Source organism: Pan paniscus, chromosome 10 (assembly GCF_029289425.2).
Source record: "Pan paniscus chromosome 10, NHGRI_mPanPan1-v2.0_pri, whole genome shotgun sequence".
NCBI lineage: Eukaryota > Metazoa > Chordata > Mammalia > Primates > Hominidae > Pan > Pan paniscus.
This window is the reverse complement of record NC_073259.2, coordinates 84,024,081-84,151,027: the sequence shown is the minus strand read 5'-3', so window position 1 is coordinate 84,151,027 and position 126,947 is coordinate 84,024,081. Positions and strand designations below refer to the sequence as shown.

The 126,947-nt window shown below is 40.1% G+C and overlaps 2 protein-coding genes and 1 pseudogene across 10 annotated transcripts; 2 read left to right on the top strand and 1 right to left on the bottom strand.

The window, feature by feature from the left end:
• Nucleotides 1-45,142: 45,142 nt before the first annotated feature.
• Nucleotides 45,143-83,651, top strand: NAP1L1 (nucleosome assembly protein 1 like 1). 9 transcript variants are annotated; one of them, XM_034936252.3, is made up of 17 exons: nt 45,149-45,333; nt 55,671-55,707; nt 60,913-60,998; nt 62,424-62,526; nt 69,575-69,716; nt 69,976-70,056; nt 72,070-72,102; nt 73,680-73,808; nt 74,754-74,825; nt 75,934-76,073; nt 76,483-76,628; nt 76,723-76,742; nt 79,154-79,276; nt 80,022-80,051; nt 80,557-80,607; nt 81,343-81,386; nt 82,093-83,651. In XM_034936252.3, the coding sequence occupies exons 2-16, from the start codon at nt 55,691-55,693 to the stop codon at nt 81,376-81,378; spliced, it is 1,209 nt and encodes a 402-aa protein (XP_034792143.1). In that variant the 5' UTR covers nt 45,149-45,333; nt 55,671-55,690; the 3' UTR covers nt 81,379-81,386; nt 82,093-83,651. The 9 variants fall into 9 exon arrangements, with proteins under 9 accessions (XP_034792147.1, XP_034792144.1, XP_034792143.1 ...); XM_034936251.3 differs by having other exon boundaries at nt 45,150-45,333; nt 81,343-81,414; XM_055095921.2 differs by lacking the exon at nt 45,149-45,333 and adding an exon at nt 46,042-46,063 and having other exon boundaries at nt 81,343-81,414.
• On the bottom strand, nt 70,095-72,308 carry LOC134728448 (density-regulated protein-like; annotated as a pseudogene).
• Nucleotides 83,652-86,068: 2,417 nt separating the features above from the next.
• Nucleotides 86,069-101,288, top strand: PHLDA1 (pleckstrin homology like domain family A member 1). The gene is made up of 2 exons (XM_055095923.2): nt 86,069-99,298; nt 99,717-101,288. The coding sequence occupies exon 1, from the start codon at nt 98,073-98,075 to the stop codon at nt 99,270-99,272; it is 1,200 nt and encodes a 399-aa protein (XP_054951898.1). The 5' UTR covers nt 86,069-98,072; the 3' UTR covers nt 99,273-99,298; nt 99,717-101,288.
• Nucleotides 101,289-126,947: the final 25,659 nt, after the last annotated feature.

Genomic DNA, 126,947 nt, shown 5'->3' with positions numbered 1-126,947 from the left:
TCTCTACTAAAAATACAAAAATTAGCTGGGTATTGTGGCAGGCGCCTGTAGTCCCAGCTACTTGGGAGGCTGAAGCAGGAGAATCACTTGAATCTGGGAGGCAGAGGTTGCAGTGAGCCGAGATCGTGCCACTGCACTCCAGCCTGGGTGACAGAGCGAGACTCCCACTCAAAAATAAACAAACAAACAAACAACAATGACACAAAAAACAAGTAATGACTTCACATCATGTTCCAGGGCTTGTAGACCGCTCACACTTTCACTGACATCTGCATAGTCATTGCAACACCAACCAATCTGGAAAGGCAGAATCAATCACAAGCATCTAAAATGCATTTCTCAACATGAGAAGAAACAATAATATGAAAGATATCCAATGAAACTTTCCCATGTTTCAAAGAAAACAATGAACATTGCTAGTTTTTTTAAATTGAAAACTATTTTTGATGGCTATTATTAAAAAGTCAAAAAATAACAGATGTTGACAAGGTTACAGAGAGAAAAGAGAATGCTTATACACTGCTGGTAAGAATGTAAATTAGTTCAGCCACTGTGGAAAGCAGTCTGGAGATTTCTCAAAGAACTTAAAAGAGAACTACTGTTCAACCCAGCAATTCCACTGCTGGGTATATAGCCAAAGGAATATAAATCGTTCTACCATAAAGACACATGCACGTGTATGTTCATTGCAACACTATTCACGATAGCACAGACATGAAGTCAACCTAGATGCTCATCAGTGGTGGACTGGATAAAGAAAATGTGGTATACATATATGACATGGAATATTACACAGCTGTAAAAAATGAGCTCATGATCTTTGCAGAAACATAGATGGAGCTGGAGGCCATTATCTTAAGTGATTTAAAGCAGGAACAGAAAACCAAATACCACATGTTCTCATATCATAACTGGGAGTTAAACATTGAATCCACATGGACACAAAGAATGGAACGATAGACACTGGGGCCTGTTTGAGGGTGGAGGGTGACAAGAAGATGAGGATTAAAAAACTACCTATTGGGTATTATTTGGGTGACAAAATCATCTGTATATCAAACTCCTGCAACACACAATTTACCCATTTAACAAACCTGCACATGTACCCCTTGAACCTAAAAGTTGGAAAGAAAAAGTGTTTAAAAATAAAAATTAAACTATTCTTGGAAACAGCTGGCAATCTACCTTCATGACCCAAATTTGCTGTATTATAAAAATTTAAACCAGCCACAGAAATTAACATGAATCAGACAAAGCAAAAAAGGAATCAGGTTAGACTTTCTGTAGGTGAGAATTTGACTAAAAAAGAAGAATATCAAGTTTTGAATTATTTTTAATTTCAGCCTGCTACTATCGTATAAGTGCCTTCCTTAACTTTTTAATCTCTAGGGCAAGCATATTTTCAATGATGGTTTTTTAAAAATTGCCTTATTTATGACTTAATGAAATTATATATACATTAAATTAAAAAATAAATTTAATAAATTTATTTTTTGTAGAGATGGGGTCTTGCTATGTTGCCCAAGCTGGTCTTGAACTCCTGGGCTCAAGCAGTCCTCCTGCTTCAGCCTCCCAAAGCACTAGGATTACAGACATGAGCCACTGCACCCAGCCTCAAAAACTTAACTTTTAATTTCAGAACACTGACCCCATTTCTCTTGAGTCTGTGTTTTCCAGATGGCAATTACCAACTTTTAGCTTAAATAAACTCTTTTAAACTAAATTTTAATGCTTTGAATTATTTCAGGTTGACACATGGAACCAAATAAAGTTGGTTCACAAATATAATTGCATCACATTCTACTTGAAAACCTTCCAGGAAAGTCTTTGGTGATCTGGTCTCAGCCCATCCTCTATTTTCACTCCCAATAACTCTCCTTTGTAAATCTTATTCAGCCTCTTTTATGCCAACATAAGATGTTCGGTCATGTGTCCACTGGTTTTTCTTTTGCCCTAAATCCTTTTCTCTATCTCAAAATGATAAGCTATTTCTCATCCTTCAAGATCTAGCTCAAATCTTAATATCTATAAGAAGTCGTCTTGGCCGGGCACGGTGGCTCACACCTGTAATCCCAGCACTTTGGGAGGCCGAGGTGGGCAGATCACCTGAGGTCAGGAGTTTGAGAGCAGCCTGACCAACATGGTGAAACACTGTCTCTACTAAAAATACAAAAATTAGCTGGGTATGGTGGCAAGTGCCTGTAATCTCAGCTATTCGGGAGGCTGAGGCAGGAGAATTGCTTGAACCCGGGAGGCGGAGGTTGCGGTGAGCCAAGATCACGCCATTGCACTCCAACCTGGGCAACAAGAATAAAACTACATCTCAAAGAAAAAAAAAAAAAGTCTTCTTGACCCCTAGTTGATCAGCTTCTATCTTTTTCCTTCCATAGTACGGTATTTAACTATATGTGTCTCCCTAGACTGAGACTTTCCCAGCGGACTGTGAAAGCAATGGCATTATCATATTCACCTTCTTGAAAACAATGTCAGTGTCTTATTCATCTTTATATTCTCATCTCTATTACTATTCCCTCATACTACTGCCCACCAAAATGTCTGGCATAATACATCTTTAATGGATGAGTGAATGCTAAGCAATATGATCCTTGGTTGCTCCAAAGTGCAATCTAAAAAAAGGACATTAGTCTAAAGGCAAGAAACAAACCTGTACAATTTAAACAAAAAACTACATATAATATATGCAATTTAAAGCAAAAATTGTATTCAGAAAATAAAAATTAGAATCTAAAGTTACAATTCCAATGTAAATCATTGGAAATTTGCATAGAAGACAGTGCTGAAAGTGGATAGGTCATCCAAATCTTCTTTCCATTATATGCTGATTCTTTGAAGACAGTAAACTGTTTTGGTCACATAGCTCACTTTGACATCCATTACTGCTTTGTTTCACCGATAGTTTTCCTATGTATTTGAGTTGTTTCAATGGTCTATTTTTTGTGTGTGATTTATAGTCACAATACTTTGTTTAAACAAACACAACAAAACAAAAACATTCATCCCAACATTGATAAAAAATTACATTTTTTTCCCTTTGACATGGGGTCTCACTATGTTGCCCAGGCTGGAGTACAGTGGCTATACACAGGCACAATCATAGTGCACTTATGCCTTGAATTCCTGGGCTCAAGTCATCTTCCTACCGCAGCCTTCTGGAGAGCTGGGACTACAGGCACACCGCCACTGCACCTAGCACAAATTACAATTTTTAAAGGTGGTCGGGTGCGGTGGTTCATGCTTGTAATCTTAACACTTTGGGAGGCCAAGGCGGGTGGATCACCTGAGGTCAGGAGTTCAAGACCAGCCTGGCCAACATGGTGAAACCTCGTCTCTACTGAAAATACAAAAATTAGCCAGGCATGTAAACCCAGCTACTTGGGAGGCTGAGGCAGGAGAAGCACTTGAGCCCGGGAGATGAAGGTTGCAGTGAGCTGAGATTGCACCACTGCACTCTAGCCTGGGTGACAGAGCAAGACTCTGTCTCAAATAAATAAATAAACAAACAAATAAATAAATAAAGCAGGTAGGTAGACATGAGAAAGGGCAGAAACTGAAGAGTAGAGGTAAGAAGATGGTTTGGGAATACCAGGTTTAGATATATATTACCTGTGTGACCTGTAAATACTGAACCCTCTCTAAACCTCAATATGTAAAATGAGAATATCAGAATCTGTAATCATTATAGCCAGCATCAAATGAGATACACATGTAAATTTGTAGCTTCCCTGATCCAGAGTAAGCTTTTTGTTTTCTTATTAATTCTCAGTTAAAAGAATCATTACATTGTATTTTTAAAAATAGAGATATAGTTCGTAAGTGTAATGCATTTGAAAAACAGTTAAAAATCATGGCCTCAAATGGTGACTCACACCTGTAATCCCAGTACTTTGGGAGGTCAAGGCAGGAGGATCACTTGAGGCCAAGAGTTCAAGACCAACATGGGCAACATAACAAGACCCCCCTTCTCTCCCCCACAAAAAAAAAAAAAAAAAAAGGGGGGGCCAGGCACAGTGGCTCTCACCTGTAATCCTAGCACCTAGCACTTTGGGAGGTCAAGGCAGGTGGATCACTCGAGGTCAGGAGTTTGAAACCAGTCTGGCCAACATGGTGAAACCCCATCTCTACTAAAAATACAAAATATTAGCTGGGCGTGGTGGCAGGTGCCTGTAATCCCAGCTACTCAGGAGGCTGAGGCAAGAGAATCGCTTGAACCCTGGAGGTGGAGGTTGCAGTGAGCTGAGATTGCCATTGTACTCCAGCCTGGGTGACAGAGCAAGACTCCGTCTTAAAAAAAAAAAAAAGAAAAAAAAATCTTGATTTTTAGAGGTTGGAATAATAAACTAAATAAAAAATAATATAATAAACAATTATTTGACTATTTGATTAACATCTGGCTTTTGATTAACAAGGACAGAAACTTGATTTCGATTGCTCACATTGACATATAGGAGATGCTCAAGAAGTCTTTTTCCAGTGCATGACTGCAGGCATGCATGATGAACAAAGGTTATTATCTTCCAGAAGATATTATTTAGGCCCTGCCGATGTCATATCCCGGCTATGAATTTGTCCAGAGATCATAAGGTCTTGCCTTTGAATAGCACTTGAAACCTATAAAGGTGTTTCCAATTGATGAGTATGACAAATATGTGAGGTAGATTTGAGCAGTACTATTTTCTTATTTTGATGAACAGGGAAAAGAGGAACAGAGTGAAACAATGTCACACCTCTAAAAGACGACAGATCCAAAACTAGAAAGAATAGTTTTCTGACTATTCCTTGTTTTTATTTTATTTTTTTACAAACTTTTCTGTATGTTATATGAATGTCTACATGAATTGCTTACAAATGATCTTGTATAAATATAGCTATGGCCGTAAAAGATGTTCAGAATATATTGTCTTGTAAATAGTTATTAACAAAGACTATACAGCATGGCCTTATTTTTAATAAAACATATATATATATATATATATATTGATCTCTGTATCTAAGAGTTTGGAAGACTATACGCCAAAATACTAAAAATACTGGCTATTTCTTTTTTCTTTTGAGATGGAGTCTCGCTCTGTTGCCCATGCTGGAATGCAGTGGCGCGATCTCGGCTCACTGCAAGCTCCGCTTCTCAGGTTCACACCATTCTCCTGCCTCAGCCTCCCGAGTAGCTGGGAGCTGGGACTACAGGCGCCCACCACCACGCCTGGCTAATTTTGTTTTTGTATTTTTAGTAGATGCAGGGTTTCATCATGTTAGCCAAGATGGTCTCCATCTCCTGACCTCGTGATCCGCCCATCTCAGCCTCCTGAAGTGCTAGGATACAGGCGTGAGCCACCACGCCTAGCCAATACTGGCTCTTTCTGAATGGTGAAATTTCATGATTTAAAATTTTAATTTATGTGTATTTTCTTTTTTTCTTTTTTTTTTCTTTTTTTTGAGATGGAGTTTTTTTGCTCTCGTAACCCAGGCTGGGGTGCAATGCACAATCTCTGCTCACTGCAATCTCTGCCTCCTGTGTTCAAGTGATTCTCCTGCGTTCAAGCAATTCTCCTGCCTCAGCCTCCAGAGTAGCCGGGATTGCAGGTGCATGCCACCATGCCCAGCTAATTTTTGTATTTTAAGTAGAGATGGGGTTTCCCCATTTTGGCCAGGCTGGTCTTGAACTCCTGACCTTAGGTGATCCTCCCGCCTTGGCCTCCCAAAGTGCTGGGATTACAGGCATAAGCCACCATGCCCAGCCTTAAATTATGGGTATTCCCTAATTTTTCTAAAGTGCTCATGCATTATGTAATTTCCATGAGAACAAGAAATTTTTAAAAGGTAATTTTTTTTAATTAAAAAGATGACTATTTAAAAATAGGCAAAAACTGGGTGTAGTAGTGCACGCCTGTAATGCCAGCTACTCAAGAGGCTGAGGTGGGGGGATCACTTGAGCCCAGGAGTTCAAGGCTGTAGTGCACTATCCTTGTGAATAGCCACTGCACTTCATTCTTGGCGACATAGTCAGACCCCATCTCTAAAAAAAAAAAATTACAGAGTCCAAATTGGTCAATACCCAACACTGGGGGTATTGGGAAAATGTATAGGAGTAAAAAGTTTTCTTACTCTTACAGAAAAGACCTCAGGTTGAAAAAAATTTGATAAAGATAAAAGATTGGCCAGGCACAGTGACTCAACCCTGTAATCCCAGCACTTTGGGAGGCCGAGGTGGGTGGATCACTTGAGCTTGGGAGTTTGAGACCAGTCCAGGCAACATGGCAAAACCCTGACTCTACAAAAAACACAAAAATTAGCTGAATGTGGTGTGTGTATGTAGTCCCAGCTACTTGGGAGGCTGAGGTGGGATGATCGCTCGAGCCCAGGAGGTGGAGGTTGCAGTGAGCCAAGATTGTGCCAATGCACTCCAGCCTGGGAAACAGAGCCAGTCCCTGTCTCAACAACAAAGAGAAGAAAGAAGGAAAGATGGAAGGAAAGGAAGGAAAGGAAGCAGGGAAGGAAGGAAGGAAGGAAGCAAGTTGGTTATAAAGAAAAGGACAAGTAAATACAGTTTGATAATATCAAGTGAAGAGGTGTTTGAATAGTCTGTTTATGATAATAATTACTATAATATTTTTAAAATATTTATATTTGTAACTATTTCTCCCTAAAATTTTATCACTTATAAGGAAATAGCCACAGATAGTAAATAAATAATAAACACACAAATTCACAAATTAAAAATAAAAAGTTACTGTAGACTTCAGAATTAAATATTTTGTAAAAATATTTATCCTGACTTTCCAACATCAGCATATTTTCCAGTCATTGTAGTTTTGTTAAACAGAGGAAAAAGGAATTCTCGGAGATGACTAATTGTTCAGGGAAATGAATCTTTCTAGAAAAATGTTAAGAAGGAAATTGCTTAGCATCAGACTTTTAAGGTGCTTAAAATGCCACCATCTAGCCAGGCATTTTTTTTTTATTGATCAGCTTCATCAAATTCATAGGCATTATTTCATCCCTCCATGCAGTCACCTTAAATCCACCCTATGGAGAATATTAAAACCTTTTATAATAAGATCTTAAATACAGTGTGCAGCATTAATACACAGAAATTAGTAAAACTGAGATTATTTTATTTTATCTTCAAACAGTTTTTAAGCATCTGCTATACTGTGTTCCTCACTCAGGATGCAAAGAAATGGGAGGAGCAGTCCAGGTCCAAGAGAAGCTCTCAGATCCAGGGGGAGATACGGCAGGTAGGTAAAAAGATGGTTAACAATGGGTGTGGTATCACCTAAGTGACATCTGAGCAGGTGGCTAAGGCTCAGAGGAGAGAGGATCTGGAAGCTGGATTTATGGATGAGAGGAACTTGGTTTGAGTTTCAAAGAAAGAGTTGTAACAAAGTCACAGATTAAGAGGGAAACGGGTTGATGCCATTACCAGCGTGAGTAAAACATTCCCACAGTGTGATTTCCAGCACTTGTGAAAGGTGAGTTGTAAATTCAGGAACACTTTGTAATAGCAAATCTAATCACACAAGTTAAGTAACCGTAGATGTAATTTAAAAGACTTTAACCTCCCCTAGCTGGGAGTTTTGGATAGGTGTCTTTTTCTTTTCTATATTTCTAAAAACATTTTTCAATATTTTTAATTACACAAGCAATAGCTACTCAACATAGGAAAAAAAAACAAAGTAAGCAAAAATAAGAAAATAAAAATCAGTGAAAATTTCAACTCTGAAATTACCGCTCTTTTAATTTTCATAGATAATATTGCTAAATTGTTCTCCAAAATAGTTATATCAATGTGTGTTCTCACCATGGATATTACTTTTATGGAAAAATATGTAATTAATGAATTTTTTTAAATTTTGAAAGGACAAATGTTTGTTAAGGCCATTTGGTTAATCCCAGAGTAGGTGTGATGAAAATCATGGTCTTTTGAATATATTAAAGTAGAAGTAATGATTCCGGGAACTGGATGGAGGAGAAAGTATAACTTATGGTTATAAATTCTTATTTTTTCCTAGACTCATGATTGGGAGAGATACCTTTGTAAGCAAATTGTTGATGGCTACAGTAAGAATAAAATTTGCCAAAATTTTGGCTTTAAAATTATGAAAAGGCTGGCCAGGCATGGTGGCTCACGCCTGTAATCCCAGCACTTTCGGAGGCAAAGGTGAGCGGATTGCTTGAGCTCCAGAGTTCAAGACCAGCCTGGGCAACATAGCAAGACCTCGTCTCAAAAAAATATATATTTATATATGAAATATATATTATATATATAAAATATATATTATATATGAAATATATATATTATATATATGAAATATATATGAAATATATATTATATGTGAAATATATATTATATATATGAAATATATCATATATATGAAATATATGATATATGTCATATATATGATATATATGACATATATATCATATATATGACATATATATCATATATATGAAATATATATGATATATATGATATATATCTCATATATATGAAATGTATATCTCATATATATGAAATGTATATCTCATATATATGAAATGTATATATCATATATGTATGAAATGTATATATCGTATATGTATGAAATGTATATATCATATATATGAAATGTATATATCGTATATATGAAATGTATATATCGTATATATATGAAATGTATATATCGTATATATGAAATGTATATATCATATATATGAAATGTATAAATCATATATATGAAATGTATAAATCATATATATGAAATGTATAAATCATATATATGAAATGTATAAATCATATATATGAAATGTATAAATCATATATATATGATATGTATATATCATATATATGAAATGTATATATCATATATATGAAATGTATATATCATATATATGAAATGTATATATCATATATATGAAATGTATATATCATATATATGAAATGTATATATCATATATATGAAATGTATATATCATATATATGAAATGTATATATCATATATATGAAATGTATATATCATATATATGAAATGTATATATCATATATATGGAATGTATATATTTCATATATATGGAATGTATATATTTCATATATATGAAATATATATGAAACGTATATTTCATATATATGAAATATATATGAAACGTATACATCATATATATGAAACATATATATATGAAACATATATATATGAAACATATATATGATATATATGAAACATATATATGATATATATGAAACATATATATGATATATATGAAACATATATATGATATATATGAAACATATATCATATATATGAAACATATATATCATATATATGAAACATATATATCATATATATGAAATATATATATGACAGAGTAGAAGAAACAATATATTTTCAAATCTGTTAAAGCAAAATTACCCTCATGATGGCTTTTAGTGCATAGGCCTTGCAGCCTCTGAAGGACGTGCTTGTGGGGCTGGTACTTCCAGAAACTTAAAAATATTGAAGATGAGTGGGAAGATTTGGGGAGGAGAAGGAAGAAAAGGATGAGAGTTGCATCTGAATAGGTTAGAATTCTTTTGGAGAGTTTGGGGCATTTATTTGTTTGTTTATTTTTAGCTCAGAGGCCAGAAGGACAATGAACAGACACGGCTTAATGTCCGTTCTCAACCGTGTTTGAGCCGTTGGGATAAAAGAAGAGAAAACAAAAAGCTGATAAAAGTGATTTTATGACATTTGGTAAGATTCTCAGCAAGATCTGAGGGCCTACACTGATAGAACTAACCTTTCTTGAAACTTTGGGACTTTGGCCTAAACAGAGTTGCTTGGTTCCTAGTGGCAAAGTAAAGCATAGGGTTAGTAGGCCACTCCCCCAGTACCAGGAGGACCAGTGAGGACCACAGTGGGCCTAGCCCTTTGCTTTCTACTTGGATGCCAAGACAATATGTTAGGGGTGGCAAATATGTGAGTCTCAGGGCACCAAATATGTTACTGCTGGAAAATATCCACGTTACTGGCAGCAAATCTCTATCAGTCTGCAGCCCCCTCAATTCTTGCCTCTTCAGAAGACAGAATTTGACTAAGGGACAAAAGGCAGAAAAAGTGACATGGGCAAGTTTCAAAGCAGGAGTGGAAGTTTATTTAAAAGTGCTTTAGAACAGGAAAGAAAGGAAAGTACTCTTGGAAGAGACCGAAGTGGGCGACTTGAAGAACAAGTGCAGTGTTTAACCTAACTAGGACTTTATAAGCTGGCCCCTTTCCAATAATTCTCCCCTTAGGGTGGGCTGCCCACATGAGCAGTGCCCTCCTTACCCTTGGGAGGTGAGCACACTCAGTGTGTTTAGGTCGTTGTGCACATGCCCATCTAAGGCTTTCTTCCCTTTTCCGGTGGTGTGCTTCCGGAAGGTCATGTTCTGCCATTTTGTCTCAATGCACTTGCACAGGAAGTTGCTTCTCCCTGGTGCCTGCACTCAATTAACACTTTTATTTATTTATTTATTTATTTGTTTGTTTTTGCGATGGCATCTCGCTCTGTCACCCAGGTTGGAGTGCAGTGGCACGATCTCAGCTCATTGCAACCTCCGCCTCCCAGGTTCATGTGATACTCCTGCCTCGGCCTCCCAAGTAACTGGGATTACAGGTGCCCACCACCATGCCCAGCTAATTTTTGTATTTTTGGTGAAGATGGAGTTTCTTCATGTTGGCCTTGAACTCCTCACTTCAGGTGATTCACCTGCCTTGGCCTCCCAAAGTGTTGGGATTACAGGTGTGAGCCACCGCACCAGCCTCAATTAAGACTTAGTGCAACTGGTGTGGACGATTAGGAAATGACGTCTCCCTGGCACCGGCTGCCAATTTGTCACTTTCAACGAGGCAATGTGATAATTACCGAACCATCACCCGACGTTCCTTGTGGGTCCGGGAGAGCCCTTTCCTGCCCCACTCATGCCTGTCTAATTACCTGTAACAAATTGGTGGAGACTACACCAGACACTGACCTTGGCTTTCTCACTACACACACTGTCAGGAGGACCAGTGGTGAGGCTTCTGCATGTGGCATCAAGTGGGAGACAGAGGAGGAGGGGCCGAATGGGAAGGTACTGCGCTGTGACCACAGCCAACAGCTCCCATCCACCTTTGGGACCCCCAGAAATATCTCAGGGACAGTCTGAGAGGGACTGCTTTCTTGTTGAGTCAGGTGGTCAGGGATATGGTGTAATCACCTAACAAGTTCTTCCTGCCCACTGCACAGGGAAAATCAATTCACTGAGACTAAGGCACTGCAGTAGAGAAGAAGAGGCTGGCCCACCCAGGAGAACTGGAGTTATCATTCAAGTCAGTCTCCCCCACCTCCAAGCTCGAAGGTTAGGGTTTTTATGGACAATTTCGTGGGCAGGGGTCTAAGGAATGGATGGTGCTGATGGGTTGGGGATGAAATCACAGTGATGTGGAAAACATTCCCTGTGTACTGAGTCCACCTCTGGGTGGGGCCACCAGACCAGTTGGGTCAAGAGTCCGGGTGGGGTCAGTCTGAAAAATATCTCAAAAACCAATCTTAGGTTTTACAATAGTGATGTTACCAATAACAGCAATAGAGAAAGTCACAAATCTTGCGCTCTCTGGCCACATGATTCCTGAGCAGTAACGGAGGATTATGGAAACTACACCTACATTTTGGCAGAGTGCAGGCCCTTCCCATAATCCTATTCTTGTGACCTTTCATTAGTCTAAAGAAGGCGGGTGTTGGTCCCTGAGCAAGAAGAGTTAATTTTAGAGAGAACTATTTTCCTTGCTTTCAAGCTAAACTATAAATTCCTCCTAAAGTTAGCTTTATAACTATAAGCTATAAGGAGAGCTTGAAGGTCAGGAACAAGATGGAGTCAACTATGTCAGACTTCTCTTACTGTCATAATTTTGCAAAGGCGGTTTCAATGAGAAGGGAGAACAGGTGGTTGGAGAGGGGCTCAAGCCACCATATGAGTAGCAAAATCAAGCATGACCTTGTTTTGTGGGCAGGCTGGTAAGGCCTGCTCTTATGAGCTATGCGTGGATGTGACTGAAATCCATTGTGATGGTGCTCAATTACTTTTGGGAATATTCATTCTATAAATATTTCTTTTTTCTCTTCCATTTGAAACCACTTTATTTTTTTCTCTTTCAACACAATCATTTTAAATAGTGGGGCACTTTTTATCACATGGCTCTATCATATTTGATTTTAGGATCTTGCTACTGTTGGACTTTTAGGCTATTTTGTTTTGTGCTATCATAAATCATGACACAGTAAACATCCTCTTAATACAGTTTTGAGCACAACTATTATTTTCTTAAAATAAAGACTCCAGAGGGGGTCAAAGAATAGTTTTCAAGTTTTTAATAGCACTACACCTTATCCTCCACAAGGTTGTGCCCATTTATACTCCCACTAGGAGGGCAGAAGTGTTTGCCCACATCCATTTTAACAGTGGGCATTGTTATGTGAAACACTTTTGTGTGTGCGTATGTGAAATGGCTTGCTTTGTCACCCAGGCTGGAGTGCAATGGTGTGATCATAGTGCACTGTAACCTGGAACTCTGGTGTTTCTGAAATCCTCCCACCTCAGCCTTCCCAGGTAGCTGGGACTATTGGCATGCACCACCATGCTCAGCTAATAAAACATTTTTTATAGGTGAATATTGGTTCTTGATTTTTCACCTGTGTTTGACTATCTTTAGTGAGATTAGATATGCTTTCCTTTATTTGTTTTGGCCGCTTGGATTTATTTTTTTAAATCACTTTTAAAAAATTTACTGGCCTTTAATGAGTGGAGGACAAAAAGAGATAATAAACCTTAAATTAGAGAATATTCAGGCCAGACACAGTGGCTCACACCTGTAATCCCAGCACTTTGGGGGCCAAGGCGGGCGGATCACTTGAGGTCAGGAGTTCGAGATCAGCCTGGCCAACGTGGTGAAATCCCGTCTCTACTAAAAATACAAAAATTAGCGAGGAGTGGCAGGCGCCTGTAATACTGGCTACTTGGGAGGCTGAGGCAGGAGAATAGCTTGAACCCGGGAGGCGGAGGTTGCAGTGAGCCAAGATCGCGCCATTGCACTCCAGTCTGGGCAACAGAGCAACTCTGTCTCACAAAAAAATAGAATATTCAACATAATTTTTGGTGTACTTTTACATGTAGAAGAAAAGAAAGAAAGGGAAGAAGAAGAAAGAGAGGAAGAAAAAATGATGGCACAGGAATTGTCTTTCCATCTCAAAAATGACATTTCTTTCTTTCTTTTTTTTTTTTTTTTTGAGATGGAGTTTCACTCTTATTGCCCAGGCTGGAGTGCAGTGGCATGATCTCGGCTGACTGCAAACTCCGCCTCCCGGGTTCAAGCGATTCTCTTGTCTCAGCCTCCTGAGTAACTGGGATTACAGGTGCCTACCACCACACCTGGCTAGTTTTTTATATTTTTAATAGAGATGGGGTTTTGCCATGTTGGGCAGGCTGGTCTCGAACTCCTGACCTTGTGATCTGCCTGCCTTGGCCTCCCAAAGTGCTGGGATTACAGGCATGAGCCACCACACCCAGCCAAAAATGACATTTATTTAGAAGTTTCCTCCTGAAACTTTACCCTGGGGTGGGAACTTGTGTGAGTGTCTCTCTCTGTGTGTGTGTGTGTGTACATACATCTACAAATATGTACATACTATTGCCGCCCCCCCCACTTTTTTGGCTTTTTAAAAGTTTCTATTTCAAAAAATAAAGCTGCAGTTAATTTCTTATAAATATCAGGACGGAAGGGGAGTGGGATGGGGTGAGGGTTTGGCCCCTACCTCCTCTTCTCTTTCACACTGTATTGTAAAAGCAAAGGGGATAGCTTGTCGAACCAGCGGAGAGCCATAGCTGCTTTACTGTCATGTGATCAGGGAGAACTTCATTGTCAAAAAGGAGCTGCACATGCTGAGGATTTAGCATCAAGCGGTGACACAGGACCATCCAGAGATGGCATACCTCAGTTCTAACAGAACATCGGACATACTTGTTCTGCAGGATGCTTTTATTCTTGTCTTTGCCAGAACTCAGCCACTCTGGGCACAGGCTCAGCTGCTCATCATAGCCATAGCAGGGGGCTTTAGAGTGGTCAAAGCTGCTGAAGGGGAGGCCAGGGTTGCTCACTGCTGGCTCTTCCCGACTGGGCTGGGTGACCCAGTCCAAACCTCGGGAATGACCCTGGCCAGGCATGGTGGTGAATGCCTGTAATCCCAGCACTTTGGGAGGCTGAGGTGGAAGCACCACTTGAGCTCAGGGGTTTGAGACTAGTCTGGGCAACACTGCGAGACCCCATCTCTATTTAAAACAAAGCAAAACAAAAGAATGCCCGAAACTGGCCTGCAGACCAGTCACTATAGTGCAGGACCCTAAAATATACTGCTTGGTGACGAGATAGTGCTGTGTTGATACTTAGTTCTTCTGCCTTCTCTGTTTGCAAATGCAATAAATTGGGCTACAAATATAGCTTCTGTTGGACTGCATTCAATATTATTTAGTAATCTGAACAATCTCTACCTACACTTTATTGACTCAAGTCTAGGCAGGGAGATTCCATGAGGAGGGAGAGTTTTGCTGCGTTTCCCATTAAGGAAAGGAAAGAGACTAACCATTAACTAAGCATGCATCATGTATTCATCACAATCACCTTCAGAGGTTGGTGTTTCTCATCCAAACATCTTATAGTTAGTTGAGGATCAGGAGGCTCAGAAAAAGTAAGCAAGTATGTAAATTGCCCAAGGTTCCAGGGGTAGATGTGGAGTGGCCCTAAAACCAAGTGCTTATCTCCAAGTCAGCAGCTCCTAAACATCCATTCACTCTATACCTGAATACCATACTAATAAGCATATTACATTAAATCCATTCACTTCGCAAACTGAAATACTTTTTAAGGGAAATTTTACATTAGTACCATAAGTGGAAATCCAGTATCGATGGTCATAAATAGAAAGTGACTATAAAAACCTCCATGGGCAAAATACTTGTCCTCTAGCTCATCCTGAGGCTGTTTCTACTCCAGTGTGATTTTTAAAATTTTTTTTAGATAAAGGGTCTTGCTCTGTCCCCCAGGCTGGACTGCAGTGGCATGATCATAGCTCACTGCATTCTTGAACTTCAGGGCTCAAGTGATCTCACCTCCGCCTCCCAAAGTGCTAGGACTACAGGTATGAGCCACTGTGTCTGGCCCCCATGTAATATTTAAATGGCTTTTCTTTCTGTCTCTGGTGGTCAACTCCCATTTCCCCCTCTGCCCTGATCCTTTTAAGAACTGAAGGCTGCTTATCAAGTAAGTTTGAAGGACAGACTCTGCAAGTTTAGACTGAGAACCTCCCTGCCCTACTTCCAGGAATGTAACACTCATCCTCTTGCATACAGCTGATAAGCATGCATGCTTTGGGAAGCTCTGAAACAGGATGCTTCCTGTCCCTCCCTTCTTTTATTTTTATTTTATTGTTTTAGAGACAGTATCTTATTTGGTCCGGATCATAGCTCATTGTAACCTTGAACTTCCAGGCTCAAGGGATTCCCCACAACCTTAGTCTCCCGAGTAGCTAGGAGTACAGGTGTGCACCACACCTGGCTATTTAAAAATTTTTTTTGTGGAGATGGAGTCTCCTTATATTGCTCAGGCTGGTCTTGAACTCCTGGACTCAAGTGATCCTCCGGTCTCAGCCTCCCAAAGTGTTGAGATTACAAGAGTGAGCCACCACCTCATACCCCTATCCCTCCCTTCTAAGAAAAAATACTAAACCTAAATATCGTTGAGGTCTCAAAATACAAATAGTTCAGTTCTGAGATATATGAATTGCCCTAGTCACTCAGTAATGACTTTGGAAAAACACACAGGCTAATGTATCCTTTTCAGCAGATAACATTTCTAAGGCTGTCCACAGGGACACATTTATTTTTAGAGTCCTGTGGCTAGCACACTAGCCTAGGGCATGATTGGTCTCTTCATTTCTGCTCTCTTTAGGGTTGAAGGCAGTTGCTGCAGTTGAATCAACTGTGTCATGAACCAAACTAGTAGCCACCAACACAAATGTTTTAGTTGGGCCTTGGGCTTTTATTTTGTAGCCAGAGTCATCATTTCTCTTTGGTTCTATTCAGAATCTGAAGGGAAAACTCTTTGTAGCCGTGATGAATTTTTTGGGGAACATAAATTGTTAAGTGTTGATTCTCTGACTGAAAACTTTTTTAGGTGGTGATGTTTTCACTGCTGGATACAGCTGTTCCTATTTAGATATGCAATCTCTAATTCTTGGTCTAAATGCTGGTGCCCTTATTAAAGAGTTGTTCAGGCCAGACGCAGTGGCTCATGCCTGTAATCCCAGTACTTTGGGAGGCTGAGGCGGGTGGATCTCCTGAGGTCAGGAGTTGGAGAGAAGCCTGGCCAACATGGTGAAACCTCGTCTTTACTAAAAATACAAAAATTAGCCTGGCTTGGTGGCGGGCGCCCATAGTCCCAGCTACTCGGGAGGCTGAGGCAGGAGAATCGCTTGAACCTGGGAGGCGGAGTTTGCAGTGAGTCAAGATTTTTCCACTGCACTCCAACCTGGGTGACAGGGCAAGACTCTGTCTTTAAGAAAAAAAAAAAAAAAAGAGTTGTTCAATTGCATTTCATGGGAACCTGCAATTCATGGCAGCCAAGTTTCCAAATTGTTCGTTCTTTGCATAGCATCATTTCTTTTTTCTTTCTTATGTGGAATCTTGTTAGCATTAAATAAAATGATTTTTTTTTTCAAGTGAAAGGACAGTCAGGAAGAGAGGAGAACAAGACCCTAATTCTGGCAGGAGCAGGACTTGAATTATTGGGCTAAGCATAAGGAAGGAATTCTTTCAGAGACAGAGAAACATTAAACACCAGTTGTAAGCAGTAAATTTTATCATTGAGGTGATACCAATATATTAATCACTGTAAACAGTCTATCATCCAAGTCTAAGGCTCCTTGGATGTTTTTTTGCCATAGTTGGTTGCTCTTCGCAGAATTTACACATTTTGAGGGCATTTTCTTTTAACTAGCTTGGGAGGTAGGGGCTGGGGGAGTTGCTGATGAGAAAAACAAAGACATGAGCCAAAAACAAATGTGCAAATAAGTGCAATGGGAATGATTGGATAGACTCACCTCTCAAGAAGACCGAGGAGAAACTATTGAGAAGTGGTTCTGGTAGACATGCTCAAACGGCACAGGAGGTACTTGACCTGTTTTTTTTTTTTTTTTTTTTTTTTGAAACAAGTCTTGCTCTGTCACCCAGGCTAAAGTGCAATTATGCGATCTCAGTTCATTGTAACCTCCACTTCTCAGGTTCGAATGATCCTCCTATCTCAACCTCCCAAGTAGCTGGGGCTACAGGTGCTTACCACCATGTCCAGCTGATTTTTGTAGAGACGGGATTTCCCTATGTTGCCCAGGCTAGTCTCGAACTCCTGGGCTCAAGTGATCTGCGCACTTCAGCTTCCCAAAGTGCTGTGATTACAGGCATGAGCCACTGTGCCCAACCAGGAGTTACTTTAATGTGAACGCTCCATAGGTATGCTGTGAGGAGTTATTAATTGACCTTGTGAGAAAAGCAGCAACTAATTCAGACTGCTTTGAAAATAATGGCTGGAAGTCTTTTTGCCTTGAGAACACAGATTAATGAAAGAGTTTTGGCTATCTTGAAAATAGGAAAGAATAAATAAATAAAATGTTTTTAACAGTTGGTTCCATACTTTTGCTTCTAGTATTCTTGAAAACACATTTCTCTCACTTAATTTTAGATTATAAAAGCACTCTGCTGGGTGTGGTGGCTCACGCCTGTAATACCAGCACTTTGGGAGGCCGAGGCGGATGGGTCACCTGAGGTCAGGAGTTCGAGACCAGCCTGGCCAACATGGTGAAACCTTGTCATGGTGAAAAATTAGCTGGGTGTGGTGCCACGTGCCTGTAATCTCAGCTACTTGGGAGGCTGAGGCAGGAGAACCACTAGAATCTGGGAGGTGGAGGCTGCAGTGAGCTGAGATCCCACCACTGTACTCCAGGCTGGGTGACAGAGTGAGACTCTGTCGCCAAAAAAAAAAAAAAAAAAAGCACTCACTGGTTAACCTTCCTAGGCATCTAATTCTCCTCCAGTTTAATCAATTAGTGATTATTAGATTATAAGACTTCCTGAGTTTTTCTTAGAGGAGACTGATTTTACCTTTGTTTCTGACCCTCAGCTTTCACCACATTCTGATGATCGTGGCTCAGTGACCAATTACAAAACCAAGAACATGTTCCAGCTATGAGATTTCTCTTTCTCTCTCTCTCTTTCTTTTCTCCTCTCCTCTCCTCTCTTTTCCCCTTCCTCCCTTCCTTCCTTCCTTTCTTTTTCTCTTTCTTTGTCTCTCTCTCTTTCTTTCTCTCTTTCTTCCCTCGCTCCCTCCCTCCCTCCCTTCCTTCCTTCCCCTTCCTTTCCCTTCTTTCCCTTCCTTCCTTTCTTTTCTTTTGAGACAGGGTCTCACTGTGTTGCCCAGGCTGAGTGTAACGGCACAAACACAGCTCACTGCACACTCAACCTCCCAGGCTCAAGCAATCCTCCCACCTCAGCCTCCCAAGTAGCTGGGACTACAGGGACTACATGCTTATGCCACCACACTTGATTAACTCTTTTGTGTATTTTTTTTTTTTGTAGAGATGGGGTTTTGCCATGTTGCCCAGGCTGGTCTTGAGCTCCTGGCCTCAAGTGATCTGCCAGCTTTGGCCTCCCAAAGTGCTGGGATTACAGGCACAAGCCACCCTGCCCAGTGAGGTTTTTTTTTTTTTTTTTTTTTGAGATGGAGTCTCCATCTGTTGCCAAGGTTGGAGTGCAGTGGTGCGATCTCAGCTAACTGCAACCTCTGCCTCCCCAATTTAAGTGATTCTCCTGCCTCAGCCTCCTGAGTAGCTGGGATTATAGGCATGGGCCACTAATTTTTGTATTTGTAATAGAGACGGGGCTTTATCATGTTGGTCAGGCAGGTCTCGAACTCCTGACCTCATGATCCGCCCGCCTTGGCCCCCCAAAGTGCTGGGATTTCAGGCATGAACAACTGTGCCTGGCATGCCCAGTGAGATTTTTAATTGTCCCTGGCTCTCTAGGTGTTGGTCATTTGTACCTCACGTACCACGCTCAACCTGTTCATTACCGTAAGTCTTCAGGACACCACCTGTTTTCTGCCTAGGTGGATCACAAAAAAGTGTTAGGGCCTTTTTATAGTTTGAAGTCAAGTCTTGTTGCTCAGATCATACTTTCCTATTCAACCCCTCTCTTCTCTGCTCCCTCAAAAGTAGTAACAATAAAACCTATAGGTACTTTTTCATTTTCCTCCACTGAAACATTGAGCTCATTCAGGTCTCCAAGTCTGCTCCCAGATTCAGCTCCAGGACCCCAGTGAGGCCTCTAAAAGTCCGTCTAATTCAGTTCTTATACAAGGGATATTTTTCTCCAGCCTGTCCAAGGTGAGGATGTCCAATTCTTTAACTTTCAATAGAAAATATTAAGTCAGATAAAATCACAAACTTTAACACAATTATCACTTGCAAGAGCTTACAAATCTTCCTTGTTCAATTCTGAAGAGCTAAATAAAAATGCCTTCAGTACATAAGGAGCACTCAACCTATAAATAGGATCCATTCCCAAGTATACATTGGTTGTTTAGAATGCTAAACATGTTTTTGTTTAAACAAAGATTTATTGAGAGCCTAATGTGTGCTAGTCACTTTTTCCATGAAAACAATAGAATGAGTATTATTTCGGTTCCAGGGCCAGCTCATTAAAGCCTTTTTACCTAATGTGGAATTAAACTATACCACAAATTGCGCAAGTCTTTTTTTTTTTTTTTTGAGGCAAGGTCTCGTTCTATTGCCCAGTCTGGAATGCAGTGGTGCTATCACAGTTAACTGCAGCATCAACCTCCAGGGCTCATGTGGTCCTCCTACCTCAGCCTCCAGAGTAGCTGGGAATACAGGTGTGAGCTTCTACCACACTACCACCAACCCCCATGACAACACTGCCCCCCACCCCCGGTGGCAAGTAATATCTTTGAGTCTTGGAAACAGCAGACCATGTGATAAGAGAGGAGGGAGAAGAAGGAGAAAGAATAGAACTTTCTCTCCCCGTTGTGGCAACTGACTAGCCCTAGGACCAATGATTAGTAAATACTTATTTGAGTCTAGGTGCTATTCTAAATGCTTTACAGAAGTAGCTGTTTAAACACATTAAGCATATGTTTTGGTTTGTGTTGTCATTCATCTTCCTTCTGTACCCCTTCTCTACTCTTTGAGAGCCTCTCTCTATGGTGCAAGGTACAGCTGTGGACCTGGGCACTCCCTCTGCCTCTTGCCCTGGCCAATTCTACCCACCAAAGTGTTCCATGCTCTCCATGTCCTATTCTCCAACCTCTACTCATCAAAATCCCCATTTTCTCAGTGTAGCTAATCTCAGGTGCTAGGAAGAAACTTTCCAGAGATTGATTGATTGATTGATTGATTGATTGATTTGGAGATGGAGTCTCACTCTGTCGCCCAGGCTGGAGTGCAATGGCGCAATCTCGGCTCACTGCAACCTCCGCCTCCTGGGTTCAAGTAATTCTCTTGCCTCAGCCTCCAGAGTAGCTGGGATTGCAGGCACCCGCCACCATGCCTGGCCAATTTTTTTGTATTTTTTTTAGTAGAGACGGAGTTTCATCATGTTGGTCAGGCTGGTCTTGAGCTCCTGACCTCAGGTGATCCATCTGCCTTGGCCTTCCAAAGTGCTGGGATTACAGGTATGAGGCACTGTGCCCAGCCGAGATGCTTTTATTTTTAAAGAGGATACCTCAGAAATCAAATGCATTTCTTTTTTTTTTTTTTTTTTGAGACAGGGTCTCACTCTGCATAGTGCAGTGACACAATCACAGCTCACTATAGGCTTGAACTCCTAAGCTCAAGCAATACTCTCACCTCGCCTCCCGAGTAGCTGGGGCTACAAGCATGTACCACCAGGTCCAGCTAAATTTTATTCTTAAAATTTTTTGTAGAGACACGATCTCGCTATGTTGCCCAGGTTGATATTGAACTCCTGACCTCAAGCAATCCTCCCACATCAGCCTCCCACAGTATTGGGATTATAGGCAAGAGCCACCATGCCCAGCATCAAATGCATTTCTGGTGGCATTCAGGCAGATGGATCTGGCAGTGAAGGGCTGGCAAGGGGGTCCTGGTTACTGGGTAGAAGTGTTGGTCCTTCTTAAGAGTCAGTCCTGGCCAGGTGTGGTGATGTGCACCTGTAATTCCAGCTACTCAGGAGGCTGAGACGGGAGGATTGCTTGAGCCTGGGAGGTCCCGGCTGCAGTGAGCTATGATTGCACCACCGCATTCCAGCCTGGGTGACAGAGCAAGACCTTGTCTGTAAAAAAAGTCAGTCCTTGGAGGCCACACCTCAGAGCCATTTCTATTTTTATAGCCTCTTCCCTTCTCCACTTCTGAACATAAAGGAAGCACAGGGGGAAAGTACCAGCTAAGGTAAATTAGCACCCTCAGCTTCTCTTAAATTCTGTAGAACACAGCAAGGCAGGGGCAATGAAGACAGTTGTGAAGGAGATGGAGTTGTCTTTGTGACCAGTTTCCTATTCTTGTTGCTAATGTGCTAACAACTGTATCTGCTGACTACTGACTGACCCATATGAAAATTAGTTCATATTTACCCAACTTCGGGGGACCTATCATAAAGAAAGTCTTTTTTTTTTTTTTTTTTTTTGAGACAGGGTCTCACTGTGTCACCCAGGCTGGAGTACAATGGTGTGATGTCGGCTCACTGCAACCTCTGCCTCCTGGGTTCAAGTGACTCTCCTGCCTCAACCTCCTGAGTAGCTGGGACTATAGGCATGTGCCACCACGCCCAGCTAATTTTTGATTTTTAGTAGATATGGGGTTTCACCATGTTGGCTAGGCTGGTCTCAAACTCCTGGCCTCAAGTGATGCACCGGCCTCAGCCTCCCAAAGTGCTAGGATTACAGGCACGAGCCACCATGCCCAGCCGGAAAAGAAAGTCTTAAAATTAATTTCAACAAATCCTTAGCCCCTGATGGTATTTTTTTATATCAGCTTTTAATGATGACAATGGACTAAAGCTTTCAAAGGCAGGAACTGCTGGTTTATCTTCATCATCTTTTGAGGATAACTTTCTGATGTAAGAATTAATTATTTCACAAATCTTTGCTTGTCAGTCTTCTACACAGGTCAAGACTCTATTAGTCTTTATCTTTTCCAAATTAATAATGCAGATGCCAAAAGAAATGACATCTTTTCAACTCAATTTTCATTTTTATTATAGCAAAACTGCTTTATATATTTAAGAGATGAATTTTTAAAATTATAGTTATACTGAAAGAAAAAAATGAGTGCAAGAATACTTATTAGGTGCTCCCTTACAAGTAAAAGGGATATTTATGCCTCTTATTTATTTTAATGTTTTTTTCTAATGTACTTACTATGAAATTATATACAATGAGATGTAAGCGTATAATAGAATTGCCACGTGAATCACAAAGTTTGCTTCCAGAGATTCTTTTTATTAACCAGTTCATTAAAGCAAGCCTATTGCCTGCACAGATCATGCTAACATTTATTTACTATTTGTGGCTCTTGTCATATTAGGATCAATCATTTCTGTTGTTATTTATGTACTTTTTCTCCGTCCTGTTAGACTATGGGCTACCTGAGGAAATTTCTATTATGTTCACCATATTCTATATCCCCAGAGTGTTTATACCTCTGGCATAAAATAGACCTCATAAATATAATAATCATATGTTGAGTAAACAAATGATATCACTAAGCACCTAAGATAAGTTCATTGCGATAGCTGAACAATGAATTTGGCAAGATTTCTAGGCAGTTAAGGATTAAGGAAAACCATATTGGTCTATGTAACTTTTCTTCTAACTAAAAAAGCATGCACGTATAGACAGTTTTTCTTGAACTAAACTCAAAGACATTGAGTAACAGAAATGACCACATCTGTGGTTTCACAGGACAACCAAATGGCTATTCAAATGAATTATTTTATAGACCCTCTGTAAAAGTTTATATTACATTTAACTAATAAGAATGTTGTTGCAGATAACAAATTATATGGCCCAGGTGCATTGATAGCAGCTAACCAAGACCATTTAGTGTTAATTGCTTAAGCTTTGAGTGAGAAAGATCTGGGTTTGCATCCTGGCTGCACCATTTAGAAGCAGTGTGATCTTGGCAATTTACTTACTCCCTCTGAGCCTGTTTCCATGTCTGTCAACTGTGACACTAATCCCTAATCATAAATGTTCGAATTAATGAGATAATTTGTGTTATCCTCCTAACAATAAGTAAATGCTCAAGTATTATTCACCAGCAATATTGAAGCAAAACTAGAGGGATTTGAAAGAATCAATAATAACCATAATGATAAATCAGTTTTTTCCCAATCTCAAGACCTTAAGTAAGCATTATGCAAGTGGCATCTCTCAGTCAATTCTTAACTAAATGTTTCGGGTCAGTATGGGAAATGGAGAAATGTTATGTTGATAGCTAAGGGGAGAGTATGTTTTAGATACCAGGTAGTAGGGAGCAAATTTGTTCTACTAGGAAAGAAAAACATCCAGACTTTTTATCCAAACAGTATTTTCATTCAATTAATCAGAAGTACAGACAGCAAGAATGCTTGGGGATATAGTCAAACTCTTTTATCAAAACTTAAACAGGCCGGGCGCGGTGGCTCATGCTTGTAATCCCAGCACTTTGGGAGGCCAAGGCAGGCGGTTCACAAGGTCAGGAGATCAAGACCATCCTGGCTAACATGGTGAAACCTCATCTCTACTAAAAATACAAAAAATTAGCCAAGCATGGTGGCGGGTGCCTGTAGTCCCAGATACTCAGGAGGCTGAGGCAGGAGAATGGCGTGAACCCAGGAGGTGGAGCTTGCAGTGAGCTGAGATCAGGCCACTGTACTCCAGCCTGGGCGAGAGTGAGAGACTCCATCTCAAAAAAATAAAAATAATTTAAAAAACGACTCCATCTCAGAAAAAAAAAAAAAAAAAAGCTTAAATAAGTACTTGATTGAGGTTCCAAGTGCCACCTAACAAGAAAGAGCAGCAGAAAACTATGTCATCTTGATGGACTGCCAGATGAGTCAAGTAAAGAAAATGCACCTCCCAAGGTGGTGAATAAATTGAGATACCTTTTAGATCTGCTTAAGGGCTCTGTTAAAATGTTGCAAACTTGGCTAGAAACGGTGGCTCATGCCTGTAGTCCCAGCACTTTGGGAAGCCGAGGTGGGTGAATCACCTGAAGTTAGGAGCTCGAGACCAGCCTGACCAACATGGTGAAACCCCGTCTCTACTAAAAACACAAAATTAGCTGGGCGTGGTGGTGCGTGCCTCTAATCCCAGCTATTTGGGAGGCTGAGGCAGGAGAATCGCTTGAACCCTGGAGGTGGGGGTTGCAGTGAGCTGAGATTGCTCCATTGCACTCCAGCCTGGGCAACAAGAGCAAAACTCCATCTCAAAAAAAAAAAAAAAAACAAAGAAAGGCCGGGTGTGCGTGGTAGCTCACGCCTATAATCCCAGCACTTTGGGAGGCTGAGGTGGGCAGATCACCTGAGGTCAGGAGTTCCAGACCAACGTGGCCAACATGGTGAAACCCCATCTCTACTAAAAATACAAAATTAGCCAGGCATGGTGGCGCATACCTGTAGACCCAGCTACTCAAGAGGCTGAGGCAGGAGAATCGCCTGAACCCGGGAGGCAGAGGTTACAGTGAGCTGAGTTCGTGCCACTGTACTCCAGCCTGGGCAACGGGAGCGAAACTGTCTCAGGAAAAAAAAAAAAAAAAAAGTTGCAAACTACCTACAGAGTACAACTCTTCAAGTTTGGGAGTAATGACCAGCAAGACATTTGTCAGCAACTCCTCAATAGGTCTGATTGTTTCTTAGGACAACTTTTGTTATAAGAAACCAGAGAGGCTTGGACAGTGGCTTACACCTGTAATCCTAGCACTGTGGGAGGAGGCGGGAGGATCGTTTGAACTCAGAAGTTCGAGACCAGCCTGTGCAGCATAGTGAAATCTCATCTCTACTAAAAGAAAAAAAATTACCAGATGTGGTGGTGCTTGCCTGTAGTCCCAGCTACTTGGGAGGCTGAGGTAGGAGGGTCACTCGAGCCTGGGAAGTCAAGGGCTGCAGTAAGCTGTGACAGTATCACTGCAAAAGAAAAAAAAAAAAAAGGCCGGGCATGATGGCTTACACCTATAATCCTGTAGTCCCAACACTCTGGGAGCCTGAGGTGGGAGCATCACCTGAGCCCAGGAATTCAAGACCAGCCTGGGCAACACAGCAAGAACATGTTTCAATCAATCAATCAATAAATAGTGCTATGTTACCAGACTGTCTATGAAGTATTTTATAGATTGTCTTATTAAATCTATACAATAGTTTCATGAGGGAGTCATTATTATTTTCAAAATGCAGATGAGGAAAGTAAAGTTCACAGTGATGTATTAACTTGTTTCAAACGATTTGGCTGGTCTGGGGATAATAGGTATTTAAACCCTGTTATATCTAATTCCAAAGCCCTGCATACTGTTCACCATACTCTACAGTCTTTCCGCTAGAGAAAATAATGATAATAGTGCTTCCCACATATGAGCCACTTTTAGATATCTTGAGCTAGTATTTAGTAGCTGTGCAACCTTGGGCAAACAATTTAACCTCAGCTTCCTCATCTCTAAAATGGGAATGATAACAACAGCAGCTACCTCAAGGGGTTGTAAAACTTAAGTGAGGCATATATGTAACATTTGGAACAGTGCCTGGCACATGGTAAGAGCTCAATAAATGTTTGCTATTTTGATCTAATTCAGTGTTTTAAAAATAGATTAACAAAATAGCTTTTGGTAGTCTCAATTGCTAATTGTAACTTGGTCTGGAAAATTTTTCTGAAATTGTATCTATTTGTTTTCAAAGATATGAAACAATAGTGGCTGACCAGGCCTACCTTCATCTCCATTCCCAAAAGGTTGACAAGACTGGCATCAGCCAATCTACTGAAGTGTCATAGAAGGGGAAACTTCTCAGTAAAGTCTGAGTATGACAGAAAATCCTCAGAGCTCAGGAGGTTTATCAGACGTTGAAGAGGCCATCTTTCTTCATGGAATCTTTTTTTTTTTTTTTTTTTTGAGAATGCATAAGAAGGATAGAAGATTGGGCACTTTGGATGGAGAGAATGTTATCAGATAAGGGGCCAAGTGAAGGCTGCTGTCAAATGCATACCTTACTTATTGGTCGCCAATTTTGCAATTCTGATTCTCAGCAGTTGCTCAGAGATCCTTTCCCACTGGCCCCTGCGACATAGGCAATCCATAAATGTTGGGAACTTGTGTTTCTGGGGCAATATTTTTTATGAACTGGGGCAGAAAACAGATTATTAAAGCTAGGCACCCCTTTACCACTTGGGACCCTGCATTTTATCCCTAGAAAAAAATGTTAAAGCAAACTATGCTAGTGCACCGTTCTAGCAGTGATGACCTCGTACACATACACACACACACACACACACACACACACTCCACATACACAGACAATAGCAATAGCCCAAGCCTCAGGGAGTAGAGCTCTTAGCCATTTAACTAGAAATGGGAAGCATATCAAGTTCCAATAGCAGGAAAACAGCCACCAAAAAACCCCAAAAGACACCCAACAGAATAAATATCTGGGCCTTCTTCTTCCCTTCTCTTTAGATGTATTGTAGCAGAGACCTTCTGGAGTCAATTATATTGTCCCACTCTCAGAATAATTCTTTTTTTTTTTTTTTGAGACTGAGTCTTGCTGTATCTCCCAGTCTGGAGGACAGTGGCATGATCTTGGCTCACTGCAACCTCTGCCTCCTGGGTTCAAGTGATTCTTCTGCCTCAGCCTCCTGGGTAGGTGGGATTACAGGTGCCTGCCACCATGCCTGGCTAATTTTTGTATTTTTAGTGGAGATGGGGTTTCACCATGTTGGCCAGGCTGGTCTCAAACTCTGGACCTCAAATGATCCTCCCTCCTCGGCCTCCTGAAGTGCTGGGATTATAGGCGTGAGCCACTGTGCCTGGCCTCTCAGAATAATTCGAATGGGGGTGGGATGAGGGACAGGTCTCAGACCCATCAGAAAAGGAATAGCCTATCACAGCAGACCATTAGTGGAGGAGAGAATTTCAGAAAGTTGGAATCTTTTGGCAAATCTAAAGTAACATTTCATTTTCATGGAGGGCTAGTTCTCATTATTCCATTCCTTCTGCGGATCCAGACGTCACAGGCAGGAGGACAGGAAGACAGGATCAAAAACATCAGCCAATAGTAAAGGAACCATTTATTATTATACAACCTCATTGAATTTATTTTTACTTATTTTTTTCTTTTTTAAATATTCTTTTTCTTGTTTTTAAAAATACACAGGGTCTCATCATGTTGCCCAGGCTGGTCTTGGACTCCTGAGCTCGGGCAATCCTCCCGCCTCAACCTCCCAAAGTGCTGGGATTACATCACTCCCTGGGGCATGTCCTCATCGGCACTTTTGAAGACTGTTAGCCACAAAGCCAGGCTATACAGTGGGAAAAGCAGTGAGGACATGGAGAAGGCATTATCAACTGTGTTAAAACCCAAGCTGAGGAGCATACACATCATTTCTACTCATGCTCTGTTGGCAAGAGCTTAGTAATACAGCCACAGCTCAATGTTCAGAAGACTGCGGACTGTATTGCAGGAAGGCAGCCATGTGCCCAGAAGGAGAAGAGAATGAATTCTGGTGGGTAAATAATAGTCTCTGCCAAGGGGTATTCTCCTTCCTGGACTGATTGGGCTTTATCCCTAGGGCAGAAGGAATGATGTATCTGCCTGGGGAGTTTGGAGGGAAAAATGGGCAAGAAAGCCCAGTCTCTTCTTGGATTCCCTTTTCTTCAAACTTGCCTGTCCAGGTCTGCATTCTGCTTTGCTGTAGGGGAGGGGAAGGAATGTGCCTGCCCAGGGGGGCTTTTGTTAGTCAGAGGTGAAGTCCACTGCAGATACAAAGCCAAGTTCTCCAACCTTTCTTATCTGTAAGAAAGGTGATATTTTGATTTCCATATGTCTGTCCCCTGAATCTCTTCTCCAATTGGTTTCAAACTCAGGCAGGAAAAATACGTTTTACTTACCAGGTCCCTGGAACCCAACAAGTAGATAGGATCCTTTATCTTCCTTGCTCATGAAAGTATCCTATACTCATTGTAAAATTGTGTCTGAACCAGGTGAGGTGGCTCATGCCAACAATCCCAGCATTTTGAGAAGCCGACATGTGAGGGCCGCTTGAGGCTGGGAGTTTGAGACTAGCCTGGGCAACATGGCAAAATCCATTTCTACAAAAAATTTAAAATATTAGCCAGGCTTGGTGGCTCAAGCCTGTAGTCCCAGCTACTTGGGAGGCTGAGGTGGAAGGATCGCTTGATCCTAGGTGTCCAGGATGCAGTGAGCCCTGATCATGCCATTGCACTGAAGCCTAGGTGACAGAGTGAGACTCTGCTCAAAAAAAGAAAAACAAGGCAGGGTGCAGTGGCTCACACCTGTCATCCCAGCACTTTGGGAGGCCGAGGTGGGTGGATCACCTGAGGTCCAAGACCAGCCTGGCCAACATGGTGAAACCCCATCTCTACTAAAAATACAAAAATTAGCTGGGCATGGTGGCAGGTGCCTGTAATCCCAGCTACTCGGGAGGCTGGGGCAGGAGGAATGTTTGAACCCGGGAGGCGGAGGTTGCAGTGAGCCGAGATTGTGCCACTGCACTGCAGCCTGGGTGACAGTGAGGCTTGGTATCAAAAAAGAAAAGAAAAGAAAAAAGAAAAACAAATTGTGTCTGAGCTAAGCTATAAATTATTATTATTATTTGAGATGGGGTCTGACTATGTTGCCGTGGCTGCTCTTTTAACTGTTGGGCTTAAGGGATCCTCGTGCCTCGGCCTCCTGAGAAGCTGGGACTATAGGTACATGCCACCTAAATAATTTTTAATATGTGAACCAAGTTTTAACTTGTAGATATGAAGAATTCTGCTTTGTATATAATTATAAACCTAAATGGGTATTGCTTTCCCACAAAAATTATAGTTTTTGTTATTGGTGATTCTGAGGAAACTTGTTAACTATCTCAGAAGTTTCAAAATGTCCTAAGAGCAAACAATACCAAAAAAGAACACCTGAAGAGATAAAATAATAATTTTAATGATAATAAAATACCACTTAAGTTGGAAAAATGGAATTAAAACACTTCCTTTTGTTTGTTTGTTTTTGAAACAAAGTCTTGCTCTGTAGCCTAGGCTGGAGCGCAGTGGTGTGATCTCGGCTCACTGCAACCTCCACAAGCGATTCTCCTGCCTCAGCCTCCCGAGTAGCTGGGATTACAGGGGCCCATCGCCACACCAGGCTAATTTTTTGTATTTTTAGTAGAGACGGGGTTTCACCATGTTGACCAGGCTGGTCTTGAGCTCCCAACCTCAGGTGATCCGTCTGTCTCGGCCTCCTAAAGTGCTGGGATTACAGACGTGAGCCACCACGCCCGACCCTCTTATTTTCTTCTTAATTTACACCTTTTCCATGAATAGCTCTCCTTTCTGCATGCACACTAAATATTTCTGAATCTGTGCTTGCCCCACAAGTAATTTTCGTGAACTGTACAGTCAAATTTCTAACTGCTGGACAATCTACAGCTAGTGAAAATGTGGCATGTCCAGAACAGAACTCATTTTATACACTGTTTCTCCCAAATTGGAAGATTTTATGTATTCATATATATTCATATGGAAGATTATATATTCATATAAAAATATGTTTTTCCAGTATCTCTTGAAAAATTGGAAAATGTGAGAATACTGTCCCCATGTAACAACAACTGAGGTTGGTAGCTGCTCCTACTTTATTTATTTATTTATTATTTTTTAGAGCCAGGGTCTTGCTCTCTCAGGCTAGAGTACAGTGGTGAGATCATAGCTAGGATTATAGGTGTCCACCACTGTGCCCTGCCCAGCTTCCCCCTTTAAACAAAGCTTATGGTCTCCTGTTATTCATAATTCTTATTGCTCCCCACTGTCTTACGCTTGGCTGACTTCACACGATATGTTTCTGGAATGGCCTCTATAGGTATATGCATCTGTAGTCACCGATCTAGGCCATACTAGACCATCTGTTGAATTAATAAATTAATTGAAGTACAAATAGCATCACTCTTTTCTGTGAAATCTGGAATTTGGCCGGGCGCGGTGGCTCATGCCTGTAATCCCAACACTTTGGTAGGCCAAGGCGGGCAGATCACCTAAGGTCAGGAGTTCGAGGACCAGCCTGGCCAATATGGTGAAACCGCATCTCTAGTAAAAATACAAAATTAGCTAGGCACGGTGGTGGGTGCCTGTTTTCCAGCTGCTGGGGAGACTGAGGCAGGAGAATTGCTTGAACTCAGGAGGCAGAGGTTGCAATGAGCTGAGATCAAGCCACTGCACTCCACCCTGGGTGACAGAGCAAGACTCTGTATCAAAGACAACAAGGAAGAAAACTGGAATTACCTGATGTCATTGAACCCTGGATCCGACAGTTACTAAACTGATTGCAACTTTGTGTAAATTACTCAACCTCTCTGTACCTCAGTTGCCTCATCTATAAAACAGTGAGAACAATACAGTAGTCTCCTTTATCTGTGATTTCAGTTACTTGTGGTCAACCGCAGTCTGAAAACATTAAATAGAAAATTCCTGGGCAGGTGCAGTGGCTCATGCCTGTAATCCCAGCACTTTGGGAGGCTGAGGTGGGCAGATCACGAGGTCAGGAGCTTGAGACCAGCTTGACCAATGTGGTGAAATCCCGTCTCTACTAAAAATACAAAATCAGCCGGGCGTAGTTGGCGCGTGCCTGTAATCCCAGCTACTCGGGAGGCTGAGGCAGGAGAATTGCTTGAACCCGGGAGGCTGAGGTTGCAGTAAGCCAAGATTGCACCTGGGCAATGGGGCGAGACTCAGTCTCAAAAAAAAAGAAAAGAAAAGAAAAGAAAGAAACAACTCAAAAATTTTAAATTGTGCGTCATTCTGAATAGGATGATGAAATCTCATGCTTCCCCACCCTGTCCCACCCAAGATGTAAATCATCCCTTTGTCCAGCATATCCACACTGTGGAGTCTGCTCTCCCCACTAGGCTGTAGCTTAATTGTAGTAGATTGTTGTGGTATTGAAGTGGTTTTTTTCTAGTATCCCTATTTGACTTAAATATGGCCCCAAAGTGCAAGAATAGTGATGGAATTCAGATATGCCAAAGGGAAGTTGTAAAATGAAAAGGTAAAAGTTTTCAAATTAATGAGTAAAAGAATCATAGGTTAAAAAAGTGTTTGTTATGGTAAGAATGAATCTGAACGTGAAATTCCGAAGAAGGAAAAAAGAATTTGTGCTTGTTTTGCTGTCGCACCTCAAACTACAAAAGTTTATTACAGTGCATAACTGCTTAGTTAAGATGGAGAAGGCGTTAAATGTATGGGTGGAAGACATGGACAGAAAACATGTTGTGCCAGAAAGCTTTGAGGCTGTATAAAGACTTCAGCATGGGATCGCCTGAAACAAGTGACATTTAGCCACTTACTGTAGGTAATACATAGTGGTTTTTTTTGTTGGTTTTAAGACAGTCTTGCTCTGTCGCCCAGGCTGGAGTGCAGTGGCGCTATCTTGGCTTACTGCAACCTCCGCCTCCTGGGTTCAAGCAATTCTCCTGCCTCAGACTCCTGAGTAGCTGGGATTATAGGCGCGCACCACCACGCCTGGCTAATTTTAGTATTTTTAGTCGAGATGGGGTTTCATCATGTTGGTCAGGCTCATCTTGAACTCCTGACCTTGTGATCTGCCCGCCTTGGTCTCCCAAAGTGCTGGGATTATAGGTGTGAGCCACCGCACCTGGCCGTTAGTTATCATTGTTAATCCCTTACTCTAATGTATAAATTAAACTTTATCACAGGTATGTACACATAGGAAAAAACATAGTATATATAGGGTTCGGTACTATTCATTGGTTTTAGGCATTCACTGAAGGTCTTGGAAGATTTCCTCCGCAGACAAGGGGGGACTACTGTAGTAGTTACTTCACAGGGTTGTTATGAGAGTTAAATGAGATAAAGCATACAGGCAATTTAGAAAAATACTCAACACATAGTTAATGGTAGCATTTGCTGCCTCAACTCCTACTGTTTCAGTTACTCTCTCCTGGATTTTTGTAACATATTTTTCAAAAATGTTTCTAAAATATTTTTTATTTATTTTATTTCAAGTTTTTTTTGTTTTTGTTTTTGTTTTTGTTTTTGACAGGGTCTCACTCTGTTGCCCAGGCTGGAGTGCAATGGCTCACTCACAGCTCACTACAGCCTCGACCTCCTAGGCTCAGGTGATCCTCCCACCTCAGCCTCCCGAGTAGCTAGGACCACAGGCATGCACCACCATGCCCAACTAGTTTTTGTATTTTTAGTACAGATGAGGTTTCACAATATTGCCCAGGCAGGTCTTGAACTCCTAGACTCAAGCGATCTGCCCACCTCAGTCTCCCAAAGTGCTAGGATTACAGGCATGAACCACTGCTCCCAGCCCAAAATAATTTTTTCATATGATTTTAGAATAGGTTTAATCTGGCTCATGACCTGTATACATAATACCACCCTGATTGTGGGAAACTATGTATTGTATTTTTTTCATTACTAAAAAGTGGTATTTCTTTTTTTTTTTTTTCCTTTTTGTGTGTGTGTTTTTTTGTTTGTTTGTTTTTTGTTTTTTTTTAAGACAGAGTCTTGCTCTGTCTCCCAGGCTGGAGTGTAGCGGCACGATCTCCACTGACTGCAACCTCTGCCTCCCGGGTTCAAGTGACTCTGCTGCCTCAGCCTCCCGAGTAGCTGGGACCACAGATGTGCACCACCACACCCGGCTAATTTTTGTATTTTTGGTAGAGGTAGGGTTTCACCATGTTGGCCAGGCTGGTCTCAAACTCCTGACCTCATGTGATCCACCTGCCTCAGCCTCCCAAACTGCTGGGATTACAGGCGTGAGCCACCCCGTGTGGCCTAGAAGTGATATTTCTAATAGAGGTTCAGTTTTAACTCCTGAAGGTAGTGAGAATGAATAGGCCCAAATGAAACTGACAAACATTTGATACCAATACATTTAATGATGGCTTTGCTAGAGTTTTTCTGTATGTGAAATACACGCCCAGCCAAAGGTGGAAGTTATCATTTGAGTAGTGTATTCTGCAATGTATTTTCCACACAGCCTTGAACAATCAGTCCAAAACTTCTTTCATACAGCTACTCTCTTGCCAGAAATCCTATCCTGTCACAAAGCAAGTTCTTACTTCCCTGTCAAGATTTGTTTTCACTGTCACTTCTGTGTAGTTGGCTCTGCTGTCCTCTCCTCCATTGTTACACTTACATTGAGTGGTTAACAGTTTGTTTACTTGTCTGTTTATATTGCAGTGATTTCCTTGAATTCTGGGACTCCCTCTTATGCCTTTAACTGGAAAGGATGGAGTCACAGGCTCAGGGTCTGATTTGATGCTAAGCTGCCTGTATTCTGATCCTAACTCTGCCACTAGTGGCTAATATGGTATGGAGACAGGTGCTGGATCTCTTCGAGTCTCAACTACCTCATCTATGATACAAAGATAATAACAGTATATCATAGGGTTGTTGTGAGGATTCTATCAGTTAGTATTTGCAAAACTCTTTAGAATAGTGTCTGGCACAGAGAAGTGGTGTCAGTGGTTATTACTGTTGCCATTGACTTGATTTTTCTTCATTTCCAGATTTTATTTCTAGTTTGCTCTAATTGCTCAAATTTACTTAGCATTACGATTAATGACAAATCTAATTTTACTGCTTTTTGCTCCTTCTAGCTTCAAGAACTAATCTTTTGAAATATAAGAGAATCACAATTTGATCCTGCAGAGATGGAATATTGAGAAATGAAGTATTGAACTTCTGTTATTGGCGAAAGGTGCATAGCTACCTTCCACTTTTTTTTAACTTATTCTATAATTATTCCCATTCCGATAAGTCCCCCCTTGATCAATAAATTGATTCCCTTTTATTTCTGTACTTCACTCCCATTATCTTCTATTCCAATTATAATGTGTATAATATGTGTTTGTATTTAATTAATAAAGATGTTCATCTCACCCCATTATATCATGATGTACTTGATGCCAACATGGCTTATAACTCATAATGTTAACCTTGATCATTTAGTTAAGGTAGTGTTTGCCAGGTTTCTTCACTATAAACTTAATATTTTTCCATTTCCATACTATTTTCTTTGAAAGTGAGTCATTGTAATTCCATACCACAACCAAAAGGACAGGATTAATCTCCATCTCCTAGAGAGGAGTGTCTACATATATTCTTTAGAATTCTTTTTTTTTTTTTTTTTTTTGAGATGGAGTCTTGCTCTGTCACCCAGGCTGGAGTGCAATGGCGCGATCTCGGCTCACTGCAACCTCCACCTCCCGGGTTCAAGCGATCCTCCATGCCTCAGCCTCCTGAGCAGCTAGGATTACAGGCACCTGCCACAGTGCCCAGCTAATTTTTGTATTTTTAGTGGAGACAGGGTTTCATCATGTTGGCCAGGCTGGTTTCGAACTCCTGACCTCAGGTGATCCGCCTGCCTTGGCATCCCAGGTTGCTGGGATTATAGGCGTGAATCACTGCGCCAAGCCTAGAATTCTTCTATAAGATAAATTTCTCCCTTTATCACTTAAGTATTTATTCAATAATACTTATATCATTATGGACTCATGGATATTTATTTTACTCTCTGAATTATAATCCAATACTATCACTGTTTTGATGGGTTTTTTGTTTGTTTTTTTGTTTTTGTTTTTGTTTTTTTGCTGAAATTGTTCCAGCTTTGGCCATTGGGGAACTCTTTCCAATTGCCTCTGGTGTCCTTTTGACCTCTCTCCTACTTTTATAATTTTCTTTTCTTTTTTTTTTTTTTTTAGCACTATAAGATGTTCCAGACTCGTCTTGCGTTTTCCCTCCTTTAATTGGAAATAGTATTTAGAAACTAAGATTTGTGAACTGGTCATGCTTGTTGTTACTGTGGTGTCACTATGTGTTAGGCTGTTCTTGTATTGCTATAAAGAAACACCTGGCCAGGTGCCGTGGCTCATGCCTGTAATCCCAGCACTTTGGGAGGCCGAGGCAGGTGGATCATGAGGTCAAGAGATCGAGATCATGCTGGCCAACATGGTGAAACCCTGACTCTACTAAAAATACAAAAATACAAAAATTAGCCAGGCATGGTGGTGCGTGCCTGTAGTCCTAGCTACTCGGGAGGCTGAGGCAGGAGAATTGCTTGAATCCCGGAGGCAGAGGTTCCAGTGAGCTGAGATCATGCCACTGCACTACAGCCTGGTGACAGAGCAAGACTCCATCTCAAAAAAAAAAAAAAAAAAAGAAAAAAGAAAGAAAAAGAAACACTTGGGGCTGGGTAATTTATAAAGAAAAGAGGTTTAGTTGCCACATGGTTCTGCAGCCTGTACGGGAAGCATAACATTGGCAGAGTGGAGTGGGGGAGGTACCACATTTTACCAGATCTCATGAGAACTCATTCCTCACTCACTATGGTGAGGACAGCCTCAAGCCATGAAGGATTCTGTCCCATGACCCAAACATCTCCCACCAGGCCCCGCCTCCAACATTGGGAATTATATTTCAACATGAGATTTGAGCAGGGACGAATATCCAAACTATATCACATTGCTTCTAGGCTTCCTCAGTGGGCAAAGCTAGGAAATATATTAGCCTATGTATATATACATCTTTATTGTCCATCTATTTATCATCCATCTATCATCTATCTATAAGCATGAATTCATTCATACTTCTATCTCTGACCCTAATCCAGCACCCCATAGTTCATTCTAGCCTTCTCTCCTTGCTTATTTGTGACTTTTTCCCGGTAGCAAGAGACCTGGCTCCCATTATCTACAATTATTTAGTTATTTGTCAAACCCTAGTGTTAGGAGTTGAATTGTGTTATCCTAAAATTCATATGTTGAAGTCCTAAACCCCGGTACCTCATAATGTGACCTTACTTGGAGATAGCAACTTTACAGAGATAATCAAGTTAAAATGAGGTCATTAGGGTGGGTTCTAATCTGACTGATGTCCTTATACAAAAGGGAAATTCAAACAGACACACACATAGAGGGAGGCACAGGGAGAGGACAGCTATTTACAAGCCAGTGAGAGAGATCTGGAACAGATCCTTCACCCACAGCCCTCAGAAGGGACCAACTCTGCTAACAACTTGATTTGGGATTTCCATCCTCCAGGACTATGAGAAAATACATCGTATTGCTTAAGCCACCCAGTTTGTTATGGTGGCCCTAGCAAACGAATACAGATTTCCTAGTATACAGGGAAATTAGTTTCCAAATTGCTAATGCTTATTATCTCTTTGATAAATAAATTTATCAACTATAGTGCAATGTTTATGTGTAGCTCTTTTTGCCTTTAGCCTTGTAGTGTCCAGTCAAAATACTGTTTTCGAAAGTCAACTCCTTTTTTACTCACCCCCTCAGTGAGATTATATGTTTATAATTCAGTTAGATTAATTTGTCACAGTCTGCATCTCATCCTAGGATCCCCCAACATCTGGTTGATTTTCTGAAAAATTGAATATAGCAAATGGATTTTGCTCAATGTATATAGTCATATATCCACTACCTATAGAATATAGAACAATTCCATTATCTTTAAAAAAATCCCCTCTACAACCCCTTTGGAGTCAACTCTGCACCTCTCCTCCAACCCCTGGCAATCACTGATGCTTTCTATTTTCATAGTTTTGCCTTTTACATATGCTGTAGAAATGGAATTGTAATATATAGAGTTTTGAATCTGACTTCTTTCATTTAGCAAAAATGCATTTGAGTTTCATCCATGTTGTTGAGTGAATTGATGCAGGACAGGTGAGCCCCAGAATTGAGGCTTAGTCCTGGAGCGTTCTTGGCTTTGCCCAGGAGAGAATTCAAGGGTGAGTGGCAGTGTTAAATAGCAACTTTTATTGAAGTGGCAGGGTACAGCAGCAGCAAAGGTACTCCTCCTGCCAGAGCAGAGTTACCCTACAGGCAGTGTGCCCAGAGTAGCAGCTCAGAGGCACTTCTGCAGTCCTATTTATACCCACTTTTAATTATATGTAAATTAAGAGGTGGTTATGCAGAAGTTTCTAGAATAAGGGTAGTAACTTCCAGGTCATTGCCATGGAAAGGGGTGGTAACTTTCAGGTGTTGCCATGGCAATGGTAAACTGACAAGCACACTGGTGGATGTGTCTTATGGAGAGGTGCTTCCACCCTAGACCTGTTTTAGCTAGTCCTCAATTTGATCCTGATGTCCAAACCCCACCTCTGGAGCCAAGTCCTGCCTCCTACCTCAGAATCAGTAGCTCCTTTCTTTTTATTTCCATCGTATAAATGTGCCACTGTTTGTTTATCCACTCACCTGCAGAGAGAGATCTTGACTGTTTCCTGGTTTTGCCAGTTAGAAATAAAGTTGTATACGTGTGTGTGTTTGTGTGTGTACATAAGTTTTCAATTCACTTGGGTAACTACTCAGTAGAAGGATTACTGTGTCATATAGTAAATGTATATTAAACTTTATTTCATTTATTATTAAAATTTTTTTGTTGTTCATTTTTTGTTTTTGTTTTTGTTTTTGAGATGGAGTCTCACTCTGTCACCCAGGCTGGAGTGCAATGGCATGATCTCAGCTCAGTGCAACTTCCACCTCCCAGGTTCAAGTGGTTCTCTTGCCTCTCAGCCTCCTGAGTAGCTGGGATTACAGGTGCCGGTCACCATGCCAGGCTAATTTTCTCTTTTTAGTAGAGATGGGGTTTTGCCATGTTGGCTAAGCTGGTCTGGAACTCCTGACCTCAGGTGATCCACCTGCCTCAGCCTCCCAAAGTGCTGGGATTACAGGCGTGAGCCACTGTGCCTGCCGGCCTATTTTTAAATTTTTTTGAGACAGAGTCACGCTCTGTCACCCAGGCTGTAGAACAGCGACACGACTGCTCACTGCAGCCTCGACCCCCCCACATACACCCCTCCACTCCCCCCGGCTCAAGTGAACATCCCACCTCAGTCTCCTGAGTAGCTGGGACTACAGGCATGCACCACCATGCCTGGCTAATTTTTAAATTTTTTGTAGAGACAAGATGTTGCTGTGTTGCCCAGGCTGGTCTGAAACTTCTGAGCTCAAGCAAAACTCCCACCTCAGCCTCCCACAGTGCTAGGATTACAGGCGTGAGCCACTGAAGAAACTGCCAAACAGTCTTCTGAAGTGATTGGACCATTTTGCATTCCCACCAGCAGAGTTAAGAGTTCCTGTTCTTTTATGTCTTTGTCAGCATTTTGTACTAATGTATTTTTTAAAATTTGAGCAATTCTAATAGGTGTGTAAGGGTACCTCATTGTGGCTTTATTTTGCAACCACTACATTTTAAAGATTCAATATTGCCATATTACATTCAATGTTCTGCTACATAATACTCCATGTTGTGCATATATGACATTTCACTCTCAATTGTCCCAGTAATGGGCACTCTGATTGTCTCCAAATTATACTGTGTAATTTGTTTTCTTTATTCATTATGATCTAAAATATATCAACATTTCTTTACTTTCTTTTTACCAGCAAGTTGTTTCATGGATGAGGGAAAATAATATCCAAACAAATACCCAAATAATATTCAAACGAAAACCCAAACAATGTCCAAACCATATTCAAAATCTTCTTGTGCAGATTAGGTTGTCAAATTTGTCCAATATAGACTCTATGATAAATGTAGAATTGATGTAATAGACTTCAAAAAAGGATTATTTACATGAAGTATTGTGACTTCCTGTTCGTTTTCAATAACCTCTTTATTTCCTTTCTCCATCCTTCCCTTCCTTTCTTCCTTGCATCCTTCCTTTCGTTTCATTCTTTCAAGCAAATAAATATTTACTGAAAGTCGTTCACGACCAGTCACTGTTTAAACCAAGGGTATGTAAAAAACAATAACACTGCCCTGCAGCAGTTAACAGGCTAGTGTGGTGTGTGTTATGGGAGAAGGAAACATGGGCTCATGAATGAAAGAATGAATTAATTAATTAATAAATACATATCTACATAAATACCCACATACAAGTGTTGTCCGCAAACAGAGAAGGGTTTGCAGCCAGCTTTGTCTTGATGAGTCAGAGAACTTTCTCTGACTTGATTAGACTTATATTTTAGAGCAATAACTTTGGTAGATTGAAGTGGAATAAGAGATTGGTATTAGGGAGACCAACTGTGAGGCTATTGCAAATGGTTTAGGTAAGAAATATTGAAGGCCCGCACAAAACAATGGCATATTTTCTTTTTTTTTTGTGATGGAGTTTCGCTGTTGTTGCCCAGGCTGGAGTGCAATGGCACGATCTTGGCTCACCGCAACCTCCGCCTCCCAGGTTCAAGCAATTCTCCTGCCTCAGCTTCCCGAGTAGCTGGGATTACAGGCGTGTACCACCATGCCCGGCTAATTTTGTATTTTTAGTAGAGACAGGGTTTCTCCATGTTGGTCAGGCTGGTCTTGAATTCCCAACCACAGGTGATCCACGTGCCTCAGCCTCCTAAAGTGCTGGGATTACAGGCGTGAGCCACCGCGCCCAGCCTAACAATGGCATATTTTCTACCTAAGTGGTCTATGTGTGAGAAACAAAATAAAATAAAATCTAGGAATGTAGAACATTATTTGGCATATAAAAAAACAAAAAAACAAAAAACCCTGACCATAATAAAAGGTCAACGTACACTGCAATAATCCTGTCCAGGAAAAAAAAGAATTAAAATTTAAAAATAAATGAATGAAAGGGCAACATAAGGGATCCTTGGGCGATATAGCTGATCTGTATCTTCTTGGTGACAGATACACAAAGCCACAAATGGTAATATTGTATAGAACTAAATCCATAAACACACAAATGGATCCAAGTGAGACTGGGAAAATCTGAATAAGATCATGGATTGTTACCATTATGGTAAACTGGGGAAAGTTTTCATGGATCTCTCTGTGTTATTGCTCGAAACTTCATGTGAATCTATAATCATTTCAATAAAAAATTCAGTTAAGTAATGACAGGAAAATAAAAATATTCTTAAACAAGGCAAGCATAGTGGCTCATGCCTGTAATCCCAGCATTTTGGGAGGCTGAGGTGGGAGGACCTCTTGAGCACAGGAGTTGGAGACCAGCCTGGGCAACATAGTGAGATCCCCAAAATAAAAAAATTAGCCAGGCACGGAGGTGTACATCTGTAGTCCCAGCTACGTGGGAGGCTGAAGTGGGAGGATTACTTGAGCCAGGGAGGTCAAGCTGTAGTTGTACCACTGCACTCCAGCCTGGGTGACAGAGTGAGACCTTGTCTCAAAAAAAAAAAAAAAAAAAAAAAAAAAAAAAAAAAAAAAAGCCAGGCACAATGGCTCACTCCTATAATCCCAGCACTTTGGGAGGCCAAGGAGGGAGGATCACCTGAGGTCGGGAGTTTGAGACTAGCCTGACCAACGTGGAGAAACCCCGTCTCTACTAAAAATACAAAATTATCCAGGCGTGGTGGTGCATGCCTGTAATCCCAGCTACTACTTGGGAGGCTGAGGCAGGAGAATCGCTTGAACCCGGGAGGTAGAGGTTGCAGTGAGCCGAGATCGCACCATTGCACTCCAGCCTGGTCAGCAAGAGCAAAACTACGTCTCAAAAAAAAAAAAGATTTTTTTTTTAAACAAAAAAACTATTAATCCTTTTTTTTTGAAAGTAGAGAGAAAAATGTAAGGCATCTTATCCATAATTTTCCACTTGGAATTTGATTACATTGCAGCTATAAATTAATTTGGGGAAAAGTAGAAAAAAAAATCCAGATCTGAAACTAACGTAACTGTTATTTAAATGTATCTTGTGCAGTTTTTAGATGATAATTATTATTAGTTCCCTTGGATGTTTTACCTACAGATTAATTCAGAGGGAAGAAAATAAATACTGAGTACTTAAAGGGCAAGTCATTGCTCTGGGAACTTACATACATTTCTCTATTTCATGCTAATAAAGACACAGATTTTATTATAATTATTAATGCATTTTTCAGATAGGGAAGCTTGAAGATCAGAGTGGATAAGTACTTTTGCAAGGTCACAGTGTTGAAGGAGCCTATACCTGTCTGATGTTAAAGCCTATGCTTTTTTTCTACTACATAGGGGCTGAAACACAGACACAAGCACAGGTAAAATACCATCTTTGTCATCAAATTTCTTGTTGATCTTCATAGTTCTTATCCAATATTGAGAAATGTTGACTATAATATTTTTGTGGTAATTGGTGTGGATTATTTCAGCTCAGGAAAATGTCTTTTAAAAGTTGTGACTAGATAGTTTTTAATAAAATATGTCACCAAAAGTGTCAGACACTATCAGAAGACTTCGGGGTAGTTCCTTAAACCTTTAAATAAAACAAAAATAAAAACAAAACTTCAGTAAGAGGTTAAAAATGGTTACCTTTTATTGAGCGGTCACTATATATGTCACGCATTATGTTAAGCAACTTAAATGTGTTATTTAAAGTTTCACAGCTGAGCCAGGCACAGTGGCTTACACCTGTAATCCTAGCACTTTGGGAGGCCGAGGCGGGTGGATTGTTTGAGCTCAGGAGTTTGAGACCAGCCTGGGCATTGTGCAACCCCATCTCTACTAAAATACAAAAAAATTAGTGGGCTGTGGTGGCGCGCACCTGCAGTCTCAGCTACTTGGGAGGCTGAGGCACAAGAATTGCTTGAACATGGGAGGCAGAGGTTGCAGTAAGCCGAGATTGCGCCACTGCACCTCAGCCTGGGTGACAGAGTGAGACTCTGTCTCCAAAAGTTTCACAGCTGGGCAAGGTGGCTCATGCCTGTAATCCCAACACTTTGGGAGGCTGAAGTGGGAGGATCTCTTGAGTCCAGGAGTTCAAGACCAGCCTGGGTAATATACCAAGATCCCTCTTGACTTAAAAAAAAATTTTTTTTTTTTAAGTTTCACAACAGCCCTATGAAAAATGCATGCTTATTTTCCCCATTTTACAGATGTGGAAAATGAAACCTGGGATGGCTAACTGACTTATCCAAAGTTACACAGCTATTAAGTGGTAGAAAAATGGGGACAAAATAGGCTGTTTGACTCCAAAGCCACCCCTCTAAGCCTCCAGGCTACAATGCTATAAAAGTCTACCAAATGAAAATCATGGGAGATAGAGAAAAAAGGACCTTTAATTTTAGTATATATGCTTCCAAAGAGAGCATGAGAAAAGGAACTGCAACAGAAAATTTGGCATGGCCCAAGATCAGTGACCAGGGTCACCATTTATTGCAATTAAGTTAGATGAGTTAACTACATTGTGTGATTTGGGGGTATAAGAGGGGCCAATGTAAAAAGCTCAAAGGTGGCCGGATGCAGAGGCTCACACCTGTAACTCCGGCACTTTGGGAGGCTGAGGCAGGCGGATCATTTGAGGTCAGGAGCTCGAGACCAGACTGACCAGCATGGTGAAACCCCATCTCTACTAAAAACACAAAAAAACTAGCTGGGCGTGGTTGCGCCTGCCTGCAGTCACAGCTAATCGGGAGGCTGAGGCAGGACAATTGCTTGAACCGGGAGGCAGAAGTTGCAGTGAGCCGAGATCGCGCCACTGCACTCCAGCCTGGGCAACAGAGTGAGACTCCGTCGAAAAAAAAAAAAAAAAGCTCAAAGGTATCTTCAGGTCAGTCACCTCCTACCCCTTTTCTCATTTTATTTTCTTTATAGCATTCACTTATCAATTATTTATTATTGACAAGTGAAATTGTTTTATTACTAATATTTTATTAGTAAAATTATTTTATCTCTAATCATTTGCCTCACCTCACTAGACCATAACTTCAATAAAATCAAGAACCGTGTCTTTCTTACTAAATGCTGTATTTCCAGAGTCCGAAGTTGTGCCTGACATAAATATTTGTTGAATGAATGCATAAATGTCTGCCCTTCCCTGAACTTTAATGGCAAAGACTTAGATTTACAAACTGGTTCAAAAGACTATATTACAAAGGCATGCATTATTAGAAATATTTTATTGTTTAGTTTCTTAGATTGGCTAGGATACACTGAAAAAAGAAGAGGAAGCTGGAGAAAAGGGGGAAAGAGCATATGTACTGGTAATGATAACACCTAAGTTATAGGGGTTGGTGGGGGGGTGGTGAAACCTAAAAAATCCAGAGCCTTCATGAGCGAAGTGCCGAAAATTGATGAGGCTCTCTGGTGTGGGATAAAAACCATCACAAAAGCTAACTTCTCAATTTTGTCTCAGAAATTCTGCTACCATAAAGATTTATGGAAAGAAAGTGAAAGTTATTTAGTTCATTTTAATATGCTAATTACCTTGCATCGTGCACAGCTTTGATTAAAATGCAACATTCCTGAAGTTCTTATTGAAATTAATGTGTCAAATTTATGTTCAAACTGAGCACTGGTCTACCTTGTTTATGTATAGTGGGTTCTTCCTGAAGATCCATTATTGATGCTATTATGCACCTTGTAGCATTACATCAGTGTTGAGAAGGGTGTACAGGAATAGGCTATGAGAACAACAAAGGAATTGTATATGAAAAACTAAAATGAATGAATAAACAGAGTCATCTGCAGTATAGAGTGGGAAAGGCAAATAATTTCAATGAGGTTCTGGAGGGCCAAGGAAAACATTGTATCCCCTAAAACGGAAGATATAGTTGCTAAATGTGTGGATTACAATAGGGGATTCTAGGCAGTTTGAAGTTTCAATAAATGCAAGATTTAGAGAAGAGGTTCTCAAACTTTGTGGTCTTAGGATTCCTTTACACTCCTTTAAAAGTTGAGGACCCCAAAGAACTTTTATGTGCATTACTGATACTGATATTTATATCAGAAATTAAAAGTGAGATATTTTAAGAGTATTTCATTTAAAAACAATAAAGCAATCAAATATTAACAAAAAATAATTTTTATATGAAAAATAACTACTCCCCCTTGCCCCCAAATCGAGTTTTTGCAAATCTCTTTAACGTCTGGTTTAACCGCAGATGACTGGATTCTCCTATCTGCTTCTATTTTCAGTCTGTTTCCTTATCACATGTCACGTAGCCTCCGGAAAACCCCACTGTACACTTGTGAGAGAATGAGAATGCAAAAGGCAGTCTTGACATTAATATGGAAATAGTTTTGACCTTCCCCATGAAAGGGTCTGGGGACCCTCAGACCATACTCTGAGAACAACTTTTTGAGTTAGTATTAGTCAATTCATCATCACTTGAAAATTAGCTATGAGGTTTTACAAGCCTGAGGATTTAATGTGATTTACTTTTTCAGAAAGATGAAACAACGGACGTACTGAGTGTCCTCATTATAACGCATCCAGAGAATGCACAAATATGCCATTTTCATCCGTCAAAAGAACTGAAGCCGAACTGACGGACTGTACATCAGTTACGAAGATGTGGCGGGGGGCTGGGGGGCAAAGGATGACGAGCACCCCCTAAAGGCGCGGAGACCCGCTGGCATAGGAGAAGCAAAACTGTCAGAAGAGGCCGCCGAAGTGGTCTAGAGGAAAAAACTGTTTTTCTTAGGCGGGGAGGGAAAATGGTTACCGGGGGCCGGCGAGTTGCAGGAATTAGGCCTTGACAGGGAGCGTCCGCCGTCTAGGCTGCGGCGAGCGAGGGACCAGGCGACTGGCGCCAGCCCTGAGCGTTCCCAGCACAACGCCGAAGGGGGCGGGGCGGGCCGGGCGCCGGGCACGGGGGCCAGGCCTTCCCCACAACTGATGGGGTTGAAATTTCCTTTCCGGCTCAGCAGGGAGAAAAGATATGGTGGGGTGCTTAACAGAGGAGGTTAGACACCGGCGGGAACCAGAGGAGCCCAAGCGCGGCGCCTGGGCCTCGGGGCTGCAGGAGTCCTCGGTGGGGATCTGGAGGTCGCCGGGGAAGGAGGACGGTTCAGTTGCTAGGCAACCCGGCCTGGACCCGCCTCTCGCTCGCGTTGCTGGGAGACTACAAGGCCGGGAGGAGGGCGGCGAAAGGGCCCTACGTGCTGACGCTAATTGTATATGAGCGCGAGCGGCGGGCTCTTGGGTCTTTTTTAGCGCCATCTGCTCGCGGCGCCGCCTCCTGCTCCTCCCGCTGCCGCTGCCGCCCTGAGTCACTGCCTGCGCAGCTCCGGCCGCCTGGCTCCCCATACTAGTCGCCGGTAACGGATGGGGGCCTGGAAGGGAAGGGGGAACGTGGTGTTGGCTGGGCGGCCTGCGCAGATGGGAGGGCCGGAGGGATGGAGGGACTGGGAGCCGGGAGTCGGGGCCGCTGGCCGCCCGTGGCCTCCGGGGTCGTCCTGTGAGGTCGGACAGGACCGCGGAGTCCGGACCCCGGAGCCTGAGAGGGGCCCTGGGGCCGACCAGCGCTTTTATCGGGGACGGCTGAGGCGACGTAGGGGTTGGCGCGGCCTGGAGGCCTAAGGTTCTCTGAGCTCCACCGTCTTTTCCGCGTGGACCGGAGCGAGGCCGCGGTGACGCCCGGGTTCCCTGAGACTCGGCTGCGCCGCGAGGACCGGGAGGCCCCCGGCGTACGGGCCGGGCCGAGTGCAGAGCCGGCCGCCTCTTGGACACCCCTCTGCTTTTCCCTCAAAAATAATACCAGGAGGGAGGCCGCTGGGAGATGAAAAGAACGGCGGAGGCTGCGAATTCCGACGGGAGGGAGGGGCTGTGGAGGGACGAGGCCCCGAGGCGGGGAGGGGGCGGGGGAGGCTGCGACGCTCCCGGGCTCTCCGCCCATTGGGGGCGGCCGCGCGGGGAGGGGAAACCCCCGGCGGCTTCGCCCCACACGTGGTAATGGGCCTCATGGCCGCTGGCTGGGCCTGGTTGGAGACCCTTGCCCTCGGGCTGTGCTTTGAAAGTTGTAGAGACGGTGGAATGTGAAAAGGAAGGGTAAGCGAGTAAGCCCTGTCCCTGGGTTTCAAACTCTTCCCTGCTTCTCTTTGGTCTTAATCTTTTTATTGGTACCAGAGATTGTGGATGTTAACTGATGATAAGGAAGGGCCTCCACTGCTAGTATTTTAAAAAAGTTAACGCGTATATAGCGCTTATATTAACTGTTATTAGCAAAAGGTTGTTATTGTGTTTCCCAGGTACTGTTAGATGGGTGTCTTGATCAGGGTTTTTTATTTGGGGAGTATTGATCTAATCGATCTAAACCCCTAAACCAAGCTTATCCAACCCGCGGCCCAGGACGGCTTTAAATGTGGCCCAACACAAATTCATGAGGTTTTTTTTTTTTTTTTTTTGGAAGGAAAAAAAAAGCTCATCAGCTAGTTAATGTATTTTACGTGTGGCCCAAGACAGTTCTAGTGTGGCCCAGGGAAGCCAAAAGATCGGACCACCCCTGCAAACGGTTCTTAGATGAAAATAAAATGTTTGGCCCTTTATGACTTTAATTGTTCTTGGCTGTCTTATAAATTAGTTCCTTTATTGAAGTCACTAGAATAAGATACTTAACGGTTTCCTTTTTAAGATGGGAGGTGGGATGGAATGAGGTGTTAGTATAAACTTAGCCAAGTTTGTAGCCTGCAACCTTGTCAATGAACCCCACTGCCCTAAAGATCTGGGGGATGGCAGTGTAGGGGGGCTGGGACTGAGGTCCTATCTGGGAAGGCTAGACTTTGAGAGTGCAAAAAGGATGAACCAGGCGCAGGATGTCCTCAAGGAGCCCGTATTTTAGACGGTCACTGATCAGTTTTGAAACAACTACATTTTAAAAATCTCACTGCTACATTTGAAGATATCCCACTGCTGCATTTTAAAATTTACACTGCTTGCCTGGTTTCACAAGAGCTGTAAAATGAAATTTGGCCTTTTGAAAATAGGTGGATTCAAAACATCTTTGGAAACGAGTATCTGGGTCCTCTTTTTTTGGTCAGCTTAAATTAATACTCCTATACTTACTTTGGAAGTAATATACATTACCTTTGATTGAATAAGGGAAAAACCTTTTATGTATAGGGTACCATTTAAAAATCGAAGGGAAATAAATGACTTTTGCAGTTATTTTCAAGGCACTCTTGTGTTTCAAGCTTGTTTGAAGTTGCCCAAGTTTAAATAAATGGCCTAAATCTATAGTTTAGTTCTAAGAATACTGTCCTTTGGAGAATGTATGGAACTAAACCCTGGTAGGTGGACTTGGACATCTTCTGTCATAAAACCTGACTTTCATAGATTCTCCCTCCAAGTCAACATTATGTTAGTAAATAGAAATTTAAAAGTTTTCACTATACCAATTTGAATATCCTTCTAAATTTTATCTGCTACAAAGTGCCTATTTTTATATTAGGCCCATTGATTTGCAGAATTATAAAGCTAATACTGAATATGGTAAATACTGCACTTGGCCTTTAATGAGATTTTTGAAACGAATACCTGTACCATAACTAATGTAATCCAAAATGCCATCTCATTTTATTCAGCTTGCTCCTGTTGGCTCCTGGTAAAACTGAGTTGATTCTAAATTCTCAAAATACGTTCAAAACTAAGGGTCTTTTTGTAGAAGGGGCTAAAGAAGCAGTATCTGTTGGACTTCAAAGGTCTGAAGATTTCAAAATACAATATTTTATTCACTTCTTGGTTGTAAATTTGAAACAAAGGTTTAGAGAGAATGACTCATCAATATCAAAATATTAATGATCAGTGTATTCAGATCTTCAAGTTTAATCAAACCTGTAATTACTTGTGTTCTCAGTTTATTCTTTGGGTAACTATCTAGCACCTGTATGGACATGTATCTTATGTCATGAGCAAAAGAGGCAAATTGGTTGCTTAGATGTAGAATGTTAAATTGTGATGAGAGCTATAAAGGAAGGAAAGGGTAAAGGGGTCAAAGAGTAATACAGCGTTTACACAAAGGAACCTGTTATAATTGATGATTTTAAGTTCCATTTCAAACTAGTTTCATCTAAGTTTTTGGGCAGAATAGGGGTTAGAAGGAGAGAGTTGTTACTTTACACCTATCCATATGTAAGTCGTTTAGCACAATGACTGCAGAACATTAGAGTACATTACTGGGCTTGCCATAGAAATTGGCTTCTATACCTTTGGTTACCAACTCTGCCTTTTACTTCCTGCATATTTGTATATATTTTTACTTATTCAGAAGTTTTGTACATTTTAATTTTTATTGGGAAACAGGGTTATATATATTTTTTCCTTGTGGAGACAGGCTCTTGCTGTGTTGCCCTGGCTGGTCTTAAATGCCTCACCTCAAGCGATCTTGCCTTGGCCTCCCAAAGTGCTGAGTGTATGGGTGTGAGCCACCACACCTGTCTAGAGTTATAATTTCAGTCTTGGAATTATTTTCTAAAGAGGGTACAGAAGAGCATAACAGGGATAAATAATGTAATAGGCAACACTGATTGATTATTCAGGCATTGTTTTAAATTGTGTGTATTATTAGCTCATTTAATTTACTTAGAGACAGGTAGCATCAACATTTTAACAAGGAAAAAAAATAGGTGTGGAGTGGTTAGATAACCCGTCCATGGTTACGTACGTGAGCAGTGATAACTTATGATGAAATAATTTTTATCCTGGTTTTGAAAGAATGTTGACTTACACTGTTCTGCTATAAATCAGCATGAATATTAGTTCATTTTCTGTTGCTTAGAATACCTGAAACTGAGTAATTTATTTAAAAAAAAAAAGGAATTTATTTCTTGCAGTTATAGTGGCTGAGAAATCCAAGATCGAGGGGACCCATGTGGTGAGAACCTTACTTGTGGAGACTCTGAAGGTTCCCAAGGCAGTGCAGGGTATCACATGGGGAGGGGGCTGAGTGTGCTAACTGGGTAGCTTGGATCTCCAGCTCCCCTGGTGGGAAACTGGGTAATTTGTAAAGAAATACATTAATCCATGAATGGATTAATTCGTTTGTGAGGGTGGAGCCCTCATGATCCAATCACTTCTTAAAGACCCCCATCTCTCAGTGCTGCCACATAGGGGATTAAATTTCAACATGAGTTTTAGAGGGGACAAATACTCAAACCATAGCAGCATGAAATTCAAAAGCACTCCAACTTGTATCCCACTGTGCTCTAGGGAAAAGCTGTATAGCAGTTATGGTCATGAAGTCTTCTTCCAACATAGAATTTGTTTACATACACAGTCATGCATGGTTAATGATGGGGATGTGTTCTGGGGGAAATGCATCATTAAGCCATTTCATCCTTTTGTGAATGTCATAGAATGTATTTACACAAACCTAGATGGTACAGCCTAGTACATACCTGGGTTATATGGTATAGCCTGTTTGTTGTTCCTAGGCTACAAACCTGTATAGCATGTTGCTATGTTGAATACTGTAGGCAGTTTTAACTTTTTAAAAAATAAGTTGGAGTGTACTCTAACCACAAAAAGCATAGTATAGTAAATACATAAACCAATAAATCATTTATTGTCCTTATCAAGTATTATGTACTGTAAATAATTGTAAGTGCCATACTTTTATATGACTCGGCAGTAGGTTTGTTTATACCAGCATCACCACAAACATGAATAATGAATTGAGCTGTGACATTACTAGGCAATAGGAATGTTTCGGCTCCATTATAATCTTGTGGGATCACCGTTGTATATGCAGTCCTGTGTTGACCGAAACGTTATGTGACTGCAGTTGGGTAATGGTTTCTTAGCCTTATGTCAGCTCTATGTATCCAATTAGTTCAGTCAGTTGCCTCCCCTCTTCAGTGGAAGATTTTGTTTTTAGTTCAGTTTAGGAAGGAAGATTTGCTTTCAGGAGGCCAGGTGTGGTGGCTCACACCTGTAATCAATCACAGCACTTTGGGAGGCCAAGGCGGGAGCCCAGAATTTCCAGACCAGGCTAGGCGACATAGTGAGACACCCTGTCTTTACAAAAAAAATTAAAACAATATAGCTGAGTGTGGTGGAGAATGCATACCTGTAGTCCCAGCTACTCAGGAGGCTGAGGTGAGAGGATCACTTGAGCCTGTGAGGTCAAGGCTGCAGTGAGCTGTGATCACGCCACTGCACTATAGCCTGGGCAATAGAGCAAAGCCTTGTCTCCAAAAAAAAAAAAAAATGCCTTCAAGCATGTTTTTAGGGTCAGTTATGTCTTTTGAGATCTTATACACACCATATATGTATGAACCTTTTATTATAAAGTGACCTTTTTATCTTAATGTTTTTCCTTGAAGTCTATTTTTTCCTGACATTAATACGTGATACCAACTCTGATTAGTGTTTTATTCTGAAACTGTCTTTTACATTACAGATTTTTTTTTAAGGAGGTATGTTGAAGTGCAGTGGCACGATCATAGCTCACTGTAACCTCAAACTCCTGGGTTCAAGTGATCTTCCTGCCTCAGTCTCCCGAGTAGCTAGGACTACAGCAGGCATGTTAATTTTTTGTAGAGATGATCTGTGTTGCCCAGGCTTGCCTTGAACTCTTGGCCTCAAGCGATCCTCCTGCCCCAGCCTTCCAAAGTGCTGAGACTATAGACGTGAGCTACCGCACATGGCCTCACCTTCATTCTTAAAAGATGTTTTGGTTGGGGATAGTATTTTAAGAGCCTTAGTTATTTTCAACATATTGAGGATTCTGTTGTCTTTTAGTGTCTTATTGAAGAGAAGACAGCTGTCAGTCTTTTTGTGCCTTTGAAGTTAATCTACCTTTTCTGTGTGTGCTTTTGAGATAAATTTGTTTTTGCTATCTTGCCTTTTTACTGATGTATCCGGAGCTGGATAAATATATGTGTGTGTGTGTGTGTGTGTATAATATATGGATTCTTTATTTTATGGTTTTGATTTGTAGGGCTACTTGAATCTGTGGATTGGTGTCTTTCATCACTTAAGGAAATGGAAAATTATTGCGTATTAACTTCTTCAAATATTCTGTCCTCCTGCTCCCAGAACTTGTATGAAGTCTTCATTAGGCTTCATTGGATCTTAACATGTCTTTTCATTTCAGTATTTTCAGTCCTTTAGATTCTGTGGCTCTGCCATATTTTCAGAGTTTTCTTCTAGGCTTCATTTCAGCTCACTTAATTCTCTCTTCAGCTGTGTATCTTACTCTTAAGCCAGCCCATTTAGTTTGATTCATTAGTTTTATTTCTAGAAGTTCTAGTTTTCCAAATTTTGTTATATCACCTTTAATAGATGACTTCCTTGCAGACAGTGTGTTTTCAAAGTTAGATCAAAGACAACCAGGCTTACTATGTCTGTATTTGTTTATAGTCTGACAATTTTTAAGTCTTTGTGTAGGATTGATTTCTGTTATATTTTCTGTTTCTCCTGTTGGCTGTGAAAATTACTTGTATGAATTTTTTAAGGTCTAGAAGGAAGCTTCCATTTAATTTTGATATACAGGTGTCTGAATATACCAGGGACAGATCATTTTAAGTACATAGCTTGGGGTTTGGAGGGCAATACAGATGAGGTAAATTTGGGCTGTTTGTCCAGGAGAATGAATTTATTCTTGAGGATATAGCATTTTGGGGTTCCTGCTTAATTTGGGAGGGTTACCATAAAGATAGCCACCGTGGACAGGCCCAGAATTTTAACTTTGGTTAAAACCAAAGTTCACGTTGCTGATAATTGGCAGTTGACCTCAGTACAAAAGTGCCTTCCTTCTGCTTCCTGTTTTGCCCTCAGTTTTGGGCTGGTGATTCCTTACTATCTTGTTAGCATTTCAGTGCTTTTAAGATTTTTAACAAAATGTTTTTGTTAAAAAACATCTGTATTTTTAATTCTTTTTCTTTTTCTTTTCTTTTCTTTTTTTTTTTTTTTTTTGAGACAGGGTCTCGCTCTCACCCAAGCTGGAGCGCAGCGGTGTGATCTCGGCTCACTGCAGCCTCCTCCTCTGGGTTCAAGCAATTCTCCTGCCTCAGCCTCCTGAGTAGCTGGGACTACAGGTGTGTGCAACCACGCCTGGCTAATTTTTTGTATTTTAGTAGAGACTGGGTTTCACCATTTTGTCCAGGCTGGTCTCGAACTCCTAAGCTCAGGCAATTCACCTGCCTTGGACTTTCAAAGTGCTAGGATTACAGGCGTGAGCCACTGCGTCCGGCCATATTTTTCATTGGTAGAATTGATCTGCATAATCTAGTTTGTCGCTTTCAGGAGTGAAAGTTTTTCACAGAGATCTTGGAATGCAATTTAACAAATAAGATTCTCACTGATTTTACTTAATGTCAACTGCAGTAAAAAATTAATACGGGTATTAACCTAAACTTGTGTTTCTCAATGTGGTCTACCTGAGAACCACCTCTCAGAAGCTGAGTTTCCTGTTTAGAATGCAGATTTTTGGGTCCCACTTCCTCAGATGTTTTTCTGCTTTATATAGATGATGAAATAGAGCCAGAAGTTGTTTGTCTTAGTTTGTAGATTGCTACAAAGTTGATGTCAGCCCAAATGATCTGACTACAACTGACTAGAAAATTAGGTCTATCTTACAACCAAGAAATACAATGTAGCCAGAATGGGCAGGTTAGAGCAGCCTTCTCTGGAGGAGTAAATGCCTCCTGTTAATGTTCTGTAAATGTTCTGTCTTGGATCCTCTTTACTAAAGTTTCATTTTAAGAATTTAAACTGTAAATGTAATGCTGCAAATGGACACTGAGGTTAGCAGTGTAGCCATTCTGTGAACACATTAAAATGTTATAAAAATTTAAATTTGGAAGTTTTAGGTTTTGTTTCTGTTTTTGACAATTGCTGAGTTTAGTAGACACTATATATTAAACCTAGCAAATCTCAGAATAAATTTGTGTATTGGAAATTATTATATAAATCTGTGTGTTGGAAAACCAAATGCAGTCATGCACCACATGAATACTTAGCCATTATATTAAAGTTGCCTATGGTATTCAATACAGTTACATGCTGTATAGGTGTGTGGCCTGGGAGCAATAGTCTATATCATAGCCTAGGTGCGTAGTAGGCTATACCATCTAGGTTTGTGTAAGTATACTCTGATGTTTGAACAACAATACAATCACCCAGAGACACATTTCTCAGAACATATAATCCACACATGACTGTAATGGTGAATGGGAAATTAGTTCTCATTACCCCCAGTCCCTTCTTTCTCATTAGGTTACTCTGGTTAGGTTTTTGGTGTTTGTTTTCAGAAAGGGTTTATTTGTATTAAAGTATGTGCGTATATGAGTGGATATATATATATATGTGGATATATATATATGTGGAGAAATATATATATATATATATATTTTCCCATATCCAAAGGGGATTTCGGCATACATCCTATACCTTGCTTTGGTGTTCCTTCATATCAACTCAGATCTGTTTCATTCGTGACTGCAAAGCATTCCATTTTTGCATATTCCATTATAGTACTAAGTTTATAATAAGCTTTGTGTGCTACCCCGAAGAAGACAACGCTATGATTGTCAAGATCAGATTTAATTCCTGTAATCATGAATTTTGTCAGTTGGGAGAGACAGACCATAGGTCAAACTAATTTATAATTACAGACTGAGACATCTTATGATGGAAAGAAAAGAAAGCTTTATAGGAGTGTGTGTACAACCAAGAAATCTTACTTAATCGGAATGTGCAGGTTGGAGAAAGCATCTCTGGGGAGTGAAACTTTGAAATGAGAGCCAAAGGGTGTGCAGGACTTGTTCAGAGCTGTGGAAGAACCTTCTAGGTGAACATGGAAAGCAAAGGCATTAGATTCTTTATAATTTTTTCATGGTAGAGCTCATAAGTGAATAAATCTGGAGATGGACATATTTTGTTTTTTTAATTTTTATGTTTTTAAGAGACAGTGTCTCATTGTGTTGCCAAGGCTTGTCTTGAACTCCTGGCCTCAAGCAGTCCTTCTGCTTCGGCCTCCCAAAGTGCTGGGATTGCAGGTGTGAGCCATGGTGCCTGGCTGAGATGGACATGTTTAAGGCTTTTGATATTCCTATTGTCAGGTTGCTCTCCAGAAAAGATACGGGAACACTAGCCGGAAATAAGGATGCATGTGCACTACAGGTTTCCCTGTATTAAAAGGAAGTTATTGATGATGTGGTAGACAAACTGGAATCCTACTTGGATTTCTTTGATGTCAGAGTTCAGTATTTTTCTTATTTTTGATTAATATTCATAATTGCTAAACACTTTGTAAATGCTGACTCATTACCCAGCATCACTAGAAAAATTCATCAGTACTATTAGGAATTATTTATAACAAATACAAAATATTTACAGAGTTAGATACATTAGGAAGAATAATTTTCTTTATAATTACTCTAAAGGATAGATACTAGGTCAGTAATAATGTTTCCCCCAAATATTAGCACTTAACTGCTAAAATCAGGATGTTTTCCATTTTTAACTCTTTGTTCATAGGCATAATACGTTGCTATGAAAGTAAACACATGCAGGATTTTGTGAATTAAATATGTATTAAGATTTTAATTTTTACCAGATAACTTGATTCTATTTATTCATAATTTTTTTAGAGACAGAGTCTTGCTGTATTTCCCAGGCAGGCCTTGAACTCCTGTGCTCAAAAGATCTTCCTGTCCTTGGGCAGCTGGGATTACAGGCTCTTGGGCAGCTGGGATTACAGGCTCGTGCCACTGTGCCTGGCTAAGATAAACTTGATTTTAACATGGATTCTATCTAAACTTGGTTTAGTTTTTTTTGGTAATCTGTAGATTACCTGTGGCATTCTACCATTTTTTCTGCCTGGATATAACACATCTGCTTTAAGATTTGTTTTTCCAAAAGCAGTATTCTCCAGGTTCATACTAATCTTCTAGTGAGAAGGAACTTAGGATATCCTCTGGTCAGTCTTAACAGTAAACTTACTCAGGTCTGGTAACCACAAGTCTTGACAATGTCCCTAGCATATCTAGGGGAAGCTGGAGGTTGGTGGTTGTCAGTTATCTAACATGAGGTACATGTACATTTGGAGAGATAGGGAAGGCTTACCTAACATTAAGATTGGGACCTAGAGCTTTTGAAATAGTCTAAATGGCTATTTGATCCAGGGATTAAGTCTTTTAAAAAGATATCCAGCGGGCATAGTGAGTACAGTAGGCATCAGATTTTGGTTTTCTTAAACATGAATTACATAAAATGAATATTGCTAAATACGAAATGGATAAATGGATTTAAGATGCTAAGTAGTCTAAAAATTTAAGCAGAAATTGACCTTTCTTGATTGTTGAAAGAATTTGAATGAAGATCCTTTTGTACTGTTCCTTTCCTATGATTCTAGCAAATGTTAGTTTTGTTTTTAACCAATGGTGCTATTATCATAGTCTTTATACAACAGATTCTAAAAGCTTAGTGGTAACTTTTTTGTTTTAAGTAATATCCTCTGAAAAATTATTTTTGGTACTAGTAAGGAAGAATTTGCATGTTCCATGAGTTTTTTCTTCTTAACACTGATAGTATTTTAAAGGAAATAGACATTTCTTGGGATAGTTCTCAGCATGGTATTGATTTAAAGGGTTTTGGTTTCTTATTTTTTTTTTAATCATATACTTTTTTTTAACATTGATGTTTCTCTCCATAGATATTTGGAGTTCTTACAACATGGCAGACATTGACAAGTAAGTGGCAGAGAGTTGGTTCTTTTTCAGAGATTTGGCATCACTTTGTACTCTGTTCTTAACAGCAAGTAGTATGAATTATATATTATGAAAATGTAGTTACTAATGCTTAGTACCTACTTTTACAAAAGTCTAGTGCAGTGTATTCAAGGTAAAATATAGAATATATGATCATTAGCATATTTATGATCATATATTCGAAACCATCATGTATACTAAACCATTTGTCACTATTTTTAAGAAAGTGCTGAGCATGATAATGGATTATAAATACTTGGAGAATTCATTTTTATTGTATATATTTCCCAAAGATTTACTGCTTGCATTGTAATGTACCAAACACCCAAAATGTCTATAAAATGTATTTATATATAGAGCTTAAGGAATATTCAGACAAGTTAAAAATAGAACATTACTATCAGAAGCCTTGTGTGCCCCTTCTCAATTGCACCTTTCCCTTGCAGACATATAAGTGCTATCCTGGCTTTTGCTAATTCCTTTCTTTGCTTTCCTTCAGAGCTTTACCACCTATAAATAATCAGTGTTTAATTTTGAAAATCTGAATAGTGATCACAAAGTTAGCTATGTAAAGCAACATTGCCACTTTGCCACTGTTAATTGAAGGCTATAAGATAGGATAACAAGGAAGAAAGACTATCTGGGTCATAGTCTGGCCTCAAGTTTCCTGAGGCTTTATAAAGACTTATTGTGGAGAAGTATTGGGCAAGGTCATGTGTCCTGGGAAGTATAGGTTTAATCAAGTTGGCATGTGGCAGGATTCTAATGTGGATGGATGTTTTATAGAAACAGGGTCAGGAAGAATGGGATGAGGTACACAGTGTTTGTTGCGTGTAATTTTACAGTAGCCCGTGTTAAAATAGAGCACTTGGGAGTGAGGGGATGCTAAATTATTTTCCATAGCTGTTGTAGGCATCAGCGAATGATAGTGGGAGGGCTGGAAACTTCAGTACAAGATCAACACATAGAAGTACAAATAAGAATTTGGGCCACTCTTACGCATTTTACCTTCAGCATTAAAAAAAAACAGATGAGTGACTTATGCATTCTGTCTTCAGCATTAAAAAAAACCAGAAGAGTGGAAACGGCATTTTTAATAATAATGGTTCCCAAAGTGATTGTCTCCTGTGTCACACCTCTAATTTGGATTGCTTAACCTTGGTGACATGGCTGTCATTGGATCTATTTTACTATCTTCCTGAGGTTTCACCTTGTTTCTCCTCTTGGGTTTGTTGTTTGCCATATCTCACATTGCTTTCTCGGTTTGTTATACCTTCTTGGAAGAGTACAAGGGAGCTAAATTATTTTAAGACATGTCATGACTGAAAACGACTATTCTACCTTTATGCCGGATAGTTTGGGTGTAGGATAGTAAGATGGGATCATTTTTCTTCAGAATTTTGAAGGCATTGCTCCATTGTCACCTTGCTTCCAGTGTCGCTGTGTTGAAGTTCAGAGTCATTGTAACTAACCATTTGTGTGTGATAATTAAGAAATATGTACATTTACACTATATATACATTTCTGGAAGCTACTCTGGCTTCAGAGTTCTGAAATTTTCACATTATTATTTTTTTCTCTTAGTGTTACATATTCAGTGGTGGACCCTTTCAGTGCAGCAATTCAGTGGCTTTTAGTTCAGGGATATTCTTGATTGAACTTTGTGATTGCCTCATTTGTTTTCTCTTTCTGGAGCTACTATTAGATGTTGTGTGTTGGATTGCTCTCATGATCTTTGTCCTGTTTTCCATCTCTGTCTCTTTGCTCTTCTTTCTGGACAGAATTGAAGACTTTCAGCTTGTGTTGAGTTTTAAAATTTCTGTTGTTTTAGTTTCCAAGACCTGCTTCGTTCTTCCTGTTTTTTTTTTTTGTTTTTTTTTTAAATAGCATCCTCTTCTTGTTTCATTGATGATAATGTCTTTTCTCTGGATGTTTCTTCCATCTTTATAGTCCATTTGCTCTTACATTTTCTTTCCCTCATTTGTTTTGGTCTCAATCTAGGATGCTTTCCTCAAATATAAATCAATACTTGGTTGGCTGCTCATTAAGATTGGATTGGGTGGGGTGTAGGGACAATTCAGACATGTTTAAAAAAGAAAATTGATTGGAAAATTTGAGCGTTGGAGTGGGGAGGCTTGTTAATTTGGGATTTCAGTGTAGGGTCACCAGAGTGGGCATTTGTTAGAAACCCCAGTGTTAGAATGGTCATTTTTTTTTTTTCTGGGCTAGTCAGATTCATCATTGAACAGTGTCTGGGTAAAGATCTGGCTTCTGGTGTTCCTTTAAATGTAGAGGAGGCTCTACATTTAGCATTCTAATGTGTACATAGTCCTATATCTTTGATACTGTTGACTGTGTCTGTTGTCTTCCAGTCCAAGTTCTGAATTTTACCCTTTCCTGAGAGGAAACTGAATATTTCTGCTAGTGTAGAGAAGATCTAATGATTTAACTGCTTATCAGTTTTTACTTTCTTGTTTTAGCGACCTTCTCTCCTGTCCCACCCCTTGCCCTAGTTCTAGAAATGTACCTGGTACTACCAGTTCTTATCCTTTTGAAGACTGATTGGGCTGCTTCTCAGCTTTCCCCACTGCTAATCTTAGATTTCAGTTCTCTCAATGAAATTATCACTTGTCTGGTTTCCAGCTTCCAAAATGTTGCTGCCCTTGTTTTCTTTGATTTCAGTGTTAGCCTGCTAACAAAACAAAACAAAACAAAAAAACCCTTTATCATAATTTTAGTGGAGATTTCAGAAGGATTAAGATCAGATGAGTTTGTGGCATCTGCCATCTTAACTTTGCAACTCTCATTTTAAACTTTAAAAAGAGTAAATTGGTTGTGACAGCTTGATTTCCCCCTTCCTTATTATTTAATTTTGGATGCCTGTTAGCCCTGGGAGGGTGGAAGTCAGAGGGGATTCTTGTGCTTGAAAACCAGAGTCAGTAAACCTTTCTCTGTAAAAGGCTTGGTGGTAAACATTTTCAGCATTTTGGGCCACATATGATTCTCTAACTGCAGTTGGCCCTCTGTGTCTGTGGATTCAGCATCCATGAGTTTGCATCTATGAATTAAACCAACTGCAGATGGAAAATATTAGGGTAAAAAACAATAAAATATAACAGCACAATAATAAATACAAATAAGCAATAGAACATAACAACTATTGTTTGTTTGTTTTATTTTTAATAGAGAATTCTTACTGTGTTGATCAGGCTGGTTTTGAACTCCTGGCCTCCAGTGATCCTCTTGCCTTGGCTTCCAGAATGTTGGGATTGTAGGCATGAGCCACTTTGTCTGGCCCAGCATAATACAACTATTTACATAACGTTTACATGGTATATAGTATTATTATAAGTAATCTAGAGGTGATTTAAAGTATGCAGGAGGATGTGCATAGGTTAGTTGTAATTACTATGCCATTTTATATAAGGGACTTGAACATCCCAGGATTTTGGTAGGGAGGTTTCCTGGAACCAGTCCACCATAGACTCAGGGATGACTGTACTCAACTCTGCTGATATAGTGTGAAAGCAGACAATACATAAATGTAGTGCATCTGTGTTCCAATAAAATTTTATTTACAATAATAGGGTGGGCTGGATTTGGCCACATGGGCATAGTTTGTGGACAGCTGTTTTAAAGCCTTTGGATATAGATGTTCAATTGATTAAAGACACGAGAGGAGGAGATGCTCCAGTTATCTGTAACCAGTGACCCTTAAGTGTGTACACTTATCAAACACTTAAAGTTTATACTAAATCAAAGTTCTTCCAGAAATAGGCTGGGCGTGGTGGCTTATGCCTGTAATCCCAGGATTTTGGAAGGCGGACGTGGGAGGATCACCTGAGGCCAGGAGTTTGAGACCAGCCCAGCCTGTCTCTACTAAAAATACAAAAATTAGCCAGGTGCAGTGGCGCACTCCTGTAGTCCCAGCTATTCAGGAGGCTGAGGCACGAGAATTGCTTGAGCTTGGGGGGCAGAGGTTGCAGTGAGCTGAGATTGTGCCATTGCACTCCAGGCAGCCTGGGTGACAGAGCAAGACACTGTCTCCCCCCCCCAAAAAAAAAAAAAGCTTTCAGAAATTGTATGTATCATTTCTGAAGACTGAATTATGCTGGCAGAGTACAGTTGATTTTTTTCTGTACTTGTATGAAAATTAAGTCATTATTTGTCCCTATGGAAAATTAATTTTTCAAATGCTGTTTAGACACAAAAGCAACTACATTTCTAATCCAAATGTTAAAATAAAAAATTTACACAGGAATTATACAATGATGTTTTACATTGACTTAGGAATCCTTATTTTCCTTTCTAATGCTAGATGTTCAAGAATTAGATTTTTGGTGATTTTTTTTTTTTAAGATGAAATGGGAAGGATGCTATCTTATTACTTTTTAACCTTCTCTTTGAATGGTGCTATCATCTTGGCTTTGTTCTAAACAAGAGCTAGACTCAGAAGTCTTCACTTTATTCTTTCTCACCTCCACTATGAAGTAAAGAAAAGGAAACTCCAAAGATAGTATAGGCTAGTATTGTTGCTCCACAGCCATAAGGGATCCAGGACTCTTCTGTTTTCCTAACTCCTTTTTCTTTAGCTGGTGGCTTTCATTCTCTAGGATGCCTCCTGGTCCAGTGTGGCTGCTGGAGCTTGAGCCATCACATTCATATTCTAAGTGGGAGGGGGAGAGGGATTAAGATAAAGGCTTCCCAGCTATCTACCATCCTGTTAAGGATACTTCCTCAAAGAAATACAGCATTTCTGCTTTTTTATCTTGCTGTCAAAATAGTGTAGCTAAAGGTAGGCTAGGAAATGTAGACTTTTAGCTTGGTGTGTTGCCATCTCATATAAAATGAGAATGTTGTTACTAAGAAGGAAAAGTAAAATCAGTAGATATTCGGTTGAATGCACGTACTTGTTGACATCACATTCCCCAAAAACCTGCAAAACCAATTTTATAAAGCTTCAAAAGTGTAAACTTTACATTTGACCAGATGCTTTTAATGAAAGTGTAAGCACTTCCAGTGTGTACTTGTTTACATATGAAGTTAGAAAACGGAATTACCTTTTGAATTTCCTATTTCATGTCTTTGAAAGAGATACTAATTTTGAAAATGAATTTTAAGTTTTTCTGTAACTTTTTTTTGGTAATTGGTACATTTGAACCTTGGTGTGATACTATGATATTATAGCAAAGAACAGTCTGAACTTGATCAAGATTTGGATGATGTTGAAGAAGTAGAAGAAGAGGAAACTGGTGAAGAAACAAAACTCAAAGGTATTACTTTAAATTACTTCAGGAGCCAGTGATTGCTGGCACATGTCTACTAGAGGGTAGTTATAAGTACCAGTCTATTTTTTTGGACCCTTGCTCATTGTCCCATTTATCTACTGGTCCATACTTCTAGTGTGTGTGTGTGTGTGTGTGTGTGTGTGTGTGTAAGGGGCGGGTAGGTATAGATACAGCAACTCAATTAGAAGTCATTGTTTGCATCCTACACTGTTGGAGTGACTTGGTGTACTTATGTCAAACAGCTGCCCATGAGTTCTGTCTGAATTTAGAAATGTTACAGGTTGTGACGTGGTGCTTATAACAGTATGTTTAGTGTTTAATATATGGAGAACATGTAGTGTGTGTCTTTTTAAAAATCCACTCCTTCAAGCAGAAGAGCCATTTATTAAATGTAGGTAATATTCACAATTTATTTTAGCAGATACTTTTTAAAAGGAGTGGTGGTGGGGGATTGTACTGCTTAGGGTATGTCTTGTAGATCTGGGCCAAGAATATTAAGGTACCAGATGACTCAGCTTTTCATTTTTAAGCCGGATGGAAGTTAATTGTGAAAAGACTTCAGAACTTGTATTAATAGCTTCAGCTTTTGTTTAGTAACATTTTCTTAACAGATACAGAACTGTATCCTCAGTGACCAATGTTGATATTTAAAAATCTGTATTGGTTATCCTGGCTGTGTGTACATCATCCAGTAATTGAATTATTATCAGAAGTAAATTGACCTCAAAAAAGTAATTGGGAAAATTAAGTTTATGGCACTTTGTGTAATAACTGTATTGATGATGAAGAGAAGGTTAGTACTGTAATTTGTTTTGTATAAGTCTAGTGCATATTTGGATTGAGTATGTTTTTAAAAAGCCATTGAAAACCACATTTTGTTTGGCTTTAGTTACAGTCTTTGACTGTCCCAACTATTAACTTTATTAACTTTATTCATACACATAGAAATACATTACACAAGCATCAAACATAAACATTCAGATCACTCACTTCACCTTTCTCCTGGGCCTAAAACTGTCAGTATATTTGCAGTTTTCTGATATGTGTTGTCTGCATTCAGAGGACTGTCAAGAGTCATAGATAGGCATCTGAACGAAGCTTTGAGCTTCCTAAAATGCAAGGTGGGTGAAACACAGGATACCAGGAAGAGAAAGGATATTGTTCATATAGTTGTGGCAGTGGCCTTGAGAACTGTCTTGACTAGAGTTAGATTAGGAATCTCAATTATTCCTGAACATTGGGTTTTCCTATAGTGTATTCTCTTTAGCTTTCCCTGCCCGTCTCTACTCATTAGATATACCAGCAATTTATGGGCCAGTTAGGAAAACTTCATGAGATTGGATTGTCCTATTAAAAAAGCATAATACATTTTCATAAAATCCTTCTTTCGATGCCCTTTTTTTTTTAAAGCACGTCAGCTAACTGTTCAGATGATGCAAAATCCTCAGATTCTTGCAGCCCTTCAAGAAAGACTTGATGGTCTGGTAGAAACACCAACAGGATACATTGAAAGGTACAACTTTTCCATAGTCCTTATTTATCTTTTTATAATCAACGTTGCAGGCGTATCTATTTTTAAGACCATCTAGGATTTAGATATGCAATAGTGGAAACCTATTGTCTGTTAGTATCCAGTATAGGATTATTGGAAGTTTAAAATTGTGCTTAGTACCACCTGTTTGCATTGGTCTTTTAAAGTTTATTTATTTTGGTTCAAGTTTATAGGAAGTATACGGATCTTGAGCATTTCAGAGATTTGTTTAGAGGTATGTTAGAAATGCACAGAATTAGAAGAAATACAGATTTCTTATTTCACTGATGACATAAATCATTATTAATAGCATGAATATCTTACTCAGCTTACACATTTAAAAAACTTTTTTGTGATTTTAAGATCCATTCAGTTACTGTCTATATGTTAATTATAGTTAGTAGCTTCTAAATGTTGCCTAGTTCTCTGTGGTATGTGTTCGCTGTGTTTTATTATCTGCTTTTCCTATGATGGACTTATTTATCAACACAAATTCTATTGTTATAGACATCTTTGTACATGTCCTGTAAAGGAACTGTGTGAGAATTTCTTTGAGATGTGTGCTCAGCAGTGGGATTGCCACCTACATAGAGTATGGAAGCCTTTAAGTATTAAACTTCTAGCATGATTTCCAGAAATACTGTACTCAATGCAAGAAGATAGATTCATCTTCATGTCTGCCAACAATTGGCACCATCCAGCTTCATAGTGTTTTTGTTTTTATTTTTAAATCAGTCTAAGAGGTGTGGACTCATTTTGTCTTATTTGTATTTTATGATTTCTAATGAGTTTTTAGCTTTTCTTCATAATGCTTGAACCTTTTTCGTTGCCCATTGGTACCCTTTTTCCACTTTCTTGTTGGGATTGCAACTTTTTTTTAATGCTTTGCAAAAGTCTTTGTATTCCAAATGTTATTCCCTTGTCAGTTTTTAGACATTCTAAATAATGTGTCATTTCTGCAAATTTATCCATGGAGTCCTCTGGTAAACAGTTAAGTTTTATTTTAGTAAAATATTTTGCCCTAGGGCTTGTACTTTTGAAACTTTTTAAGAAGTCCCTCCTGGTTTCTGCTACATTTCGTATTGAATAGTTTCACCTTTTACATTTAGGTCTTAAATCCCTTTAGAGTCTACCTTTGTATTAGTTGTACGTAGGCTTCCAGTTCCTTTTTTTTCTGCCTCATTTTTTGAGCTAGGTTTATTTATTTATTTATTTATTTATTTTGGGTCCTCCTCCAGTGACATGAGCTAGTTTTTTTTTTTTTTTTTTTAACACTATTCACTAATCAATCCATTGTTCCCCCATTTAGGTGTACCACCTACCTTCATTGCATATCAAGTTGTAAACACCTGTGTTTGTCTTTGAGCAGCACTCATGTTTTATTGGTCTTTGTCTCTTGTCATTGTCACACTTAATTACTATGACTTTATAGTTGTCTTAATGTTTGGCAGGGCAGGTTGCATCCTTTCATACTTCTACCCCAATCATCCACATTTTTGACAGTTAAGTTTACCAGGGTTGTCAACAAGCAAACCTTAAAACGTTGATAGGAATTATATTGCATTTGTAGATTTACAGAATTATATCTTTTAATATTGTCTCATCCACATACTTCTAATTATTCAGGTCACATTCTGTGTCTTTAGTTTCAAAGTTATCCTCATAGAGTCTATTGGTTAAGTTAATTTCTGTATATTTTGTGTGGCTGTTGTGAATAGCATCTTTTTTGTATTTTCTGTTTGGCTGTTCTTGATTTACAGAGGATTGCTGTTTTTTTATTTTTTTAAGTTGCTCTTGTATCCAGTAACTTTGCTAAATTTATTGTAGTAATGTGTTCTGTTTTGCCCCCCTAGTCACAAGATTTTATCTGCAAATAATGGCAGTTTTAGCTCTGTTCTTCCACATTACATTATACCACATACTTTTCTTTACAACATTACCAGGACTTTCACTACTGTGTTAAACGTTAGTATTCTTTGTCTTATTTCTATTCATACTGGGAATGAATATAAAATCTCCATTAAATTCAGTGCCTGTTTACTGTTTTTTAATCTGACCTTTGGTTTTTTTTTTAACTGTATCAATTAAGATGCTCTATTGAACTTTTCCCTTCAATATATTAAGTAAATAGTAAATACATGTTTTGGAAATACTTATTTTGGATATCAAACTAGCCTTGCATTCCTGTAGTAAATTGAATCATGATGTGTTATTGTTACATTGTTGAGTAATTGAATTTTACAGTTCTTACTTGTTAGTGAAATGAGCTTGTGTTGTGTGCATGCATGTATGTATGTGCATAAAGAAAGTTTCAGGAAGTGGTAATATTTAACTGGTTTTTGGAGTCAAGATTTCAATTGCCTAAGGAATGGAGCAGCTTTTTAAATTTTTCCCGTTTCCTGAAACAACTTGTATAAGATAGCAATTAGCAGTTCTTAGGGTAGAACTCTTCTAAAAATTTACTTTGGGACTTTGGAGTTGGGGAAGTAGAGGTCCAGGGGAGTTTTGGATAATTTTTTTTTTTTAAACATACCAATTTATTCAAGTTCTCTCATCAGTTTTGGAGTTTTATATTTTAAACATGTACATATTTAGGTTTAAAATTGATTAGTACATAGTTTACAATAGTTTTAAAAATCTGGTTTTCATATTCTGTATTTTGCATCTTAATTCTGCTGGTTGTCTTGATCTTATTAAGTTTTTAGAATATTAATTTTGCTTTTGGTTTTCCTTTTCTATACTGTCTTTTGTTACTGCTGCTGTTATCTCTTTTTTAGGATTGCTCTATGTTACTCTTTCCAGTTTTTTAAATTGAATGCTTAATTCATTTGATTTTTATTTTTTAATTTGTGTTTTTTATGGCCTTAATACTCTTACTTTTGTAAATGTTGAGTGTGAAGATCTGTATGCTGAAATTAATAGCTCAAGCTTATTGTATTGTTCAGCTTCTCTTTATTTCTGCTTATTGGTTGTCTGTTTGACCTGACAGTTTTTTCTGTCATTTGTAGATTGAAATATTTTGAAGCCATATTAGGTGTATGATATTTGTGATGAACATTTCTTGTTCTCTTGTTTCATTTTACTGATATGTGTCTTCCTTTGTGTTTTATAATGTTTTTTGGGGGGGTCATAATTTTTATTTGTCTGATATTACAATAACAACCCCCAGCTTTTATGACAAGTCCTCACTCTGTGATCCACTCTGGAGTACAGTGGCACACTCATGGCCCACTGTGATCCTCCCACCTCAGCCTCTCAAGTAGCTGGGAGCCACAGGTACATATCATCATGCCTGGCTGTTATTTTTGTAGGGATGGGGGTCTCCCTATGTCGCCCAGACTGGTCTCGAACTGTTGGGCCCACCTTGGTCTTCCAAAGCGCTGGGAATACAGGCATAAGCCATCACCCCCAGCCTCTGTTTTTTTTTTTTTTTTTTTTTTAAACTTTTAACCTAGTATGTCTTTTTTTTTTCCATCTTTTCATCTTTGTGTCTTCCTCTAGTATCAGTGTTTGCTGCTTTTATTTTTTGGATACAGTGTCTCGCTTTGTCATCCAGGCTGGAGTGCCATGGCACAATGACGGCTCACTGCAGCCTCATCCTTCGGCTCAAGCGATTCTCCTGCCTCAGCCTCCCAAGTAGCTGGGACTGTAGGCATGCACAACCATGCCTGGCTAATTTTTGTATTTTTGTAGAGATGGGGTTTTGCCATGTTGCCTGGGCTAGTCTCGAACTCCCGAGTTAAAGCGATTCACCTGCCTGGGCTCCCCAGAGTGCTGGGATTACAGGCATGAGCCACCACACTCGGCCTCAATGTTTGCTTCTTTATTATTAGTTGCATTTCTTAGAAGTTGTATTGTTTTTGGATTTATTGCTGCCATCTTTCTCTATTTTTTAATTTATTTTACTTTGGGTCTTTCTTCCTTCTTTTCTGCTTCCCATTGGATAGATCAAGTCGCCTTCTGGTTCCAAAGTTAATGGCATTGATTTTTGTTACTATGGTAGTGGCTTATAACCTAATATCTAAGTTTATTTACCCCTGTTGATTTCTTAAATTTACCAATATTTATATTGTTCATAAATGTGCTTTCTCTGGCCCTCTATTTTTCCCTTCAAGGCAAGATATTTGACCACACCCATACCTTAAATAGAATCTGCTGGATTTTTAAAAAATTTTCCTCAAAAGTTGCTTTTAGTAATATATAGTGAGTATCTGTGGCAAACCTGAAGCCTGGTATACCTGATATAATTTTTGTCCTGCTTTTATATCTGAATAATAGTTTGGCTATGAAATAGTAAATTCAGAGTTCTTAAAAACTACAATTTATTTTTTTCTTTATTTCAGTGTTTCTTTTAATGCCTGTTGTTAGTCTGATTCCTTTTTCTTTGTAGGTTATTCTTTCTCACTGGACACCTTTAGAATTTTCTTTTGTCTGTGATATTCATAAATCTCATTAACATGTCTAGGAAGCAGAGTAAGGATTTTTATATTGCTTTAATGCTGAGAAATGTATCATTCTCATATGTGAAGAGATCGTACCCCTTCTCTGTCAGCTATTGCTACTTTTGTCATCCATATCTCAGAGCTTTTCTATTTTCCATCTGTCTTTCATGCTGCCTTCTGGTAGAACTTTAAAACATCATGGACTTTATCTTCAGTCGAATCTATCCTGTTTCTCTTATTTGTTGCCTATTTTAGTTATTGTATTTTTCATACTTAACATTCTCAGTCTGTTGTAGATTTCTTGGTCTTGTTGCATGTCAATCTTCCTCATCTCTAAGTATATTTACATTCTTGTTTAAATTCTCTAATTATGCTGCTTCAGATGATAATCATTTCATTCACTCTTTCATAGAAATTGTACCCTTGAATTTCTAGTTATTCTCTGAGCTCCAGCACATTAGGCAATACCAGTTACCCTAATAATGAATATTTGGGGAGAAATGAAGGTCTGTGACAAGGAGAAGGGCGCAGGGTGAGCCTAAGTAGTAGAGCACTAGTTGCCTTAGACTGAAAGTTTGCTGCCAGTCCAGGCAATTTTTATGGTGTGCTTTGTAGGGTGGGGGACTAGTCTCCTTTGGTTGTCAATTCATCATTCCTAGATTGGATCGAATACATGTTTGAAGGCTTTGAACCGTGCAGCTTTCATCAACCCTCGTATTGGGCTCTTGTGAAGGGTGAAGATGACAGACAACGATTGTTGCAAGGCAGGAGCAGAACTTAAAAAGCTTTCTTGCGGAACTGCTATCTTCCAGTTTGTCCGCACTGCTACTTACTGTGGCCATTCCCTCCCTAAGTTGTTGGTTACCCTGTACAGTTAAACACAACCTCCAGTCTTACCTGAAATTGCTTATGGTGTGTGTGTGCCTCAGTAGTTGCTTCATTCTTGTTCTAAAGTTTCTGGGATTAGCTTTTTGGGGGAGCAAGAAAAGCCAGAAGACCATGCTAGTTCACTACCTTGGCAGAATAGTGCTTTTTACTTAAAATTAACACAAATAGAAAGTTGATATCTTCAAGTGTTTGTTTTTTATTTCTAATAATCTTAAGTAAACTGGTGGCTAAGTAAGTGAATTATTTGATTTACAAAAGTTTGTGGCAGGAAAGTTTAACCTGGATTTTGTATCTGTTGCACAGATTCCCTGAAGTTATTTAAATTTTAAGTGTGAACATTTATTGTTAGAGAGGTTTAATCATTCTTTAGGAGACTCATAACCTAGTGTGTATAACCTTTTAAAAATCAGTGCCCCCGTTCACATTAGCAGACATGGAATCAACCTAAATGCCCATCAGTGACAGATCTGATACAGAAAATGTATACACCACGTAATACTTGCAGCCATACAAAGAACGAGATCATGTCTTTTGTGGGAACGTGAACGGAGCTAGAGGCTATTATCCTTAACAAACTAACACATGAACAGAGAACCAAATATCGTACATTCTTACTTACCAGTAGGAGCTAAATGATGAGAACTCATGAACACAAAGAAGGAAACAACAGACACTGGGGTTACTTGAGGGTGGAGTGTGGGAGGAGGGAGAGGAGCAGAAAATTAAGTATTGGGTACTGGGCTTAATACTTGGGTGATAAAATAATCTGTATAGCAAACCTTCACATACACCCCTAAACCTAAAATAAAATTTTAACAAAATAGTGCTTCACAGTTCATTGTATGGTGTATGAATTTTTTCTCATCAAAGCTGTTATTTATTTTTGAGACAGGGTCTCATTCTGTCAGCCAGGCTGGAGTGCAGTGGTGGTGCAATCTTGCTCAATTCAGCCTCGACATCCCAGGCTCAGGTGATGCTCTCATCTTAGCCTTCCAAGTGGCTGGGACCACAGGCATGCACCACCACACCCAGCTAATTTTTGTATTTTTTGTAAGGACAGGGTTTTGTCATGTTGCCCAGGCTGGTCTTGAGCTTTTGGGCTAAAGGAATCCACCTGCCTCGGCTTCCCAAGGTGCTGGGACTACAGTTGTGAGCCATAGCACCTGGCCCTAAAGCTGTTATTTTAAAAATACATGTCTCCTCTTTATAGTATGTTACACTTGTATTTAATAATGTAATTACTAATTCCTAATTAAATATGGAGACTAAAAAAATAATGATGTGTGGAATCTTGTCCTTTTTACTGATATGCCTATGCTCCCCTCCTTTTTCCTAATAACTTGTATGGGTGAGATATATGTAAAAGAAAAATCCAAGTAATCATTGTTCTCAGAATTAAGATGGTCTGTCCATGACTTCAGCAATGACAAGTCCAACACTTAACTTGGGTAAAGATTTAGGGTTGACAATATGATTTACATTTTGTTTATCAATTTACCCAGTTACATTTCTACTTTTGAAATATAGCCAGTGGATCAATGTATTTATATCTATTTGATTTTTATTTACTTTGAATCTACCTTTTGCTTCAGATAAAAAACCTGTCATTCACTAACTCCAATGCTTCAGTTTCAGTATGACGAAAGAAGTGTGACTTCCATTTTACTCTAATGCTATATAACTGATTTCTAACCTTTCAGCCTGCCTAGGGTAGTTAAAAGACGAGTGAATGCTCTCAAAAACCTGCAAGTTAAATGTGCACAGATAGAAGCCAAATTCTATGAGGAAGTTCATGATCTTGAAAGGAAGTATGCTGTTCTCTATCAGCCTCTATTTGATAAGGTAATGCTTTCTCCTACTTTGTTTAATTTAACATTCTAGAAGACGAATTCTGGAAATATAAGCAGACTTGGAAGAGGTTAGTCTTTAGAACTCTCATTGAAATTGTTATTAGAGGCAGCACTTGGAGGAACTATCAATAATAGCAGTTAAAGTTGTGGTATGCATTTGTTAAATTTGTAAGACTTCTTAGTGAGAAACCACTGGTTTTAGCTTGGATGCCAGTGTTTTTATACAGCCTTTTTTTTTTAAATCATTTTAGCGATTTGAAATTATTAATGCAATTTATGAACCTACGGAAGAAGAATGTGAATGGAAACCAGATGAAGAAGATGAGATTTCGGTTAGTACCAACTTTATTTTGGTATGTTTTTAAGATGATAAAATCTTAGGACTTGTCAGAAATGTTAGCATTTAATGATGGAGTACAATATTACATAACCAGTTGTATTTTTTCATTTTTTAATTTTACGTCTTTATTACACGGTTTTCTATTACTTTATTTTTAAAAAACAGTCATTCAAGATTGTAATTTGCATGGCGATAAGCAGCGGTTTCATGGGTTCTAAGTTTCTTAAGTGTCCACAGCAGTTTAAAACACCACAAGTCTTATTTCCAATTTGCAGCACCTGACTTAAAGTTCGAATTCATCTGATGGAGCATTAAAACTGTCATTTTCTCTTGTGAAAAGACATATTTCAATTGCTATTTCCAGGACTGTATATTGAACATGGTTGTACATTATTTTTAATTGGTTAGTAGAATTTTACTTATGTAATTTATATCCAGAATAAGAACCTCTAGCATCTCTGAATGGCCTTCCTCTCAGAACGATGATGATTAAATGTCTAAAATGTATCTGGGGTGCCCCCACTTGACATTACCAAACATGTTTCCAAATAATCTTAGAAAATATGATTCTTTAAACATACGCATACCATATCTTTAAACATAAACATACCACACAGTGCACCATCACTTCCTTAACCATTTTCCAATTGTTCACTTATAACATTTGCAATTTTTTATTATAAATCATATTGTGATGAATACTTTCATCCATAAGTTTTATTGCAAGGCTTATTGTTTCTTCTAATGTCTTCTAATTTCAAAGAAGTGGCTTACTGGTTCAAACAGTGCACATACGTGGTTTTAAGGCTTTTAGTATACTTTACCAAATAATCTCCAGAATAGCTCCAACAACTCCTACCAACAGTATGTTATTGTGCCCATAGGGTGGACTTCATAACAGCAAAGCAAATTCAACCACAGATCTATTAGATTCTCACCCATCTCAAAACTATCACATCAAAGAAGCAAGGAGACATATTATTGGTGAGGAAGCCAAATTCAAATTCTTATTAAAAATCACTCAGCTTTAGATCAGTAAAATAATCAACAAAAAAGGTCACCACAAAGTCTACCGGGTTTTTCAAAAAATAAAAAGAGAGAAAGAGAAAGGCCAGGCGCAGTGGCTCATGCCTGTAATCCCAGCACTTTGGGAGGCCTAGGTGGGCCAATCACTAGGTCAGGAGTTCGAGACCAGCCTGGCCAACATGGTGAAATCCCATCTCTACTAAAAATACAAAATATTAGCTGGGTGTGGAGGCGGGTGCCTCTAATCCCACCTACTCGGGAGGCTGAGGCAGGAGAATCACTTGAACTCGGGAAGTCGAGGTCGCAGTGAGCCGAGATCGCGCCACTGCGCTCCAGCCCAGGCGACAGTGTGAGACTCCGTCTCAAAAAAAAAAAAAAAGTACCAAATAACCGAAATTTTTTATTTGACTAAATTCTGTTCATGTATGAGCATGACAGTCTCTCCTGTTTATTTGACTTTGGCAATAAAAAAATAAGCAGCCTTGTACAGAACAGGGAAAATGCCAAGAACGAAGGCAGTCTACAGTTTTACTGTAGAATATATATATATATATGTATGAAGGCCTCTCTCCCTTTGGCCATATCTACTGTCAGTTCAGGCCATTAACTACAGACAAATTTTCAAATTCACTTCTTCTCCAAGATCTTCGATGCTGTCATCATCTACTTCTGTCTGTTTTTCCTGAATGACCTCAATTATGTCATCTGTAAAGTCTCCTTGAATGATAATTTCATCCTCCTCTGTTACTGAGGCACCACAGGAGAATTTTTGAGCAAAAAATCTTTGTGTGATTTAAGATCAATTTCAAAAGTTACAAGGCCACAACCCTTGTCGCATATTTCTTCTTTGCTCTGGGAATTTTGGCTATAGTAACCTTTTGTGGTACCGTCTTTGTTTTTTTGTTTTATTTGACCCCTTCCACCTCTCTTCTGTTTTTTCTTCTCCTCTTCTTCCCCTGCTGTTCCTTGACCTTGACAGATTCCAGCTTCTTGTTTGGGTGAATTTTCCACAGTAAGTTTTGCATATTCATTTGGAAAATTCTTCTCTAATCATTGTCTACATTTAGCAACATCAGGCATATATTCACAGTACTCTATTGGTAATGAACAGACTCCACAATAAAGGACTCAAAGTAGGTAATCAGCATCTAACTTGGCTCTGTTCCTTGGGTCTCCTTTGCAGTCAGCCCTATTGGAATCGGAAACGTCAGCAGCCATTTCACAAACCCAGGCAGTTGCACAGGCCCCGCCAGCTCTGCTCCCGCCACTGTTGCCAGCTGAGCCGACAAATGCAACTCGTTTCCCCGGCCAGGGCCTCCCTAGAGCATCAGTTGTATTTTTATACCTAGGAAATATTTTTCCTTTTTGTAAGAATGATAATGCAGATGAACTGTTATTCAACCTGGCACCACCATCTGTACTCAAAAAGTCATTATTTCCTTACATTTTATAGTTTTTTTGTTTAAGAGACAGGGACTTGCTGTGTTGCCCAGGCTGGAGTACACTGGCATGATCTTGGCTCACTGCAGCTCATTCCTGGGCCCAAGCTATTCTCCCACCTCAGCCTCCCAAGTTGCTAGGACTATCTGAAGCTACTATGCCCAGCTTAATCTACTTTTTTTTGTAGAGGCAGAGTCTTCTTGCCTAGGCTGGTCTTAGACTCCTGGCTTCAAGCAATCTTCGCACCTCAGCCTCCCAAACTGTTGGGATTATGGGCTTGAACCACTGAGCCACTGTGCCCAGACTATTTTTATAGTTTTTTTGAGTCTCTGTTGCCCAGGCTGGAGTGCAGTCTCGGCTCATTGCAACCTCCACCTCCTGGGTTCAAGCAATTCTTCTGCCTCCTTCTCCCAGTAACTGGATAACAGGCGTGCGCCACCATGCCTGACTAATTTTTTGTACTTTTAGTAAAGATGGGGTTTCGCCATGTTGGCCAGGCTGGTCTCCAACTCCTGACCTTAAATGATCCACCTTACTTCCCAAAGTGCTGGGATTACAAGCGTGAGCCACTGCGCCTGGCTTACAGTTTTTAGTTTGTAGATTCATTATATTCTTTTTTTTTTTTAACTTCATGGTAGGCTGAGGATTGTTGCCATTTTCAAGTGAAGATATGGAGGCTTCTAAGTGACTTGCCCACAATGAATAATGGCAGAGCTGTGACACACATTCAGTGCTGTGTTAAGTGTTCCACCTCTCTAGCATTGCTATTTTATGTTGTTTGGTAAAGAGAATATAATGTTTTGATTAAGAACACCATGGGGTGAGGCAATGGACCAAATTAGTATTTCTGTTGCTTTTCTTGTTTATTATGCTTAAGTCTTCATTTTTAATTAGTTTTTACATTTTTTTTTTACTAAAATGGTTTTTCCTACACATCTTGGTCACCTTAGTGGTTCTCTTTGGAGGGGTGTGGTAGCAGTAATTTTGATGGGATTAAGGTTTGTTATGGGCAACGGTGGTGTTTACACAGATAGACTAGAACTTTGAAGGTAATATCTGGTGACTGTGCTTTTTGGTTTTTATACCTTTGCTACTTTATCATGAGGTCTAATCTATGTATTAAATAATGTTTGCTGTCACTTAATCAAGGAGGAATTGAAAGAAAAGGCCAAGATTGAAGATGAGAAAAAGGATGAAGAAAAAGAAGACCCCAAAGGAATTCCTGAATTTTGGTTAACTGTTTTTAAGAATGTTGACTTGCTCAGTGATATGGTTCAGGTAATTTTATTCATAAATGTACCAGTTTACTTTGAAGGGTAAACCTTTGAAGTTTAAATGGCTGTGATCACTGTTCTCTTCAGTGTTGATCTTTCTAGAATGATTGCTTACTTTTGAAATAGCTAATATCTGTAGAAGAGAAATTACAGCTTTGATTAATGTAATCAAATAAATTACAGTTTATTTTTTAAAAATGAGATAATGAAATGGTCCCATTGATAATTGCTCATTATCGACTGGTGTTTTCTTATAACCCTGTGCCTTTTGTCTTTACATACTTAGTATGGAAGTATGATGGGAAAGTTAATCTTATAGCTGCAATTATGCAATTCCCTTAACTCTTCCAGGAGAAATTTGCATTTTAAAAGAATACCATAAAGATGTTAAACTCATTCACAATGGTTACATTCTCTGGCAAACCATAACTGTTGTCACCTTTGGGAAACTGCCTCAAGCATTTCTTGAGTGAGCCCCTACCGTCTACATTGTAGTAGTACATGTTGCCCTGTCTTGTCATTGTTGGAAGTTACATGGAGAAAAAGAAATGATCTTCACACAATTACTGCTTATTACAATTCTACTTTAGCAAAGTGGAAAAGGAACGACCAGGAGGAAGGGGACAAGCAGCTGGAAAAGGCAGCAATTACAATCAGGAAACATTTTAAAAGTAGATATGCCTTATTTAGACTTGATTTTGGATTTTTCAACCTATATAATAATTTAGTTGTCTATTTGGACACTTTTTCTCTACCAGTGGCAGTAGAACTACAGTATAAATTAGCTTTAGTATAAGCCATAAACTGGAGAGTAAGTCTTAAGGTTCATAATTGCTATACAAAACTACTTTAAAATATATTATGTCTCAGTCAGCTGGTGTTTGTGTAGTAACAGAACACAGTCCTCGAATGCCATGTTATTCATTTTTATTATTTTTTTAATTTGAAGGAACACGATGAACCTATTCTGAAGCACTTGAAAGATATTAAAGTGAAGTTCTCAGATGCTGGCCAGCCTATGGTAAAAGAACTTTGAAATATTTATAATTTTGTAACATGCTTACAGGTAGATAAATAGAAGCTTTTAAAAAGATAACATTCAAGGGTAAGGTTGGTGCTCTTTGTTATAGTGAATAAATATTTGGATGCTGCTAATTGTGAGGCAGTATTTATTCCTTTTCCTCCTTCTGATCATAAATTGTGTTTGAAACACAGACAATCCTTGTTCCTGGATAAGTGGATAAAAATAATGCCAAGGGAACATGAATAAGTACTTTTTCTGCATTAAAAGGCATGAGCTTGGGAATTACACAAAACTGATGTTAGAGGATGCCCACTCCCTAATGAGGAAAGATCAGCCAAAAAGCTGTCCACCAAACCACCAGAATTAATGTCAACTAAGGGCAAAACTGCTAAGAATATAGGCTGTAGATGCTTAAGGTTGGGCTTTTTCTGTGTCAAGTTCACGTTTAGTCTACTATTTAAAAGCCTGATTCCTCCAGTAGTTGGGGAGTAAGGGAGACAACATGGTCACTTTATTCAGGAATGCCTAGCCTGTTGTGTAAACATGTTAATTATTTAATAGATGTAAATTGAAACTAAGTTTTATTCAGTTCAATTTGTACCTCATTATTATTTTAACGTAATTTTTTTGATTTTAACATAATTTGGGGCTCATCTGACAGTCTGTCCCATTCTTAAATATTTCATGGCTGGGTGCAGTGGCTCACACCTGTAATCCCAGCACTTTGGGAGGCCGAGGTGGGTGGATCACTTGAGGTCCGGAGGTCAATACCAGCCTGTCCAACATGGTGAAACACTGTCTGTACTAAAAATACAAAAATTAACTGGATGTGGTGGCACACACCTGTAATCCCAGATAATTGGCAGGCTGGGGCACCAGAATCACTTGAATCTGGGAGGCAAAGGTTGCAGTGAGCTGAAATTGTGCCCCTGCACTCCGGCCTGGGCAACAACGCAAGACTCAGTCTCAAAAAGAAGATTGTATTTCAGAGTAGGAAAAAAATTATCATTTAGAATATTGATAAAAACAGATGAAGCTGTATTTACTAAAGTACTGAAATATATGAGGTAGGTATTTAACTGATTTTTATGCTTCCTCTCCCCAGAGTTTTGTCTTAGAATTTCACTTTGAACCCAATGAATATTTTACAAATGAAGTGCTGACAAAGACATACAGGATGAGGTCAGAACCAGATGATTCTGATCCCTTTTCTTTTGATGGACCAGAAATTATGGGTTGTACAGGGTGAGTTTAATTTTACTACCTTAACAAAATGTTTTTTCTGTTTTTGTTATACTTGATTTGTATACTCGGTTATTTTCAGTTACATATGTACATAGTCTGTCTCTGAACATTTTGGTAATACGTTTTCTGAAAAGTGCTTATCAAGTTTCCTGTAATTCCATGACTGTCTCACATATATTTTTGCAGAGGAATGCTTCTTTAAATTATACTGTGTGTTTGTGCTAATTGTAAATGTGTTTATTTTAAATATTTGCTTAGAAATAAAATTTTTCCCTTTATACTGCTATAGAAAACATTTGAAGCAATTCACCCTTCTAAAATTTGAAATCTAAATAGAACATTTACTTCTAAAAGTTTAGCAGTTGAAAGATTGTCAATTGTAATAGATTTTTCTTCTTTGTTTTGCAAGGTGCCAGATAGATTGGAAAAAAGGAAAGAATGTCACTTTGAAAACTATTAAGAAGAAGCAGAAACACAAGGGACGTGGGACAGTTCGTACTGTGACTAAAACAGTTTCCAATGACTCTTTCTTTAACTTTTTTGCCCCTCCTGAAGGTAAATAATGTTTTAGCTTGAGTATTAACGCTTGTTTTATAAAAAGCATTGCTTAGCTTCTTATTCATTGTAATTTCTTTTCTCAATTTTGCAGTTCCTGAGAGTGGAGATCTGGTAAGTTGAATTGTTATATATTTATTGAATTGTTACGTATATTTGAAATTAAAGCACTGAATTTCAAAAGTGGAGAGTGGGATGGTTGTTACATTGAGTTCTGAGGCCTACAATGCATGGGGCAGACTTTTTGGATATGAAAAATAATTCCATTCAAAATTATATCAGTGCTTCTACTGAGAAACACTGAGATAAAAAGCTTAAGGTTTTCTTTTCTTTTGAAACTTCACATATTGCTGTGAGGGATTTAACTTTTCAAAACTGTTGTCTTCCTTAGTAAAACCAGAATATATTAAGTCACTTATACTGTTACATTCCTAACTACATTATGGTTCAGATTCATTCCTGAATTTGTTACTCCAATGTAAATATGGTTTCATATTGTGACTAAGTATGTTCACATATATGGCATATGGCAAAGAACATGAAATGTTCCTGCCATATAGACTGAACTGAGGAACAACCTTAAAGAAAGTCTATACGCGCAAGGTAGGGCAGGTATGTTTTGAATTTGGTTTTCTTTTGGGCATGTTTTTGAATTTAAATTAACTGAGATAGTTTAAATAGTTTGTACATATATGGAATTAGAAATTAACCTAAACTGAATACTTTTGAATTGGAATACTCTTGGCTAAGACTTAGAACAAATCTGTAAAAGGCAAAAGTAAGTATTTCTGGCTTGGCTTATAGTACAAAAAAAGAGAACATAAAGCAGTGTGAATTTCAGGTGAGAAAAACTACTTTAAGTATTAAGTTAGAGCATCACACTATTTTCATATCAGTGGATGGGTTGGAGTTTGTGTTCAAGTTTGGGGTGTTTGTTTGTTTGTTTTTTTGTTACTAAATATTGATGATGACAAAACAGTCTAGTTAAGGATAGAAAACCTCCACCTGTGGTTTGAATTCCTCCCCACCCCCTTTTGGATTTTTCTATTTATTAGATTATGTTGTTGACTCAAACATTCATGGAATTCACAGAGGGTGTGCTCATTGTTTAGTATCATAGAACTTAAAGTGGGATTATTTTATTTTATTATTATTATTTTTTTTTTGAGATGAAGTATTGCTCTGTCGTCCAGGCTGGAGTGCAGTGGTGCAATCTCCACTCACCACAACCTCTGCCTCCTGGGTTCAAGCAATTCTCCTGCCTCAGCCTCCCGAGTAGCTGGGATTACAGGCACGCACCATTGAACTCACTAATTTTTGTATTTTTAGTAGAGACAGGGTTTCACCATGTTGGCCAGGCTGGTCTTGAACTCCTGACCTCAGGTAATCTGCCTGCCTTGGCCTCCCAAAGTGCTGGGATTACAGGTGTGAGCCAGGCCAAAGTGGGATATTTTAATTGTGAATAATGTCAGACCCACTTTTGCCCTGTGCTTTTCTATTAAATAGAAATCGTAAGCCAGGTACAGCTTCAGGCACCTGTAGTCCCAGCTGCTCTGGTGGCGGAGGTGGAAGGATCACTTGAGGCCAGCCTGGGCAACATAGCGAGACCCTGTCTCTAAAAAAGAAAAGTGCTAGGGGCACCTGATTTAGTTAATATATTGTCTTTCTGAACTAGGACTGTCTCATTTGGAATTAGTAGACTTAAAACTGTACAGCTGTTTGGGTACTGTCTTTTAGGAACTATAAAGTGATCCTCTGTGGTTGTTTATTATGTCCTTCTATTTGCTTTGTACTTAACAATATTAACAATAACTATATATTAACAATAACCCAAGGTTTTTTTTTTTTTAATTTTTCTATTTGGTGTTTTCAATAATATTTTAAAAGGAAAATTGCGGACATGTAACAGTTGCTTTTATGTATTTATGTTTAAACCAGCAAAAACTAAGCAGTTCTAATTTTTATTCTTCACAATTTATCTTAGTATGCATACTGGCCTGCTAGCTTATTTTCTTTTTGTTAAAAACTTGGAAAAGTTATTAAGGAAATTTAAAAATGACAAATCATTTGTTAACATGGTGTGAGAAAAATCATGGAAAGTAAAAAGTAAAGTTGAGCATTTCTTCCCTTCATCATATAATTTAAACTGAAGAGTCTGTCTTTTTTTTTTTTTTTTCGGTTGCCCAGGCTAGAGTACACTGGTGTGATCACAGCTCATTTCAGCCTCAAGCTGCTGGACTCCAGCAATCTTCCCACCTCAGCCTCTCAAGTAGCTGAGACTACAGGCGTGTGCCACCCTGCCCAGTTAATTGTTTATTTTTTGTGCAAACGCAGGGGGGGTCTCACTATGTTGCTTAGGTTGCTCTTGAACTTATGGGCTCAAGTGATCCTCCTACTTTGACCTCCTGAAGTGTTGGGACTACAGGTGTGAGCCATCACACCCAGCCTCTAAGAGTCTTACATGTGCCAAATTAAGTAACACAGTTATTCCTAAATTTTCTGCTTTTGTTTTCCTTTAAAAATAGGATGATGATGCTGAAGCTATCCTTGCTGCAGACTTCGAAATTGGTCACTTTTTACGTGAGCGTATAATCCCAAGATCAGTGTTATATTTTACTGGAGAAGCTATTGAAGATGATGATGATGATGTAAGCGAATTTGAATCCTGCAAAGAAATAATTGGTTGAGGGTATAGTGGTCAGAATTGGTAATAGATTAGTTTAGTTTTTAAGAAGCAGGACATAATATAATTCAAAATTAGGCTAATTACTGATGTTCTGTATATAGCTTTTCTGGGTTTTAAGTATGTCTCCTTAGGATTTTTGGATTCATTTATCTTAGCTTTTAATTTTCTGCTAATAAGATTGTTCTGAGTTTATGAAACTTTTTTATGTTTGGTTAGTGCTATAGATCTATTATGCCCTTGCCTTGACTTCACAGAACTAGGACTTTTTTTAGTGCACAAGAAAACATTTACTGGGAGGCATAGAATTTCTATTCAAGGTAGTACTGAATGATGGTTAGGTTAAGATTAGGTTGCATATAGATGTTTTGAATATGTTTATTGCTCAACGGCAATTGTTAGAGTAGGCTTTAGGTCCTTTTCGTACAGTGCATTCCACACTTAAGTGTAGGTGAGTAATATTTACAGTAATACTTGTCTGATCATCCACTTTATCCACATGATTGTACTCTGTTCTTTAATTTTATAAATTGGCAGTGAGCAGAGTGATTCTTGCAGCTACTATGTGTTTTAATTTATAATCAGCCCCTTGATAGGAAAGTAGGTTTTCTCTTTTTAGACACTAGTTTATACAGTGATAAATGTTACTGATGCTACTCTGAAATGTGTGTTACATTCACTCTACACTTAACGCTGTTTTTCCTTTTCAGTATGATGAAGAAGGTGAAGAAGCGGATGAGGTAATGTTTACCAAATGAGCAAATAATTCTCTGTGGTTAACACATTGAGAAGCAAATTGAATGACTTATGTATTCCTTTGCTATAATCATTCTGTGATTTGGGATAAAAACATTTTGGAAAACATGATTTTAGAATTCTACAGCCAAACAATGTATGTATAAGGTTTCAATAAATAAATTGCAAAACTCAGCAACATTTTTTTATTTCAAATAATTTTGTTCTGCTGCAGGGTTATCAGCTCTTTGAAGAAGTCAAAAGCTGCAGTAAACTTTTCCAACGTTGGCTGCAGTAACTATTTTCAATAAAAGCTGTCTGGATGTCTCAAGTTGTGTTGGGAAATTTTTCATATTAGAAGCTTTCAAATTAAATTGTATTATCATCAAAGTCTGTAATCATGAAAATCTGTTGATCCGTAGAGTAACTTGTATTAAATTTTCCCTACGTTATGAGCCAGTTTACCTACTATGTACATACTTCATGGATGCATTTTGAACTTTAATATAGGAAGGGGAAGAAGAAGGAGATGAGGAAAATGATCCAGACTATGACCCAAAGGTGAGCAAAATTAGTGCTGCTTTCTATTAAATTTAAGATAGCTAAAGTAAGAGTTGGTGTTTCTGAATATCAAGTTTCTCTCCGTTAAAGTCTTTAATAAATGAAGCCTATTGACTGGATAACTTTGTTTTTTCAGTCCCACTGGCATTGTGAACAGTACACATAATTTCAGTGGACGTTTTTCTAAAAAACATTGTTTTTTGTTTGGACTTCGTGCTTTTTATAGTTTCAGGTACAGTGAACCCTAGGATTCTATTTTAATGGGACGAATTGTAACAGTTTTTAAGCATTAGAAAATAAAGGTTTTTAAAAGATCTGGTTGTAGGAGTGTTCGGGAACTGGGGAGCAGTGCAGTTTGTTAGATCCTTCCAACTACTCTTACTCAGTCCCTGAGAGTCCTAGTCTATTATTCCTGAGAATTTGTTATATTAGGATTAGCAAAAACAAAGCTGATTGGTAATATAACTAACATAAATTGCTTGGTAACTTTATTTTTTTAAGATTATGGTTTAGCGTGTGTCACATTTTATGGAGTTAATTCTACAGTGTAAAGTTTGAGCTTGATTTTAGCATTTCAGTGACTTGCTAATAAAATAAATAATTTACCACCATTGTCCTATACCATTTCTTTTGACAACAGTGAGCTACTGTTATAATTAAGGCAGTAATTACTATTGAGAAATTCACTGAAGCAGGTAGAAGAAGATAGATTGACTTGTTGTTTTCCTTTAACAGAAGGATCAAAACCCAGCAGAGTGCAAGCAGCAGTGAAGCAGGATGTATGTGGCCTTGAGGATAACCTGCACTGTAATAGCCTAAACACAACTCTTATTTACTTACAGCCTTATGTTTTTGTATTTTCTTGGTAGACTAGGTAATTTTTTTTTAAAGGACAGGAAACTGATATTTTAAAGACCAATTTGTTCTACCTAGCATTTTAACTAGTTTTTCTGCCAGATATGTTGAATGCACAAATTCTGTCACGCATGTTCATTCATTGCTACATAATTTGGTTCTTCTGGAATATTTTTATGTAGCTCTTGGAGTACAGCTATGAAAATTAACAACTGTTAAAGGAAATACCTTTTTTTTTTTTTTTTTCATAATTTTTTCCTTGAAGAACCAAAGTATTTTTTCAGCTGGTTGTTGAATAGGGTTAAGTCCGCTTGGATTAGCTGTGCCTTTCATTACTTTGTTACAGAAATGCAGTGACTTATACTAAGACAATTTATTGTTTAAAAAAAAAATTGGCAAGACAACTATATGGTTAAGAATTTCCAGTATGACCACACCCAATAACTGTTATTAGAGTGTTAATGGATTATTGTGTTTTAGGTGACATAGTTAACTGTAAAGTAACCTGACTCAGTATAGTTACTGGTACCACAGTGAGGTGAATAAAACGGGATTTTCAGAAGTTAGCCTGAATTTAACTGTATTTTTAAATTTAACCTCCATTAACTAAGCATCTTTTCTTTGTGGTAGGGTCTACCTTCTGCTTCCCTGGAAAGGATGAATTTACATCATTTGACAAGCCTATTTTCAAGTTATTTGTTGTTTGTTTGCTTGTTTTTGTTTTTGCAGCTAAAATAAAAATTTCAAATACAATTTTAGTTCTTATAAGATAATGTCTTAATTTTGTACCAATTCAGGTAGAAGTAGAGGCCTACCTTGAATTAAGGGTTATACTCAGTTTTTACCACATTGTTGAAGAAAAGGTACCAGCTTTGGAACGAGATGCTATACTAATAAGCAAGTGTAAAAAAAAAAAAAAAAAAAAAAGAGGAAGAAAATCTTAAGTGATTGATGCTGTTTTCTTTTAAAAAAAAAAATTAAAGTTCATTTTCTTTGGGTTAGAGCTAGAGAGAAGGCCGCAAGCTTCTGTGGTTTCTTCTAATTCTTATTGCTTAAAGTATGAGTATGTCACTTACCCGTGCTTCTGTTTACTGTGTAATTAAAATGGGTAGTACTGTTTACCTAACTACCTCATGGATGTGTTAAGGCATATTGAGTTAAATCTCATATAATGTTTCTCAATCTTGTTAAAAGCTCAAAATTTTGGGCCTATTTGTAATGCCAGTGTGACACTAAGCATTTTGTTCACACCACGCTTTGATAACTAAACTGGAAAACAAAGGTGTTAAGTACCTCTGTTCTGGATCTGGGCAGTCAGCACTCTTTTTAGATCTTTGTGTGGCTCCTATTTTTATAGAAGTGGAGGGATGCACTATTTCACAAGGTCCAAGATTTGTTTTCAGATATTTTTGATGACTGTATTGTAAATACTACAGGGATAGCACTATAGTATTGTAGTCATGAGACTTAAAGTGGAAATAAGACTATTTTTGACAAAAGATGCCATTAAATTTCAGACTGTAGAGCCACATTTACAATACCTCAGGCTAATTACTGTTAATTTTGGGGTTGAACTTTTTTTTTTGACGACAGTGAGGGTGGATTATTGGATTATCATTAGAGGAAGGTCTAGATTTCCTGCTCTTAATAAAATTACATTGAATTGATTTTTAGAGGTAATGAAAACTTCCTTTCTGAGAAGTTAGTGTTAAGGTCTTGGAATGTGAACACATTGTTTGTAGTGCTATCCATTCCTCTCCTGAGATTTTAACTTACTACTGGAAATCCTTAACCAATTATAATAGCTTTTTTTCTTTATTTTCAAAATGATTTCCTTTGCTTTGATTAGACACTATGTGCTTTTTTTTTTAACCATAGTTCATCGAAATGCAGCTTTTTCTGAACTTCAAAGATAGAATCCCATTTTTAATGAACTGAAGTAGCAAAATCATCTTTTTCATTCTTTAGGAAATAGCTATTGCCAAAGTGAAGGTGTAGTTAATACCTAGTCTTGTTACATAAAGGGGATGTGGTTTGCAGAAGAATTTTCTTTATAAAATTGAAGTTTTAAGGGACGTCAGTGTTTATGCCATTTTTCCAGTTCCAAAATGATTCCATTCCATTCTAGAAATTTGAAGTATGTAACCTGAAATCCTTAATAAAATTTGGATTTAATTTTATAAAATGTACTGGTGATATTTTGGGTGTTTTTTTTTAAATGAATGTATATACTTTTTTTTTGAAGAGTGGAGAGTAGTGATGTCTAGAGGGAGCTATTTTGTGCTGAGGCCACTATGTTCTGTAAATATATAATTTTAAGAGCAACCTCACAATCCCTGCTAAGTGGAGTTTATTATTTGAAGACTAAAATGGAATTCCATAGTTCCTGATAGATTATATTCTGAGTTATTATTCTGAGTTATCTACAAACATTTTTGAGATTTGTCTTTACACTCTGATTGTAGTTTCCAGCAGCCCACGCACACTGCCAAGTAAGTCTCATTTTTTCCTGTTAGAAATGGTGAAATATCATATAATCACTTATAAAGAAAACTGATATGAAAAAATTTTAAGAGTTGTTTGCTTTATGGTCACTCAAGTAGGGTAAGTGTTCCACAAATTCCACAAGTTGATAGTTTAACATGGATGTCTGAAAGCCACATATATAATTTCTTAGGATTCTTAAATTAGTAAATCTAGCTTACTGAAGCAGTATTAGCATCACTATTTTAGATTGCAAAAATACCTTAATTGTGTGGAACTGGCTTGTAGAGTGGTACTTAAGAAAAATGGGATTCTACCTCTATTTCTGTTTTAGCACACTTAATCAGGAAAGGATATATTAACTTGCATAAAAATATTTTTGTTGTGTGAATAGGTTAATGATATGGTAAGGCCCCTAAAATAACTGAATTAATTGTTTATTGTAATTGTAGGCCATTCCCATTATTAAAAATAAAGACAAAACTTGGAGTAACTGAAAATCTTATCGTGCTATGTAGAAATATTGAACTAATATTCAAATATTTGAATGCTTTGGTTTCAGGGATTGGTTTAAAATTGGAGTCCTTTTTTATGGGTTAGTCTTACAAAAATTTAAGCCTTTATATTTTTGACTTTAAATCAAAACAAATGTTATTTTAAATGTACAGAATAGATTGGTAGTGCAGAAGAGTGTAAGTTCTTCATAGGAGCTTTAGAAAAGAGAAATATATGCTAATTCAGTTTTTTTTAAATCTGCACTGTACATATATACTTGGTAATTATGAGCTTGATTTTGTTTTTGGAAATAATGTGTTCATAATTTAGGTAATTTGCTACTTAAAGCACTAAGTCTCTGATACCTGAAAAGTACATGTAAATGGTGATGGTGAAATAATACTGCAGTTAACTTAATAGATGTATACTGGTGATTTTTGTATGCTGGATTAAAACTCCAGATATTAAAATATAACCTGGATAAAAAGCCAAGTTCTTGGACTGATTGAGGATCACTTACATGACTTTGCAGAAATGGAAACATCCTTGTTGGTATATGAAATTATTTTACTCAAGGATAAGTATTCATAAGAAATTTTGATTGATGTATATTTTCAAAAATACAGTATGCTTTGTATCTTGTGTTTCTTCCTTTTGACATCATATTGTCAGGTTTTCCAGTTTACAAAAATTAAGTTATTCACTAAAATCTTAGTACAGACAGTCCCTGACTTATAATGGTTTAAGACTTCAACTTTATGAGTTTATTGGGGTATTAAACACATCTTCTACTTATGATATTTTTGACTTAACAGTGGGCTTATTGAGGCCCGACCATGTCATCCTCAAGCCAAGAGTCTGAATAAAAGAAGAAATGGGGTATTTAGAAATAATAGATTACTGGCGGGAAATAAGTCAGTCTGGTTGTTTAATTTTCCTATGGGAAATTGGGCATTTTAAGTTTTGTGGATCCTAGAACAAACTGAGTTTTATTATTTTGAAACCCAGGATAAAATATTACATAAAAGCATTGCTTTTTAGTTTCTTACATGTTTTATCCATTTATTTTTATTTTTGAGATAGAGTCTTGCTCTGTTGCCCAGGCTGGAGTGCAGTGGCATGATCTCGGCTCACTAAAGCTGCCATCTCGCGGGTTCAAGCGATTCTCGTGCCTCAGCATTCCAAGTAGTCGGGATTACAGGCGTGTGCCACTGAGCCCAGCTGATTTTTGTACTTTTAGTAGAGATGGGTTTTCACCATGTTGGCCAGGCTGGTCTCGACCTCCTGACCTCCAGTGATCCTCCCACCTCAGCCTCTCAAAGTGCTGGCCTCTCAAAAGTGCTGGGATTACAAGCATGAGCCACCACGCCCAGCCAGTTTCTTACATGTTTTAAACTTAAAGCCAAAAAGAAGGAACTAGGAATGTGTGATTAAACGTGAGTGCCAGAAGTCGACAGATCTCATATCCAGAGTTGAAGGTCCTATTCATAATTTTATCATTCATAATGTATTAGGCAGTTGCGGCTCTGGTAAATTTCATGAGGTTGTAAAATAGTTGCTACCAGAAGGCTCAAAATTTGTATGAGAGCTTTTAGCTGAGATTTCGAGAATCTGTAGGAATTTGTGAAGTGAGAGGAAGAACCTCTGAACGGTGAGCAGTTCCGGTGGAGGAACAGGAGGAAATACAGGCAAAGGTCCCAGAACAGAACAATTGAGGCTACATTCAAGGAATTGGGATAACTGGAAATACAGGTAGAAATACAAGTGGCCAGTCCATAGAAAGTTTAGCTGTGGAAGTCCTCTTAATGGGTTTAAAACACTGGAACCACCTGTTACAAGAGTATTTCAAGTGAGGATGAGGATGACCATTCCATGTAGAAATTTTTTTTTTTTTTTTTTTTTTTTTTTTTCTGAGACAGGGTCTTACTTCATTTGCCCAGGTTGGAGTGTACTGCTGCAATCAGCCTCTCGAGTAGCTGGTATCACAGGGACGTGCCACCATGCCCAGCTAATTTTTACATTTGTTGAGAGGTTTTTCACGTTGGCCAGGCTGGGTTCGAACTCCTGGACTCAGGTGATCCACCCATCTTGGTCTCCCAAAGTGCTGGGATTACAGACGTTAGCCACTGCACCTGGCTGAAAGATAATTTTTAAAGGAAGACATGATTGATAGACCAAGTCAGCCATTTGAAGGTCAGAACATTTGAGGTAGGTGGGCCCCAGGGGCCAGTAAAGGCTTCAGGGTCATATATATGCAACTGAAAAAGTAGGTTAAATGACGTGGCAGCAGCAGTGAACAAGACGCTGTTAGCTGTTAAGATAATTTACTTAGCCAAGAACAAAAGCTTTATTTAAAAAAATTGCTGAATAAAGTTTTATCTGCAGTGAATCCCCTTAGTCAAACTCCAGATTGGTGTTTTGGGGTAACTTAACAATATTACAGCTTTCCTTCAACTCTGAAAATAGTTGAAAGAATTCCGGTATATTCTTTACTCTGATCAACGTACTTTTTGGCTCAAAAAGTTTTCTAGTCTTACAGGCGTTTTCTATTTCAGCCCTGGAATGGGCCATTTCTCCAAGGATTGCTGGCTTCTTAGAATAGGGAGTATTACTTAGAAAATTCAGTTGCTGAATATGCTCTTTACAGGGTATTTCTAGGGCCTTTCAGGTGAAAGAAAATTTGTACATGTATCATAAAAACTGAACGCACAGTGGATACTTTGAAGTTGAATCAAACAATGTTATTTTTCCTACTGCTACTGCCGTCCGTATTCGTAATTATTTTCAAATAAGTGGAATCAGTTGATCCAACTAGGAAAGTAGATGAGGTTGCTCTATAGGAATAAGAATCCATGAATAAAAATGGAGATCTAATTTTAGACTAAAACTTTTCAGCCCCTAAACAAATGTCTCTGCTATCAAATTTTAATGGATATGTGTGAGAATACAAGTAGTGTCTTTGGGTAGTAATGTCTTTAAACACAGGCTTTAGAGTCTTTCTACCACCTGTTGGTTCAGCATCAGTGTTTTCATCTGTATTGCGAAAGATCGTGGTGAACATTAATAAGGAAACAAAAGTACTTAGAGCCTATGAGCACTTCCTAAACATAAGAAAACCTAAAATTTGTGATTGGGATTACTTTTTAAATTGGTTTTAGAACTTTATTTCTGAACTAGTTGGGGTTTTCTTGGTTCAAAGGCAAAATTCCTCCTAGGTGTAAGGGATGCATTACTCAGTGTACATAAGAACACTGAGACTAAGACTGGATAATAAAATTAAACATATGCCTCGTTTTGAAGATTTTATATGTAAAAAACAACAAAAAAAATTGACCTTAACCTAAAGTGAGCTAGGTTTGAAAATCTCATCTCATTCCTTTCTTGTTTTAATACATGTGTTTTCATATGCTGTTTACTTTCTTTGGCCTTTGGCAGAACCCAGAAATGATCTAGGGTAAAATGAAATGAGGTATCGCTATATATTTGGATTTCTCATGCTTCAGAATACCCAAATTGTCATTATTCAGGTTATCCCTTCTATCTCCCAACATTTACCCGGAGCCTTGACACTGGTGTGGATGTGACATGGGTGTCTGTCTTGAGATCAGATGTGATTTTAGACTTGGATTAGGCCAGTCAACAAAGTTTTATTTTTATTATTTTTGAGATGATTCTCACTATGTTGCCTGGACTAGTGTCTAACTCCTGGGCTCAAGTGGTTGTCTCACCTCAACCTCCTGAGGTGCTATGATTACAAGTGGGAGCTGCCGCACTTAACTATGGATTTCAAAACTGGAGGCTGGACCTGTTGTCTTTGCTATTCATTTGGCTTGGTGAGTGGACTTAGCCACTTCACGGCAACTTGGAGATGAATAGCCCAGTGTATTTAACCTGCATTTGCACTATTTCAGCTCTGCTTGGCTGCCTTTTCTTTTACTTCTGCCACTGGGCTTTTGTGCATGTGTTTTACTAGTTCAACATAGGATCTCCTTTTCATCAGTACCTACTCTTTGGTTCTATAAATCTGAACTGGTTTTGAACCAGTTCAAAATACTCTAGAAACACTTGCTTATTAATGAGTTTCCTAATTTCCAGCACTGTGCTTGGAACTTGGTAAGTGTACAGAAAAGTTTTGGATGTATAGGTCAGTTAGGATTTATCTAGACCCATTCAATGTACCAACCATAATCCTGTGTGGGACTGTGTAGCAAGTCGAATGATTGATTCTCAGTAGTTCAGTCTCTAAGGTCTTTTGTAGTTGTCATATTCCTGTAGATTGAGAAAACCAATGAAACAAAGCTGGATTGTGTATACAGTTAGCTCTTTCATAATGCAGGGGCTAGGGGCCCCAGCTTCCTTCAGTCAAATCTGTGTATAAGCTGATTCCCCCAAAACTTGACAGCCTACTGTGGAAACTTTACCAATAAGTCATTTAACACACACTTTGTATGTTATGTGTATTATATACTGTAAAAAGTAAGCTAGAGAAAATGTTAAGGAATCGGAAATATATTATGGCCAGGTGTGGTGGCTCATGCCTGTAATCCCAACACTTTGGGAGGCTGAGGCGGGCCAGTGACTTGAGGTTACAAGTTCGAGACCAGCCTGGCTAATATGGAGAAACCCTGCCTCTACTAAAAATACAAAACTTAGCTGTACGTGGTAGTGGTGTGTGCCTGTAGTCCAAGCTACTCAGGAGGCTGAGGCACAAGAATTGACTGAACTCGGGAGGTGGAGGTTGCAGTGAGCCGAGATAGTGCCACTGCACTCCAACCTGGGCAACAGAATGAAGTGTGTGTGTGTGTGTGTGTGTGTGTGTGTGTGTGTGTACATGTATGTATATTTACTCAGGTGGAACTGGATTATAACAGTCTCAATCCTCACTGCCTTCATGAATAGCTGAGGAGGAGGGGGGTCTTGCTGTCACAGGGGTAGTAGAGACAGAAGTAAACCTGTAAGTGGACCCTCTTAGTTCAAATTTGATATTCAAGAGTCAACTTAGTTGTTTTTTAAAGTCGAGGGAAGGCATATCAATAGTTGCAGTTACCTAGTACTGCATAACAAAACAACCTCCAAAACTTAATGGCTTAAAACAAGCAAAATTTTTCTGACTGGGCTTAGTTTGTTGCAGTCGTTTTCCAAAATGACCAAAGACATCAAAGCTTAAATTACATATTGTATGCCTGTTCAGGGAGAAAAACATATGCTTTTCCCCATCATTTTGGAATCTTTTACTTGAATTATAGCTGGACAATTGATTTCCAGCTATAATTCAAGCTATAACGTAGTGAACTCCCTCAGACAAAAATGTCAAGCTTGATTGGTAAAGGAACCTCAAGTGGTATGTGTAAGGTGACCATTAAGTACACGTGTTTTCAAAAGTTGGGTGTAATGTAACTAGACTGAGAGGTTTCGAGAAAAACTTCATTGCTATTCCATGTATAGTTTTAAACTAGTGGGATTTCAGTTTACAGTATTAATCAGCAATTTGGGGAGAACTAAGGGTTCGTTTAACATTAAGATAATAAAAATAGTGCCTTAATCATACTTGATTGAGAATATTAATTCCCTTTTTATGCATAAGGATAGAAGTTAAGTAACTTTAACAGTGACATAGTTGATTTGTGTTGGAGCCAGCATTTGGATGGCCCTACACTTTGCACTGCCTTGTAGATATTTCTGTCACACAACTAGTGGTTAAATAAGCATGTTCTTTAGGCTAGAGCTTTCAGAGATGAAATATTTTAGAGACCAGAGTTGATCTAGATTTCATTTTAAACAATATTCAGATAATCTTTCCTTTTTCTCTCCCCTGCCCTGAAGAGTTTGTATTTATTATAATGTTGTATAACACAGCCCCAATACAATGTGGCTTATATAGGTTTTTCTCTTAGGCTTAGACAGACTCTGGGACTGATATGGGAGCTTCATGGTTCTCAGGCAGACTTTCATTCTACTTTTTGTCTTTGGCAAGTTGGTTTATTATCAAGTGGCTGCTGGGGCTCTATACATCATGTCCAGGTTCAAGGTACAGGATGGGCTGAAGGAGGCTAAAGGCTACTGGCATCCAACCTCTCCTGTAAAAAGAAGAACCTATGGTTTATGCTCACAGTGCTAAAAGTAGGATAGTAAATAAAATAGAGCTGGGTGTGAATGCCAAGGGAGGTTAGGATGACAGCCACATGGGCCACGTATGTCGAAGTAAGTTGATTTAGAAAAGGATTATTTGATCAAGGATATCCTGGAACATAAAGCAAATAACTACATTTCAGAAATAAGTGAACAGGGCTAAGAAAAGTAATTTTCTTTAAATACGGCCCAAAAGGATTAATTATGATTGGAGTCCTGCTTTGCCCAAGGCTTTTTATTTCATTTTGCATGATAACCTTTCTCAGAACCATGCATGCACAAATGAGGTTGAGACAATGACTTAAAAGTGTAAATGAAGTCTCATTAGAAACAAAAACTTTCTGGTTTCTGACATGTTTAAGGGGTGCTCATTGTTACTCAACAATGATTTACTTAGGTAGTTATTGTGATGGGGGCGGTTCTAATGGGATTTCTTTTTCTGGTAGGTTTAGTGGCAACATACAAGCTTGCCATAAACATTTCCTGGGTTTTATCTTGTAAAAGTGTTATTCCACCTTTCTGAGTCTGGCTACCCCACAGAATTCTTTTATCCCTTTTACTCTTAGATTACCTTGTCTGTAATGAAACTTACCCTCTCTGAAGCCTGAGTTCTTCTTCTAAAGTGACACCACTACCACCTTCTTTATTCTCATGTTTTTGGGAGGAATTGTCTACACTCACTGCTATATGTCCTCTATCACCTAAGAAAGGTATTTGCCCATTACTGGATTTTTTTTTTTTCTTACAGAGATCAATAGTGATCAAATTGAACAGCCTATGTCCTCAGGCTGTGTGTTTTGTGGCAATGGAAAAATGACAGCAAAAGAGGGAAATATCCTTGGAATTTAGTTCCTTAAATGGAGGTATTTGCCCAAGTGACTGTCAGTTACGTATTTGAGTTGCAAACAACGGGTTGCATTTACCGGGTTTCAGAGTAGAAGCATACTGAGGAAAGGTGGTAGGTGTTCTTGGGCTCTTAAGCGGGGACAGAGGATTGCTTCCACTCTTAGTTACTGGGGTATCTTGTCACCCCAAAGACCCAGAGCCAGAATATCAACACTTTTGAGTGATTGCAGTTTTGTGACAACATAATACTGGTTCTCTCAGCCTCCTTCATTGGATTACCTTCCTCTCTGCTCCATTTCATCCAGTTCCATATTTTCGTTTGTCACTTCAAAGCTAATATTACCATAACAAGTTTACAAATAATCAGACTTCCTGGTTACTTGTTAATACTCAATGAGATAGCCTGCTTGCCCATTTTGAATAATATCAATACATTTCCAGACAAAACGTTAGTCATTTCCCCTCAGTTTAAGTGCTGTCAATCAGCTCTCCGTTAGGTACAATGGCGAAAACACTCATCCAGGATCTTGGATATTTAGTGAAGTAGACGTGAAAATTGGATAACTACTCATCAGAGTTTGAAGTGATTAGGAAGGAATTAACTCAGCCAGAGGAAATCTGGGATTTGAATAGGGCTTTGAAGAATGAAAGGTTTACAGAGGATTTGGGAAGGTAAATTGGAGGCTGCGAGGACAAGGAGATGTATGACTGGCACTCGCTCAAGGTTGAGTGGAACGAGTCAAAATAAGTAGGACCCATTCTGTGGAGGGCTTATCATGCAAGGGTAAGGAATTGGAATGTATACAATGGGAGGCGAATAGAAGTTTTCTGTCATGTTTTAAGAGTAAAACTGAAGGCCATGTGTATGAGTATGGATCAGGTGATTGGGCCACCCAAGAACTTAGATGAGAGAAATGAGAACTGAATTAGGCTGCTGGCAGAACAGAAAGGACGGAGACAGCTGATGGACGATGCTTGGATCCACAATTCTGTTTGTACTACAGTTAAAAAAATAGCGCTAAGCACTCATTATAAAGCACTTGCTTTAAGCTGTTACACAGATTGATCACTAGGAGGCATCAGTTCATCAACTACTAAGGCGAAAAGGAAGGCAGCTCTGGACACCCACCTAAGAAGTCTGGATAGTTCTGTGTTAATACTTAACGTTTTCAACTCAAGGACTTTTGGAAACTAGAATCTAGAATATTTCTTCTGAATAGTACTTCAAAGATGAAATAAGGCTAAGAAGTCTAAACTGCACTCTGAATGTGAGACTATTTGGTTATTTATTTATTTTGAGACAGATTCTCGCTCTGTTGCCCAGGCTGGAGTGCAGTGGCGTGATCTTGGCTCACTGTAACCTTCACCTCCCTGGCTCAAGCAATTCTCCTGCCTCAGCCTCCCGAGTAGCTGGGATTACAGGCGCGGTGGTGTTTTTTTTTTTTTTTTTTTTGTATTTTTAGTAGAGACGGGGTTTCACCATGTTGGCCAGACTTGTGTCGAGCTCCTGACCTCAGGCAATCCGCCTGCCTCAGCCTCCCAAAGTGTTGGGATTACAGGCGTGAGCCACCGCGCCCAGCCTTGGTTATCTTTTATACCCTGATGAGGGTAACGTGACATGTTCATAATTTACTGGGTTTTAACTTTTTCTTGAAAGATGTTTGACCTTTGGTCTATCCAAATCTTTAATAATGATCATTGTCATGAGTTTCTACTGTATATTGCAAATTGGTTTACAGATCAGAATTTTGTAATCATTATGAATTAAACACTTAATAACTTTCCAAGTTCTGTTACATGTCTTTAAGCCAGTATTGATTAATGGACTTTTAATCAAGTGTTTGACTATGTAACTGCCAAGTAAGAAACTTACCAACTCAGTTCCATTACTGTGTTTCTCATGCTTCTAAATACTCTTACTAGAAAACAGTAGGATACTAGTTTATATAAACACCTCTCATGATATTAAATTGCATGTTGCTTGGGAAAAGGTTTGTGGGATTTATTTTAGATGATGTCTGACTATAAAAGCATTTAAGATTCAGAGAGGCCTAGCATGTAGTTATCCATTTAAAAAGTATACCAGAGATATGTTTGTAGGGCAAATTTCAAGTCCTTACATTTCAAGTTTTAAAAAGTAGGATGCATCATGAAAAATCTGTCAAAAGCATTTGAAAAAATTGATATTCTTTTTATGATGGGTATGGACTTCTAATTCAATTCAAGATTTCTACCTATGTTGAGCATCTACTTGGTATCAAGACTTTTTCTAGGTGATTGGGACACATCAGAAACAATGGTCCTTGCCCTCTTGAATAGCTTGCATACTATTCTAGTGGGAAGGGGAACAGAAATAAGCAATAGGTACAATAAATTATTGAGTAGCATGTTAGAAGATAATATATGCTATGGGAAAAATTAAGGGGAATTGAGTGGCTACCATTTGAGAGTGATCAGGATAGGCCTGTTGAGCCAAGACTTGAAGAAAGTGATGGAGATAACTTTGAGTGCTATGCTGAAAATAGATAACAAGGATAGAATCAGGGAGACAAGTTAGGAGGCCATCATAGTAATCCAGTGGGGGGATATGATGGTGATTTGGATCAGGGTGGTAATGAAGGAAGTGGACAGAATCCAGATGTAGTTGAAGGCATAACCAGTAGGATTTCCTGACTAAATGTGTAGATTAAATATTGGGAGAGAAAAAAATTACTACAAGGCAGGCATGATTCTACACACTTGAAGGCCTGGGGCAAGAGTACAATGGAGATACCGTATGTTTAAATATTTAAAAGTACTGTTTAATGAAAATATGCCCAATGTGCCTGTCTTGACAAACTTTCATTAGAACTGGGAAGCCAGGTTTGTATTTATGCCAGAATATAACTTGCGGGCAGAGCTGACCCTCAGCCCATGAGGCACCTTCCTTTTCTTCCCACCCCGGCTCTGAACTGTATGGCAAGGGGCCTCCTGCACATTTACTTGGATGCCATAACCAGTATATTCGAACTGCCCTATCCCCCTAACACGTCAGTGCATGCAATGATGATGTAATGCATTTCCTGGAACAGCTGGGGCTATTCTGGGCAGGGTATTTGGGGTCTTGAGTACCTAGAGTGTAGTGCAGAATGAGTATGCTCTCTAGATTGACATGTCATCTTGACTCTAAAGCACTCAATCCTAAAGCTCAGGGCCTTGGATAAGGGCCTTTCCTGGCCTGGTGTAAGGGCAGTACTGATCTACGGTTTTTAGTTTGAGCATCTGTACAGAGGATTGCTGTCAACTGAGAAAGGGGGCTGCAGGTAGAGTAGGTTAGAGTGAGGAAAATAGTTTGGGAGCTCATTCACATGTTTGATTTCTGTTAGACTACACAAGCCGTACTGTAGAGAAGTGTAAATGGAGAATTTTCAACTTATAGTAGCACTCACTGGCCTGGAATTGATAAAAACTGAAGGCTGTTTTTCACTATAGTTAATTCTAACCTATAAACTGGAGCAGTTCCATGTAGGAATTTGTTAAAACCTATTGTGTGTGAATTACAGACTCCTCTGACCATCTGAGTGTTCTTTTTCAGTTTTTTTTTTTTTTCCCTATGACCTAAAATCCCCTCAGACTTAAACCTCTAGTGAACTACTCAGTAAATGGCTTTACTAGTAAGTGTTCCCTTGCCTGGTATGTTTATTATTTTTTAACTTCAGTGTTTTATTCTTCGGCAGTAAGCAGTTGGATATAAGTTGGGGGTATAAATTTGGGACTCTGGCATATAGATGTTATTAAAAGTGATGAGACTGGATATCAACAAGGGAATGAGTGTAGATAAAGAAGAGAGCCAAAGACAAAGACTTGGGGCATTCCAACATTAAAAGTTTGGAGAGAAGAGAAAGCACCTCATAGAGGAGACACTGGAGATGTAAAGGAAAACTGAGTGATGTCCTTGAAGCCAAGTGATAAACTTTATCCAAGAGAAGAAAATGAACTGTCCAGTGCTGCTGATAGATAACTTTATATTGCCAGCTGTAAAATGTACTTTCAATTAGCCATTTCAAATTTGTTTACCAAAGCAATGATTTTGTTGGCTAGTTTTCTAAACTTCAGTAACTTTTCAGTGACTTGTAGGTTTTCATTGCATATACAGCTGAATTTTTTTTTTTTTTTTTAAACAGGGTCTTGCTGCCACCCAGGCTTGTATAGTGGTGCGATCCTAGCTCCTGCAACCTTGAACTTCTGGGCTCAAACAGTCCTCCACCTCAGCCTCCCAAGTAGCTGGGACTACATGGTGCATGCCACCACACCTAGCTAATTTTTTTTTTTACATTTGTAGAGGGAGGCCTTGCCATGTAGCCCAGGTTGGTTTCAAACTCCTGGGCTCAAGGGATCCTCTCACCTCAGCCTCCTAGAGTGTTGGTATTACAGGTGTGAACCACCATGCCTGGCCCAAAAGTTTTTTTTTTTTTTTAAGTTATTTTCTGTAATGCATTTTCTGTGAATTTATTGTCTTTAAAAATTGGCAAATATGGCCATTTTGACATATTTGCCAAATATGAGCATATGGCAACTATGCTTTTAATTTGTTAAGTCACCAACTGTTGGTGGTAACTGTTGAAATAACAAATTAAGAGCAAAGTTATCACCAATCTACGGGATCCTTACACTACTGATATTTTCAATAATGCACCGTAGTCAGACATTGTAGACTTAACCTCTGAGCTGCTCACAAAATTACTAAATCATTCTGAAATACGTAACTGCAAATTCTGGGCTTTAAAGTCTCTAGTTATAATTAAATGGGTGATTTTGAAAATTGGTGGCTGTTCAGACATTTTCAAATGAGACTAGAATGCATTTGTTTCAGACTGATAAACTGCAGAAGGTTAGATAACACCAAACACATTTGAGTTTCTCCTAAGAAAATGACTTGGGGCTCCAGATTACATCTCATTTTTTTTTTTTTTTTTACCCTATCAAGCTTGTTTTTCCATATGAAATGTCTTTCCCAACTACACCTGCCCTTGGAGACTGAATAACAGACTTAAAGGAAGCATCCTCTCCAGATGAGCTGAAGAATGTCATCCTCTTAAAAGAATGAACAGCTGGTCATGGAGAAATTCTCTGGAATGCTCACTTGTCCTACAAAGGCAGGGGAGCAGAAAACATGTAGTTTTTTTGTTGTTGGTATACATAATTGTAAATCTTTGAGATAATTTTACTAGAAGTCCACATAATTTTAATAATTGCCTTTCTCCTGAAAAGATTGCTAATAAATTAACAATGTGAAGGCTAGAAAGCTGGCCAAGCATAATCCGGTGGGACTCAGGATTGCTGGCTGGATTGTCCCGTTTGATCAGACATTGTTTCTTAGATGAATATTCAGGACGCCCTCGTGTATAAAAGTTGTCCTTTGTTCTGACTACCTTGGTATTAAGTTCGAATTTCTTACCATGACACACAAAGGATTCGATTCTTGCTTAGCTCTCTAAGCTCCTCTCACTTTCTCTTCCCCTCTTGAATTCTTTGCTCTTGCCACACAACTAGCAGATGAACTAATCTATCTGTTCCAACGTGGGCACAGTAGCAGCCCTAACTCTTACCTTGGCCCACTCTGACTTGTCCAGCCCTGGTTGAATTCTTCGTATCCCCGTGAGGGTCCGCACGTAGTTGGGGCTGTTTACTAAACGGATGAACTTCCCTACCGGGAGGCTAGGTCTCGGTTATGCCTTACTTCCTAGGAAGCGGCTTCTATAGGCATTGTTTAAATGTAGGAGTAGGAGGGAGCTGGGGGTATTGCATTCCCCAGGTCACAGATAAATGAGATTCCAAAACCAAGATCTGGCTAGGCCTTGGAAAGAGGGACCTGCGAGGCCGACCAGACGTTTGGAACTGCGCCTTGCAGTGTGGGATCTCAGCACCGGATATTACCCCGGTTTGTAGAGAGTTGAGTTACTGTTTTAAGAGACGTTGCACACCGTACGGGTCAAGAAGAAAGCCGAAGACGGGTTAGCGCCTGCGGTCGGGGTCGAGAAAAAGCAGGCGAGATGCGACCTGACGTGGGTCCACCTCTCTCCACCCGTGGCAAGCCCGACAGTCGCACTATTGCTTTAACAATCGCCCTCTTTCCAAGAAGAGCTACTTAGTGACCGTGAGCGAATATGCGTGGGAAGACACGATGTCCTCTCGGCCTCTGTGCGCTCAGTTGTTTACCTAGGCGTCCGGGGGAGGCACACTCGCGGGACTCGCGGGACTCGGCCCCGGCCTCGGCCTCCTAGCTCGCCCAGGACACGACGCTGGTTCTGCGGGCTCTCGGAGCCCAGCGCGAATCCCCCGGGCTAATTCCCAAGAACCGAGAGGCAGCACTGCCTGGAGGCTGCCCCCGCCTCCGCGCCCCCGTCCTCACTTTCTGAGGCTGTTAGCAGAGAGTCCCGCGGGCCGGGGAGAAGCGGGACGCGGGGGATGGCCTCGCAGCGCCCTGTGAGCGTCGGCAGTAGTCAGGCAGCCAGGGCTCCTTGGGCGATCGCCCTGGGTAGAGGAGAGGAGTTTCCGGGGCTCGGGTCCGGGTCGCCTTCCAGGGGAACAAGCGCGGAAGCAAGTGGGCGGCGAGAGGCGGAGCAAGAGACGCTGGAGGGCGTGGACGCAGCCGGCTTTGGAAAGGCCCCAAGTTAATGAGGCGTGCGCCGGGTGCCGAGCGCCTCTTGGAGCTGGGCTTTCCCCCGCGGTGCGGGCGCCAGGAGCCGCCTTTTCCGCTGGGTGTCACTCGGGGGTGGGGAAGATGGCCCATTCAAAAGCGCCGCGAGGGGGCCCGGCCAGTGCCCTTCAGTGAGCGCTCGCAAGAGGACGGCAGAGGCCCGGCAGCTCGGAGCTCCGGGACCTTGTGGCGCATCAGGACGCGGCTGTCCCTCTGCCGGGACCCAGAGCCGCCGCCGCCGCTCTGCCTCCTGCGTGTTAGCCTCCTCTGCGCGCTCCGGGCAGGCGGCCGTGGGAGCCGCTGGGGCGAGGACGGCGCGAGGCTGCTGCTGCTGCCCCCGGCCCGCGCGGCTGGAAACGGAGAGGCCGAGCCAAGCGGCGGCCCCTCTTATGCTGGGAGGATGCTGGAGAGTAGCGGCTGCAAAGCGCTGAAGGAGGGCGTGCTGGAGAAGCGCAGCGACGGGTTGTTGCAGCTCTGGAAGAAAAAGTGTTGCATCCTCACTGAGGAAGGGCTGCTGCTTATCCCGCCGAAGCAGCTGCAACACCAGCAGCAGCAGCAACAGCAGCAGCAGCAGCAGCAGCAACAACAGCCCGGGCAGGGGCCGGCCGAGCCGTCCCAACCCAGTGGCCCCGCTGTTGCCAGCCTCGAGCCGCCGGTCAAGCTCAAGGAACTGCACTTCTCCAACATGAAGACCGTGGACTGTGTGGAGCGCAAGGGCAAGTACATGTACTTCACTGTGGTGATGGCAGAGGGCAAGGAGATCGACTTTCGGTGCCCGCAAGACCAGGGCTGGAACGCCGAGATCACGCTGCAGATGGTGCAGTACAAGAATCGTCAGGCCATCCTGGCGGTCAAATCCACGCGGCAGAAGCAGCAGCACCTGGTCCAGCAGCAGCCCCCCTCGCAGCCGCAGCCGCAGCTCCAGCCCCAACCCCAGCCTCAGCCTCAGCCGCAACCCCAGCCCCAATCACAACCCCAGCCTCAGCCCCAACCCAAGCCTCAGCCCCAGCAGCTCCACCCGTATCCGCATCCACATCCACATCCACACTCTCATCCTCACTCGCACCCACACCCTCACCCGCACCCGCATCCGCACCAAATACCGCACCCACACCCACAGCCGCACTCGCAGCCGCACGGACACCGGCTTCTCCGCAGCACCTCCAACTCTGCCTGAAGGGGGCAGCTCCCGGGCAAGACAAGGTAAGGTCCCGGCACTCGCGCTCCCGAGGAGTGGGTCTCGGGGGTAGTGAGTTGGGAGGAGTAGGAAGCTTGTTCACAGGTTCGGCTCCTGTATGGAGAAATCAAAACTCATTCCAAGTTTCTGGGGCAATGGAAGGAACAGAAACAAGCTGGGGCCAGGAGAGCTGGGCAGAGAGGGGAGGCTGGGGAGATCCGGGCCAGGCAGGGGGCCTCGCGGACCGCGCCCGCGCCCGCGCCCATCACGACCGTCCTTGTCCCGTGGTGCGTCCCCCCAGCCCCACTTGACTATATGTTTGGGCAGTTGAGGGAAACACCGCGGTGTCTTTCTGAGCCCGCTTTGTCAGGCGGACCGGCCCGAACAGAACTGGTCTCGGAGGGTTCTTAGCCACCTACTTCACTCGGTGTCATTTCTTTCCAGGTTTTGAGGACTTGAGGAAGTGGGACGAGCACATTTCTATTGTCTTCACTTGGATCAAAAGCAAAACAGTCTCTCCGCCCCGCACCAGATCAAGTAGTTTGGACATCACCCTACTGAAAACTTGCGATTCTTCTTAGTTTTCTGCATACTTTTCATCACGATGCAGGAAACGATTTCGAGTCAAGAAGACTTTTATTTATGAACCTTTGAAAGGATCGTCTTGTATGGTGAATTTTCTAGGAGCGATGATGTACTGTAATTTTATTTTAATGTATTTTGATTTATGATTATTTATTAGTTTTTTTTAAATGCTTGTTCTAAGACATTTCTGAATGTAGGCCATTTTCCAAAAAGGAAACTTTATTTTCAAAAACCTAATCCGTAATAATTCCTAATCTTGGAGAATAAAAAAGGGCGGTGGAGGGGAAAACATTAAGAATTTATTCATTATTTCTCGAGTACTTTCAGAAAGTCTGACACTTTCATTGTTGTGCCAGCTGGTTGAAATTAAAACTCTGATATTACTTTTTTTGAGGATTTTTATTTTTGTTTTTGCTTAAACATATAGTTTGTCTAGAAGTTTAAAAAGCTAAAAGTTAAAAATGGTGTAATTATGAAAATCTAACACTCAAGATAGTTTCTAAAAGGAAATCAGTAGTTAAGGATACCTGATTTCAAAATATTTAAAGCATAACCTAACTGATGGTAGGATGATTGTATCTTGAATATGTGGTAGGGCCACATCTACTGTAGGAAAACCTTGCTTTTATCATCTGTGTGTAAAGGGCTTAATAAGGAGAAGAGGCCTTTTGACTGATTTGTGAGTATAAATGCATTTGCTGTTTCATTTCAAAAATGTTGTGGAGGAAAAGAGTACATTTAACTTGTATAAGAGAATATTTGTACTCCTGTCCAGGCTGCAGGACCTTTCTTCGAGAGCTTTGCACACTTGACTTGAACCACATTTTCTGATCCCTTTACTTTGTTTTAGAAGCACACTGAAAAATCTCGTTGTTTAAAGTACAATTTGTAAATATTTCAAAGGTCTAGGAGTCATAACTTTTTGTTTTCCTACTGAAAATGATGTTGATCAGAGAAACCAACTGTTTTGCTTTTCATTGCTCTGTGAGAAATTTGAGGATTCTGTTTTGCTGTTAGGTAAGCTAAACTCAGAAATTGAAAAGGAAAAGACTGGATAAACACAGGATTTTCAGTAAGAAAACAACCCCAGTCTTGTCTTAGAAGCCACTTGTTGAGGAGTCTGTTGGGGGGAAAAAGAGGATATGCTTTTAAAGGTAGAACAAACCTTCTTCTGTGTTAAATCAAAAGGATGTTCAAAATCCACCAGGACAGATGCTACTTGGGTTTAAATGGAGCCATAGATGATACAAAGTCCTCTTGGGGCTGAAAATCACTTCCTATTTGCATGGCTTTACTAACTGGTTTCTGTTTTCCATTATCTTTTTCACAGAAAGTCTTGGTCAGTATTTTTCCAGCATTTAAATTGAAACGGTCAGTATTAGACCACTGCTAGGTTATGTAGTCAAGAAATAAAAATAGAATTACATGCTACAGATGTCTTTATTCTCCTTCCATCTAGAAAGGAGTTCCAAGGTCAAATTACTTTTTAGTGCAATAGTTAAATGACATTTTGAGATCATAACTCATATCCAAAAAGTTGCAGGGAAAATTAAAATAGCTTTCCCCTATTAAGCTAATGGCAAACAAAACTTAAGTGGACCCCCACTTCCAGTGGTTGTTTAGGTTGCAGTTGTGAAAATATGCTGCCAACATTTAAAAACGTGTTTCATATGTATATATGTATACACATATATGAATATGTATGTATATATACATATATGAGAACATGTGTGTACACATATATGCACATATATGAATATGTATATATGTGTATGTATGTATATATGTATATGAAATGAGAGCCACATCTAAAGATTTCTTAAATCAAGTTTGGTTCAGCTTCCTTAGAACTATGGCTGTACTTTTTGAGGAGTACCTCATAGTACTATATTTTTAATGCATGCAAATCATAATAGCTCCAAATGAACCACAGTTTTTTCCCAATGGAGGAATTTTTTTTTTTAATTCTTGTACTAAAAAAAAAAATCCATGCCAAATATTTTTACAAATTAAGATTGATGTAGGTTTTAAAAAAGGCATTTGTATGTTGTTAGCTTACATATGGGGCTAGGTAATTTCATTGCTTAAAAAGATACGCCCAGTCTCCCTCTTGGTGGCTGGATTTCTTTTTTTTCCCCCGTGGTGGCCATGGTTCTTAATAGGGCCACCGGAATCATGGTTTCTTTTTTTTTTTTTTTGAGATGGAGTCTCGCCCTGTGACCCAGGCTGGAGTGCAGTGGCACGATCTCGGCTCACTGCAACCTCTGCCTCCTGGGTTCACGCCATTCTCCTGTCTTAGCCTCCTGAGTAGCTGGGACTACAGGTGAATGCCACCACGCCCGGCTAATTTTTGTATTTTTAGTAGAGATGGGGTTTCACCATATTGGTCAGGTTGTTCTCGAACTCCTGACCTCAGGTGATCCACCTGCCTTGGCCTCCCAAAGTGCTAGGATTACAGGTGTGAGCCACCACACCCGGCCCCAGAATAATGGTTTCTTGACTTTCTGTAGCCCTCGTTCCTTAGTCTGCTGTGATATTTATGTTGACCTTTATCATTTTCTATTCTGAACCCCTCTTAGCATTTAATGTGAAATCTAAGAAATTAGAAGTAGAATGGCTTTTATTGTTTTGACACCTTTGAAATTATTATTAATAATTTTTCCAGAGCAAAAAAGCAAACACGCTCAATAAGACTAAACAAAACAAAATATAAATGTACATCATTTAATGTCTCAGTGGCTCTATTCTACCTGTAAGAAAATGATACAAAACCACCTAAGATATTTTGAAGCCTGACAAATCAGCTTCATGGAAAAAGGTAAAAAATGCATTTTTCAACCGAAAGGGCAGATCCAATAGAAGACCCACTCCTTAAATAAACATAAAATGTAAAAAGTTGGAAAATTAAGAGTAATGTTCCATCTGGAAACTGAACTTTTGTCCTTGAACTTGTGTTGGCACCAAGCCTCATACACAGTGAGCTCAATAACTGTTGGGACAAAGGAAGGAAGGACAAAATGTGTAACTTCCCAGCATCTGGGAGATGATGTCTCTTGCCTCACTGAGTGTTCCTTTGCTTTGCTCTCATGTCATTCCCTGAGAACAATGAATTCTGGGACAGGCTAAACATCATGATGAAGTTTCTTAAACAGACTTTCTTAGTGGAAATCCATTTAGATCTGGGTGTGCTCTATGGGGAGTGCTGACATCAGAGAGCAAATGTCTATAAGGGGCCCTTTTAAAATGAACATTTTCCTCATTGAGCAAGCTGGGATTCTCTAATGTAGAAATCAAGCCATCTTTATAATTTCACTTCAGATGTTTATGTTTTTGTTTTTTTTGTCTCCAATGATGGTAAAAATAAAAAATACGCATTACTTAAAGGAGTTTCCCTCACATGTAAACACTGTTAGGAAGTCTGGATTAAGTTGAAAGTCCTGTTTTAACTTTTTTTCTCTCATATACCAAACACTCTGTATTTCTCTTAAAGAAGCCCTTTAAGAGAAAGCCCTAATTTTAAATCTGACAGTAAAGTTTGCTGCAAGTGTATGAGTTCAAACACATCCCTTGTTTTCTGTCCCTAGGGGAAAAGTCATGTAGTTTTAGCTTGGCTCCAGTGTTAATATTATATTCAGTAGCAGCCTTAGAAGAGTGGTCTAAGACTTGAACCTGGAGCAATTTTATAGCACAGAATCCTACGAAGATAGGACTGTGAACATTTGTTTTCTTTTTCGTGTGTGTCAAACTAACTGGTTTTTGCTTTACCAATAAAATGTCCTCGGCAGAATAAATTTTAAACGTGAAAATTATAGATCTTGATATTGAATCCATCAGTGATTCAAGAGATACACCTATTTGCCTAAAACAACCTAAGATGTATTAGTTATGGAATCATGTGTTGGATAGGTTCTTAAGACCTGTTTCCTCAAATCTTGACACAGTTTTCAGGGGTGGCTTATTGACTTGCACGGTTGGGCAGATAATCCAGATTTACCTAAGATTGGGTAAAAAAGTCATCTGTGACTTTGCTGGCAGGGCATTTGCTAAGTGGAGTGCAGGATCTAAAAGGGTTTTCTTAGAAAGGGCAATATTGTCCAATGAAGTAAGCAGAAGGACTCTGGGTTAGAAGCATCTGCACAAAAACTGGTGAGACCTGCTCTCCACTGCTCTGCAGCTGGACGGCTGATGGCAGGCTGAGCAGTGGGGAAGCAGGTTTTAACAACAGGGAGTCCTTCCAGGTCACTGTATATTGAGAAGAAACATAAAACTATTGTCTGTTACATTCCGAGGTCAGCCTTCTTCTTAACGTTTTATAATATACAAATGCCAGCTTCTGGAAAGCAAGTATCATCATGTACCAAATGCTTTATACACCATCACATTCATGAATTTTTTAGCATGGTCAGAACTTGTGTAAATATGTCTCTTAGATGATTTTGGGGAGATGTGATTTATTTTTCATATTTTCAAAATGCATTCCATTTCAAATAAAGTTATCTATTGAGACAACCGACCTGTGGACCTTTTGAAGGCCTTGTTCAACTGGCACATGCATTGTGTGTTCCTGTGAAACAGAGATTCTGAATTGCTTGGGCATTCTGGGGAAAAAAAAGACCATTTTTGAGTTGGGAATTCATTTTTTAAAAAATTCACTGGGAATTTGGAATATGAAAATTCGCTCAGGTATGTTGGTGAAAAAAATAGCTTTCAGAATGCTAATGAACTTTAATTGAATTTTCCATAGTTTCCCAGAGGACCAGAAACAGTTCCTAGTGAATCAGCTCAACAGCAATACCCTCTTGAGTCCCAGAGGTAGTCTAGTTCTCATGTCTCTTGGGAGGGTAAAGCTTTGTCTCAGAGTCATCCTTCAAACGGTATTCATAGACCTTCCTATTTTGTGTTGAAAGCAGAAGAGGGACTTGATTCTTTAAAGAAAAATAGCATAACTTTATTCTTACAATCTCCACTGGCATCTAAAAGCCTTTAAATCTCAAAAGACTTTAAAATAGGAAACTTGAAGGCATTTTTTTGTATCCCTTATCCCTTAGCATAGTCATGCATTGACAGCTTTACTACTCTAGTTTTTTTGTTTTGTTTTTTTTTTTAAAGAAAAAATGTGAGAAGACAAATTACTATCATGCTGAGGGGACTTCAGGGACATGGTGTGAAATAAATGTGTATAGTAGGTGGTAGCCCAGGATTGGTAAGAGCCAGGATTTGAGAGTCATAGTACACGGGTTCAAGTCCCAGTTTCACAATTATTAGCTGTGTAGATCTTGAATTACTTAAACTCTTGGAAACTCAGTTTCCTTTTCTGTAAAATGGAGTTTATAAAGGTACTTATTTTAGGGTGGTTGAGGAGATTTAATAAGTTAGGATACATAAAATTACTTAGAGCAGTGCCTGGCATCACTATGAAAGGAAGCTCCTTGCATTAGGACAGATAAACAGGTGGGGAATCATTATAGCCATATGAATATATAATATATGGTATTCTGAAGCTAGGCATTGTATCTTCTGAGATCTCAGCACTTATTTATTTATTTAAAACATAGTGTTGCTTTGTTGCCCAGGCTGGAGCACAGTAGCGCCATCTTGGCTCACTGCAATCTCCACCTCCAGGGTTCAGTTCTCCCACATCAGCCTCCTGAGTAGCTGGGATTACAGGCGTGTGCCACCACAATGGCTAATTTTCGTATTTGTAGTAGAGACGGGGTGTCACCATGTCGCCCAATCTGGTCTTGAACTCCTGACCACAAGTGATCCAGCTGCCTCGGCATCCCAAAGTGCTGGGATTACAGGTGTGAGCCACCATGCCTGGCCTCAGCACTTCTTTTTCAATGGTAAGAACAGTATGGTTGACCACATCCTTGTATTCAACTTTGAAAAAAGAGAAAAATACATTATAGAAATACTATTTACAATTTTATTATTATCATTATTTCTTTGGAGACAGAGTTTTACTCTGTCGCCCAGACTCTGAGATGCAGTGGCACAATCTCGACTCACTGCAACCTCCGCCTCCTGGGTTCAAGCTATTCTCCTGCTTCAGCTTCCCGAGTAGCTGGGATTACAGGCCCACACCACCACGCCTGTATTTTTGTATTTTTAGTAGAGACGGGGTTTCAGCATGTTGACCAGGCTGGTCTTGAACTCCCGACCTCAGGTGATCTGCCTGCCTCAGCCTCCCAAAGTGCTGGGATTACAAGCATGAACCACCGCACCTGGCCAATTTTTATTATTTTTTAGAGACATGGTCTTGCTCTGTTGCCCAGACTGGAGTTCATTGGTGTGATCATAGCTCACTGCAGCCTGGAACTCCTGGGCTCAAGCATCCTCCCACCTTAGCCTCCCAAAGTCCCAGGATTACAGGGATCAGCCACCATGCCTGCAAGCACTACCATTTTAATGACAATTTTCATTTGCTTATTACTTTCCAGTCTCGGTCCACATGCTCATGTATTTTAAGTTATTTATAAATTATTCTATCAAAATAGTCCACATGTAGGTGTGGTGTTCTGCCCAGATTGCCACTTCAGGACAGAGAGGGCATTCAGTCACCATATGTGGAAGTGTTGGTGGCTATCATGTTCTCAGCAAGTCCTTTCCCTGGGGACCTACCTTGTCCTAGAACACACACCCTCCTTGGGGGTAACCTGCATCCAGTGATGGGTCTATGGGGAGTAGATGAAGGCCAGGCCAACGGTAAAAGATCATCCCAGCTGCAGAGCTGCCTGTGGAATTGGCAGAGGCCTATCACAACCAGTGGGCATTGTAGTCCAACTCTCACTCTGCTCAATTCTGTTTCCCTTGCTTCCTCACAGGTGAGGTTCCCAAAAACACTACTTGGGGTGGGAACCCTCGCTCTCCCCTTAACCTCCTGCCGTCAAATCTCAGAGTCTCAGAACCTGTATCTCAGGCAATCCTATCTATGACCATATCTGTTTCTGTATGTGAATATATGTATGTTCCCACCACCAGGTTCTGTAGGAAGGCTGGTGGTGTTGGGAGGGGAGTAAACAGCATAATGGTGAAGCATAGGCTTTAGGGTAGTGGCTCTCAACCTAGAGCAATTTTGTACCCCAGAAGACATTTAGCAACGTTTGGAGACATTTTTGGTTATCACAAGTGGTGAGTAGAGGCCAAGGATGCTGCTACATATTCTACTATGCACAGGAGAGCCCCACCTACAACAAAGAAGTACCCCACCCAAAACGTCAATCATACCAAGGTTGAGAAACCCTGCTTTGGAATCAGATAGTCTCATTCTTATTAGCTGAGTTGCTCTGGGCAAGTAATTTAATTTATTTTAGCCTCAGTTTTCAGTGTGTGCAATGCAGACAATGATAGTACCTGTCTCATGGAGTTGTGAAACCAAAATTAGTTCACATAAAGGACTGTGGCTGTTCCTGTCGCAAAGTAAGCATTCAATAAGTGGTAGCTATCATCCTTATTATTATTGTTTAAAGTCATAATGTTAATGACAGCATAATATGCCATTTAGTTGGTGTATTATTTCACTTATTTGCCTATTGCCATCTGGTGATTTTCTGTTGTTATGCTGTTAACAATACAGCTGCAATAAACATCATCATGCATAGATTATATTGAATAAAAAGCATGAACTGGGATTCTAGTTCTGACTCTTAGTCTTCTGACATTAGCAGCTCATTAAATCTCTATGAGCCTTAGTCTGCTCATTTGTAAGTGGGAATAATAGCCCTGCCTGAGAGAAGCTATTATGAACATACTATGAAGTGGCAGTAAAATCTGCATGAGTTCAAGTCCCAGAGGCACCACTTAGCCACTTTACTTACAGTAAAGCATCATGAAAATGCAAACATTATTATCTGGATTCCATTTTAAGAGGAATTAGATATTATATATTCATATACATATGTATATTTCAATCCAAATAATCTGGTTTTAAGAACTAGGATGGGCTGGGCATGGTGGCTCATGACTGTAATCCCAGCACTTTGGGAGGCCAAGGCAAGAGGATCACTTGAGGCCAGGAGTTCAAGACCAGCCTGGGCAGCATAGCAAGAAGCCCATCTCTATTTTTTTTTTAAGATTCTGACAAAGGCTTATTAAAAAAAGAGAAATAAAAATTTTAAAAAAGAAAAGGAAATAGGATGTTACTGTAACTTAAAAAAAAAGTATCAAGAAATTCCTAGTTTTTTGTAAAATTTGACCCAAATTTATACTTATGTTAAAGTAGAAGGAATCATGTCAACACAACATTCCAACTATCCAGAATTATTGACAGAGGAAAACTTGAATACTGAACTCATTGGCCATACGAATTTATTCAGCAAAATATCCTTACTTGCTTTTTTTCTCAAAGACCTGGTGGGAAGCCCTCACCAGCTACATAGAAAGCCCATAATCAAATAAACATCATGGTGCGAGTGTTCTAGAGCTCTAGCCTTACTTGCCTACAAAGTAAGTCTGTTTATCAAAGATGGCACCAGTGGAGGCCACAACACTGTGGAAATTTAGATGATCTGGGATAGACTGTTGCTATAGGCAAATTTAATTGGTTTGAGGATTGTTCAGAATCTGATTTTATCTTGAAGGGATTGTCAGGACCTAGGGATAAAGAGGTCCCCTTCGTTACTCCCAGACACAGAGTCAGAATTAGCTGCTTCTGAGATAGAGTCGACGTGAGAACGGCTTGCTTTTTGCCAGAGCATTCACCTGAAGCATTTGATATTTAGTCAGGCTCCGGAAATGAAAACTTGAAAAAATAGTCAATGCGGTTATGTTGTATACTCTTAAGGACTGCCAAAGTCGTTTATAATGAAGTGAGCAAACACGTACTGCAGTGTTTTAAGACCAGACATCCTGTGCTTCCAAAGCAACTGATAAATGAGTATTCAAGTACTGGGGAGAAAGAAACAGGAAATGACCCTTGGGGAGTTTCAAAGTTTTAATTATGTTACTATCCTCCACTGGCTTTCTCCAGAAGCTGATAGTTCATACAGTTGACTTATTTTGCGAGTATTTTGAACTTTGCCATAGCAAATTGTAACCAGTAGTGTGGCTTACCCCGTCAGAGCTGACTCATGACCTCAAAACTGCAGACCAGCTTTGTGACTAATCACAGCCAAAGAAGCCAAACTTGTAACAGTTCTTTTTTTTGGTTTTTAGTTGTTAAAGAAATGTTCATTTCTACAAAGCTTGGCTGTAGTTGGTTGGCTGTAGTTGGTAAACACCTGCCTTTAATGATCCTTCCAAGGAACCCCCAAATATATACATTGTGTGTGTGTAGGTGTGTGTATTATAATTACTGTTTTTACTCTTCTTGCTAGTAACTTTTCATGGCATATGAAGGCATGCTTGTCAGTTTTTTGGTGCAGAACCTGATCTCTAAGAGTTTGAAGCAGCCCTGGGCAGAGTGGCTTCCTTAGAGCTTTGAGCGTCCTGCTTTGAGGGTGAGACCTATCCTGCCCGAACACCTATGACAAAGCAGTGGTCTGTGGTGGTGCCAGGTCCCTTTGTAACTTCCTGTTGCCACATTTCAACACCACCGCTGGAGGGGATGACTGTGGTCTCAGTGGGAGAACAATTCAGTGACTTACTTTTTTAGTTTCTGACAGAAAAGGAGACTCCTCAGGTGGATTGCATTTGTATATGGGTTGCATTTGCAGGCGTGAGAAAGCATTTAATCCTTGCCACAATGTGCTGGCTCACTACGGAATAATTGTAATTATTGCCAGGGGTTCACATGAAATCCCTGATGCCTGTAAGTCGTGCCAGGTAGCTGCCGGAAGACCTGAGCTTCATGGCTGTCTTAACAGCTGGTGGACCCTGGTTTGAGTTTGCTTTCTAACAAATGTTAGGCAATAATCTCTCTCCTACCTGCAGAAATACTGAGTTTGAAATCAGAGTTGATCACGGCATTTTGGAAGTTTAGATGATGTAGCATCCATCCTTCCCCATTTTACAGTGAAAAAAAATGAAGTGAGGAGGTGTCAGTTAGCCACCCAAGGTCACACCGGCAGTTAAAGTTAAAGACATGATTAGAACCAAATTCCAGTTTCCATGATTCTTAATTAATGCTCTTTCAATACTGCACCACTGCTTTGTAAAGCCTGAAAGACAATTTCCATAAATTCAAGGTGTTGTTATTCTTGCAAATAATCACTCGAAGCATTCAGACATCATTTATAGTCTTTTCAGCATTTAGATGAAAAGATTCATCACATCTTTTCCCCAAAAAGTATAAATTGAGATGGAAAGTAAACTGTTTAATTCCATAGTTTTAAAACTCAGTGGCTCATGCCCGTAATATCAGCCCTTTGGGAGACAGAGGCGGGAGGATCACTTGAGGTCAGAGTTCAAGACCAGCCTGGGCAACAAAGTGAGAACCCGCCTCTACAAAAAATAAAAAACACAGCCTGATGTGATGGCACACACCTATGGTCCCAGCTACCTGGGAGTCTGAGGCAGGAAGACCACTTGAGTCCAGGAGTTTGAGGACACAGTGAGCTCTAATTGCACCACTGCACTCCAGCCTGGAAAACAGAGTGAGACCTTGTCTCAAAAAAAAAAAAAAAAAAAAAAGTTAATCATGTTTTACCCTTTTCAAATATAATCCACATGGATTAACAAAACTTCAGGAAACAGGCAAATTCACAAAAGAAACCAGAGTGTGTGTGTGTGTCTGTGTGTGTGTGTACAAATACATATATATATATGTATAAATATATATATTGCTTTCTGTAAAATGTTAGGCAATAATCTCTCTCCTACCTGCAGAAATACTGCAGAAATACACACACACACACACACACACACATGCATATATATATACACACACACACATTTTCTTTTTTCTTTTTTTTCCCTCTTCTCCCTCCTTCTCCAGAAGTATATTTTGAAATGGACTTATTTTAAAATGTGGTTGTTAGAATATATTCTTTTAAAAAAGCCATTTGAAATTGATTTTATCTTATGACTCCTAAAATATTTGTAGAATGTTTCCTGTTGCTAGTCACCCTCAGGTCTTGAAATTACCTGTGGAGTTGAAAAATGTTGAAGTGATTTGAATGTTTATACAGTTACTTGAGGAGGTAGCTGCCTAGCTTTGTAGCCTGTGTAGGTGTTGGGAGAAATATTTTCTGAAAAGGTTGGTTGAGGGTAGTGGATCTATGGGCACTGGTGAGATCCTAATATGTGGAGTGATAAAAATTTGTTGCTGCCCTTCTGGGCAACTAGGTGAATGCAATTCACATAGCTCCAAATTAAACCATAAATAACAGTTTTTGACCTACCTAGGATATTAAGAACTTCAAACCACACAATGTTTTCTTGTGTGCTTCTTTTACTTAAGGATTTAACTTGGAGAAGATTTTAGAGTTTGTAATAACTTTTCATGAAAGGATAGGGAGAAAAAAGGAGCAGGATCTTTAATAAGTAGATGTACTTCTGCATCCAGCAATCCGGCTTTTAATTCAAAATTGTGTATGTGCTCTGGGTGATGCCAACATTTCCTCTTACATAAAGTGACCTTTTACGGGGTTTCATTCATAGCACTTGGCTCCCTCCCGGAGTCACAGTGCTTGTCACAAGGCAGCGGATTGCCTGCTGGTTCTTATGCAAGTGATGACTGGGAGGGCTGATAGGGGATAACGCGGACAGCCTCTCTCTCTGACAGCAGATTGTCAGCATTCTTGACCCGGGCACTCTAAGAGCCTGGGAAAACACTTTGATTTCAATGTGGCTTTAAAAAATGATATTCAGTTGAACCAAATGACTGTGTAAAATAGGACCACAGGGCAGGCCAGGAGCGGTGGCTCATGCCTGTAATCCGAGCACTTTGGGATGCCAAGGTGGGCGGATCACCTGAGGTGAGGAGTTCAAGACCAGCCTGGCCAACATGGTGAAACCCCTTCTCTACTAAAAACACAAAAACTTAGCTGGGCTTGGTGGCAGGCGCCTGTAATCCCAGCTACTCGGGAGGCTGAGACAGGAGAATTGCTTGAACCCAGGAGGCGGAGATTGCGGTGAGCCAAGATCACGCATTGCACTCTAGACTGGGCAACAAGAGTGAAACTCCATCTCAAAAAAAAAAACACCCTGTTGTTACAGATAAATCAAAATAAGTGTATTAAGATAAAGATTTACTTCTCTTTTATGTAAAAGTAATCTAGATGTGGGTGGCCCAGGGTGGGTAAGGTGACTTTAGTTTGTCACAGATCCGGGTTCCTTCTTTCTTTTTTCTTCTACCACCCTTGGTACAGGACTTCTAGGCTCATGATTCAAGATGGCTGCTGGAGTTCCAGCTACCATATTCGAGCTCTAGAACAGGAAGAAAGAAAATTAGGGAAACAGCAGCTCACTGCAGCCTCAACCTCCTGGGCTCAGGTGATCCCCCTGCCTCAGCCCCCTGAGAAGCTGGGATCACAGGCACGCACCACCACACTCAACTAATTTTTAAATTATTTGTAGAGACAGGGTCTCCCTATGTTGCCCAGACTTGTCTCGAACTCCTGGACTTAAGTGATTCTCTCAACTTGGCCTCCCATAGTGCTGGGATTACAGGTTTGAGCTACCATATCCAGCCTAGAAAAATTTTGGAATCCCAATATGGTGACTTCCACTTAACACCACATTTGCTATCCAGGGTTGCAAAGGAGGGCTAGAAATGTACTGGCCAAATTGCCATCCCAAATAAAATTAGGGTTCTGTTAGCAAAGAAGGAGGGGAGAATGGTTATTGGAAAGGAAACTAGCAGCCTCTATTATAGGTCTTATTAGCCTCTACTTAATAGATAAGAAATTGAGGATTGGGGAACTGAAGAAACTTGCCAAACAAACAGCAGGATGAGAATTGTTATCTGGGTATTTAACTCCACTGCCTTTGCGCTTAAACGCTATGCAAACTGTGGCTGTGTGCTAGCACTAAAATATGATGCAGACCTCTCTCAGAGATGGGAATGCTCTTAAAGACATTAATTTAGAGTATTTTAGGTATTCTTTTTTTTTTTTTTTTTTTTTGAGACGGAGTCTTGCACTCTCACCCAGGCTGGAGTGCAGTGGCGTCATCTCGGCTCACTGCAAGCTCTGCCTCCCGGGTTCACGCCATTCTCCTGCCTCAGCCTCCCGAGTAGCTGGGACTACAGGCGCCCACCACCACACCCAGCTAATTTTTTTTGTATTTTTAGTAGAGACGGGGTTTCACCATGTTAACCAGGATGGTCTCGATCTCCTGACTTCGTGATCTGCCCGCCTCGGCCTCCCCAAGTGCTGGGATTACAGGCGTGAGCCACTGCGCCCGGCTATTTTAGGTATTCTTATAATTCTTACTAAGGTTTACACTTTCCTTTCTCATATGGTACTGTTGTAATGATTTTCAATTGGTCCTTCGTTACATCTGAACAATTTAAATAGAACAAAACTAAATTTCAAAACAGAAATACGTAGTTGCTTTCAGTGCCTTCCTGTCAGAGTCATATTGACATGGTAAAGATATAAGAAAGATCGAAGGTTCTTAGCGGAAACTGGAGCAATAAAGCCAGAGACACCATCAGTGGTGCTTGCTGGTTTTACAGAAGCTAGCTCCCTTAGAGACGTCATGTCCAGCACCAATCACAGAGTCTATCAAAAGATCCAAATCAAGAAAACAGGAGAAGAATCTCAAGCTTTTCATTCATGCTCAACAAGAGGAGCATGCTTTTACACTATCCCGGGAGATTCCTCAAGGGTCAACAAAGAGTAGTAGAAAGAATCGTAGATTCTAGACTTGGCTTTGCCGTTAACAAGTTGTGTGACCCTAAGCACGTGATTTTGCATCTCTGGACTTTAGTTTCTTTGTCTTTAGAGTAAAGATATTCTTCAATTGCCCTGTTTCAGTTGTAATAGTTTACAAGTAGTGATTTCTGTACTCATTTGCCTTTCTTTGGAAAGACTACAACTTTGAATTTGAAGGACCTGGATATGACTCAGTGCTGACTCTCTTAAGCTGTGTAACTTTGCACAAGTCACCTAACATTTTTGAATCTTAGTTTTCTTACCTGTAAAATAGGTATAATAAATCCTGTCTCATAGAGCTAGTGTGAGGATTAAAATAAATAATGAGATGTGAGAGAACTTTGTCTCCATTCAGGCAAAACATCTAGAAAGTGCTTGTCTCCACTGTCTGCTAAAGAGCATCCCCATTTCATGACCCTTCCTTCCTTCTTTCCTTCCTTCCTTCCTCCTTCCCTTCCCTTTTCTTTCTTTCTTTCTTTCTCTCTCTCTCTCTCTCTTTCTTTCTTCCTTTCTCTTTCTTTCTCTCTCTCTCTCTCTCTCTCTTTCTTTCTTTCTTTCTTCTTCAGGTTCTTACTGGGGTACAGTGGCACGAACATGGCTCACTGCAACCTTGACTTCCTGGGCTCAAATGATTCTCCTGCCTCAGCCTCCCTAGTAGCTGGCACAACAGGCATGTACTAACATGCCCAGCTAATTGTTTAAATGTTTTGTAGAGATGGGGTCTATGTTACCTAGGCTATTCTCAAACTCTTGGGCTCAAGCAATCATCTTCCTTCAGCTGTCCAAAGTGCTGGGATTACAGACATAAGCCACCCTCACCCTGCTCTATTAATTTCTTTTTCTTTCTCTGTTTTTTTGTTTTGTTTTGTTTTTTGTTTTTTTTTGAGATGGAGTCTCGCTCTGTCGCCCAGGCTGGAGTGCAATGGCGTGATCTCGGCTCACTGCAACCTCCGCCTCCCGGGTTCAAGCAATTCTTTGCTTCAGCCTCCCGAGTAGCTGGGAATACAGGTGCTTGCCAACATGCCCGGCTAATTTTTAAAATATTTTCAGTAGAGATGGGGTTTTACCATATTGGCCAGGCTGGTCTCGAGCTCCTGACCTCGTGATCCACCTGCCTCGGACTCCCAAAGTGGTGGGATTACAGGCGTGAGCCACTGCACCCAGCCTGCCCTTTTAATTTCAATCTCTTGGAGCCACATGCAGCAAACATCTTCATCAATTTACAAAAGCATCTGGTTTTACTCTGTGATTTTCCCCTTCCTTCCTGTAGGAAAAAGAAGGAAACTATAAGACCTGCTATTTTATAGGATTTTGTTTTGGTTTTGGTTCTTTTGACACACAGTGTGTCTTCAACCCACCTATATAATGAGAACTCCTTAGAATAATGAAGGATGCTAAATAATCAAAGTACATGGTTGCTTGCTGAGGTCGGAACATATTCTAACTTGATCTAGAATTATTTTCTACACCATGACCTAAAAGTGAAAATGGGTGGTTCTAAAAGACTTAATTTAGGCAGAAAATTTATTTAAGCCAAGTCCTCTATTACCTGCATACTCTAATGAGCAGTGTTTTACTTCAATTATGTAAACAGAGAGAATAACGATTGAGGAAATATAATAAAACTTGAACAATAATGGTTCCCATTTTCTAAGCATTTATTTTATGACAGGTCTTTTATCATAACAGTGCCTCGAGATAGGTATTGTTATCTCCCTTTTACTGATAAGAAAACAGAAGCTTACAGAAGTTGAGAAAGTTCCCAAGAGCAGAGGGCAATTATGCGGCAAAGCTGTGATTTGACGGATCTGAGATACTCCAGAACCCCTATTCCTTTCACGGCAGGAGGCTGACTCCCAACCCTTTAATGTAAGCAGGCCTGGGGGAGACCAAGGGCAGCCGGGCTCACCTTTCCTCATGAGAAGAGAGTGGCCGGGGAGAGGGCAGCTGTGATTTTCCAGCGATGAGTTTGGAGCCATAGGCCGGCTCAGGCGGCATCTCTCCCAGACCACCCTGCAAAACAGTCTGTGGGTTTTGAAGGCATCATTTTATTTGTGGAATGATGAGGTTATGAATTGAGAGGAAAAAACAGAAAGACTAGTTTGATTTAGCATTTATTCAAGAAAAACATATGACTTTATAAGGAGAGGGATGGAAGTCATGTCTCCCAACTGCAAACACTGCTGCCTGAGGAATTAATGAGAACATCTCATCATCCCAGAGGCCCCCCACAGTGCTAAGCCTGCACCCAGGGCCTTAGCTGAGGAAAAACAAGAATCATGGTGAATGGGTAGGCTCAGTGGAGAGCTGTCCAGCTGATGGGATGAGGGCAAGCTCACCACATCTCGGCAGGAGGATGGACACGCAAGCTCTTCACCTAGCTCGCTTTCACCCAGCTCTTTACCCTCTTTGCTTTAATTTGATTTTTTTAAATTAAATAATTTATCAAAGCCCCTTCTGGAGCTGTTGTTTCTCCCCTTTTAAAAAGAACTTTCTGACTGGGTGTGGTGGGATCACACCTGTAATCCCAGCACTTTGGGAGGCCAAGGCAGGAGGATCACTCTCGCTCAAGAGTTTGAGGCCAGCATGGGCAACTCATCGCTATTTAAAACAAAAAAACAAAAATAATAAACATTTAAAAATGAGCTTTTTGTTTTGTTTTGTTTTTAGACAAGATCTCACTCGTTGCTCAGGCTGGAGTGGTGCAGTGGCGCGATCATAGCTCACTGCAGCCTCAAACTCCTGGGCTCAAACGATTCTCCCACCTTAGCCTCTCAAGTAGCTGGAACTACCGGAGCAATGCCACCATGCCCAGCTAATGTTTTTAACTTTATGTTTTGTAGAGATGGGGTCTCACTATGTTGCCCAGGGTGGTCTCAAACTCCCGGGCTCAAGTGATCCTCCACCTCAGCCACCCAAAGTGTTGGGATTACATGTGTGAGCCACTGCGCCCTGCCAACATGAGCATGTGAGGGTCTTTGTGGTGTTGTGGAAGGGCTGCAGCCCCTCCTGTCCTGGCTGTCTCATCTGACTGCTTGCACCCTGTGTGTGCTCTCTGGCTGCAATGATATCACCAGGAGACCCATCAAGTCGGCTTTCTGCAGCTCTTTGGGGGTTATTGGGTTCAGGCCTAATCCTCAAGGGCCCAGGCCCTAGGCATTTGGACAGGGCTACCACTCAGGCAGGAGAGATGCTGAGGCTCAGCGTGGGAGTGTGGAAGGGGCAGCTGACCATGACCCTTCTCCTCCCAGCTTTGAATCTCATTTTACTTCAGAGACTGCAGAGCCCTGAAGCAGAGCCGCCTCCCTCAGTCTGCAGAATCCAGGTTGCTCTTCAGGTAGGAGATGCACCTTTTTGTCCTAAGGGATTCCTCTTACCCCCTGTTTGAGGGGCTGGGGAATTTTTGAGTGTGTGTAGCGGGTGAGATGGCAGGTGGAGGTGGGGTATGTGTGGAAGACGCTTTCCCAGGAAGACCAGGTTCCTAAGGGATGTAGGAGTTATAGAGGGGGCAAAGATGCAAAAAGCAAGACAGACTTTGCCAGGGAAGCAGACAGGGGAGAGATTTTGAGTAAGATGCAAACTCCAAGTGTTACAAAGACACTAAAAGCAAATTGTCTGGAAGGGTAATGGCAAAGCTCTCACACTTACTTGGTGCTATCCATGCCTTCTAGAGGAGGTGATGGTGTTGCCCAGCAGTGAACATCTTTCTAAGAGCTCTGTTTCAGTACTTCCTCCCCTCCCCTCCTCCACCTTCTCCTTGGTCTGCCTGCAACCTCATCTCTTCCAGGCCCTTGCGTGGGACATCTGGACAATCTGCCTGTTATGTGGATAGAAGCTTTATCTTTGATTCCTGCCCAGGGTCTGTGCCTCCCCCTGCCCACACCACTTCACACTATCAGCCCTTGGTGCAAGTCTGACCACCCGGCATGAGGTGCTCATGGGACTTTCCAGAAGGAGGCTTCTCTCATGGAATGCCTGGGGCTCAAGAGCACTAGAACTCCAGGAATGGGGCAGTTCCAATTTCCCTGGTGGCAAGTGCAGTTGGAGCATGTGATGGCACATCACCAGCAAAGGAATGAACCTGGAGATGAAAATGGAGTTCAGTGGAGAGTCAGACTCACAGCTAAGAAAACACAGAGGCCTCGTGGGGAGCTCAGTAGGGGTAAGCACAGGAGGCAGGAAGAAGAAAAGATGGAGGCCTCATGGGGAGCTCAGTAGGGGTAAGCACAGGCGGCAGGAAGGGGAAAGGAGCTAACCTAGTCCTCACTGATAGCATAGTAAGAAATCGGAATGTCCCAGATCCCAGCCCCTGACCATGGAAATCACTGTGACTTGGGCAACAGTGACAATAGTATTTGGTTTGATCTCCCTACCCTCTCATTGTCGTCTCCTCATCTCCTTCCCCACAGGGTCTAGGCAGCTCATTGAATACCTGGTGTTAACCCTTAATGGACAAAGCTACTATCAACCATGGCTGCTGCTGTGGCCTCCATCGTAAGTGAGTCTGGCTTTTCCAGTTTACAGTGTCATCCCCTGAGGAACTTAGAAAGGCTTCCCTGGGCCTGAACCAGGTGCCATTTGAGACTCCATCGTGTGTGATATTTATTCACAAGTGTCCATCAGTTTGGATCCCCCTACGGGCCCTGTCCTTGGCTGCCTTTCCCTCAGGGTGGTTCCTGATAATCAATGTGTCTTCTTTCTTTCCTCCTCCTCTGCTCTTCCAGGACAGCAGGATAGCCTTGAGTCTCCTCTTAGCTCAGGAGTGCTAAGTCCAGTCTCCTGGGTGTCTTACTGTCAAGACCAAAGTCCCGTTGCTGCTTCTACTTGGAGGCTTGAAGATTCCTCACACAGACAGAGAAACCCTAGTAGCCATTTCTCAGGGTTTCCAAAATAAGCGTACAGATTAGTACCCGACAGTGACATATAATTTAAAAGCAAGTAGCAAAATAATTCTTTATGAGTCACTTGTAAAGACCAGGCCAGACTTGTGTTTTTAAGCAAAAACAGGGACTCTTTCAATGAGGTTTTAGTAAGCCCCAAGCTATTTTTGAAGTTGATTGCTGGGAATCCTTTTGAGCACAAAGGCAGAGTCCCTTTGGGCACATTGGACCACCCCTGGAGTCATGAAGTGGATTGGAGAGGCATTCCAAAGACAGGCTGGGAAAAACCTGACAGGAAGTATTCCCAGAACAAGCTACTCCCAAAGTCCCCGTTGGCTAATGACTAGGGCATAATTGTAAACAAAGCAGACCAGCTTCAAAGGATAGCGATGTGTCTCTGAGCATCAGCCACTCAGCAAAGAGGAAAATGCCCTCCTGGCTTTTGGCAACTCACAGCACCCCTTCTGCCAGAGCATTCTGACATTAAACAAGAAACACACATGTGCTATTACCCAGAGCCATGTCCGAACCCACCTCCAGCCTCCCAAGCCCTCTCCTCAGCCCCAGTGTTCTCCATCTCTCAGCCAGATTTTCCCAGGGTGGAAAAGAAGGGAGGTGGCAGGGATGTGAGGAAAGGGGATGCAGAGGCCAAGATGGCCAGGGTATTGGGTCTCCTTTAATGTCCAGACAGGTTGGTTTTCCAGTGGGTAAGGTCCTGAGACAACCTTGCTCATTGACCAGTTAATCCTGCTCAGCACAGCCTGGTGTTGCAGAGCAAGGCCTAGGCAAGCTGTGGAATTAGTTCTAGACTCCACATCTCAGCTCTACTGCTTAGTGGACTTAATATTTTATTAAACCTGTTTTCTCGTTTGTAAAATGGTAATGATAATCTTGATCTGTGGATAGGCCTTGTTTTGAAATTATAAATGTATATAAATAAATATATTTAGTGCCTGGCACATAAGTGATAGATACAACTATTATCATTTCTAGTACTTCTGCAAGTATTGTAAGTGGCTTCTGGCTAGTGACTGCTTACCGTATGCTGGGTATTGGGTAAAATACTGTGCATAAACACATTTTATGGTCTCTACTTCTATTATAAAACTATTTTGTTTTAAAAAAAATCCATGATTTTTAGTACAATAGAGTATTGCTTTATATCAATTAAATTAACAAATCTCAAGCCAGGGAAAGGAAGTTTGAATAGACTGACATTTCTGTTTGCATTTGCTTACCTGAAATTCAGTCATTATATTTCACAAGCAATCTATTCTTGAGCCAAGATACAATATCATATTTCAGCAGGTGTTAATCCTGACTGTGTCTAAATTCTAAATGAATATTAAGAATTGGGACAGTTAGCTCTATCAGCTAGATGTAAAACCTGCTTTTAAGTAAACACTCAGGTAATAGAAACCCCTGTATAGGTATCAACTGTTTTAATTATTTTACCATATGATACAATCATTCTTGACTCTGCTTCTATATAGATGCAACTTTCTTATGCTGCTTTACATTTATCCAAAATTTCTGTGCTCTTAATAAGCAGAAAGGAAGCATTCGCTGTTCTCGACCGTATCTGTAAGAAGTCAAGAATCATTAGCTTTCAATACATCATGTGCCAATAACTGGAGGAATTAGTAGCTTTGATGATTCTCATGAAGAGTGCCTCAAATCTAAGAGAGAAGAGGAAGAGTGACTGGCTGCATAAAATTCTCTGCATGAGGTGTCACCAACCAGTAAGGAGGGGTAGATCTGTGCAGGACAAATACCACCTCTCTATCCCTGCTTTCCTGCAGTGTCTGGTGAAGACTATCTGCCCTGTGTTTCCTATGGGATAGAAATATTGTTTTTGTTTTAAAATGGTTCAACTTGGTCAACAGGTTGAGGTGATCTAGTTTTTTGGGGACACAGACAGAAAACTTCATATATTTTTCTCTGACATCTGGTCAATGGATGAGGGCTACAAACAGTGGGGTAGGAAAAATGAAGGAGACTTTAACTGTAACTGACCCCTTCCTGGTGTCAGACACTATGGTAATAAGTGCTTTGTGTATGTTATCTCTCTCTCTTTTTTTTTTTTTTGAGATAGTGCCTCACTCTGGAGTGCACCCAGGCTGGAGTGCAATGGCACAATTTCAGCTCACTGCAATCTCCACCTCCTGGATTCAAGTGATTCTTGTGCCTCAGCCTCCCAAGCAGCTGGGATTATAGGCATATGCCACAATGCCTGGCTACTTTTTTTGTATTTTTAGTAGAGACGGGGTTTTGCCATGTTGACCAGGGTGGACTCGGACTCCTAACCTCAAGAGATCCGCCCACCTCAGCCTCCCAAAGTGCTTGAATCTCTTTTTTGTTTTGTTTTGTTTTGTTTTAAGAGACAGGGTGTTGCTGGGTTGCCCAGGCTTGACTTGAACTCCTGGGCTCAAGTGATCTTCCCACCTCAGCCTCCCAGGAAGCTGACTATAGGTGCACGCCACCACACCCAGCTCATGTGTTACCTCTTGTAATGCCTACAATAAACCTATAAATTAATTATTGTTATCTGAACTTTACAGATGAGGAAATAAAGAGGTTAAGGAACTTGCCCAAAATAGCCTGTGGCAAAATCAGGATTTAAACCATGGTCTTTGGACTCCAAGCCAATATTCTCTCCGCTATACCAGATAATAACTGGTGCATTCAGAATAGTTGGTGTACTGATAGTAAGAACATTTACTTTGTTGTCAGGTTTTATGAATTTTAGTTCCAGCTTGCCCATTGTGTGAGTGCGGGCGATTTAATGCCTCCAAGACTCAGTTTCTCATCTATAAAAAAGAACAAGAATAATAACACATACCTTAATGATTTTTTGGGAGGATTAAACAAGGAAGTGAGTATAGAGCAATGGCATAGTAAAGGCTTAAAATACATCAGCTGTTGCTATTCTACTTTTATTTACCTGTTACATCACTAGATTTAAGGTCAAGGATACCATAATGCCTCTGTTAATTACACAGTGATTTTTCACAACATCTTGTTAGAGACTGCATTACCAGAGGTGAAGATAAGAGAAGAGGTAACAGTGTTTAATTGAGAATGACAGAGTAAGGGCTAGCAAAACACTCAGTACTGACTGTAGGGAATTTACGTGCTGTAGAAGCACAAAATATATGCCTGAGTGTCTTGAGCAACAGGAGGGTTGGACTGACCTGTGGTCCCGGGAGATGTAGGAAGGAGCCCTGCTGTAGACTGACCTGTAGTTCCGGGAGATGTAGGAAGGAGCCCTGCCGTACTCCTGCCAGTGAAGGGGAGGAGAGCGGAGAATTCCTGTTCTGAAGGAATTTGGTGACAAGGGCTAGCATCATTTGTTATCTCCTATTCCAAGCAGGGGTCCCTTGCAGCTATTCCTGAGCCAGTCCTTAGAAAACCGTGTGTGTGGGGTGTGTGCATGTGTGTATGTGTGTGGGTGATATGTATGTGTGTGATGTCTGTGTATGCATGCACGTGTGTGTGTGCATATGTGTGTCTTGGTGATGTGTGTGTTCTGTATATGTGTATGTGATGTGTATGGTGTCTGTGTGTAGCATGCATTTATGGCATGTGTGTGATGTCGGTCTGATGTCTATGTAAATGTAGTGTCTGTGTGTATGCATGTACTTGTATGTGTGTTCACATGTGTGTGCATGTGTGTTTGTGTTTGTGGTGCCTGTATGTATGCACTTGTGTGTTTGTGATGTGTATGTGTGTATGTGTGGTGTCTGTATATGCATGCACTTGTATGTCGATGGTGTGATGTGTATGGTATCTGTGTGTATGTATGCACTTGTGTGTTTGTGTGTGTCGTGTGTGATATGTATGTGTGTGTATGTGTAATGCCTGTATGTGCATGTACTTGTGTGTGTGTGCGTGTGTGTGTGAGAGAGTATCTGAGGGGCAGGAAACCACTGTTTTGTCATTCTAGTTCATCATCACTCTTTCATTTATTAATTTCCTTTAATAAACATTTATTGCATATTTCCTGCTTGCCAGGAACTTTGATAAGGTCTGTGATAAAACTTGAGTAAGATACAATCTCTGCTCTGAATGAAATTACCAGCAAATCAATCAATCAATCAATCAATGTGATTTGAGGGGTCTAGTAGGGGCTTTCCAGATAATTAGCTCTCTACCTGTCAGGGGACTACATAAATCTCAGTTAATAGGGAATTATGGATTTTGCTCCCAAATCAGACGTAGATAAAAGCCTTAAAATACAAATACTGTGGAAGTAATGAATTAAAATGCATTCATGTTACTGTATAATCAAACAGTGTGGCTGAAAATTTCTTATTTATATCCATCCTGATTTGGATGGGACAAGAGGTGGGGACCAGGTGGAGAGTGACAGCTGCCGGGGAGGAGGCACAGGTGTAGAAACGAGGCCAGAGCAGAGGACAAGCCTGCCAGCTGCGCCCAGTACTCAACAAAGGACAGCTGTTGGGGGCCTGCCTGCAATGTCTTTTTGTGTTGTTGCTGCTGATTTTCTTTAAAATAGAAGAAAAGGCAATTTATTATAAAGTAGCTTCTTAAAGATTTGTTAATGAACCCATCGCTCTATTAATTCAATGCCTTAGGAGGCCCCCTGTCTCAGTTTGAGCCACTCTTATAGGATAACGCTGAAAAAAAGCCTTGAATCCCCCCAGGAAATGTAAGAGGTTCTCACAGATTGGTGAAATTCAAGCCTGTTATTTATTCTGCTGGAAAGCAGCAATAAATCTAATGAAAGATGGGGAGGTGGATTAACCCACTGAATAATTAGCTCTGCCAATAAAGGGTAAATAACATTTTCCCTCTGTCTGTTTAGTTCCCAAGAAGCCTCCAGGTTGAGCTCCTGACTTGCGGACCCCAAGGCAGTGTGGCAGGGTGAGAGGACACAGGCTCTGGAGTTCCCGGGACCCAAGCACAGTGGCTGCAACTTCCTTGCGGTATGTCCTTAAATGTACTCAAGGCTTCTTAGTCTTGGTTTTCTCATCTTCAGAATAGGGATGGTAACACCTACTTCATAGAGTTAGTTGTTGGAAGACCCAAATGAGGTTTTATATATGGCTATGTGATCTTGGGCAAGTTATTTCAACACTTTATACCTCTGTTTATCCATCTGTGAAATGTGAACAATGATAGTACCCACCTAATAGAGTTCAGAGAACTAACATTAGTTAATATTCATAAAGTGCATGCAACAGTTCCTGGCATCTAGTAAGAATTATGTAAGTTATTATTTAAAGCATTCAATAGGCACTCAATAAATGCTAGTGATTTTTTTATTCCTTCTTTAATCCCAGGTATGCCATTTTGTTAAAGCACTGTTTCCGTCATGCAGATCCCTAGCTCCATCAGCTAGAATTGTTATTTTACATCGCAGTAACAAAAAGACCTACTAAAAGTAGCAGCACAGTGAAGTTTATTTCTTGTTCATGTAATAGTCCAGGATGTTTCCAGCCTGGAGGTAAGACTCTGCTTCACAAAGTCACTGAGGGCCTTAGGTAGACAGAGGTTCTGGCATCTGTAATGCGTTAACATTCAAGGTCCTGCTGGAAGTTCTGTCCATGTCAGCTGGAAGAGGAAAAGAGGGAGGGAGAACCTGTAGAAGAGGCTATTATGGGCTTAGTCCTGAAGCAGAACACATTATTTCTTTCTTTTTTTTTTTTTTTTTTTTTTTTTGGAGACAGAGTCTCACTCTTTTTGCCCAGGCTGGAGTGCAATGGCATGATCTTGGCTCACTGCAACCTCTGCCTCCTGGGTTCAAGCAATTCTCCTGCCTCAGTTTCCTGAGTAGCTGGGATTACCAGCACGCACCACCAAGGCCAGCTAATTTTGTATTTTTAGTAGAGATGGGGGTCTCACCGTGTTGGCCAGGCTGGTCTTGAACTCCTGACCTCAGGTGATCTGCCCACTTGGCCTCCCAAATTGCTGGGATTACAGGCGTGAGCCACTGTGCCTGGCTGGAATACATTATTTCTACCCATGTTTGTTGCCTGGTTCACAATCACATGACCACGCTTAGCTGCAAGGGAGTCTCAGCACATGATCCACCCATGCCCAGGTACACGACAAGACCATGAAGTTTGGAGAAAAGCTGGCAGCTTCTGCCTTATTAAGTCACACACCAGCAGTTAGTTCTCCTGCCTTCATGAACAACAGTCTATCACTATACCTGGCTCTACAATCGCTGCTGCCCTTGGACCTCATGGTACAGGCTGACACAAATCCTTTGCTCTTACTGGCCCAGTCTCCTTGCTGCCAAATAAAAATGCCATGTTCACACACTCATATTTTCCCCTACTGGGTTCTCCAGACATTTGCTTCAGATTGAGATTCAGCTAAAATTTGCAGGCCTACTATGTGCCAGTCTATAATCCCATGTCATCTTCACAACAATCTATGAGGTGTGCATCATAATACTCATCTTATGGATGAGGAATCTGAACTCAGAGAGGTTAAGGAATTTACTTACAGTCATAACTTGCTCTCTACTCTCCTCTTTCTTCCAATTCCACAGCATTTAGGATCTTTACCAAATCAGTTAGTACTCAGTACTCCATGGTTTCATAAGAATATGTTCTACCTCCTCAACAACGATAGAGTTAAAGCTTCTAGGTCAAGCATAGAGCATTTATATAGAGAGTCATGCATCACTTAATGATGCAGATATGTTCTGAGAAATGCTCCATTAGGAGATTTCATCATACGAACATCACAGAATGTACTTACACAAACCTAGATGGCACGGCCTACTACACACTTAGGCCATATGGTACAGCCTATTGCTCCTAGGCTACAAACCTGTACAGCACGTTACTGTACTGAATATTATAGGCAATTGAAACACAATGGTATGTACTGGTGTACTAAAGAAAAAACAAGGTATAATAAAAACATGGTATTATCATCTTTCTGCATTGACCAAAATGTCTGTTATTCGGTTCATGGCTGTAGTTTTTTGGGTCTCTTGAAGATTCTTACATGGTGTGGAGGACACCATTGATATATAAGATTCACTGAACATGAGCTCAGCAAAATTCTTTTTTTTTTTTTTTCTGAGACGGAGTCTTGCTCTGTCGCCCAGGCTGGAGTGCAGTGGCGCGATCTTGGCTCACTGCAACTTCTGCCTCCCAGGTTCAAGCGATTCTCCTGCCTCAACCTCCAGAGTAGCTGGGACTACAGGTGCCCACCATCATGCCCAGCTAATTTTTGTATTTTCAGTAGAGATGGGGTTTCACCATATTGGCCAGGCTGGTCTCAAACCCCTGACCTTGTGATCCACCCGCCTTGGCCTCCCAAAGTGCTGGGATTACAGGTGTGAGCCACTGTGCCCAGCTGAGCTCAGCAAAATTCTGATTGATGAATTTACTAATTGTTCTTCACAACTCAGGTGTTAGTCTTCGTTCAGGCCAAACCAAAAATGCTTCAGACCCTAAGTCACCTACAACCTTCTTTCTTTTTCTTTCTTTTGGTGCATGTTCTTCGAGAAATGCTATTTCTCGAAGAAATGACCCCCCACCCCCCAGACTGATTTCTGACCTCTGATTACATGGCACATTAGTTGGCTGTCAAAAAAGGAAACTTAAGCAGAAATGCCCAGCTGCGATTTCTCTTCTCCAACTTCCCGTGTTTGACGTGAGGTGTATAGGCTGGAAATGCCAGCTCCCTGGCTGCTGAAGGAGAGACTCTGCAGTCTCTCCTTTGTGATTCTTGCAGCTGCTGAAAGATACCATGTCTTCAGTGCCAGAGGATCAACAAAGAAAAACAACTTGGCCTCACATGATAATGACCCCAAGTGGTTGGTCAAGAACAAAGAAGTGGCAATGGTGAGTTTTATTGCTTTTGTTGTGTTTCGTCTCTCTTTAGGGATTTTTATTGTGATTATTTAAAGATATTTATAATAAAATAAACAGTTACAAATGTTAGGGGGATTGTGTTGCACTGGGGTTCTCTCTCACAGCTGCAAGTGTTGCCTCCTACATGTTGTTAATTTAGAGGTAATCAGGTTTGCATTTGCAGCTGTGCAGCATATGTTTTTCTAAAACAGTCATGGCCATGGGCACCAGAATAATTAAGACTGGAAAAAATGCCAGGAAGCATTTTTTTCTTCCTCTGATAAACTGATAATGCCTTTCTTTTAATTCTTGTTTTGTATGGTTTTATCATTAAAGAGAGTAAAGCAAACCACCTGCTATGTGTCTGAGCTAGTCGCTTTTCATCAATGTTATTACATTTAAATATACTATCTTGGTTTTTTTTTTTTAATGGTTTAATTTTATTAGTGGAGAGAGCAGCTAAGGCCTTTTGGTAGGAGACAGTAATACCATGTCAGACACAGTAGAACATACAGTGTTATAGCTGGAATGTTACATCAGGGAAAAAGCTGATTAGATATTGCTGGTTGGAAGTTGCTATTTTTTTTCCAATTTTAATTGAATTCTAAATCA

What these genes read in the sequence shown, in the direction of transcription:
- NAP1L1 (XM_034936252.3), top strand. An exon ending in CAGATGCTGGCCAGCCTATG is followed by an intron (nt 74,826 to 75,933) that starts GTAAAAGAACTT and finishes TCCTCTCCCCAG; the next exon opens with AGTTTTGTCTTAGAATTTCA. An exon ending in AAGGTGAAGAAGCGGATGAG is followed by an intron (nt 80,052 to 80,556) that starts GTAATGTTTACC and finishes ACTTTAATATAG; the next exon opens with GAAGGGGAAGAAGAAGGAGA.
- PHLDA1 (XM_055095923.2), top strand. Translation starts at nt 98,073, where the DNA reads ATGAGGCGTGCGCCGGGTGCCGAGCGCCTCTTGGAGCTGGGCTTTCCC.